We start from the raw sequence: 144,179 nt of genomic DNA, 5'->3' as shown, positions 1-144,179 counted from the left end.
ATCAGAGGCTCAGGGTGTGTTTCACGTCTTTGGGAATGCCAGTATGTAAAACAGCATCACCTCCTTAAAACAATGCCTAGTCCCTGGCTGCCTCCTCCTACCAGTCTCTCTCGCTCATGTACTTTTCTGGTGTGGTTGTTTTTCCCATATTTGCTTCTTGGTGACATCTTGCATTGCCATTTATCCCCATCTATATTTCCATCCTTGATTCTGGTCTTCAGGATAGCATTGCAAACAAGAATGTCAGAAAAGATGTTTGAGAAGGAGAAAGTACTTGGGACTTTGATGCTGCAAAGATGAGAATCTATTTTCTGCAAACATGAGAACCTACTTTCTCCATCACTCTTACTGTCTGTTTATAAAAATCTGTAACATTTTGCCATTATATGATGATCTATTTTCTTGGTTAGGTTGAGACTCTTCACATCCTGATCATGAAGGTGGAGATTTAGTCCCACAAGCATGATCCCCCATGATTCCTTGCACAGAGTAAGTAAATGTATGCCAAATTAATTCCTGGGTTACTTGAGCTTTTGCCAAGTGCCTCCATATAAACCAAATATTATGTTTTCAATACAAGAAGCCCGTAATATAGTATAAGGGCCCCAAAGTGTAACTCTTCCCTGAATGTCTCCTGTGGTTATCAAACCCCTGTGGTTTGGTAACATCCCTCCTCAATGCTAAGACAATAGAAGACAGTAGAATTATGTTAAGTTTACACAGAACAGGAACATTAAAACAACTGCCACAACACAGACCTTTACCTCAGTCCATTCCAAGAAACTACTCTTCCATACTCTTCTTGGTCTGGGAGTGGCATCTTGAGATTTGTTCTCTCCATCAATGTAACCCATATTTTCTTCTATGGAAAGCCTCAGTAGAACCCCTTGGGGACAGAAAAGCCCTTCTTTCTGGGGCTCTTCTTGTTCCAGTAGAGGTGTTCTGTTGATTAAGTGGGCTTTATCCAGGAATGGAGAGAAGTTGACAGTTTCTCTTCAATAATGAAAACACTCAGACAGCCTCTGTGACAGTGACATACTACCTGTTTTTATGCTACATCTCTCAGGTTTCCTCTTCCTTCTCCAGTGGTAGCTCTGACATTTAATACTTCCAGGGGCATAGAGGGTACTGAATAGTCTCCCAGAGAGCCTCTCTAACTGCTCTAACTCACCTCTGTGCTCTGTTAGGAGAACACATTCTACTTGAATGAACAAACAACAATACAAACAGTCGTGAATGATGATTGGCATTTATATTTTTAAAGGTATTTGGTACACAGCTTTGCTACAGCTATGTCACCTGAACAAAATGACTTGAGTGTGTGATGAGATAGAAGAAAGGAAGAAAATAGTTATTAACTATACTGTGGTACTAGTCTAGAGACTTGTGCTGACAACAAATCAGTGCTTGTGTTGGGAGCTTCACACATAAATTCAGGAGGTCAAAATGGAGCAGACCTCGATAGAAAAGGGACTGTCAGATTGGATCAGTCTGTACTTATGAAGACTTCAAACTTCTGGACAAAAGGTATGTTATGTTGGGAGAGAAGCTTTGTGTTTGTGTCATCAGAAAAGAAGAAAATTCTTTGGATTCCATCCAAAATAATAAGGATCACACTTGACTGAGGGAGATCTTCTGAAGATCTTGGCTATAGGAAGGAAGGAGAAAATGAAAAGGACCAAGCAAATGGGTAATATATAGTGCCAACCCTCTATTAAAACAGTCTGAATCTGACTGAGACATCAAAATGTCTCTAGTCAAAACTTCAACTCTGCATGGCAGATAATCTTGTTGGCTATAGAATTCTCATGACTTATTATTACATGCCCTATGACACAAATGGAGATTTATATTGTAGTTTGGTTATATGATCAAACTGGCTCATAAAGAAAAAAAAAAGGCAGTTGTTTTCACCTGTTCAAACATCTTCAACTGATCTGCGCACATTGCACATTCATACATTACGTTAATACAAAAGTAAATATTACCTTTAATAGCTCTATGTTCACAGAAAAATAACCAAGAATGCAGCCCTGACAAGATTCACTGTCAGAGACACTGAAATGCGGAGGCTTACTGTTTCAGATCCCTGCTCCCTCCTGTCACAGACACCATATACTGCGTCAGTATCTGTGTTCTCAAAAATCTACCTCTAGAACAACATCTCACTTAGTCCAGCACCACAGACTGTTCTAATCAGGATTTCATTTGAACCCTGAACTTTCTCAGCAAACAGACACTGGACAACAAATGCCACAGCTTTTTAAAAAGACTAACTATCTTTGTAATTTTCTTGCCCCTCCCCCCAAAAGAAATTATATATCTCAAATCAACAGGAATCAATTAAATGAAGAATACATCCCATTTCCAAGAGGTGGAATGGTTGATATTTTGTCATTCATCAGATGTTGGATGTTTGCCATCTTTTAATAGAGGTTGGTTACAAATAGTTATGGTCTTGGACAGGGATAAAACAAAGTTTAGGAACTTAGTTTTGGGGATTTCTTTTGTGTTCTTTTTCATCATTCTTTCTTTCTTATATAATGGGAAGGGAGTTGAGAAAAAGAGGGGAGGATATAGAAATATTGTAGGAATAATTGAAAGGAGATAGAGTGTTGAATCTATGCTTGAAACAAGAAACATTTTATAGCCATAATTTTGCAATGGTAGAGATTTTTGTATTTTAATGCAAAATTGAGGTTATATTTTATTACTTTGGTACAGATCCTGTATACTGATAAATAAAGTTAATTTTAATACATTGTTATGTTATTATATATTGATACAAATTTAAGGTTAATTTTGATTCACACATGTGTACATACATTTTCAATATTTATTTGAGATATTGTGCTTATGTAATTGTTATATCAAACTAGCTACTGGGAAAAAAATGCCCACACTTCAACTACAGTCAAAATATTGTTCAAAAAGGACAAATGGATGCAGGGAAGTCAATTGCCAAGCTCTGACAAGACAGCATGAGTGTTGATGGACTCTAACCAAGTCTTGGCATACGGACAGAGTATGCCAAGATTGTGGCTTGGTTTCTTGCCTGTGTTCCTCCTATGGGTAAGCAAGTTCATCATAGTTCCTGCTTCACAAATTCTGTCAGATATACTAGGCCAGAAGGCTGAAGATGGATGCTCCAACATTATAGAGATAATTCTAGGAAACTGCTTAGGCAGCCAACTATGTCTGTCTTTTATAAAACCTTGGAAGCTGCTTTTCTGCTTCTAAGGTAATATTTATTCTTTCTCAGGTCTCTGATGAAATTGAATACTGGATAGTTATTGTCTCACAATCAAGCTTAAGTTGTTTAGGATTTAAGAAGATGATTTAAGTCTAAAAACAATGTTTTTAGGTTGGCAATACAAGTTAGAATAAAATTTGCATTAGGTACAAGACTTTAAGAACACCAAGATAGGATAGATAATAGAAAATTAAAAAGAAAAAAAAAGAAAATTTTCATTAACTACCAAATACTATGGACTGGACATTGTAAATACATTTCATATCTTATAATTTTCATAATTGTCTCATAATTTTTATTATTGTATTTAATTTATATTTGAAAGAAAAAGAGCCTTTTTATTGGATTAAAAATTAAAATTGTTATTATTGTATTTAATTTATATTTGAAAGAAAAAGAGCCTTTTTATTGGATTGTAGAGAAAATTTCCTGTGTATTGTATGAATGCATCACCTGTCAATTAAAGAACTTATGGCCTATAGGAAAGGATAGAATAGCCAGGCAGCAGAAAGAATTCTGGGATAGAATGAGGTATGGGAAAAACATACAGGAAGATGTGATGACAAAATAAAAAGATGTGACAAGACAGATGCATGGTTTATGAGCAAAGATAGCCAGCCACATGGCAGAACAAATGGGATTATTTAAGTTATGAGCTAGTCAGAGAAGACCCTAGCTATATGGTCACAGTAGTTTCAAATATATTTTAGTCCGAGTCTTATTTCTGGGAGCATGGGGCTGGGAGGAAGAACCAGCCTTAACTTCCACAGACAACTATAATTTAATTGTCTATCCCTCTGTTTTGAGCTGAGGGGGATAAAGCCCAGAGTCTTGTACATGTACTTGATTCTAAGAAAATCCCCAGCTTCTCTATTTTTAATATTAATTACTAAATTGTCATAAAACTGCTTTATAAAGTATTTATGGTTTAAGTCCCATCAGAAACAGTCACTTCCAAAAATACTAGAGTATTGTCAAACTCTAGTGTTATTTGTAATATGTAGAATAACAATCTCTATAACTAGCTTCCTGTCTAAGAATATCTTACATCAGCACTTGGGAAGCCCTTCATTTGATTGGAAACAGTATATGTTCCTGGCAAAGTCTTGGTTGGTTCGATGATCCAAAGGAAAACATGTAAACACTTTCCACTTGAGAGTCCTTCCCATCAGAAATATGTTTATATTACCAAAGTTTGTTATATTTTATGTACATAGATACATAAAGCAAATACTTCCTGATAATAAAACTGAAGAAACTTATTTTAAGGCAAATTTTGGTCTATATACACATTTACAATTTATTGTAGGTAACACCAAATTCACATATTAAAGACATGGCTATGCTTAGTTATTTTTAAAAAATAAATATTGACTAAATATTTGGAAGTGAAAGACATAGAGTGCCTTTGCATTTGTCAGAGTTAATTGATAGTTTAATTTATATAATCATTATTGCTGAGAAAGCTGCTTTGTATAAATGCATAATACAAAATGGCAAAAGTATGTTTTACAGCTGTTCCAGAGATTGTTGAAAATTCTGCCCTTGTTTCAAGCCACAGTTCATGGAATGATTTTTAATGAAACTAAGTTCAGCTACCAAACAGCAATTTTAACCAATCAAGTTTATTTTAAAATTAATTAATTAACCAGCTAACCAATTAGTTCATTAATTTTATTTATTTAATTTTGATACAAGGTCTCATTTTGCTCAGACTGACCTCAAGCTCACTTTGTAGGAGAGAATAGCCTTGAAACTTGGATCTGCCATCCTCGTTAACTCCTGAATATGGGGCTCACTGGCCTGTGCCACCACATCTTGTTTGTGCAGTTGGGACGTGAGCCAAACTAGGCAATGCTAGGTAAGCACTCGTCAGTCAAGTGAGTAATGTTCCCAGCACCAAACACCAATTTTAAAATACAACATTTGAACATGATACAATCCAGAGATAAACTAATCTGTTACTAACGTGCTGAATAATGATGACAAGAAAACATGAAGTCTTTGTTTTCGACAATTGAGCCATTATGTTTCTTTAAGAACAGAAAACTGTATGTACAGCAAAATAACAATTCATAATACACAATACTCTAGAATCTTGGCCAAAATGTTATTTATTCAGAAGTCTCTTATTTTTTTGCCATTTTTTTGACCTTCACATTCAGTCATGTGATTCACTGTGGCATGGCAACTCACATTTAAAGAAGCTGTGGTCTAACGGAAGCCTGACAGGAATGCTTGCTTGGTCCTGCAGGCTGAGGGGCTAAGAAGTCATACAAACAGAGAGAAAAATATCTGCGAGAAATGTTTGCATCATATAAAAGTTTGTTTCATAAATAAATGAGCTAATCATTTAGGGGAATGAAGGAATCACAGAGTAATAGGATATGTATTTACATAAGTAAGTAGCGTGGGACAGAGGGCATAGTGTGTCCTCCTGTTGATCCTTTGATATCTTCAAGCACAGCTTGACTTTGGGGATTTTCCTTTTTGTCATAGACTTTCAGATTTCGTTTTGCTTTCTTTTTTCTATCTTCACTTCCTTCTTTCTCCCCTCCTTCCCTCTCTCTCTTCCTTTCTTTTCTTTCCTTTTTGGGTAGAAGGGTTAAAAATCTTTCCTGCCACAAGTTTGCTTAGGCTTATAGGCTTTGCATATGAGAAAAAACAGACAATTTATCTTTCTGAGATTGGCTTTTTTCTCACTTAACATCACTTTTTCTGGTTACATTTGTTTTCTTGAATATGTCATGATTTATCTTTATTGCTGTATAAAATTTCAATGCGTATGTACCTTGTTTTCTTTATGCATTAATCTCCGGATAGACGACTAAACTGATTTTATTTTCTAGCTATTTGAATAGTGCAGTTATCTTTGTAGTATATTGGCTCTGAGCCCATCTGGGTGTATTCTCAAGTGGTAAAGCTGTGGGCTAGAGAGATTGCCTAGTGGTAAGGTGGTGAAGTCATGAGGAACTGAATTTGGAGCTCCAGAACACAGGTAGAAGACAGGCAGAATGGCATAATTCCAGGACCAGGAGACAGAGACAGGCAGATCCCCAGAGCTTCCTTTCCAGATAGCCCAGCTGAATAAATAAGCCCCAGATTTATTGAGAAATCCTGTCTCAAGATGATGATGACAATGATGGTGGTGGTGGTGGCTGTGGTAACACTATTGAAGAAGAAAGTAATGTCTATGTTACCTACACATATGCTTGCACACACATTCACATGTAGGCACAACCACACAAATGTATACATAAGCATATTACACACACACACAGGAGAGAGAGAGAGAGAGAGAGAGAGAGAGAGAGAGAGAGAGAGAATGGTGTATGTAGGTAGTTGTATAGTTAGTTGTATAGTAGTTCTATTTTCAGCTTTTGAGAACCTCCACCCTGGTTTCAATAGTACTTACAGTACCCATTTATATTTCTTTCCCCACATCCTCATTTCTTATCATTTGTTTTCTTTAATATAGTTGTTCTTCTGGGATAATATGGAATCACAAGTTTTTATTTGCATTTCCCTAATGGCTAGGTACATTGAATATTTTTAAAAGTATTTTTTCATCTTTTTGTATTTCTCTGTCTTAGAGTAATTATTGCTGTGATAAAACATGATTACCAGAAGCAACTTGGGGAGATAAAGGTTAATTTGGCTTACGTTCCACATCACTGTTTATCATCAGAGGAAGTCAGAGCAGGAACTCAAGCAGGGCAGGAACCTGGAGGCGGGAGCTGAGGCAGAGGCCATGGAGGGGGGCTGCTTACTGGCTTACTTTCCATCATTTGCTCACAGTTCTCTCTCTCTCTCTCTCTCTCTCTCTCTCTCTCTCTCTCTCTCTCTCTCTCTCTTCCTTCTTTCTTCTCTTTCTCCCTCCTTCCATTTCTTCCTTTCTTTTTCTTCTTTTCTTTAATTTTTAAATTTTATTTATTTTTATTGAAAATAAATTCTTTTATCATATAATATATCCTGATTATAGTTTCCACTCCTTTTATAACTCCCAGTTCCTCTCCACATCCCCCTTTGACCTACTACTCAATTGGATGTAACCCAGTCCTATCCCTGGAAGCCTCTCCTGATTATAAGGGATGGCAAGTTGAGACTTCATATCTCCCATTCCTAGGGGTCCTCATTAGGATCACCTTCATACATTCCAGAAAGATTCCACTGCACTAAGTTCCTCTCCAGCTACCAACAATCCACCCCCCCCCAATTCCAGTCTCTCCTGTCACCCTCTTCCTCCATCCAATCTCCCTTCTCCACATGATTCTCCTCGCCCACTCCCATTTCCACCTACCTCTAGTTCTTCTATAAAATCTATTCTATTCCCCCTCACAGAGAGATCAGTACGTCCCCCCAGATCCTCCTACTTACCTAACCTTTATGGGTAATGGGTTGTAGTTTAGTTATCATTTGATGGCAGATATCCACTTATAAGTGAATACATACTGTCAATGTCTAGTGTGTTGTGGTACCAAGGGTAGAGCCACATTAACAGGACACAGTGGCTACATAGCCATAGTCAGCGATTCATACTTTATATTATACAAAAGGCAGAATAAAGATTTTCACAGTTTCCAGTTTACACCAGGTGCTGTTTCCCTAGCAATAGCCTATCTTGGTTCAAAGTGACCCAAACATCATTGCAGACTGAGAAATCTGTCAGCAATCCAATTGTTAGATGCATTGCTTCTTGTAATTAAAAACAATGTTACTTTCTCATGAGAACAGGAAGGTCAGGTTTCTTCCTCAGGTTTTCAGCCATCTTTGCAGAACACCAGGATTCTCTGCTTGAGGAAATATGTTTCCTAGGTCTCAGTCTGTTGAGAGTGACAAAGACCCTAGGTTACCTCAAAGCTGGGACTAATCTCCTCATTTCTTTACAATTTACTCCTTTATTACTTTTTAATTTAGCTTCTTTTATTTTACCATAAGCTATGTACTTGTAAAGTGTGATTATGAAAGCAACACATCTAAGTAGCCAATCCTAAAATGCCAATTAAAATAGTGCTAATAAGTAACACAACACTAACTCCTCCAGGTGCATGAGTCACACTCTGTAGTAAAGTTCTAGGGTCCATGTCAGAAAATTTATCAGCTAATATTTTAGCAATATCAGATACATTGTCAAATGGAGATTGCTTTTTGAGTGTGTCCAGCACTTGCTATTGTAGTTGTTCAATATTCTTTCTAACAGTAGAATTTCCTTTTAAATATAGTTGAATCTTTTTCCCATCTTGAAGACTGGTATTGTATTGAAAATTAGTAACACAAAATGTAGAAGAATTCCAATCACAATTTAACTGCAACTATTGTTGCACACTTAAATATTTCTGACCAAACCAGAATACAGATTGCTTTAATGCATCTGTATATGCTGTAACATTTCTGTCTGCAGCCTCACATCAATGTCCACATGGTGAATCCACAATTCATGAGAGTCCTTATACCATTGTTTTACGAAATGTTTACTTTGCAAAGAACCTTGCAAAGAAATGCCAGCTACTGAGGGTGTCGTAGCCACAGCAATAAGACTTAAAATTACAGCAACAACCATCCCTAACAAATGCTTTGTTCTTTTTAAATTTTTTATCAAAGAATTCAAGACATGTCATACATGACTACATTGTTTTGTATGCATTACTGAATAAGAAGTACACACAATATGCTATTATTGATCTGAGAATACAATCTACAGTTACCACATGTAATTTACTGATATGAAAATTTAAATTCTCCAGTAAGAATTACATAAGGCAAAAATACACATGCAGAAATATCGTACTTCTGATATGTTGTGAAACCATAAGTAGAAGCAGGTTGAGCAGTCTCAATAAGTGAGCCGTAGCTTGAATGAACAACTCTTCATCAAGAGGATCATGATATCTGTGCCTCACTGCAGTTTTCATTCTTGGCCTCACAGCATCTCTGACTCCATCTTCCTAGCATCCAGAGTTGCTGTTGTGCTGCAACAATACAAGAACTATACAAGAACTATACAAGAACAATACAAGAACTTTCCCTTGAACTAACAACATCTCTGTTTTGCCATTCTGCATCAGCAGTTATCTTAACCCAGACTTTTTGTAGATGAAAACTTTCTCTATTTCATCCTGAATCAAAATGTTTTTCTGCCTTAGAAAGTATATCCCCTTGAGGTAAATTAAGGAAATTAAGTATTAAAGCTTGACGAATAAGTGTTCTTGGTGAAGCTTGCAATTGCTTATAGAGAAACATAAAAGGCTCATCTATTTTTCTTCTTTGTTATTTTAAATTTTGTTTTAAAGTGAGCTATTTTTCCACTATTGTTGTCCTTGAGGATTTTATTCTATTCCTGTTATATGTTTAATTTTAAATTACATGCAAAATTGATTAAATTTATAAGATTTATAAGCTGGAACATTATCTATTTTAATAATCATAGGAACTCCCCTACTGGCAAAAGCTTCAGTTAAATGTTGAGTTACATGATTAGCAGTTTCTCCAGGAAGTGGTGTACCCCATATAAATGTAGAAAATGTTTCAGTAGATACATGCACATAACACTGTCTTCCAAATTCAGGCACTTGAGTGACATCCATTTGCCAAATCTCATTTGCTTGTTCCCTGGAGGGTTAACTCTTGTGAGACTGTGAGAATATGCACAGGTTTACAAATTGGACAATGTGAAATAATAGCCTTAGCTTGTTGATAAAAATTTTATATTGTATCTGCAATCTGTTAAAATTAGTATGTAAGAAGTTAGGCTCATCTTCTGCAGAAACAAAAGTAACCAAATGATCCACACATTCATTTCCTTCAGAAATGAACCCAGGCAATTTGGTATGAGATCTAATATAAGTAACAAATAGTCTGCCATTATGAGTTCTTAATTCACTTTGCAACTACAGAAAAGTGTTCTCAAAGGCGCTTCATAATTAGAAGTAACTGAAGTAAATCTGTTTTACAACCTCTACAATGTATGCTGAGTCTGCCACTAAATTAATATCTTGTGAATACTTTTGAAAAGCTCTAGTTACAGCATATAACTCATTTTGCTGAACAGAAGTATATTTAGTCAGAAAAACTCGATAATCAGAAAGAGTCCAAAAAGCACTTTTAGTTTCTGACCCTTTGTAAAAATTGGAAGAGCATCTGGTAATGATTATTTAGCTATAACATCCTTTATCACAAATTCATTTTTCTTTAAAAAGTCCAATAATTTAATTTTTGGCAAAAAATATTTAAATTGACCCATGAAATTTAGTAAAGTTATCAGCAATGATTTACTTGTAGCATACAAATACTGTACTTTATCTTTAGTTAAAGGAATCCACTGATAAAACACACACACACACACACACACACACAGAGTTGTTCTTTTCAATTTGCCTTCTAGGCACAATTACTGGGCATTACTATCTCCCACCTTGAAAAGCATGCCCTTAATAATATTCTTATCTCTGCTTTTTCTACCTGCCCTAAACTTTAGTTGCTAATTACATCCCCGACCACCCACCTGTAGTAGCGGTCACAGGCCTGAGACCTCACATGTTTGGTCAACTTTATTCCATCAGAAGCCTGGTGAACTCTCTTCTCCTCCCTTGCATCTCCCTTTTCCTCCAGGCATCCAGAAGTCCCACCTGTACCTTCTGCCCAGAAATTGTCCTATGGCTTTCTTTACTGACAGACCAAGAACCAACTGGGGAATAGGATCTTAGTATCAGAACTGCCCCTACAATTAGGTCCTGCAAAAAGAATGTTATCCATATAATGAGAAACATAAATGAGCATAATGCTGTCTAATAGGATTCAATGTCTTATCTACATAAATCTGACATATAGTAGGGAATTCATCATTCCTTGTGGGAGTACTTTCCATAGACTTTTTATGGGCTCCATCTATAGAGTATTAAAAATGTTAAATGAACACCGTATTGTTCCAAGGCATAGAAACATTCATTTGCCCAAACATCAACATGTGAAACAAGGATACATAAGCCATTTTACAAGAGACATGGGGTTGGTTTTAGAATGTATGCTCAGGGGGATTCCCTTTTGACCTAGAATTTTAGTCTGTAAAGTGGGGAAAAAAAGACTTCCAATTTCTCTTCTGTATCTGCTTCTTGCTGACATTAAGACATTGCAGTGTCTCAGGGAGGTTTAAATGCTAGTCAAAGGCTGGGCAATGAAACATTTATATTAAAAAATCTGATTAGCTAATCCAGATGAAAGACAAGGAGCAATCACATCAGCTGAACTACTTAACATCAGCCTTTAACAAGTCCAGAGTTGAGCAGCTCCACAGCTGATCCCTGAATGGAGTCTGTCAGCCAGGTGAAAATCTGTTAAGACAAATATAGACTAGAAACAGTAATTAAAATTGTCTAGCAATTGTGGAATGTAAGAAATCCCGAAACCAAAAAAAAAAGTGCCATTTTCAAGAACAAGCAGATATACTTATCTGGAATTCATTTGATCTGTGACAGGTGAATTCCAGTTTCAGGGCTCTTAATTCCTTGAAACTTATGTTTATAAAACTTTAGTTTACAAAAGAATATACATTAGCATTTATTATTATATTGAAATCCATATTTTAGAAATTTAGTTAAAAGTTGTCTTTCATACACCTGTAAATATACAGATTGACAGTGATGATAATAAGTATCTTTAAGTTTATATTCAGAAAACAACCAAAGAAAAATTAAAATATTTACCTTATAGCTGAATTATAAATTGCCAATGTTCCATTAACTTATCAGAATTCCATTAATCAATGTTAAAATTCCTGAACTTTGAAATAACAATAGCCTGCAGAGAAAATATTTTTTAGAGCTCCACAGGCTCTTTTCATAGTTCCCTGTCCTTGTGGACACATGAAATTATGATTATAACTCATATTTAATTCATATTTTAACATATATGAATTTCATTTAAAGGGTCTCATTAATATTTAATGTGTATAATTTTTTACTGTATATCATGCATACACTAATGTATATAGTTCACATTCAGTATTATAATCTATATTAATTACCTGTAGTCTGCATTCAAAGTATATAATTAATATTTAATGCATATGACTTATATTTACTGTATATAATTGTATTATATAATATATTGTTATATAATATAATAATATATAATATCATTATATAATATTATATAGTAGTAATAAATATCTAATATTTACTGTATAGTATATATAATATTATGGCATATCAATTATATTAAATGTACATAATTTATATTAAATTTGTATAATATATATTAGTTTATATAATTTAATCTGAGTCAATCTATGTGAAAACCAGGAATCCTAATTACTTACTCATACTAGAGCTTTAACTCTGCAATGCTGTGCTGTCTTCTGGTGCTTGCCAAGATGCTCCCTTACCTGAGCATGCCATTTCTCTCCCTGCTTCCTGCAGCTGCCTCAGACTCTGTTCCTCTGGGGGTCAGAGAGTGCTCAGGCAGTGAGCTTACAACAACAAAGCCTGTTGGAGTTGACCATCCTGGGGCCTCCATCGCAGCTGTCTGCCTCTGTGTCCAGCTGCAGAACAGCTTACTTTCATTTCCCTTCTCTTTCACCAGAGTTTCTCTGATAGGTTTTTTCTCTCTGAAACTACTTCTCTCTCCTCGCTAATTTGACATCTTAACCTTCAAGGTTGCTAAATTACTGTGCCTTCCTCATATTCATTTTATGAGCTCCCTTATCTATATTTTCTATACTGGTCCTGCCAGTACAAGTAAGGCTGATTATAGAAAGGTTAAAAATTATGCAAAAACAGGTATAGAAAGGCTGCTTTGTGAACACCAGCCTGCTGCAAGGATACAACTCATAGCCTAAAATACTACCAAAGTAAAGGACAAAATTAACTCAAATTTTACAGGAATTTTTTTTCCTTACCAAACAGTCTTTTCTACATCCCTTTTTATTCTTTGCCAATTTTCAATATCCATACTGAATGCTTACTGATAATGTCTAAAAGATTCTAAAACCTTTCTAACTTATTCTATGATTAAAAATGCTGGCTTCTTTTCTCTTTAACTCTGTGCTTTATTAAATGTTATAACTCTCTGTAAATTTAACTCTTACTATTCTGTGCTAAGAACTTAACCTTTTCTTAACTCTTTACCATTTGCACTTTAATAAATGCTAACATCTGGCAATTAACACTGTTTAGCAGTTAGAAATTAAGTGAAAAGATTGATTGATGGTGCTGATTTAAAGGAAAGGAAAAGAATTAAGATACTTTATATAGACAAATACCCACAGTCATGTATACATTCGAACATTCATACACTCACATTCTCTCTGTGGCTGGCCACAATTAATAACTCCACAAATATTCATACATATTTATGTACATACTCATATACCTGTACACGTGCTTCAGAAGAAAAATCATGCATTGTGCAGAAAAGAAATACTAGGAATAGATAGCTTTCCCCTTTCCCCTGTAATAGAGAAGTTTTTTGGTAAGTGTCTTGCACAAGTTATTAAGCAAAGAAGAGTTACTCATTTATAACAAGTTTTACTCACCAAAGTTTCTGGCCCTCCTGCAAAACTTCCTTACTGGAGTCCTCTGTAATTAGGTGCCCCTTGTCAATGTCTAGTGAACTGTGGTCCCAAGTATAGAGCCACATTAACAGGACACGAAGGTACACAGCCATAGTCAGCCAATGTGCACATTTTTTTTTTTTCAAACAAGTTTCAACTTCTTCTAAAGGCAAAGCAGTATAAAGATTTCCCACAGTTTCCTGTTTACAGCAGGTGCTGTTTCCCTAGCAATAGCTTATCTTGGTTCAAAGTGACTGAAACCTCATTGCAGACGGAGAAATCTGTGAGCAGTCCAACTCTTAGATGTGTTGCATCTTATAGTTAAAAACAGTTAACTTTCTCATAAGAGAGGGAACACGGAGGTTAGGTTGCTTCCTCAGGTTTTCAGTTTACTTGGCAGAACACTAGGATTCTCTGCTTGAGAAAGTATACCTCTTCAGCCTCAGTTCGATGAGAGTGACAAAGATCCTAGGTTGCCTCGAAGCTACCAAGCTGGGAGCAGTCTCCTCATGCCATTTCTCTACAACATACCCTAATTGTCCTGTATCTGAATTACCTCACTCAGGATGAATTTGTTTCCTAGTTCCATCCATTTGCCTGCAAATTTCACATTGTCTTTTAAAATAGCCAAATAACACTCCATTGTGTAAATGTACTACATTTTCTTTATTCATTCTTCAGTTGAGAGAAATCTAGGTTTTCAGTTTCTGGCTATTATGAATAAAGCTACAATGAGCATGCTTGAGCAAGTGTCCTTGTGTTAGGATGCAATGTCCTTTGGTTATACACCCAAGAATGGTATAGTTGGAACTTGAGGTAGATTGATTCTCCCTCAACTTTTAAAGAACATATTATATTGGTTTCTGAAGTGGCTGTACAAGTTTGCACTCCTGCCAGCAACGGAGGAGTATTCCCCTTATTCCACATCCTTGCCAGCATAATCTGTCTCTTGTGTTATTGATTTTAGTCATTCTGACAGGTCTAAGATGGAATCCCAAAGCAGTTTTGATTTGCATTTCTCTGATGGTTAATGATGTTGAACACTTCTTTGTTTCCCTGCCATTAATGATTCCTCTGTTGAAAATTCTGTTTAGATCTGTAACCCATATTTTAATTGGATTGTTTGGTTTGTTGATGTCTATCTGTGATACCATAGGTTTCTCCCACACCATATTAAACCATTCTACTTGGACCAATATACCCCATTTCCAGCTTGGGAAAAGAAGCATATCCTTTGTAGCAGGCCAGTCTCCTGTACCCACATGGTTTCATTCCATCTAAGTCATTTCTGGTCTCTCGATGGATCCTACCTCTACTTTTCTCTTCTCTCTGAACCTACCTCTTCTGTAAGAAACTCAGACAAAGTAACAAAGTCCACATGCCCAGATCTCATCACAGAAATACTAACAATATGAAATATCAACTCAGTATCTTTTCTCCATAAAGTACCAGTCCCAGAGAAATTCTTACCAATGAGAATTATGTAGATGGACACTGGAGCACAGAACTTAAAAGATCAATGATCGAGTTCATTGTTTTTAATAGCTGAGTAATACTCCATTGTGTAGATGTACCACATTTTCTGTATCCATTCCTCTGTTGAAGTATATCAGGGTTCTTTACAGATTCTGGCTATTATAAATAAGGCTGCTATGAACATAGAGGAGCTCGTGTCCTTGTTATATGTTGGAGTATTTTTTTGGGTATATGTTCAGGAGTGGTATAGCTGGGTCTTCAGGTAATACTATGTCCAATTTTCTAAGGAACTTCCAGACTGATTTCCAGAGTGGCTGTATCAGCTTGCATTCCCACCAACAACGGAGGAATGTTCCTCTTTCTCCACATCCTCGCCAGCATCTGCTATCACCTGAGTTTTTGATCTTAGCCATTCTGACTGGTGTAAGGTGGAATCTCATGGTTGTTTTGATTTGCATTTCCCTGATGACTAAGGATGATGAACATTTCTTTAGGTGCTTCTCAGCCATTTGAGTTTCCTTAGATGAGAATTCTTTGTTTTCCTCTGTACCCCATTTTTAATAGGGTTATTTGATTCTCTGGAGTCTAATTTCTTGAGTTCTTTATATATATATATATTGGGTATTAGCCCTCTATCAGATGTATGATTGTTAAAGATCTTTTCCAAATCTGTTGGTTGCCATTTTGTCCTATTGACAGTGTCCTTTGCCTTATAGAAGCTTTGCAATTTTTTGAGGCCCCATTTGTCAATTTTTGATCTTAAGGCATAAGCCATTGGTGTTCTGTTCAGGAACTTTTCCCCTGTGCCCAGGCATTCGAGGCTCTTCTCCACTTTCTCTTCTAGTAGTTTCAGTGTATCTAGTTTTATGTGAAGGTCCTTTATCCACTTGGACTTGAGCTTTGTACAAAGAGATCAGAATGGATTGATTTGCATTCTTCTACATGCTGACCTCCAGTTGAACCAGCACCATTTGTTGAAAATACTGTCCTTTTTTCCACTGGGTGTTTTTAGCTCCTTTGTTAAAGATCAAGTGACCATAGGTGCGTGGGTTCATTTTGGGGTCCTTAATTCTATTGCATTGATCTTGCTGCCTGTCCCTGTACAAATACCATGTTGTTTTTAATCACTATTGCACTGTAGTACAGCTTGAGGTCAGGGATGGTGATTCCCCCAGAAGTTCTTTTATTGTTGAAAATAATTTTCATGAAATTCTTAGGCAAATGGATGGAACTAGAAAATATCATACTGAGTGAGATAACCCAATCACAAAAGAATACACATGGTATATACTCACTGATAAGTGGATATTAGCCCAAAAATTTGCAATACCCAAGATACAACTCACAGACTACATGAAGGTCATGAAGAAGGAAGACCAAATTGTGGGTGCTTCGGTCCTTCTTAGAAGAAGTAACAAAATACCCATGGAAGCACATATGGAGACAAAGTGTAGAACAGAAACCAAAAGAGGGGCCATCGGAGACTGTGATACCATAGGTTTCTCCCACATCATATTAAACCTACTTAATAAATTCTACTTGGACCAATATACCCCATTTCCAGCTTGGGAAAAGAAGCATATCCTTTGTAGCAGGGTAACTGTGTCTTTGTAAGAAGAATTGGACAATGTTTCTTTTGTCTTTATTTTCTAAAATAATTTGAGAAGTATTAACACTAATTTTTAGAAAGTCTGGTAGAAATGTGATAATAATGTGAGAAAAATCATCTTTCCCTGGGCTTTTATTGGTTGGTGAACTTTTAGTGATTGCTTCTGTTTCATTAGGAGCTGTTTAAGTTGCTTATCTGATCTTGGTTTAGCTTTGGTAGATGGTATATACCAAGAAGAAGTTCCATTTTTTTTAGATTTCCCAATGTGGTGATGTATAGGTTATTAAAATATGTCCTTATGATTCTCTGTATTCCTCAGTGTCTGTTGTTTTGTTACTCCTTCATCTCTAATTTTGTTAATTTGGATCTTCTCCACCTACCTTTTAATTAATTTGAAGAAGAGTTTGTCTTGTTTTTCTCAAAGAACCAACTCTTTGTTCCACTGATTCTTTGTAAACTTTGATATGGTTCCTTTCTATTTTATTGATTTCAGCCCTAAGATTTGTTATTTCTTGCTGTCTACTCTTTTAAGGGCATTATTTTTTCTTTTTGTTATAAAGATTTCAGGTATGCTGTTAAGTTGCTAATATGAGACCTATTTTTTTTTTTTTAATGTAGACACTTAATTCTATGAAATTGCTCCTTGGAACCACCTTAGTTGTGTCCCAAAGTTTGCGTAGGTTGTGTTTCCATTTTTTAAAAAAAATTATTTATTTATTTATTTATTTATTATTGTTTATTTTATCTACATTTCAGATGCCTTACCCTTTCCCCATTTTCCCTCCCTAGAAAACTACTATCTTATCCTCTTCTTCCTTTTTGATTTTATACAATTTTTTAAATGTTAATCAAAGGCTTTATAAGTTTGGTAATGCTCAATAAGATGCCCATACAATCGGAAGTGTAACCCAATACCCAACCTAGATATATCAACTATCTTTGACTGGCAGAGACACACAAACATCTGCCTCCATGTTCCCCCCCATCATCTAGCTCCTCCTCTCCTTCTCCTTCTCCTCTCTTTACTCCTCCTCTTCCTCTCTTTACTCCTCCTCTTCCTCTCCTTACTCCTCCTCTTCCTCTCTTTACTCCTCCCACCTTAGCTTCTCCTACATATAACCCTTCCTGTTAAAATAAAACTTTTCTCTCAAAATTTAATTAGAGCATAACTATACCAATTTGTGTCAGTAAGGTACAAGATAGACCTAATACCCAGTCTATCATTTGGTTGACTAACCAGAACCTCTGTCGTCCCTCCTAACTAAAAGACTTAATTCTGAACCTGGCTTTTTTCTTGGCTTTAGAATGAATGTCAGCTGAAAACCATCCTCTCAAATCTTTTCTCTCAAAGTAAATAGCCGGGATTGGCTATGAGATTATAAGTCTTCAACCCCTTCAGAAATACAGAATGACTGAGTTAACTGAAATTATGGGAAGCATAAAGCATAGCTTCTAAAACTTAGCGAATTTATAGAGACTGCTGAACACCTGGACAGTCCCTATACTTTAAAACATTGGAGCATCCAATCTTTAGCCTTCTGGCCCAGAATCATCTGACAGACTTAGTGATGAAGAATTATTAAGGGCTGATTACTCTGTCTTGGCAGATATAATCAGTCAACTATTCCGCAAGAGCATCCTTTTCTGGACAGTAATTTGTCTGTAGATTACAAGAGGCAATTCTTGCCTAGTGGCTGTCTCACCACAATTGGAATAACTCCAAAGGTGCTCAATTTCTTCTTAGAATCTAAGACAGGAAGCTGTCAGGAGCAGACATGTCTCTAATCAAAATAAACTTTAATACAGAAATGTTTGTAATGTCAATTCTGTGGACTTCTGACGTTTTGAAAACCAACTATCCATGTAAGGCAATCTGGACTGTTGTCTGTTAACTCCTCTCAGCTATTTCTAAATAAAATATAGAAAACACCCTAACAATAAACTCAGAGCCATGAATTTGCTATAGGCCCTTAACTCACAGGCTAACCATTTCAAATCAGTTAGAGAAGTTAAAGAAGGACTGTGTCTAAGCCTTGTATTCCTAAATGTGTTATACAGGCACAATGCCTATGAGAGTAACAATATTCATCTCACTTTTATATCAATAAGAAGCTCGTATAGCCAGGCGGTGGTGGTGCATGCCTTTTATCCCAATACTTGGGAGGCAGAGGCAGGCGGATTTCTGAGTTCGAGGCCAGCCTGGTCTACAGAGTGAGTGCCAGGACATCCAGGGCTACACAGAGAAGCCCTGTCTTGAAAAAAAACCAATAATGATAATAATAATAATGATAATGATAATGATAATGATAATAATAATAATAATAATAATAATAATAAAAGAAGCTCGTACTAATGAAAACCTAAAATTTGAAATCAAAGTAAATTTTGTACCACAAGAAATTATAACTTCATCTTAAGAACAATTAGACATATTTCTATGAATAGGTTATGGCTATGCAATAAATCTTAGCTAATCCTCCCTGTTCCAACAAAACCACCACTTTTTGCTAGAAACTCAGCCCAATATTGTCCACCTCAGCCCACAAGCCCAGGGAATAGGGGCGCTGACTCTTCATTAACTTCTTCAAGCTGATTATGGGTATTGAAATATTGGAAGGGGGCAGGGAAAAGAGTAAATTGATAAGCCTCTAATGCTGTATCTTCACTTCATCCAGCTGAAATTCCAGGACATCAGAGGTTCAAGCAGGTCTGCTCAGCTTTCTTGATGAGTAGATACACCAAGGCTGTGTTTTCTGCAATATACAATTCTCAAAACAAATTTTAGTATCAAGATAATTTTTTGTTTGAATTCTGGAATCTAGTCTTCTGGTGGCCTGCCTCTGTCATGCCTAATCCATGTAATTCTGGGAGTTTCATAGAAACTCCCATTCCTGCCTCCATGCTCTCAAATTTCCCAACACTAGGGAATCCAAACTTTCAGGCACCAAGGCACTCCATTTCCACTGATGCCTGGCAAGGCCACCCTCAACTACCTATACAGATGGAGCCATGAGTCTTTCCCTTTGTGTTCTTGGACTGGAGGTTTTAGAATGGCTACTCCAGCTTGTTTCTTAGGACCATTTGCTTGAAAAGTTGTTTTCCAGCCTTTTACTCTAAAGTAGAGTTTGTCTTTGTCACTGAGGTGGGTTTCCTGTATGCAGCAAAATGCTGGGTTCTGTGTATGTATCCAGTCTGTTAGCCTATGTCTTTTAATTGGGGAATTGAGTCCATTGATATTAAGAGATATTAAGGAGCAGCTATTATTGCTTCCTGTTATTTTTGTTATTAGAAGTGGAATTATCTTTGTGTGGCTATCTTCTTTTGGATTTGTTGGAAGAGGATTACTTTCTTGCTCTTTCTAGGGTATAATTTCCCTCCTTATATTGGAGCTTTCCTGTTATTATCCTTTGTAATGCTGGGTTTGTGGAAAGATATTGTGTAAATTTGGTTTTGTCATGGAATATTTTGGTTTCTTCATCTATGGTAATTGAGGGTTTTGCTGGGTATAGTAGCCTGGGCTGGCATTTATGTTCTCTTAGGGTTTGTATGACCTCTAGCCAGGATCTTTTCACTTTTTTATAGTATCTGGTGAGAAGTCTGGTGTAATTCTGATAGGTCTGCCTTCATATGTTACTTCATCTTTTTCCCTTACTGCATTTAATATTCTTTCTTTGTTTTGTGCATTTGGTGTTTTGATTATTATATGATGGGAGGTATTTCTTTTCTGGTCTAGTCTATTTGGCATTCTTTAGGCTTCTTGTATGTTTATGGGCATCTTGTTCTTTAGGTTAGGAAACTTTTCTTCTATAATTTTGTTGAAGATATTTATTGGCCCTTTAATTTGGAAATCTTCACTCTCATCTATACCTATTATCCTTAGGTTTGATATTCTCATTGTGTCCTGGATTTCCTGGATGTTTTGTGTTAAGAACTTTTTGCATTTTGTGTATTCTTTGACAGTTGTGTCAATGTTTTCTATGGTATCTTCTGCACCTGAGATTCTCTCTTCTATCTCTTGTATTGGTGATGCTTGTGTCTATGACTCCTGATTTCTTTCCTAGGTTTTCTATCTCCAGGATAGTCTCCCTTTGTGATTTCTTTATTGTTTCTACTTTGATTTTTATGTCCTGGTTTTGTTCAATTCCTTCACCTGTTTGGTTGTGTTCTCTTGTAATTCTTTAAGGGAGTTTTGTGTTTCCTCTTTAAGGGCTTCTATCTGTTTACCTGTGTTTTCAAATTCTTTGAGAGTGTTATTTAATGTTCTTCTTAAATTCCTCTATCATTATCATTAGAAGTGATTTTAAATGTGAATCTTGCTTTCCTAGTGATATGGGGGATTCAGGACTTTCTTGTGTGGGAGAACTAGGTTCTGATGATGCCAAGTACCCTGGGTTGCTGATGCTTATGTTCTTGTGCTTGCCTTTTGCCATCTGAATCTCTTTATTGCTACCTGCCCTGTCTCTGACTGGAGCCTGTCTTTCCTATTATCTTGGTTGTATCAGAACTGTGTTGGGTGGGTGTTACTAGTGCGGTTTGTGCTGAGGCCCAAGATCTGCTCAGTGCTCAGGTGCAGACAGGAAGAAACCAGTGCTCCAGGCCGGGAGTGACTTCCTGGGTGCTAGTGGGCCCCAGTTACTCCTTGTTTGTGACAGGTGTTGCTGTCTTCTTACCTAAGATACTGCCCGGTTTAGAGCTCCTGGGAGGCCCATTTCCTCAGGGTTCTATGAGATTGGGGTCAGAGCTGCTGACAGGGATCTGCTCAGTGCTCAGGCTCTGACCAGAAGCGTGTTTCCATTTTCATTTGACTCTAAAAGTTTTTAATTTTTTCTTACCCATTTCTTCAGACAGTAGTGAGTTTTTCAGTTTTTATGAGTTAGTAAGATCTCTTTTGTTTCTATTGTGGTAGATATCCAGCTTTACTGTATGGTTGTTACATTTAATGCAGAATGTTATTTTAATCTTCATATATCTGTTGAGACTTTCTTTGTGTCTGAAATCTAGTCAATTTTGGAGAAAGCTCCTGAGAAGAAGATATATTCTTCTCTGTTTTTGGCTGAAATGTTCTGTAAATATCTCTTAGGCCAATTTGGTTGGCAATATCAGCACCAGTATTTTTGTTTTGGTTTTGTCTGAATGGTCTCTCTATTGGTGGCAGTGAGGTCTTGAAGTGATCCACTATCATTGTGTAAGGATCAATATGTGATATTAGCTGTAGTAGTGTCTCTTTTATGAACTTGAATGCCCTTGTGTTTGGTGCATAGATGTTAGAATTAAAATATTTTATTGATAATTTTTTTTCATTTGATCAATCTATAGTATCCTTCCCCATCTCTTTGTATTTGTTTGGTTTGTAGTCTAGTTTGTTGTATACTAATATGACTATGCCAGCTTTTCTCTTGAGTCCATTTACTCTGCGTATCTTTTTCCATACTTTTACCTTGAGGTGATCTCGTCCTTGATGATAAGCAATGTTTCTTGGATACAGCAGACTGCAACTGCTTTCATATCCACTTTGTTAGTATGTGCCTTTTTTGGTGTGTTGATACTATTGATATTGTAAATTATAAATGAGCAGTGTTTACTGATTGTTTTGCTGTTGGGATGTGGGGCTTTTTCATGCCTTTTTACATTCTTGTCTGAGATTTTTTATTTTTTTGCGTTTTCTTGGGTGTAGTCAACATTTTCTGGTTGAAAGTTTTCTTCTTGTGCCTTCTGTAGATCTGGATTTGTAAACAGATATTACTTAAATTTGATCTTATCATGAAATGTCTGTTGTTTTTCATTTACTCTGATTGAAAATTTTGCTGGGTATAGTACTATGGGCTGCCATCTGTAGTCTTAGAGTTTGGAGAACACCTGTCCAGGGTCTTTGGGCTTTTGGGGTCTCCATTGAAAAGTCAGGTGTTATTTTAATAAGGTCTGCCTTTATAGGTTAATTGGTCTTTTTCTTTTTCAGCTTTTTTCTTTGGTCTGTAAATTTAGTGTTTTGATTCGTATGTATCATAGAGATTTCTTCCTGATCTAGTTTATTTGTTGTTCTTGTACCTTAATAAACACCTTTTTTACGTTAGGAAAAATTTCCTCTATGATTTTGCTGAAAATATTTTCTGAGCCTTTGATCTAAGCTGCTGCTGCTTCTTCTTTCTCTTCCTCCTCCTCTTTTCTTCTCCTCTTCCTTCTCCTTCTCTTCATTCTCCTTTTCCTCCTTCTCCTTCTCTTTCTCCTCCTTGTCCGCTTCCCCTTCTTTCTATTATTTGTAGATTCTGTCTTTTTCTGTTGTGCCAGATTTCTTGGCTGTTTTGTGCCTTTGGTGTGTGTGTGTGTGTGTGTGTGTGTGTGTGTGTATATATATATATATATATATGTTTAAAATTGCCTACCTTATTCCGTGGGTGATGTGGTCAGTGGGGGTTCATGAAGAAAGTGCTCAGGTTGTTGGTGACTAAAATTGAGGGATGCAGTGAGGAATGAAGTTTGTGGGAGAAGTTTTGCTTAGTTCCCTGGGAATAGGAGGAGCAGGGAAGAAGGAGAGACCACAGAGCTGGAGACAAAACTAGGAAATTAGAATTAGAGGATGGGTAGGAGTGAAGATTACTTACCTGTTAGTGGGTGCAAAAAAATTGAATTAGGTGAGGAAGAAAGGCTGTTGGAGATCTGCTTAACCAATTTCCTAATGTCAAGGCTAGTTGAGAGACTGATCCTCAGGAGACTTGTTAGGAACCTTTGTTCCCTTAAACCTTTACCACTGTGCCATATGTTAGACATGAGTCAAGGCCTCTTTGACCATTTTATTTCCTTAAGAGACACAGGGAGCATGTCTGTATTGATTCCTTTTATACTTGTCACAATTTGCTTTCTGAGATATTCATGGTCTCTCTGAACGGAATCTCATAGGCATCTGGAACCTAGTTGACTTATAAATATGGGCCAGCTCTTGACATCTTTGCATGTACTAGTATAGGTCTCTATGTCTGGTTACTGAGCACCTAGAGGTCAATCACATAACCATTAAAGAGCAATTCTTGCTTTGAACATGTAGCTGTTGCATGCCACTTAGATAAAGCTTGACAGAGATGTTTTTTTGTTTAATAAAGCCTAATGTAAGACTTTGTTTCTTAATTAGAAACCTGACAAATTTAGTAGAGAACAAAAGCAAGTATTTTCATAAAACATAAGACTTTTGTTATGTAAGCAAATTAATTACATAAAAATTCTGAAAGTAAAGGGCTAGGTTATTTTTCCAATCTGCAGACATGGAATAGCAGAGCCTCGAGGATCACCTTCAGATGAGAGCAGCAATCTATGAAGGTGGGGCTGCACCCTGGATCAGGGCCTTGCATGGCCTGAAAGCATGTTTCTTTTCCAAGCAATAGGGATTCTTTTTTAAGACCACATAAGGAATCAGAGTGGAAACAATTACATCTTGATTAAGCCTCTTTAACTGTTTACCTATGAACTTTACACCTAGAATTTATCCCTAAATTTTTAATTATATTATAAACTAGAAAGAATTTGGACTAGCTTGGAAGTCTCAATTAATGTTCATTTATTCATAAGCCAATCCCTATCACGTAAACAATATAGAAAGATAAGCACATCAAACACACAACCATGTATGTTGTAGTTTGGTTCTTTGTTACTATAATAAGACACTGACCAAAAGCAACTCAGGAAGGGAAGAATTGACTTGGTCCTACAGGTTATGGTGCATCATTATGGGAAGCCAAGTCAGAAACTCAAAGTAGAAAGCTGGAACAGAAACTGAGTCAGAGACCATGGGGACCATTGCTTACGAGAGGAAGTTCACTTTCTCTGGATGTTCAGCTAACTTTTTAAAAACATGGTCCATGCCTGGGTGTAGATGGCTACAGAGAGATGGCACTGCTCACAATGGGATGGGCTCTCCCACATTACTTGAGAATCATGAAAATACCACACAAACATGCCCGTAGGCCATGAAGACAGTCTCTCAATTGAAGGTCTCTCTTTCCAGGTGTTTTAACCATGGAGATTAGCCAGAGCAATATACAACAATAGATGTTTTTAAAAATGCCAAAGATTTTGTATCACTTATTAATTTTATCTAAATTCAAAATTTTCAGTTTTAAGAATATGGTTTTTAATATAAAGTAGAAGACTTGATTTCAAAGACATGAAGCCTAACCTGATTACTGATAAGAGTTTATGGATGCTGAGCAGAAACCAACAGCTTGCTTTTAAAAATTAATATTTTCTTTCTCTTTAGCTTAGATTAGACATGAATCTCAGAAAACTGATTTTTGAAAAACAACAGAATAAGTAGTTAGAAAATGGCCTTTGCCTCTTAATGATAAAAACTAAAATTTATATAAAAATATAAGATTCTAGTTATTATCTTAGGACTTAATAATAGCTGCCTCTGTCAACATATGGGGTAATCTAATCTGTTTATAGGTGCTATTCTTTATTGTTCGTAACTTCAAAATGTCTGCTATGAAAAGGAAATTAACAGAGATAGTCAACAGACATATATGTCTATGATTTTGCATATATTAGTGTCTTAGCTAGTTCTTCAACCTAGAGCTGATCTTAAAACTTGCATGTAATTAAAATGGTATAAAAGCCAAAAGGAGGAAGGGGGATGGGATAGAGGGTTTCTGGGGTGGGGTGGGGAAAGGAGATGACATCTGAAATGTAAATAAAATATCCAGTAAAAAAAAAAAAAGAAAAAAGTTCACATTTAACATTTTATATTAGGAGTATTTTTGAATTCTTAAGCCTTCGTGTGAGAAGTAGACATTGCTGGGAATTCATTGAAGATTCTAGTCTTCATAGCCCTTCATTGCTGCCCGCCTCAGTCCCTTCTCCAAACCTTTGGGTGACACACCCTAAGTCACCCACCCAGTCAGTGACACCAGCCATGCTATCTACCAGGGATCACATAACTTGGTGAGGACCCAAGTAGCCTAGATTCTTTCTCCCCTAATCCATTCTGGTCTCCCTGGGGAGCCCCTAATTCTGCCACTTCCACCTGCTCAGCCCCGCCTCCCAGAAAATCTCCATTCCTTGGAACTTCATACTGACATCATCCCTATTTCCCACCCGTGACCCTGCAGCTACCATAAGTAATAGAGAGGCATAGCAGCATAGACTCAGATGGGCTATCTGTGCTCTCTTCCCTTCAGTCGTCCATGTCATACTCAACATTCAAGGTTTCCCTGGACTCCACATCCTGTGCCCACGTCCAATCTAGCGAATTTCTTGAATCTGAGTATACTCATACCCCATTTTATTCACCAGACCTAGCCCAAGCTGCACCAAATAAAATATCTTATTTCAGACTTGTTCCCTTGGGAGCATTTTAGTGCTCTGTCCTGTGAGAGTTCTAAGAGCAACTGAGAAGGTAGGCCTTGTTTATTTATTTTTATTTCATGTGTAAGTGTGGATGCCTGCAGGTATGTCTGTATACTGCATACATGCAGTGCTTGAGGAGGCTGGAATAGGGCATTGATCCCTAGAACCAGAGCCACAGGCAGTTTTGAGCTACCATGTTAGTTTTGGAGATTAATCTGGGTCCTCTGGAAGATCAGCCAGTACTCTAACCTCTGAGCCATCTCTCCAATCCTATAGATTATTCCCCCCCTCTCCATTTTTTTTTCCTCACAGCATAGGAGAGGGCTCAACTGAATTCTAATTGCAGCCATTTGGACAAGCAGGTTCATCTCTTTATGCTTAAATTCTTTTATTATTTATTTTACAGGATGGAGTTAAGCACAGTCTTGTAAGGATAAACATGGAGATGTTCTTAGGTTGGTGCCAAGCTCTCTGTTAGCATCTGGCCCTCAGCTCTAGTTATCCATCATCTATCCTCTGGAAGAGAAGAAGATGAGCCCAGGCCTTAAGCTTCAGAGACGCTCCTCTGCCACCAACTGAAATGGTGAACTTTAGTTGACATTATGGAGATGAACCTTAGGACTGTGCTTAATTTTAAGGAATAGAGAAAAACATCCTGGTTTTATAAAGAAAATAGTTCACTCATTTATTATCTTTGCAAATAGGAAGAGCTGTCCTGGAATCATCAGGATCTACCATGGTGACATACTGTCACCTAGTGGGCATTAAGAGAAAAGGCCCGATTTTTGTCTTGAAATTCTAATTTATCAAAAACATTTATTTTGTTAAGGCTACTTTAAATTCACTGACAGATTTATTTCATAAATTTCACTCAAATGTTTAATCGGAATTAAAATTTAGAATTATAAAATTGTTAAAACTATATTTCCTAAACCATGCAGGGCTTATGTGGTGTGAGCTGGAGCATTTGTCTATGAAGGTCTGTGGTTCACTTTTCTCATTCCTCTTACCCAATCCCAATTAACAGGCTACTTATTTTGCCACACAACCTGGAAGTGCCTTTGAGACTCAGGGAACATCTTTATTTGCCAGCTGCTGGCATTGAGGACAGCCATTCTCCACATATCACAAGAATGTACCTATCCTTTAAGAGTTTGCTGTTTTCAGCAGCCTGATAAGGCTGTCTCCTTAGAGGTCCCCCAGAGTCTGACATACCCAGAGGCAGATACTCACAGCTAACCATTAATCTGATCAAAGGTTCCCAATGGAGAAGTTAGAGAGTAAACTGAAGGAGCCTAAAGGGTTGGTGGCCTCATGAGGAGAGCAACAATACAACCAGCCAGAGCTCCCCAGGGTCTAAACCACTAGCCTAAGAGCACATATGGAGAGACACATGACTCCAGCTGTACATGTAGGGGAGGATGGCCTTGCTGGGCATAGGTGGGAGATGAGGTCAATGGTACCTTGAAGGCTGAGCACTGAGTGTGTGTGTGGGTAGTCTGAGTGTGGGGAGGGGGATTGGGAGGTAGGTGGGTAAACACCCTCATAGAAGCAGGAGGAGGGGGGATGGGATAAGGGGTTCCTGGGTGGTGGGGGAATGCGGTAAGGGGATAAAATTTGAAATGTAAATATAATATCCAATAAAAGAGGGGAAAAAAAAAAAAGAAAAGCGGTTAGAACCAACATCCTTAATAAAATGTCAGCCCTCTTTAAAAACAAACTATCTTGATACTAAAATTTGTTTTGAGAATTGTATATTGCAGAATGATCAGCCTTGGTGTATCTACTCAACAAGCAAGCTGGGCAGACCTGCTCAAACCTCTGAGGTCTGGGAATTCCATCTGGAGGCAGCATCAGAGGCTTGTCAACTTGCTCTCCCCCCCACTCCTCTTCTAATATCTCAACGCCCATATTCAGCTTGAAGAAGCTAATGAAGAGTCAGCGCCCCTATTCCCTGGGCTTGGGGACTAAGGTGGTAAATGTTCGGCTGTCTTTCTAGGGAAAAATAGTGGTTTTGTGGGAATAGAGAGGATTAGCTAGGGTTTATTGCATAGCCATAACCTATTAGTAGAAATCTGTATAATTAGTATCAAGATGAAGATATAAATTCTTAAACGGCACCAATTTACTTTGATTACAAAGTTTAAGGTTTTCAGTGGTACGAGCTTCTTATTGATATAAGAGTGAGATGAATATTGTTACCCTCATAGGCATTGTACCAGTATAACACACTTAGGAATACAAGGCTTAGACCCAGTCCTTCTTTAACTTTTTTTTAGCTGATTTTAGATGGTCAGCCTGTGAGTTAAGGGACTACAGCAAATTCATAGGTTGGAGTTTATTGTTAGGGTGTTTTCTATGTTTTATTTAGAAATAGCTGAGTGGAGTTAACAGTCAACAGTCCAGATTACCTTACATGGATAGTTGGTTTTCAAAACGTCAGAAGTCCACAGAATTGACATGACAAACATTTCTGTATTAATGTTCATTTTGATTAGAGACCTGTCTGCTCCTGACAGCTTCATATATTGAATTCTAAGAAGAAATTGAGCATCCTTGGAGTTACTCCAGTTGTGGTGAGACAGCCACTAGACAAGAAGTGCCTCTTTCCTTCTACAGACAAATTACTGCCCAGAAAAGGACACACTTGCAGAATAGTCGACTGATTATATCTGCCTAGACAGAGTAATCAGCCCTTAATAATTCTGCAGCACTAAAGTCTGTTAGATGATCCCGGGCCAGAAGGTGGAAGAACAGATGCTCCAATGTTTTGTAGTAGAGGGACTGTCCAGGTGTTCAGAGGTCTCTATAAATTGGCTAAGTTTTAGAAGCTATGCTTTGTGCTTCCCACAATTATAGTTAACTCAGTCATTCTAGATTTCTGACGGGGTTGAAAACTTATAGCCTCATAGCCAATCCTGGCTATTTACCTTGAGAGAAAAGATTTGAGTGGATGGTCGTCAGCTGACATTCATCCTAAAGCCAAAGAAAAAGCCAGGTTCAGAACTAAGTGTTTTAGTTAGGAGAGACGACAGAGGTTCTGGTTAGTCAACAAAATGATGGACTGGGTATGAGGACTATCTTGTCCCTCACTAGTACAAATTGGCATAATTATGCTCTAATTGTATTTTGAGAGAAAAGTTTCATTTTAACAGGAAGGGTGATATGTAGGAGGAGCTAAGGTGGGAGGAGTACTGAGAGGAAGAGAAGGAGTAAGAAGAGGAGGAGAAGAAGGAGAGGAGAAGCTAGGTGATGAAAGAGAGAAAGAGGGGGGAGACAGGGAGGCAGATATTCATGTATCTCCACCAGTCAAAGATAGTTGTTATATCTAGGTTGGTCAGTGGGTTACACCTCTGATTGAACACTTCCAAACTTATAAAGCTTATGATTAACATTATTTAAAAAAATGTATAAATGCAAAAAGGAAAAGGGGGCATGGGATAGGGGTTTTCTAAGGGGAGGAATGGGGAAAGGGCATGGCATCTGAAGTGTAAATAAAATATCTAATAAAAAAGGAAAAAAAAACATTAGCTGTGTTGGAAAAGAAAACAGCAAAATAAAAACCACCAACAAAAAAAAAAAAGAAAAAAGTTTGCTGTTTTCAAGACAAAGAAACAAAATCCACAACAAAACAAAAAAACCCATAAACCACCAACCATCAACAACGACTTGTCAAGCCTCTCCCCTACCACATGTGGTGTTTGTTTGTGTGTGCTTTAGTTTAAAACCATTAGCTACTTTTATAACTGGTTTCTTATCCTGAGTGTATATGAGGTTGAGACATGGTAAATAAATCCCACACCCAAATGAGTGTGCTAATACACTGGAATAACCAGAGCTGTCCCAAAGAGTCTTGCTTCAGTTTTACTGTGGTGATTATTGGCCACAATCATCACAACTATTATTTATTGAATTTCTATAATGAACATGAACCTAATTTTTCTGAATTGCAGCTAATCTTCTTAGCAGCATTGTAAGCTAAGAATTATTTTGATTTTAGAGATTTTTTTTAAAAGAATGTATACTCAAAGAGAGTAAATGACATCTCTATGATCACACAGAGAGTGAGTGGCAGTGAGACTCAAACCCATGCTGCTGACTTCCAGCACTGAATAGTGGCTGCCCCTTGGCTCACCTCCATGCATTCTGGTGACTGGACAGATCTCATCTGAGGCTGTGTGCCTTCAGTACTGTTAAAGCCTTAACACCCAAGACTCAGGGCAGTAGAACTTATGTCAGTGAAGCAAGGAGAGACTAAATATGTAGGTGACATAGGATACAGCAAAGGCAGACTAGGAACTAGCAGGGGTAGGGCAAGGGAGGGGCCATTGTGTAGGGGTCAGAACCCTCTTAGGGTCTTTGGCCTGATGATCATAACGGTCATGGACTAGATGCCTATGAGCTACACTGTTCTCCTTATATCCCGGCACTTGGACTTCAGGGTGCTTTCCAAGATTTACAGATTCCGATAATTCTGGGTCTTCCAGGAGCCATGGTGAAACCAAGTGAAGAGTATTGTTTCTGTACCAAAATCATTGGGGAGACAGGTCCAGAACATTTGGATGTTGAGATGTTGACCTCCCTAGCCTCACCTCCTGCATCATGTTTTCAGCTCTATTCTGTAGAGTAGAACAGACATTGCAGATGGGAAAGAACAGGACGAGATAGACTGAGTGTAAAAGGAAATACTGCCCCATATGCTTTCATTTGAACTCCGTTGGCCTTTTTTTTTATGTGTATACACTATCTTGGGATATAAAATGTGCACTTCTCTATAGAAACCTAATTCTAGACCAGCTTGGGGTCCTATTTATCTCCACATTAACAGAGGAGGTGGAAGAGCAGTGAAGGCCACTGGCCTCCTTCACTGAACAAGGCAGTTTCTTTCACTGTCTCTGTCACAAGTGGCACAGATAGAGGGAGGTAGACCCTGAGTCCCAGCAGAGCTTTTTATATAAGTTCAACATTTTTTTTTTTATTTTTTAGAGTGGACATGGCCAAGATAAGCTCTGGAATAGTTGAACTATGTGCCTGACAGCCCTCCCCACCTTTGTCCTGGGCTTCCCTCTGATCTCTCTCCTGCAGAGAGTCAGTAACAGAGAACAGTGCCTCCAGCTCAGGGCATCCCTGGCCCCCAGGGCTCAGTCTTCTAAGCAACTGGAATGCCTTAGGTCTGCATTTCTATATTTTTCTGCCAACTCTTCCTTCCTTGGGATGAGAGTCACCCAGGTAGACTTGCACCCTGTCTGTCAGCAGGTGGCTCTGTGGTCTCTGGCAGCTCAACGTTGTGGACCTTTCTGGATCAAAGAGTGTGGTGATAGAGAACAAGCCTCCTTGAATACTTTTCAGAAAGACTTTTTCCTCATCTTCCCTGATGTTCCTGACATCAGTAAACACCAGTGTAGGACAAACACCTAAACATGTCTCATGTGGGATTTCCTACAAGGGGCAAACACCCCTGAGCCAGGTTCCTCTGCTATCATCCCTCACCAATATTCTAAGTAGAGATTGACTATTTATAGCTCTAACAAGATTCGCAAACCCAAGTAACTTAAACCTACAACAGATGATTACAGTTTCCTGTGGATAGCTAAGTAGTTCTGGGTGTCTTACTAGGGTCCAAGAAAGCTGCTAGTAAGCATTGCATGTTTCTGGAACTTCATTTCATCACATCCTGCAGAGTGGCTGGAATTTGTCTCTCAGTTCCTGGGTCACCTCAGCTCTTACTCAACCCAGGATGCACTCTGGATTTTTTTCTTTAAGATTATTTCTACCACTTTTGAGATTATAATTTGATTATATCATTCCTTCTTCCTTTTCCTCCTTCGAAATCCTTCTATATACCTTTCCTTGCTCTGTTTCAAATTCATGACCCTGTTTTTCATTAACTGTTATTGTATGGTTATATATTCATATATATTTTTCATAAACATAGCTGATAACCTACTCAGTCTGTATGTATAAGGTTACTTGTATAAATGTATTTCAGAGCTGACTATTTGGTATTGGATAACCAAACTGGTTTGCTCTTCCCTGGAAGACTGTTTCTTCCGCTCCCAGCATTTCTCAGCTGTCTGTAGTTCTTTGTGTAGGGTTGGGGCCTCTTAGGTTTTCCACTCTCCAATGTCTATTGTTGTAGTCTTTGTTCAGCTTTTTCTTAGGCAGTTATATTGGTGAGACTTTATGAAAGAGTCTTACATCTAGTTAGAAAGATGTTGGTTACTGCCGAGGAATGCACACCACCATTGCACCCTTAGGTTATTATGTCATGTTGGTTGTTGTGATTAATAGGCATCAGAGGACTATTGGTTGCATTTGGTACCAAGAGTTCTCAGGGAGGAGGCTTTCTAATCAATTCTAGGTCAGGGATCTCTGGGCTTTGTGTCTGAGCATTATAGATTCCTTTTCAGGACAATCAATGATCCTGGGAGCCCTTTTCTCCTCAGATCAAACTGTGAGAAATAGCATCTAACTGAAAGATAGTACAGAAGTTAGATATAGTGAGGCTGTATTCATGAGACAGCATTGCTTGCTGCTGTTGGCAGAGGGACCAGCTAAACTCCTTCTATGTGCCCAATTCTTTACTTGGCTCCTCAAGGAAGCTCCTTTGCAGGTATCTTATCACCACGGAAACATGTAGAGGTGGTGAAGAAGCAGAAACTATGGAAAAGGAGAAGAACACTCTGAGTGAAACTTTCTTCTTGCCTTTCTTATGCCCTTTCTCATTCCCAGCATTCATCAACTGCCCTTCTTTCCTCAGCTCCTTTCCCTCTCTTTTCAGGATTCTCCTCATTAACACCTGGCCCATTTAGGAAGCTGAGTTTTATATGCCACCTAGCACCACCTTCTTGACAGTGCTGGGTTCTTGGCACAACTAATGGATCCTGATGGGAAGAAACTTCATTGATGAACATTGTCATTATCCAGTAGGCCTTGACTGGGGCAAGGGCCATTCCCTCGTTGCTAATATGAGGTTTACTCTTGTCCCCATATCTCATTTAGTGCATCTTTTACAGTTGAATAATAGGTGTGCAAACAGTAGCTTCAAGTCTATTTTCCTGGAGAGGAGGAAAAGTACCAAAGGTAATGATGGAAAGGATATAAGAGAGGTGAGTGTAGAAGAGGAGAGAAAACCTAACTGCTAGATAGTCAGGTTAGTGGATCTCTGACTTTCTTCTTGATGTTTTAGGGCCACAAGTGTCATGGAGGAGGACTTCAAGGTGTTTTCTGGCTCTCCCATTCCTGTGTGTAGCGGAGGTAAAGATTCATGGCTTGGTGCAGGTAGTGTCAGTGAGGGCAGGGCACATGAAATCCTGCCCTTGAGTCTCGTGGTGGATGGCTACCATCCTTAGCTGGATGTAGGTTGTTCTCAGGAGAAGAAGCAGCAGTATGGACTTGGACATGGACACCTAAGGTAGAGAACAGACTCTGCATTCTGACCTGGCTGAGGTTGTTGACTCACCTAAAGCACAGTACACCCTGAGAAGCTCAGACAAGGGCTTCTTGGCTGTGAGTTTTGACATGTGAGGCCAGATAAATTGTTGCTCAATCTGGGCTATGTAGTATAGGGTATTTAATAGTAGTTTTAACCTTTCTCCACTAATCCTCCATAAGTTGTCTCCCCATCTTCCAAACCTGCTTATAAATTATGACAATCAAACTGCCTTTATACACTGCCAAATTTCTTTGGGATGGGATGAAAATCAGTTAGCACTTTTCCATTTACTCTGAGAGAGCTTGGCTGGGTTGACCTTATGCAGATTGGTCATGTACACACAATTATAGCTGCTGTGACAGCATGTGGGCAATGGTGCTGTGAAGTCTGGTAAACACTGGTTCACTGAAGACGTCTGCTCTGTTGGACTCTTCCAACCTTTTTTCCCTCTTTCATGATGATCCCCGAGCTTTAAGTATGTGTGCATGTGTGACATAAGTGTTCCATTAAGAGCTGAGCCCTCTACAGTCTTTTATTTTCTATAGTTTGACTAGTTATTGGATGATGTAGTAATTACCATCTACCACAAAAAGAAGTTTCTCTCATGATGGTTGAGTGATAAACTAATCTTTAGGTATAAAGATTAAAAACTCAGGGAACTACTTATAGTTTATTACTATGTTTATTACCTACTACTATGTATAGCAGAATGATAATACTAGGTTATTCCTGAGGGCCCACAACTTAACTGGCCATAGATTTTTTAGCCACAACAGGCATGACTTCTATTTTGTATACTTGGGTTGAAATCTAACCAAAACATAGTTGGTTACTTGCATAACATCTGTCTTGCTATTGCTCCAGTGTGCATAGCTTGCCAGGATGATTTTTATTATAGCTGATAATTCACAGTATACAGGGGTTTGATAACTTTTCTCCCTCAGTAGTGTGCATAGCACTTTCCAACACTAAAATCTAGCTGTTCAGAATAAAGATGATAGGTTTTGAGTACCAGCCTAATTTTCCCATGTCCTTGATTTCTTCATTCAACTATATGGTGTTTTTAGCAATGATTACATCAAGTTCTAGGCAATAGCTTGTAATTTTTTTTTGGGGGGGAAGGCTGTATATGGAACATTACTGACCAACAATTTTCAAAGAAGTAATCCATACCTGGTACTGCGATTTTTACTTGATGATCTGTAGTATCTTAGAGAGAGAGACTGGGTATGGCATAAACTTATGAAATCTCGAAGCATATGTACTGTAACACACTTCTTCCAACAAAGCCACACCTACTCTGACAAAGCCACACCTCCCAATCATTCCCAAGTAGTGCTATTCCTTGGTGACTAAGTATCCAATATATGAGCCATTCTTATTTAAATAGCACAGGAGGATTAAGTTTTACATAAAATATTCTCCCTAGCATTGTAGTTTCCCTGGCCCATAAAATCTCTTTTCAGTCATCCATCTTATAAAAAGTACTTGAACCAATCAAACTGTTGACTCCTTTATTTTCTTAAATTTTCATTCAGTAGGCTTGGCTTGATCCAGTTTCGTGTTCCTTCCACTATCTCACACTCTTAAAATCCATGACCACACATATTCCTCAGACTTCTGCTCGAATAAATTAGTACATTTACTAAGCTCTTTAGTGGTATAGTAGTAAACTTTGTCATGGACCAGTTTCTATCTCACTTATAGGAGGAGTTTGTTTAGTCTTATCAGTCTAGAAGTAACTGTTGTTGGGCATTGAGGGACATCAGTATTTCTACACCTGGCATCTCCTTCAGAAAAAAGTCTCTCCTGGTTTAGAAGAAATGAAGGAAAATTTCCCTGGGGCAATGGTGGAATGGACAATATTACAGGGTGGGTAGGTGGTAATGAAGATGTATGATTTGCTAAGGGTAGAAAGACTTCTTCCCAGGTGAAAAAACTCTGAAGAATCTGAGGGTTCAAAGTCTTCAGCTTCATTAAGGTCCACCCACACATTTCCACCTAGAATTGCAGGATCCCAGTCATTACCAGTCAGTGTTCTTACTCTTTGAAGCTGGGAGTTGAATTTTCACAGCCAATTTCATAATGAGAGCTTGGGTTTAGACAAATTGAATTCTATGGCCACTGGAGAGAAGATGTTCTTTCATGGCACACTTAGAAACTTTTAGACTGTTAGGCTAATCCAGAGCTAGTTGATGTTTTTCTGTGAGCTTGTTTTTTGTTGTATGGTTTATTTAGAGTTTATAGAAGCAACCAAATACTATCACTCTTTTCTTTATTTTACAACAAAATGTCTAAAGTCACTAAATTTCTTGTTTCTCACAGTTATCCCTTTAAATATTTAATCCATGGAATTCCAGTGTTATTCATACTTCTATGGTATTCTTCAATCTATAGGCATTGCCAAATTGCAGACTGGGTTTTAGATACTTAAAACTTTCATGCCTAGAATTTTGTTTCTGTAGAACCACTTCTGTTACTACAAACTATATTAGTCAGGGTTCACTAAAGGAACAGAACTGAGAGAGTGAAAAAATATAGAATTTTGAAGTAGCTTTCAGGTTTTGAAGCCCAACAATTGCTTACTATAGACAGAAAGGCCAAGAATCCAGTAGTTGTTCAGTTCATGAGACTGGAGGACTCATGAACTTAGCAGTCCTAATCTGGTACTAGAATCTTAGAGAACTCCTAGAGAACTGTCTGTCTTCAGCCTCCATAAAATTAGCCAGTGAACAGATTTGTAGGGCATTTTGTTGGTTAATGTGAGAGGGCTCAGCCTACTAGAAGTAGTGCCACCTCTGGGTAGGTTGTCTTGAGTTGTATGAAAGAGCAGGCTGAGAAAGTCACTGGAGCAAGCCAGTAAGTAGCATTTTTCAATGTTTCTGCTTTCGTGTTTCTGCCTTGACGTTGTGTCAGTTTTCATCAGGGGTGAACTGTGACCTGGGAGTTATCAGCTGAAATCAATGTTTTCCTCTTCTAGTTGCTTTGGTGATGGTGTTTATTATAGGAGTTGAACCAAACTATGATAACATATGCTTGTCAAATGTATAGCTAAAGTTTAGTAAGTTGACCCACTGTGTTATGGGGAATGTGTCATTCCTCTCCACCAACAGATTAACAGGTAAAAGACTCCCTTGCCTTGAAATGTGACTATATTTGAAGATAGAGTCTTTGCAAAGTAAAATGAGGCCATAACCATGGGCATAAGAAATGGAGAGCAGGACACAGGCATGCACAGTGGATGGTCAGAGACTCCAGTCTACTAGACTTAGAAGAAATACGCCTAGTGACAGATTGATCTTGGACTTCAGACTATCTGAATTTTAGGAAAGTAAATTCTGGCATCTGAGTTGCCTCATCCATGGTGCTTCATTGTAACAATCTAGAAAACTAATACAGTCACAGTCTTGGTCAGAAAAGAAGTCTCAAAAATTTGTAAGATTTAAGTTCTAGAATTGTTTTTAACCATAAAGTTAAATTAAAAGTCAATATAAGATATCAGCAAAATTTCTCTATATTTACAAATTAAATAACACACATATATAGAACTGATTAAAATGAAAAGATATATTTACTCTCAAAACTTCTTTAACTCTGCTGTGACTTCTTGGCTTTTCATAAATATTCTGTAGCACACACACACACACACACACACACACACACACACACACACACACACACCATGATACACTTCAAAGTGAGGAGACTGTGACATCACACTGGCATGCCTTGCACAGAAAAAGTGTTTTAGAACTATTCCACAACTTTGTGCTTAAGAGACTGGCTGGCAAGAATTTACAGAAATGGCTTCAAGCTATTAAAGAAGAGGCCCATCTCATAAGGGAAGGAGCTTCCTGAGATCTGTCACCTTTCCTGGAGAAATAATTTCTATTGCCTTTGAACCTAACCAGCCCCACCCACACCTTTTCCTCTTTCAAACACTCCAGGAAGAGGTAAGTGTTTACTTTCCACTATGACGTACCTGTGGTTTCCCTCATGATGCAGAACAATGCTTAGCCCTATTAGCTACCTCTAGTGATGTGAGATCAGTTTCCCTGCCACAAGTGGATGAAGTACAAGGAGCTTGATGTTCCTTGGTGTTCTGTAGATTTGCTCTGAAATTGACTCCATTCCTACTGTTCAGAAGACCCAAGCCCACAGCAGCAGACTAACAGACTAACCTCATCTGTCATGCCTGGGCAGACCTCTGCAGTCACTGTACTCTTCTTGTCCCTGGTTGGTAAGTGACACTCTCCATTTTTGTGGTGGTCATTCTTTATTTAGTTCTCTTAAATCTAAGTGCATGTGTTCTGGATCAAAGGTGAGACAGAGAGGGCTATAAGGCTTAAAGCTTCCATGTAATAAATTTCCAGTAATTTGAAAGTTTTAAGGCTAAGGAATGTAACTCAGTAGTTCAGTGTTGGGCCACCATATACCAAGTTTGATCTCAGTTGCAAAAGTGCCAAAAGCCTTGCTGTTACCTATTAATACAGAACAATTAACCACTTAAAATGTATTGAATCGAAGAAGGAGACCTAAAGATATGTACAGATCATACTGACAGTTATAAACTTGAGGATTTCACAAATGCCAGTAGAGTCATGTTCTGTTTTCCCAAGTCTCATCCTAGAACCTGGCAACTACAGTTCCTATAAATGTTTGAATAAATACAATATAACTAATAAAGTTTGAATGGATAGAGCTGGTTGCCAGCACACCTCATCAAAGAGTTTCCAAGGGCTAGTTTAAGAACTTTGTCTACTTTTCTGGACTTACATGTGCCTAAAAAGAGGCAAGGATAGAATCTGAATGAAAGAGAGACAGAGGTCTTTAATTCCTTAAAGGATATCCATGGAGAAAGTTTGTGACAACAGTAGACACTGTATATTCAATGGTCCTGATGGTGCTCACTGAAAACAACTTGCTAAAGCTTTCTAATAATTCTAGAATGTCTTTAAGAATGTTGTCCTTTTTTACTCACACACCCAACTCATATTTTCTGAACACTTTCTATGCATAGGCACTTGTGGTGAAAACTATACACAAAGTTTTTAATTTTAGGGTTTTAATCTAGTGAATGAGTTGGATAACCAAGAAATACACTAGTAAGTAAAGATTTTTTAAGAATGAAATTTTACTCATTCCTACTGGCAATGTGATCACAAAATGTTTTGATACTATCCCCACATGTGAGCACAAAATGTAATAGGTGAAGTCAAACAATGAATTTATCACTGAGATGAAGAACCATGGAAATAGAGGCTATTGACTATAAGAGGGACAAGGAAAGATACTCTGAAGAGCTGGCAACCAAACCAAATCATGAAGGACCAGAGCAATTATATCTTGATTTTTCTTAGTTAATAAAAAATATATTGCTCAAAAGATTTAGAAAATAATAGAAGATGGTTTATATTTAGAAAAAGAATGTGGAGGGGAATATCTTACAAGAAAATAATCTTTTATCATTGGGAGTAGTCAAGTAAAGACTGCATGAATATATATCAATTAGACACAATTTATCCATCAGATTATGGTTTAAACTAAATGGCTTGTGAGACTTATTCAAAATTTAGAATTATATGTTTCTGTGAAAATACAAAACTTTACAACTCTAATGCTGCCTCAGTCTATGAAGCTGTTATGGCTGCTCTTCACCTTGGAGCACTTTATGACTTCCTTTGTGTTTCACAGATGAATATGATTGCTTCAGTGTGCATTGGTACCATAACCTATGAAGATAAAGGTTTACATGCAACTATTTACCATGTGATCATAAACATGTAAAGAACACAGGTACAAGCCAAAATATCATAGTGATGGCCTGGTGATCTTTGGTGATCTTCACTTTATTGTTGTAACCCTCGAAAGTTTTCCCTAAACATGAGGCTGTATATGTCAGTTTACTAATGTGCATATTAAAGTGGGGATGGGGGCAGGATCTTTTAAGCATTTGGTCACTGCTTGTAATACTTCTGCTTTCTTAATTTGCAGTAATTTTATATGGCTATCAAGTAAGAGAAAATGAATTTCCAAAAGTCAGAGGCTACCTTCAGTATACTGCAACAGCAACAGAACAGGCCATAACAAAATCTCTATTACAACTGATTAACCAAACATCTCACGAAACTTTAGCACCAAGATTCAAAGATGCTGCTGAAACTTCCACCTTTGAAAACACAGCCCACATAACAATGAAAACAGCAATCCCAGTAACAACAAAAAGCCTTCTACCCATCAGCTCAGCTAGCTACAACTTTGTCAGGTCTAATAACTCACATATGACTTCTTCATCTACTGAAGATACCATTGGCTCTGCCTCAATTGCACATTTACCAATTCCTACAACCAGAGCTAGTCTAGCCACTGTCAACTATATAACTGGGAGGACTACCCAACTTGGTGGTCAGACTATCCTTCCCAAAACATTTTTCACACCATCACACAAAAGCACAACCAGCCAGAGGCCAACTTTATCCACCAATGCCTCAGGAACATCAACAACCTCACCCATCCCTCTAGTTCCTAGGCCCACTCTTTTAACTTGGTCATCACCAGCCAAGATTGGAACTTATGCAGTTCTAAATGGAAGCAGGCTCTGTATAAAGGCAGAGATGGGAATAACACTGATTGTTCAAGACAAGGATTTGGTAAGTTGGGGGTCATAGGACAATAATGCTGTCTTCAAAGTCTGACTGGAGTTGTCTTGCTAAGTTCTCTACACTGTGGCTTTAGGTGAGACAGGTAGCTGTGGGTTCATCTTTCCAGTGTTGGCTATCATAAGAAATGTGTTCCAGAAGACAAGTTAAAATAAATAGAGAAAGCAAGAAGAACCTCAATATGTATCTCACTTAGAGCCAGCACTGGCAATATTAGCAATGCTGGATGACAGTCACAGCCTGTCCTTGTTCCTCTGTAATGAGAGAGTTCCTTTCTGGCATCAGACATTGGAATCTGATATTCTCCTGGTTCTAGCCCATTGTGATATTAATATAAGAATCCAAATTAACAAGATTTTGGAAAGTGGTTATATAAAGTATTTTATTTATAAATGGGTCATAATAAACTACTATTTTTCATAGTGTTTAACCAAAGGAAACTTATATCCATATTTGATACAGAAGTACCTTAGAGTCCAGACTCCTCTCTTCATCACCTTTCAGTACATTGAACTGAACAAAATTTGAATTTCATGAAGTTTGCTTCCTATTAGTTACCCATTAAAACTACCTATTATGGGGGGAATTTCTTTTTTTCTTTTTTTATTGGATATTATATTTACATTTCAGATATGATCCCCTTTCCCCATTTCCCCCCTGTCCAGAAACCCCCTATCCCATCCCCCTCCTCATGTTTATATGAGGATGTGCCCCCACCTACACCCCCACTCCCACCTCCCCACCCTCAAATTCCTCCACACTCCATGTCCAGCCTTCATGGGACCAAGGATCTCCTCTCCCACCCATGCCTGACAATGCCATCCTCCCCTACATATACAGCTGGAGCCATGGGCCCCTCCCTATGTGCTCCCAGGCGGGTGGTTTAGACTCTGGGAGCTCTGGTTGGTTGGTATTGTTGCTCTCCTCATGGGGCCATAAACCCTTTCAGCTCCTTCAGTCTTCTCTCTAACTCCTCCATTGAGAACCCCTTGATCAGATCAATGGTTAGCTGTGAGTGTCTGCCACTGAATATGTCAGACTCTGGCAGACCTCTAAGGAGACAGCTATATCAGGCTTTTGTCAGCATGCACTTCCTGACATCCACATCAGCATATACTTGAAGTAAAATGATGCCATAGTACTGAAGTGTGTGTGTGTGTGTGTTTTAAGTGAATATCCACTTACTCATTTAATAGCCTATACTTCTGACTTGATTTTTTCTTCTTTCTCTTTCTTACTGATTGATTATATATTATTTGGTTCAGGATTCTACAACCCAGAGACACTTCAACATTGACCCTAGCTTAACGCATGCTTTTGGGAAATGTGGCTTCCAAAAATCCAACCTCTCCTTGAATTTCCAGGGTGGATCTGTGAATATCACATTTACCAAGGTAAGGCATTGCTTTCTTCAGTGATTACCTCTAACAAGGCTTGGACTCTCCTCAATCTAGTGCCAGTGGTTGGGAGCTAAATTTCAAGCTAGATCCTGGCAGAAGTAGCCAAGAGCCTCTTGGTGTCTTTTTAGATAAGAATAAGGAGCTTGGGAGGGAATGACAGGAAGTATTGACATTGTGTTTGCTTTCTCCTTCAGCCTATTTTGATCAGTCCAAGAAGGGGTTCAGTGCTTCTTAGAAGAACCTTAGCTTTTCAGGGCAGTTCTACTCACCAGTGCTCTTTGCAGATTACGCAAGGAGGAAGTAGCATAGATGAAAAGATTTGTGAAAGTTCCCAGTGGACATAAGATAAGCGGGGTTATTCTAAAACCAACATCAAATAACTGAATGGGTTTTTTCCAATCCCTGAAGGTAAAACTCATGAACTTGTAAGGCTATGAGTTTTTCTGACGGGAGATAGAGACAGCAATAGAGATAGAGTGGAAAGGCTTGGATGCTGATGTCTGAGTCAGATTAAGTTTGACTTTATCACTGACTTGTTTTGTGACAGTAAGTAGGCAATGCTCATTAATATCTGTAAGTTCTATTTTATTACTTAAAATGAGGAATGGAATCATTTCTATACAAGAGCACCTATTTTAGAGGAAATGGTGAGTATTCAATAGTTACCTACTATAATTGAAGTGACTACAATGGTCCCATATCTTGGGGAAGGGCAAACAGAAGAATCTAGTTATTCCACTATCTAGAGTTTCCCCAACCTCCACTCTAGCAGCTGCATATTTTATCTCATTCCCCTGGCCTTCTGGGATTCTTTCCTTTCTCCCCATATCAGATTCTGCTCACTTATCCTTTCACCCTCCCTTCTCCCACCCAGATCCATGCCTCAGTCTGCCTCCCATGATTATTTTGTCTAAGTATTTAAACAACTTTGTCTAAGATTTAAACATCTTCACTTGGGTCCCACTTCTTGTTTAACTTCTTAGGGTCTGTGGGGTGTATCATGGGTATTCTGTATTTTTTGGCTGATATCTATATATCAGTGTATGTTCTTTAGGGTTACCTCAGGATGAGATTTTCTAATTCCATTCTTTTGCCTGCAAAATTTATGATGTCCCTCTTTTTAATAGCTGGATAGTATTCCATAGTGTAAATGAACCATATTTTCTGTATTCATTCTTCGATTGAGAGACATCTTAGTAACTTCCAGTTTCTGTCTATTATGAATAAGTCTGCTATAAACAAAGTAGTGTATGTGTCCCTGTGATATGGTGGAGAATATTTGAGCATACACCCAGAAGCAATATAACTGAGTCTTCAGGTAGAACTATTTCCAATTTTCTGAGGAACTGCCAGAGTGCTTTCCAGAGTGGTTGTACAAGTTTGGAATCCCACTAGCAATGGAGGAGTGTTCCTCTGAAATGAGAAATATTTAATAAATGGCTCCCAGTCCAGCTTGTTCCCTGTAAGCCACCATGTTCCCCCTGTTCTTGTTCAGACTGTTTCTCTGGTTAGCTAGAAGCGCCAGCCCTGGCACCCACAAGATGCCAGCATGGCATATGGCTCTGCCAGTCCACCATGTTGACCCCACAAAGCTCGGTTGAGCCCCTGATAATATCCGCCATACTCGTGGTACCCAGTAGGCTGACTCAGAGCAGCCAACTATGTTAAACCTGTCTGTCTGAAGGTCTCTTCCTAGAGCCACAGACAACTTTGCTCTATTTATCTTTGTTCTGAACCATGAGCTAGATACCCCACTCGAATCTGTTTATAATTCTTTCCTAAAAGCAAATAATCTCTCTGTCCTATAAGTAGGCTACTTGATTTTTTTCCCTAAAAATCCGCCAGCAATTTCTCACAGCAGGGGACCTCTGCCTGCAAGCAGTTTGTGTTTCAAAAGTGCCTGCTCTGGAGTCACGTGACTCGTCTCAGCACTGCTCACTCATTTTTTTTTTTTTTTTTTTTTAAAGAAAAAAATACAATTATAACTCTCAGGTAAATAATCTTAAATTTCTAGTGAATTCATGCCCGAAGTTGGTGCCTGAAATGGGAGATATTTAATAAGCAGCGTCTGGTCCTGCTTGTTCCTGAACAGCTGGCATGTTCCCACTGTTCTCACTCAGACTGCGGCTCCCGTTAGCTAGAAGCGCCAGCTCTAGTACAAGACTCAAAGGTGACAAATGGTTCTGTCAATCCACCACTCTGCCTTCACAGCTTGACTGAGCCCCTGATAATAACTGCCATACTCACGGTACCCAGTAGAATGAAGACTCTTGATGCTTAAAGATTAGCCAATAGATTTATATATTTGGAAATGTTCAATTAGCAAGATGCTCCCACAATTAGAATTGTTACTCAATTATCTAACCTAGATAGTATAACTACCTTAGACCTCTAGAGATACACGTACATCCATCTTCTCTCCTCCTCCTCTTCTTTCTTCCTCCCCTTCCTTTCCTCGCCTCCCAACTCCTCACTCTGCCTACCTCTCATACTGCCCAATCACTGAGCTTTACTGCAAATATAATGTAGTGGGAAAATATCCCACTACATTTCTCTTTTTTCACATCCTTGCCAGCATGTGCTGTCACTTGAATCTTTGATCTTAGCCATTCTTATTGGTGTAAGGTAAAATCTCAGGGTGGTTTTGATTTGCATTGTCCTCATGACTAAGGATGTTGAACATTTCTTTAAATGCTTCCCAGCAAGTTGATATTTCTCTGTTGCGAATTCTATGTTTAGCACTGTACCCCATTTTTAATTAGGCCATTTGGTTTTTTGGAGTCTAACATTTTGAGTTCTTTATATATTTTGCATATTAGCCCTCTATTGGATGTAGGGTTAATAAAGATCTTTTCCCAATCTGTAGGCTGCTTTTTTGTCTCATTGGCAGTGTCCTTAGCTTTACAGTTTTATAAAGTCCCATTTATCAATTTTTGATTTTAGAACCCGAGCCACTGATATTCTCTTTAGGAAATTGTCTGGTGTGCCAACACAGCCAAGGCTATTTCTCTCTTACTCTTCTATCAAATTCAGTGTATTTGGTTTTATGTTAAGGTCCTTGATACACATGAACTTGAGCTTTGTGCAGGATAATTAATATGGATCAATTTGGATTCTTCTACATGCAGACTGCCAGTTAGACCTGCACAATTTGTTGAAGGTGCTTTCATTTTTTTGCACAGCACTTTTTTTTTTACCTTCTTTGTCAAAAATAGAAAGTCCAAAGGTGTGTAGGTTTATTTATGGGTCTTTGATTCTATACCATTGATCGGAATGTTTGTCTCTGTACCAATACCATGCAATTGTTATCATTATCAGTTTGTCGTACACCTTGAGGTCAGGGATGATTATTCCTCCAGGAGGTTTTTTTTTTTTTTTTTTTTTTTTTTTTTTTTTTTTTTTTTTTTCAGAATTGTTTTGGCTCTCCTTGTTTCTTTTGTCTTCTCCATATAAAGATGAGAATTGCTCTTTCAATATCTTCAAAAAATTATGTTGGAATTTCATGTTAATTGCATTGAATCTATAGATTGCTTTTTAGTAAGACGACCATTTTCACTATGTTAATCCTGTGGATCCATGAGCATAATAAATCTTCCCCTCTACTAAGGTCTTCTTCGATTTCGCTCTTCAGATACTTGAAGTTCTTGTCATACACATTGTTCTTTTGCTTGGTTAGAGTTACACCAAGATATTTCATATTATTTGTGGCTATTGTGAAGGGTATTGTTTTCCTATTTTTTTTCTCTGCCAGTTCATCATTTGTATAAGGGAGGGCTATTGATTTATTTTATATTCAGTCACTTTGCTGAAGTTGTTAGCTGTAAGAATTCTCTTGTAGAATTTTTTTGGTCTCTTATGTATATGATTATATCATCTGCAAATAGTGGTACTTTAACTTCTTTCTTTTCAATTTGTACCCACTTTATCACCTTCTGTTGTGATATTGCTTTAGTTAGAACTTCAAATTCTACATTGAATAGATAAGGAGAGAGTGAGCAGCCTTGTCTTGTCCCTGGTTTTGGTGGAATTGCTTCAATTTTCTCTCCATTTAATTTGATATTGGCTGTTGGTTTACTGTATATTGCTTTTTATTATGCCTAGGCATGTGCCTTGAATTACTAATCTCTCTAAAACTAATAACATGAAAGAGTGTTAAATTTTGTCGAAAGCTTTTTAAATATCTAATGAAATGATCATGTGATTTTTTTGAGTTTTTTGCTTTTAATATGGTGGACTGTGTTGATGGATTTTCATATATTGAACCATCCTTGAATTCTTGGGATGAAGACTACTTGATTGTGGTGAATGTTGTTTTTGATGTGTTCTTAGATTCCATTTGTGAGAATTTTACTTAATATTTTGCATCAAAGTTCATAAGCAAAATTGGTTTGAAGTTCTCTTTTTTTGTTGGGTTTTGAGTGGTTTAGGTATCAGAGTAACTGTGACCTCATAGAATGAATTATGTAGTATTCCTTTTGTTTCTGTTTTGTGGAATAATTTGAGGAATATTGTTAGTAACTCTTCTTTGAATGCCTGTTGGAATTCTGCACTAAAACTATGTGGTCCTGAGACTTTTTTGTTTGGGAGGATTTTAATGACTGCTTTTATTTCCTTAGGGTTTATGAAACTGTTTAGATAATTTACCTCATCTTAATTTAACTTTGTTATGTGGTATCTCTATAAAAATTATCCAGTTCATCTAGATTTTCCAGTTTTGTCAAATATAGGCTATTGTAGTAAGGCCTAATGATTTTTTGAATTTCCTCAGTTTTTGTTGTTATATCTGTTTCTGTTTTCATTTCTTATTTTGTTAATTTGAATATATATATAGCTGAGCCTTTTAGTTAGTTTGGCTAAGGGTTTTTTATCTTGTTCATTTTCTCAAAGAACCATCTCTTGATTTTGTTGATTATTTGTATTGTTCTCTTTGTTTCTAACTGGTTGATTTCAGCCTAGAGTTTGACTGTTTCCTACCTTCTTCTCCTTAGCGTGTTTGCTTCTTTTTGTTCTAGAGCTTTCGGGTGTAGTGTTAAGTTGCTATTATAGAATCTCTTCAATTTCCCATCTTCTCCTCCTTAGTGTGTTTGCTTCCTTTTTTGTTCTAGAGTTTTCAGGTATACTATTAATTTGCTAGCATAGAATCTCTCCAATTTCTTTATGAAGGCACTTAGTGCTATGAACTTTCCTCTTAGTACTGCTTTCATTGTGTCCCATAAGTTTGGGTATGCTTCTGGAATGACTTTAATTTCTTTCTTTATTTCTTCCCTGACCAAGATATCATTGAGTAGAAAGTTGTTCAGTTTCCATGAGTATGTGGGCTTTCTGTTGTTTTTGTTATTGTTGAAGTCCAGTCTTAGTCCCTGGTGATCTGAGAGAATGCCAGGGATTATTTCAATCTTTGTTTGTCTATTGAGACTTGTTTTGTGTTAGAATACATGGTCAACTTTGGAGACATTTCCTCAAGGTGCTGAGAAGGTATATTCTTTTGTTTTGGGGTAAAATGTTCTATAGATATTTGTTAAATCCACTCAGTTCACAACTTCTGTTAGTGTGTCTTTGTTTAGTTCTGTTTCAATGACATTTCCATTGCTGACAGTTGAGTGTTTAAGTCTCCCACTATTATTTATTGTGTGACGTTGAATGTGTGTTTTGAGCTTTAGTAAAGTTTCTTTTACCAATGTGGGTAACCTTGCATTTGGGTCACAGATGTTCATAATTGAGACTTCATCTTGGTGGACTTTTTCTTCCTTGAGTATGAAGTCTCTCTCTCTCTCTCTCTCTCTCTCTCTCTCTCTCTCTCTCTCTCTTAAATTTAATTTAATCTTTACTTATTCACTGTACATCTCATTCACTACCCTCATTTTGGTAACTGCCTCCCACAATCTTTCTTCTATGAAAAAAGATTTCCACCCCTTCCCCTTCTTCTATGAGTGGGAGTCACTCTGGGGTAACTCACCCTAGCACCTTCCCATGAATGACTACTCCAGCTTGTTTCTTGGGACTATTTGTGCACAAAACTGTTTTTTTGCTCTTAACTCTGAAGTAGTGTCTATTTTTGTTACTGAAATGTAGTTCTTATATGCAGCAGAATGATGGATACTGTTGACATATCCTGTCTGTTAGCCTGTGTGTTTTTATTGGAAAATTGCGTTCACTGATGTTGATAAATATTAATGACCAGTGACTTTTAGCTTCTGTTTTTCTTTTTTTGTTGTTGTTGGAGGTGGTCATATGGGTGTGTGATTCTATTCTTCTGGGTTTGTTGTGACATGATTAATTTCTTGTGTGTAACAATTTTCCCTGTGTTTGTGTTTTCCTTCTAGTATTCTCTTTATAGCTGGATTAGTAAAAAGATATTGTTCAAATTGGGGTTTTTCATGGAATACTTTCATTTCTCCATCTATGGTGATTGAGAGTTTTGCTGGGCATTGTAGTCTTGGCTGGCATTTGTGGTCTCTTAGGATATGCAAGACTCCTGTCTGTTGCAGAAAATCTCCAACCTCGATAAGCCCATGCAAAAACCACACAACTCATTTGTAATATTTATGAGTTATACACCTATATTGGGCAGATATACCACTATACTACTGTTGTTACTTGAGGCATCTCCAGGCCATTTGGTTCTGCTCTATCTTCCTTTCACCTCTTCTTCCTCCATTCTTCTTCCTCCACTCTCTAAAACCTTCAGCCCTATGCTTCTCTTCCATTTCCCAATCACAGACTCTAGCCTTTGTTTGGCCAGTTAAAATGGAAAGAAGGTTCACATGAAATCACCTAACTTTGTGATCCATTCATTGTGGGGCAGCCGCTCTTGAGGAAACAGAATTAACATCAGAATACAAATAGCACCAGGACAACACACAGCATCTGTCCAGGATCTTCTGGCTTTTAGAGTCTCTGTTGAGATGTCAGGTATAATTCTGACAGGTCTGCCTTTATATTACATGGTCTTTCCCCCCCACCCCCACTTTGCAGCTTTTAATATTCTTTTTTTGTTCTATAGTTTAGTGTTTTGATTATTATGTCAGGGAAGGATTTTGTTTTCTGGTCAAATCTGTTTGGTGTTCTGTAGGGTTCTTGTACATTAATGGCCATCTCTTTCTTTAGGTTAGGGAAGTTTTTTTTTTTCTATGATTTTGTTGAAGATGTGTTCTGGCCCTTTGAACTGATAATCTCTACCCTCTTCTTTTCCTATTATTCTCAGGTTTGGTCTTTTCATTGTGTCCCAAATTTCCTGCATTTTTTGGGATATGAACCTTTTATACTTTGCATGTTCTTTGACTGATGTATCAGTATCTTCTACACCTGAGATTTTTCTCTTCCATCTCTTGTATTCTGTTGGTGATTCTTACATTTGTAGTTCCTTTTCTGTTTCCTACGTTTTCCATTTCCAGGGTTGCTTCCATTTGTGATTTCTTTATTGTTTCTATTTCCAGTTTTAGGTTTGCGACCATTTTGTTCAATTCCATCACCTGTTTGATTGTATTTTCTTGTAGTTATTTAAGGGGCTTATATATTTTCTTTTTCAAGACTTCTACCTGTTTGCTTGTGTTTTCCTGTATTTCTTTAAATATATTATTTTTATCCTCTTTAAAGGCTTCAGTCATCTTAATGAAATGGGATTCAAGGTCAGAAACCTGCTTTTCGGGTTGTGTTAGGATATCCAGGGCATGCTGTAGTAGGAAAGCTTGGTTTAGATGGTACCAAGTTGCATTGGCTGCCCTTCATTATGTTCTTGTGCTTTCCTTTTAGCATCTGGTTGTTTCTGGTGTTAACTAGCCTTGGTCTCCTGGAATGGAGGAGGCCTCTTTTAAGGCAAGTGGAGCTGGCCTCCTGGGAGGCTTGAAGTGCTGTGTCTCTGGTTAGAGCAGGACTCCTGAAAGACAGACAGAATTTTGGGGTTGGTAGTGGTGGATTAGCCAATCCACTCTGAGTGCAGGTGCAGGTAGAGACCTGGGTAGTGGTGGGAGTTTGGCAGGGCTGGGCAGATGCCATATCTGCAGGTCTCTGTGGGGTTCCAGTTGGTGTGGGTATTAGGGTGGGTGTCTCACTTGTGCCCCTGGTTAGAGCAGACCTCTTAGGAGACAGGTAGGGCTGTGGGGTGGGGGAGCAGGTATACCAATCTGCCATGGGTGTAGGTGTAGATGCAGACTGGAAGTGACCAAGGCAATTCTACAATGGAAAGAATTCAACAATAGAGATGTGAAAGCTGTGCCCTTCTGAGAAGTCTCGGAGAACACATCTCTGGTCCATTCTGGCAGGTTTCTCTGTCCTGCAGCTAGTCTGACCTGGGAGGTTCCAGAGCTGTCAGACTGTGGTTCCTCTCCCAGGATGTCTCTCGTGGTACCTGTGACTTAGTGAAGTTTTCAGGTGGCACCTGTGACTCAGTAGTTTTCATGTCCTTAGAATAAGCACCCACATCTTCCACTAGGCCCAGATATTCCACCCTCTCAACTGTTTATTTTTGTCTTTTGTTCATTTGTGTTTTCTTTGAGTTGTTTGAATATAGTTATAATTGTTCTTTTCTATTGGCAGCCATCATTAATAGATTAATTATGAAGAAAGATATGCTATCTTAGATTTTGTTTCTGTGTTGGGGCTTGCATATCTAGAAGTAGTTTATTATTTATTTATTATTTTTCTTTTAGTTTTCATTTCACTTATAAAAACCAAATCTTTTTTCTTCTTCTTTCAGTGTAGATGTTTACAATATTCAGGAGAGGGTGAAGTCACAGTAAGGTTGAGATATTCTCTGTTGAATTGGTGTTTGCAGCCAAAGGTTTTATCTCTATTCTTTTGAGAGTCAGGTATCATCCTGAGTCATGTCTGCAGCTTGTACTGAGAGTTGAGAGATTTCTCATGTCTCCTTCAAGCACATCCTGGGGTTCACTGTTTCCATAATATCATGTTGTGGAATTCCTTTTGTATAGCTGTGGCTTTCTCTTGAGTCAGATTTGAGTCTCTTCCTAGGTACACAGGCTTCTCTGCAGTGACATATGAAACTCTCAGCATGTGTGGGACTTGTCCTGAGGGCTTAAGACTCCCAACTTGAGCCAGGAGTTATGGAATTTTATCACTATTCAAGATGGAACAAATTTTCATACTCATGAGATGCATATTCTGTTTAATATTTGCATATAAAGAATCAAACTTTTGCTTTAATATAAGATACTTCTGGAAATAGATCATCTTCAATCTTTTTAGAATTGGTAAATAATTTGATTTAAAAATCATCAAGGCCACTTCTTCAATTTTTATAAATTCTGTCCTTTTCTGTGGTGGTTGAATAAGAATGGCCTTAATAGACTTATATAGATGTGGCCTTATTGGAATTGGTGTTGCCTTCTTGGAGTTGATGCAGCCTTTTTAGAGTAGGTGCAGTCTTGTTAGAGTAGGTATGGCCATGTTGAAGGAAGTAGGTCATTGGGGAGGGCCCTTGCCACACACTTTCTCTTTGCTGCCTGTGTATAAGAATATAGACCTTTCAGTTACTTTTCCAGTACCATGTGTGTGCCACTGCTCTTCTTACCATGATGATAAAGGATGAAGTCTTTAAAACATTAAGCCAGCCTCATAGAAAATGGTTTATTTTATAAGAGTTTTTGTGGCCATGGTGTCTCCTTATAGCAATAAAATAGTGAATAAAATATTATCCTAAGCTAAAATTCATTTGAAATGTTTTTCAGTATTCTCAGTTTATTAAGTAGAAGTTAGAACATGTAAAAATCTTTTCTATTCATAATTTAAAATATCTTAATTGATTTTTTGAGAATTTTATACAATGTTATTTGACTATAATCATTCCCTTTCCACAACTCCCCCCAAATCCCCTACCTCTCTACTGACCCAATTTTTTTGTGTTTTGTTTTTCGTTATTAAACACACATCAAGGAAGGAATCTAAATATTAGGCTAGAACAAGAAAGTGGGCTTCAGACACGAAAATGACTTTGGGCTAGGACAGGGAAGTTGGCTCAGATATTTTGGTCATCCTGAGCCCTCCCAGTGATCATGGGAGTGTTCACGAAATTTTGTTTATTGCTTTGCTTGTTCTTTGACTATTTGTGTTTATTGTTTTGCTTGTTCCTTGACTGTTTGCATCTATTGTGTTGCTAGACCCTCAACCTAAAACTGACCTTAATACATGCATGTAATCAAAATGGTATAAAAGCATAAAAGAAGAGGAGGGTTGGTATGGGGGTTCTATGGAGGGGACAGGGGAAAAGGGAAAAGGGATGGCATCTGAAATGTAAATAAAATATCCAATAAAAATAAAAACACATTAAGTCTAATTTATATTTCTCAAATACATTTGGGTGTGGAGACTGTACTTATAGTCTGGTCACTTATTAAGGAAAACTGACTTTACCTCTCTCAGCAGCTAATTATTGTCAATAGTTCCTTTCCTAGAGGTAGTACTTATGTCCATCTCCTCTGTCAATTCTAAGACTTTGGTTTAAATTTTCACAGATCTTGTGTGTGTTATCACACCTGCTGTGAATATACATATGCAAATGAGTTGAGATGTTCAAAAACCACTTGTTTCATTTGTAGGCATTTACAATATTTAAATATTGTAAATATTTAAATATGTAGATATTTACAATCTTTCTGCTCTCTCTTCCACTATGATATATGGTCAATAATTTGATTTAAAAATTTAAAAATCTTTTGTGAGAAAGGATGAAACACAGATGTCTTATGCAGTTTCTTATTCTCTGTATATTGATCACTTGTGGGCCTTTGTGGTAATAACAATCCACTGTAAGAAGAATCTTCTCTGATGAGAAAATGCACTAAACTACAGGTCTGCAATAAGTTATTAGAAGTCAGTTTAATGTTCATTTAGAGGAATGATAGTCACAGGTTATCCATTCTGGCCTATGATATATCTAGCCACATGATGTATCTTACCCATGATAGCCATGCTAGGTACAGGCTTTATCTTGTGGAGAGTGTCTTAAATCCAACCAGAAAGTGGTGGGATACTTCTAAAACTTTTTTGTCACTAATATACCAGTGGTTTATCTTACCAGGCTGGCTGTAATGTTAGCTGTCTGGATTCAAAGTTGGATGAGATTGATGATTAAATCTCTCCTTCAGTTGCATGTACAAAAGTTTCCAGTACTATGAAAGGTAGTTAATAGAGATGAAACTTACAGGTAAGCAGCAGATTGATCTCTCTATGTTCTATGCCTTAAGTATGTGGAATCTTCAGAAATAGGGAAAGTCTTATTGTAAAGTTCTTGAGGGTAAGATAGGGAATAATTCTAAAAGTAGGATCTCTTTTATCTTACCTTTTAGCTATGTGAATCTGACAGAAATGCATAACTGCTTTGAACTTTCTGATTAGTCAGCTCTAAAACTCACTTATGATATCTATTGTGTCATAGAGGATTATTGTGAAAGCCAAATGAGGCATAAAATGGAAATACTGTATTTGAGAAACTATGACACTCTTCTAGAAATGCCAAATACCTACATGTAAAATCATGAAGATACCAATGGTAGGGAAGCTTCTAGAAATATTCACAGTAGTATTGTAACCATTCTTCTACTACTCCTTAAATTAAACTAACTCCATAGCCTAAGTAGTTTCTAAACACAACATCCAGCATATTACCATACTTAAAACCCATCAGCAGATTCTCTCTTTGTCTTTAGTATGGAGTTGGGTCTTTTGGTAGGGGTTGAGATAGGTTCTCATGGATTGACCTGGAACTCACTGTGTAGACCAGGCTGGCCTTAAACTCATAGAGACCTACCTACATCTGCTTCTGAAGTGCTGGGATTAAAGTGGTGGGATTCCACCATACCTAGATGTGGCCAGGATCTTGTACACTGAACTATAGATGCAAAAGTAAAGGTCTCTTTTATGCTGAAATTAGTACTAAGTAAAGAAAACCCTGAATAGATAGTATATGATAGCAACTCAGACAGATCTTGGGTTATAGATATTTTTTCCTTAAGCAAATAGTGTGCTGTTCTACTTGCCTCTAAGACTGAAGAAATTAAGTGTGGGACTTTAATGTCCCTGGATCAATGGAGGAAGGGTCCAGGAGAACTTTAACCTTGGATATTTCAGATGAGGACAGTAGGTGTTGGCTCCCTCCCCTCTTCCAACCTGGTGCCAGAAAGTCAATTGCCCTATTATCAACTCTAGTAAGAATTTACTACCCTGACAGTTATCAGACTTCACTCCTTGTTTGTCCTTATAAGGTTCCCCACCTTCCAACATCTTCCAACATTCCTGTCCTGGCCAATGGTACACAGCCCCACCAACCTTGCCCCAGAGACCCTGCCCACTTCCCCAGGATCATAAATATTTACTTCCTATTAAACTAAACCAGTTCTTTGAAGCTGTTCCTGTATGTATGTATTTTTTGTTCTTGTAATCACCAGCTGACCAAGGCCCTGAATTGCACCCACCTGCCCTGACCAAAATTCTTTCCCTCCAGATCAGCACTGTTTTTTGGCCATGTTCTTGAGCAATGTTTCACATGGAGGAAATGTTAAAGACAGGTTAATTCTAGTTTGATTTTAGCACTGGGTGGCCATATTTTACCTTTTCACCCTTTGGCTGTGACCTAATATGCAATCTTCATTTTATTCCCATAGTTGTGAGGATGAGTTAGGACAATGCATGGAAGCATCTGCTACTGGGCCTGGTGGAAACTAAGAAGGAATCATAATAAGCCAGTCAGTGAATTGCAGGATCTAGAATTCCTGTATATAACTTAGTAAAGTAGGTTGTGCAGTGCAATGACTCATCATTTCATCTATGAATAACAGGAACTTGAGCTATAATGTGAATGTGATCATAATTATTATTGTTAAAATTTTTCATGATTACATGTAAAAAGTAATTTGATTTTGTATACTGATTTTGATTACATTATCATGAGTTTTACACATTTCTGATGATAATAATGTAAATCACTGAGAAATAGGAAGGAGGCAAAAATATAGCTCAGTAGTAGAGTATAAATTTTTTTATACATAAGTCCCTGGATCCAATTCTCATCACCAAGAAAATACATAAATTTCCTTTTAAATTGACTCCTTCATACCCAACTTAAATTCTCTTGAGCATCCCGAGTCCCCAGTCTTTCAATGGGTTGCAGGGCTACTGTGTAGTTTCTTTTGATTTCCAAATGAAAACTTGTAGATAAAAAAGTGGGGATAAAATATGGGTTCTAGGAAGAATCGAGTCTTCCTAGAATTGCTCCTGGTGGCCCATATAACCAATTTAAAAACACTGATGTATTTATCTCTCTACCAACTGACCTTCTACATAGAAAAGGGCATAAACAATTTTGCAATGTTAGTTTTATTTGAGGGTAAATTAACCCCTCAAACTCCACCCAATACAATCACGAGAATGGGTACTTTAAGTTAATACCATCTATCCTTACTAATCATTCCACTCCATCTTCTAGATGTAATTGTAGTTTGTAAACTTGGTAAAACTGAAATTCTCCTGGGGAACTTTCAGTTTCAGATTCTAGTATCAAGTAAGAAATAGAAAAATCTGGGTCTAGGAGTCATTCATTACTTATTTTTTAATTTATTGTGTAATATGTTTATTTCTATCAAATTTTTTTTATTTTTTTATTTTTTTATTTTTTATTAGATATTTTATTTACACTTCAGATGGCATCCCCTATCCCCATCCCCCCCACCCCCTTAAGAAACCCATATCCCATGCCCCCTTTTCCTTTTTGCGTTTATACATTTTTTTTAAAAAGAATGTTAATCATAGGCTTTATAAGTTTGGAATTGTTCAATCAGCGGTGTAACCCACTGACCGACTTAGATATAACAACTATCTTTGACTGGTGGAGATACATGAATATCTGCCTCCCTGTCTCCCCCCTCTTTCTCTCTTTCATCACCTAGCTTCTCCTCTCCTTCTTCTTCTCCTCTTCTTACTCCTTTTCTTCCTCTCAGTACTCCTCCTACATTATCTCCTCCTACACATCACCCTTCGTGTTAAAATGAAACTTTTCTCTCAAAATACAATTAGAGCATAATTATGCCAATTTGTACCAGTGAGGTACAGGATAGTCCTAATACCCAGTCTGTCCTTTTGTTGACTAACCAGCTCCTCTGTCATCTATTCTAACTAGAACATTTAGTTCTGAACCTGGCTTTAGGATGAATGTCAGCTGACGACCATCCACTCAAATCTTTTCTCTTAAGGTAAATAGCTATTTGTTTTCAACCCCATCAGAAATCCAGAATGACTGAGTTAACTATAATTGTGGGAAGCACAAATCGTAGTTTCTAAAACTTAGCCAATTTATAGAGACCTCTGACCACCTGGACACTCGCTCTACTTCAAAACGTTGGAGCATCTGTTCTTCTGCCTTCTGGTCCAGGATCATCTGACAGACCTTAGTGCTGCAGAATTATTAAGGGCTGATTACTCTGTCTAGGCAGATATAATCAGTCGACTATTCTGCAAGTGTGTCCTTTTCTGGACAGTAATTTGTCTGTAGAAGGAAAGTGGCAATTCTTGCCTAGTGGCTGTCTCACCACAACTGGAGTAACTCCAAGGATGCTCAATTTCTTCTTAGAATTTAACATAGAAAGCTGTCCGGAGCAGACAGGTCTCTAATGAAAATGAACATTAATACTAAAATGTTTGTCATGTCAATTCTAAGGATTTCTGATGTTTTGAAAGCCAGCTATCCATGTAAGGTAATCTGGACTGTTGCCTGTTAACTCCACTCAGCTATTTCTACATAAAACATAGAGAATACCCTTATAATAAACTCCAAGTCATGAATTTGCTATAGTCCCTTAACTCACAGGCTGACCTTCTCAAATCAGTTAAAAAGAGTTAAAGAAGGACTGGGTCTAAGCTTTGTACTCCTAAATGTGTTATACTGGTACAATGCCTATGAGAGTAGCAATATTTGTCTCACTCTTATATCATTAAGAAGCTCATGCCAATGAAAACCTTAAAATTTGTAAACAAAGTAAATTGGTGCCATTTAAGAATTTATATCTTCATCTTGATACTAATTATACAGATTTCTACTAATAGGTTATGGCTATGCAATAAACCCTAGCTAATTCTCTCTATTCTGACAAAACCACTACTTTTCCCTAGAGAGACAGCCCAACATTTACCACCTTAGTCCCCTAGCCCAGGGAATAGGGGCGCTGACTCTTCATTAGGTTCTTCAAGCTGATTATGGGCGTTGAGATATTAGAAGAGGAGTTGGGGGGGAGAGCAAATTGACAATCCTCTGTGTCTTCGCTGCCTCCAGATGGAATTCCCGGACCTCAGAGGTTTGAGCAGGTCTGCCCAGCTTGCTTGTTGAGTAGATACACCAAGGTTGATCATTCTGCAATATACAATTCTCAAAACAAATTTTAGTATCAGGATAGTTTTTTTTTTTTTTTTTTTTTTTTTTTTTTTTTTTTTTTTTTTAGAGGGCTGACATTTTATTAAGATTGTTGGTTCTACTCGCTTTTCTATTTTTTCCCCTCTTTTATTGGATATAATATTTACATTTCAAATTTTATCCCCTTACTGCATTTCCCCCACCACCCAGGAACCCCTTATCCCATCCCCCCTCCTCCTGCTTCTATGAAGGTGTTTATCCACCTACCCCCAGCCCCCTTCCCCACCCTCAGATTCCCCCCCCTCAGTGCTCAGCCTTCAGGGTACCATTGACCTTGTCTCCCACCTATGTCCAACAAGGCCATCCTCCCCTACATATACTGCTGGAGTCATGTGTCTCTCTATATGTGCTCCTAGGCTGGTGGTTTAGACCCTGGGGAGCTCTGGCTGGTTGGTATTATTGCTCTCCTCACCGGGCCACCAGCCCTTCAGGTTCCTTCAATTTACTCTCTAGCTCCTCCATTGGGAACCTTTGATCGGATTAATGGATAGCTGTGAGTATCTGTCTCTGGGTATGTCCGACTCTGGGAGACCTCTAAGGAGACAGCCTTATCAGGCTGCTGTCAGCTTTCCCATCCTGACATCTCTATCAGCATCTATTTTTGGTGACTGCCCATGGAATGAATACCCAGGTGGAATGGTCTCCATACAACCCCATCTTCAGATTCTGACCCACACTTTGTCTCCATATTTGCTCCCTTGGGTATTTAGTTACTCCTTCTAAGAAAGACCTAGGCATCCTCACTTGTTCTTTCTTCTCCATGAGCTTCATGTCATCTGGTAGTTGAATATTTGTTGTTTCAAATTTTTGGGCTAATCTCTGCTTATCAGTGAATAAATACCATGTGTGTTCTTTTGTGATTGGGTTACCTCACTCACGATGATATTTTCTAGTTCCATCCATTTACCTAAGAATTTCTCGAATTCATTATTTTTAATAGCTGAGTAATATTCCATTGTGTAAATGTACCACATTTTTTGTATCCATTCCTCTGTTGAAGGGCATCTGGGTTCTTTCCAGCTTCTGGCTATTATAAATAGGGCTGCTATGAACATAGTGGAGCATATGTCTTTGTTATTTGTTGGGGCATTTTCTGGGTATATGCCCAGAAGTGGTATAGCTGGGTCCTCAGGTAGTGCTGTGTCCAATTTTCTGAGGAACCGCCAGACTGACTTCCAAAGTGGTTGTACCAGCTTGCAACCCCACCAACAATGCAGGAGTGTTCCTCTTTCTTCACATCCTCCCCAGCATCTACTATCACCTGAGTTTTTGATCTTAGCCATTCTGACTGGTGTGAGGTGGTATCTCAGTGTCATTTTGATTTGCATTTCCCTGATGACTAAGGATGTTGAACATTTCTTAAGGTGCTTCTCGGCCATTCGAGTTTCCTCAGTTGAGAATTCTTTGTTTAGCTCTGTACCCCATTTTTTAATGGGGTTATTTTGTTGTTTGGCGTCTAATTTCTTGAGTTCTTTGTAAATGTTTGATATTAGCCCCTTATCGGATGTAGGATTGGTAATTGATCTTTTCCCAATCTGTTGGTTGCCGTTTTGTCTTGTTGACAGTGTCCTTTGCCTTACAGAAGCTTTGCAATTTGATGAGGTCCCATTTGTCGATTCTTGATCTTAGAGCATAAGCCATTGGTGTTCTGTTCAGGAACTTTTCCCCTGTGCCTAGGTATTCGAGGGTCTTTCCCAACTTCTCTTCTAATAGTTTCAGTGTATCTGGCTTTATGTGAAGGTCCTTTATCCACTTGGAGTTGAGCTTTGTGCAGGGGGATAAGAATGGATTAATTTGCATTCTTCTACATGTTGACCTCCAGTTGAGCCAGCACCACTTGTTGAAAATGCTGTCCTTTTTCCACTGGATGGATTTAGCTCCTTTGTCAAAGATCAAGTGACCATAGGTGTGTGGGTTCATTTCTGGGTCTTCAATTCTGTTCCATTTATCGTCCTGTCTGTCTCTGTACCAATACCAAGCAGTTTTTATCACTACTGCTCTGTAGTACAGTTTGAGGTCCGGAATGGTGATTCCCCCAGAGGTTCTTTTATTGTTGAGAATAGTTCTCGCTATCCTAGGTTTTTTGTTATTCCAAATGAATTTGTAAATTGCTCTTTCTATCTCTATGAAGAATTGATTTGGAATTTTGATGGGTATTGCATTGAATCTGTAGATTGCTTTTGGCAGGATAGCCATTTTTACTAAATTAATCCTGCCAATCCAGGAGCATGGGAGATCTTTCCATCTTCTGAGATCTTCTTCAATTTCTTTCTTCAGAGACTTGAAGTTCTTGTCATACAGATCTTTCACTTGCTTTGCTAGATTCACTCCAAGATAATTTATTTTATTTGTGGCTATTGTGAAGGGTGTCATTTCCCTGATTTCTTTCTCTGCCTGTTTATCCTTTGAATAGAGGAAGGCTACTGATTTGTTTGAGTTGATTTTATATCCAGCCACATTGCTAAAGTTGTTTATCAGGTTTAGGAGTTCTCTGGTGGAAGTTTTAGGTTCACTTAAGTATACTATCATATCATCTGCAAATAGTGAAATTTTGACTTCTTCCTTTTCTATCTGTATCCCTTTGACTTCCTTTTGTTGTCTAATTGCTCTAGCTAAGACTTCCAGTACTATATTGAATAGGTAAGGTGAGAGTGGGCAGCCTTGCCTAGTCCCTGATCTTAGTGAGATTGCTTCAAGTTTCTCTCCATTTAGTTTGATGTTGGCTACTGGCTTGCTGTATATTGCTTTTACTATGTTTAGATATGGGCCTTGAATTCCTGATCTTTCCAAGACTTTTAACATGAAGGGATGTTGAATTTTGTCAAATGCTTTCTCAGCGTCCAGTGAGATGACCATGTGGTTTTTCTCTTTGAGTTTATTTATGTAGTGGATTACATTGATGGATTTCCGAATATTGAACCATCCCTGCATTCCTGGGATAAAGCCTACTTGATCTTGATGGATAATTGTTTTGATGTGTTGTTGGATTCGGTTTGCAAGAATTTTATTGAGTATTTTTGCATCAATATTCATAAGAGAGATTGGTCTGTAGTTCTCTTTCTTTGTTGGGTCTTTCTGTGGTTTAGGTATGAGCGTAATGGTAGCTTCATAGAATGAATTGGGTAGTGTTCCTTCTGTTTCTATTCGATGGAATAGCTTGAAGAGGATTGGTATTAGGTCTTCCTTGAAGGTCTGAAAGAATTATGCACTGAAACCATCTGGCCCCGGACATTTTTTGGTGGGAAGATTTTTAATGACTGTGTCTATTTCTTTAGGCATTATGGGACTGTTTAGGTGGTTTATCTGCTCCTCGTTTAACTTTGGTGCCTGGTATCTATCTAGAAAATTGTCCATTTCATCCAGATTTTCTAATTGTGTTGAGTATAGGCCTTTGCAGTAGGATCTGATAATTTTTTTAATTTCCTCTGTTTCTGTTGTTATGTTTCCCTTTTCAGTTCTGATTTTATTAATTTGAAAGCTGTCTCTGTGCCCTTTGGTTATTCTGGCTAAGGGTTTGTCTATCTTGTTGATTTTCTCAAAGAACCAGCTCCTGGTTTTGTTGATATTTTGTATAGTTCTTTTTGTTTCAACTTGGTTGATTTCAGCCCTGAGTTTGATTATTTCCTGCCATCTACTCCTCTTGGGTATACTAGCTTATTTTTGTTCTAATGCTTTCAGGTTTGCTGTCAAGTTGTTAATGTATGCTCTTTCCAATTTCATTTTGTGAGCACTTAGAGCTATGATTTTTCCTCTTAGTACTGCTTTCAATGAGTCCCACAAATTTTGATATGATGGGTCCTCATTTTCATTTAAATCTAAAAAGTCTTTAATTTCTTTCTTAATTTCTTCCTTGATCAAGTCATCATTGAGTAGAGCATTGTTCAGTTGCCAAGTGTATGTCGGTTTTCTGTTGTTTTTGTCCATGTCAAAGACAAGTCTTAGTCCATGGTGGTCTGATAAGGTACTGGGGATTATTTCAATCTTTTTGTACCTGTTGAGGCCTGTTTTGTGACCAATTATATGGTCTATTTTCGAGAAGGTACCATGAGGTGCTGAGAAGAAGGTATATTCTTTTGTTTTAGGATGAAATGTTCTATAGATGTCAGTTAAGTCTAATTGGTTCATAACTTCTGTTAGTTTCATTGTGTCTCGATTTAGTTTCTGTTTCCATGATCTGTCCATAGCTGAGAGTGGGGTGTTGAAATCTCCCACTATTATTGTGTAGGGTGCAATGTATGCTTTAAGTTTTAGTAAAGTGTCTTTTATGTATGTGGGTGCCCTTGAATTTGGGGCATAGATGTTGAGAATTGCAAGTTCCTCTTGGTACATTTTTCCTTTGATGAATATGAAGTGTCCTTCTTTATCTTTTTTGATTACTTCTGGTTGAAAACTGATTTTATTTGATATTAGAATCACTACTCCAGCTTGTTTCTTGGGACCATTTGCTTGGAAGATTGTTTTCCAACCTTTTACTCTGAGGTAGTGTCTGTCTTTTCCACAGAGGTGCGTTTCCTGAATGCAGTAAAATGTTGGGTCCTGTTTACTTATCCAGTCTGATAGTCTATGTCTTTCTACTGGAGAATTGAGTCCATTGATATTAAGAGATATTAAGGAAAAATGAGTGTTGTTTCCTGTTATTTTTGTTATTGGCAGTGGAGATATGTTTGTGTAGCTACCTTCTTTTAAGGTTTTTGGAAGGTTACTTTCCTGCTTTTTCTAGGTTGTAGTTTCCCTCCTTGTGGTGGAGTTTTCCACCAATTATCCTTTGAAGTGCTGGATTTGTGTTGAGATACTGTGTAAATTTGGATTTGTCATGGAATATTTTGGTTTCTCCATCAATAATGATTGACAGTTTTGCTGGGTATAGTAGTCTGGGCTGACATTTATGTTCTTTTAGGGTCTGTATGATATTGGTCCCGGATTCTCTGGCTTTTATGGTCTCTGGTGAGTAGTCTGGTGTAATTCTTATAGGTCTGCCTTTATATGTTACTTTGCCTTTTTCCCTTACTGCTTTTAGTATTTTTTCTTTGTTTTGTACATTTGATGTTTTGACTATTATGTGGCGGGAAGTATTTCTTTTCTGGTCTAAACTATTTGGAGTTCTGTAGGCTTCTTGTATATTTATGGACATCTCTTTCTTTAGGTTAGGGAAGTTTTCCTCTATAATTTTGTTGAGGATATTTACTGGTCCTTTAAGTTGGGATTCTTGCCTCTCATCTATTCCTATTATCCTTAGGTTTGGCCTTCTCATTGTGTCTTGGATTTCTTGTATATTTTTGGTTAGTAGCTTTTTGTATTTTGCATTTTCTTTGACAGTTGTGTCAATGTTTTCCATGGTATCTTCTGCACATGAGATTCTCTCTTCCATCTCTTGTATTCTGTTGGTAATACTTGTGTCTATGACTCCTGATCTTTTTTTAAGTTTTCTATCTCCAGGGTGTTCTTTCTTTGTGATTTCTTTATTGTTTCTACTTCCATTTTTAGATTCTGCATGGTTTTGTTTAATTCCTTCTCCTGTTTGGTTGCATTTTCTTGCAATTCCTTAAGGGATTTTTGTGTTTCCTCTCTAAGGGTTTCTATCTGTTCTTTGAGAGTGTTATTTATGTCTTTCTTAAAGTCCTCTATCATAATCATGAGAAGTGATTTTTAATTCTGAATCCTGCTTTTCTGGTGTGATGGGGTGTTCAGGGCTTGCTATGATGGGGGAACTGTGTTCTGATGATGCCATGTAACTTTGGTTTCTGTTGCTTACGTTCTTGCACCTGCCTTTTGCCATCTGGTTAAATCTAGTGCTACCTGTACTTCTGTCTCTGATTGAAGCCTGTCTTTCCAGTTGTCTCGCTTGTGTTTGGTCTTCTAGGAGTCCAGATGTCTCTGTGATTTTTTCCAGCTGCCCTGATTACAGTGGTATCTCTAGGATGCCTCAGGGTATGGTGCCTCCAAGGTGGCAGTCCAGCTAGGTGTTTGCTGTTCTGTGTGCAGTGTCTCCTCTTGGATATCTCAGGATATGTTGTCTGACACTCTGAGTTCAGTTGTTCCTCTGTGGCTCTGGGTTGAGTGGACCTTCCAGTATGTCTTAGGTGGGATCCGGGGTCCACACAACTGCAGACCTGGTAGAGGTCTGGTCCAGGCCTCAGACCTGGAAGATGGGCAAAAGCGGGGTGCTAGCCGGCAGGGGCGCGGGGGGGGGGGGCGGAGGGGTATCTGCTGGATTCTGAGCACTCAGGGCACCCAGCTATGAGCTCAGGGTAGTATGTTGGTTTTCCTACCTAAAGCTGGTTGCGGGATCTGTGGATCCCCCAGAATGTGTCTGGCGGAATCCGGGGTGCACTCACCCGCAGGCCTCAGACCGGAGGAGGGGCGAGCGGCAGAAGGGGGGTGCTAGCGCTGGCTATGGGTTCTATGGATCCCCCAGAATGTGTCTGGCGGAATCCGGGGTGCACTCACCCGCAGGCCTCAGACTGGAGGAGGGGCGAGCGGCGGAAGGGGCGTACTAGCGCTGGCTATGGGTTCTATGGATCCCCCAGAATGTGTCTGGCAGAATCCGGGGTGCACTCACCCGCAGGCCTCAGACCCGAGGAGGGGCGAGTGGTGGAAGGGGCGTGCTAGCACTGGCTATGGGTTCTATGGATCCCCCAGAATGTGTCTGGCGGAATCCGGGGTGCACTCACCCGCAGGCCTCAGACTGGAGGAGCTCTATCAAAATTTTAAAATATAATTATGCCTCACACAAACACACCCTAGTCCTCATATCAAGTATTTAGTAGTCATAATTATAAGCATAAACCTTGAGATTACCAAAAGGTTAACTTGTTGCTGTTTTACAGGATGAAAACTTATATTATATTAGTGAAGTTGGAGTCTATTTGACCATCTCAAATACAGGTTAGTAAGAGAACAGCTCTCATCACTGTTCTCTGGTTAGCTTATTTTCTTATCATTGACTCTGATAATTTTTGATGCTTTTTTGTTTTTTCAAAAAACAACAAAATGGAACTAAAACTTCAGGGGAGTTCAAAACCTCTGTGTACTTCAGTTTATGTGATCATGATTGATAATGGTTAGGTTATATTAACAATACCAAATTTTAAGTTCAGTTCCTTTTGAACTGGTTTGTTATTGGAGTGAAATTTATTCTGTACTCTTAATTGTATATTATCCTACAAAATCATGATACAGGTAGGTACCAAGCTTTGTCTGTGTTAGCCATAATTATCCAAGCTGACAAGATTCTGTATAGTAGAGCTTGCATTCCAGAAGGAAAGAGCACCATATACAGCCATATTGAATTATATTCTTAAGTGATCAGTTCTATGAGTAATCACAAACCAGAATGTCAAAGAATGGAGAACTATTTAGTATGTCCTTTGGGAACCCTCCAGAGGAGAAAGACGAATTTGAAGATGGGATATTTGAGCACAGTATTTTTATTTAAGGATATTTGATTTGAGGCAACTTTCCCAGATGGCAGTAATAAAAGATGCATGGGTTTTAATGAGTAAGCTTGTTAAAGTAGCTATATGTAGTACTTTTATATTGGTGCAGTAAAACTTTATGCCTAGGCTAAGGTGACTTATAGAAGGAAGGTCATATTTGGTTTATGGTTCCAAAGACATAAGAGTTCATTGACATCATGGAAGAGAAGTGTGGCTGCAGGAAAGCATAGCGACTGGGGCGTGGGGCAGGAAACTGAGAAGTTACATCTTGACTTGTAAGATGAGGCAGAGATAGATAGATAGATAGATAGATAGACAGACAGACAGATAGAACATTGGGAATTGTGTAAAGCTTCAAAGCCTCAAAGCCCAAACAGAGTGATGTACTCCTCCAACAAGGCCACTTCCCTGAGCAGTGCTACCATCTGGAAACCAATATTAAAATGTCAGAGCCTATGAGAGACATTCTCATTTAAGTTACCACAGCAGTTAAGGAACAATAGTGCTGTTTCTAGTGCCCTAGAAAGTGAACACACAGTAGATGTGGTCCAGGGATGGCCCTTCTAGAGCCTATGGGAAGGTCAATTAAAGACTTGAGATTTTATTCTAAAGCATGTAAGTACCATGGGAAGATTTGAGTTAAGTGAATGGTATAACAGATTTGCATTTATGAGTGTTCATTTTGTTTACCTTAAGGAAAATTACCCATAGAAAGACATTAAGAATACTTATAAATGTTCATGTTTAGAGAGATAATGTCCCCCTCCCCCAAATCCAATGAGCTTATGGAAGCTCTCAGATATTTCCCTAGAAAGTCTAGCTTTAGGTATCATGTTTGTATTGAGCTCATCTACTATGCCAGTCACCTTTGGAATGCTCTTTTTTAAAAAAGTATTATTATTTGATTGGTTTAAAGATTATTACTTAATGATCCCCCAGCAATGATATTTGCTAAGAAATAAAACTGTGGACAAAGTCTGTTTAAAATGTTTGCTATATCATCAGTGCCCCAGCATATGGGAATACTAGGGTGGTGAGGCGGGAGTGAGTGGGTAGGTGGTGGAGCTCTCTCATCAAAGCAGGGGGAGAAGGGATGGTACAGGGTGTTTGTGGAGGGAAAATGGGGAAGGGGAATAATATTTAAAATGTAAATAAATAAAATGATCATATGTGTGTGTGCTGTTTTATTGATATTATTGATATTACGCAAGAGGATTTTGTTAGTGATATCAATTACATGTAAGTAAAAGATTAACTTAAGTAAGAGATTAACTTATAGGCTGATAGGGAAACCAGTTCTAGGTTCATATGATTAAGGGCTCAGCAATGTTAGGAAAAAGAGTAGACACAGTAATGGTGGTTTTCATGTCATTGTGGTACTGCTGCTAGTATTAGTAACAGTAATTCATTATCATTACAGTACTGATATCAGATTTAATATTAATGGAGATGGCAGCAATAGGATAGACCAATGATATGTGTGTAGGGAGACAATAGATAAATAGAACCACACACACACACACACACACACACACATATATACTATATCATATATATATGATATAGTATATATCTATGATATATATACTATATCATATATATATATATATGATAGTATATATGTGATATATATATACACATATATATACTATATCATATATATATATGATATAGTATATATATATATCATAGTATATATATACTATATCATATATTAATATGATATAGTATATATATATGATATAGTATATATATATGATATAGTATATATAATATATACTATATCATATATATATATATATATATATATATATATATATATATATATATGATATAGTAGTAACTGGAAATGGGACAAGATACTTTAGCCTTCTCACTCATTAGATTTTTTTTGTCATTCATGAAGTCAAAAGATTATTAGAAGAGTGCTTGGTGAGTGTTGAGTTGAGTAAATGAAGTTTGTCATACGCTTAACCTCATCTGCCTTAAAGATCACTTTTTTGAAAAATGTATACCCGACATAATGAGTAGGCCCCTTTCCTGAACAATAAACAGAAGGGATGGGATACATTTCTAAGGATGGATGTAACTTCTTTCCTGATGAGTTCTTCCTCCTTCTCTACCAACTCAGTCTTATGGCATGCAGATACATTATTTGTGGACTTGTCTATCTTTGTTCTGCTTCATTATCATGTACTCCAAGTGTCAGAACAATCTCACCTCTCTTTCTAACATCTTTAGGAAACTATAGCCCTAGGAATTCACAGTTCTATCTCTAATCATGTGAAACAAATCTAGAGAAAAAAACCCACTCAGTTCACCGTCACCACATAGAAATCTATGTGAAACAGTCCTAGGGAAAAAAAAACCACTCAGTTCAACATTACCACACAGGAATCTGTGCAAAACATCTCACATATATTCCAAACAGAGCCACAAAAATAGTCTGCACACCTAGAATATTTTTTTATGAATAAAAGATGGCAGGACTCCAAGGTTACCCCATCTGAAAGAAGATAGCTGGCTATTCATGAGCACGGTAGTGGCACCTGGAACTCAATTGATATTGTCAGGATTCTCACATATCATATTTTACTTTGTCTTCAGAGAAGACTTACCAAGGAAGAAAGAATACTATGATGATGTTTGAGACAGTAGTTGGGCATTCCTTCAAGTGTGTCAGTGAGCAGAGCCTCCAGCTGTCAGCTCAGCTTCAAATGAAAACAATGAATGTCCATCTTCAGGCCTTTGATTTTGAAGGAGACTCCTTTGGAAATGGTAAGTTATTTGTGACTTGTCCTCAAGTCACAGCTGCCTTCAAAAGCCTAGTGGGGAGTTACAAGGTATCTTTATTCTGAAGCTGTCAAGGGGCCAGAGCACATGGCCCCTTGTACTCTGTGACTATAACTCTGTGAAGCTTTAAGGGCTGTACTCACCCTATGATTACATGTGAAAACTGTACATATAATTACAACTGTGTCTACCAACTTACAGTGGGACTCTTCATCTGACTCACTCATTTAAACACACATACATGTACACAAACACGTACACATGCATGTGCATGTGCACATGCATGCTCACATACACACACACCAAAAAGAAGGGAAACATTGTGGACACATCTTGGAAATGCTGTTGAAGACTAATCAACTCCAGCATGTTCAAAGGACATTTTAAACATCTTCAGTAAGAAATTTTAAAAAGATTTTGTAATTGATTCTTCCCATTTGTAGAGAGAGAAAAGCAAAATGTGCTTTGTCCACATTCAAGAACAAAGTTAAGTTCTGCCAGAGTCACTTTTCTGTAATATAAGGCATCATTGAACATTTTCTCCCAGCTAGTTTAGTTTATACACATTTGACTTTTTCTTTGCATTTGAAACAGAGCTCATTTGAAACTTCCCATTGTAGAAACTAGCCCTTAGATGAAAACCAGGGCTAGGTAAGTCACATTTTAGAAAAGCCCTTGTCTTAGTCACTGTTCTTTTGCTATGAAGAAACTGTAAGGCCCCCACGAATGGAGGACCTCACCCAAGTCTCGGGAATTCGCGGCCACCCATTAACTACAAGACACCAAACTTGATGTAATCAGCAAGAGGCATATTTTAATCAGTATACTGAGGTCAAGACCTGTAGCCCACACAGGGGCAATGGGGTCTGACCCCGGGGTTTTGGAGACAGAATTTAAAGCCCAAAACCACAACTCAGGGGGGAAACCACAACCCAGGGAGAGTAAGGGAGGGCTATTGGAGAGCACCTGTGGAAAGTCCCAGCTCATTATTCAGTTTGTGACAGGGTACAAGGAACAGGTTATTCTCTAAGAGCCTATACATAATCAGCCAAGTTCCTGGTATCCAGGATGTGTGGGCACGCTGAGAACTCTCAACTCAAACTCTCCTGGTATCCAGGGTGCACAGGCATGCTAACTTGAACTCTCAGCTCAAACCCTATTCAATCTATCTTATGGTCAGTTTTTTAGTTCCTGGTACCCATAGCGCTTGGTCACACTGTCCTGAACTCTTTTTTAATTTATTTTGTCTTGTGGATAGCTAGTTTCCTAGGACCCAGAGCGCAGAACAAGCTGATCTGCACTTTTGACTCCATCTATGAAAAGTTTAAAAGATTTCTAACTCTTTCAAAACACCATAACCATAGCAACTCAGAAAAAAAGCATTCAACAGTTTCAGAGTTTATTATCATTGTGTGCATGTGGCACATAGGGAATCATAGCTCTAGAGCTGGAAGCTTTGCATTCAGATCCATAGATATCAGAGAGAAAAGAGAGACAGAACCTGGTCTTGCACAGACTTTTGAAACCCAAAACCCACCTATAGTGATATGCTTCCTGAAACAAGACCACATGTACTACAACAAGGCCACAACTCCTCATCTTTTTAATTCTTCTCACAGAGTGCCACCCCAGATGAGTAAGCATTCAAATATATGAGCCCACGTGAGCCATTATTATTCAATCCACCATAACCACCTTTTTAATGTTTAGAAAACAATGTTACTCAGACTTCTATGTTTGACCAGAATAGTCATAAACATCACCTAAAATATCTTTCTTGTAGAAACTCAAAAATATTATAGGTACTTTTTAAACACGCTTGGAGGCTCCATGTGAACTTCTAACATGAATCTGATTTTATGTTGGGTTCCATTATACAACTAAAGACGTACCTAAGGAAACAACCTCTTTTTTATTTGTCCAATTAATAATTCAGGTGTTGTTTGTCTTGGATCCTGTGTTTTTGAAGGGTTTCTTTCTGTCTTAGAGTTTCTGCATTTGTTTTGTGTCTTTGTCATAGGGTTAATATTAGTAAGTATCACTATAGTTGAGCTGTCAAAACTGCTTTTAGAGTGTCTAACTTCTAGAAAATGTTTACCTCTTTGCACAAATACTCTAACATTAATCACATGATTTTAGAATGAGGCACACAGTTGTCTGTATAATTGTAAAAAAATCTCTGAGAAGTAGGAAAGTGGTAGATCTGGTGAACAAAACCTCTCATGTCTGGTTACCATTGTGAATGCTTACAGGCAGATGCATAAAAGCTCTTTTCTTTGTTTTCCTAAGGGGAAAAAAAACAATTGTTAAAGAGACCTTACTAAGCAAGGGACCAATGTTCTGTCACTCTTGTTGCTATTCATGTTCTCATTGAAGTCTCACAAACTCCTACATTCTACCACCAAAAAGTTTCTCATTTGGTCACTGCCTTAGCCCAAGTCTACATTTCTAGATTTTGTAATTCTGAAAAAAATTTTATGATTCTCAAGTGGAAAGATACATGTAATTCTTTAAATGTTATATTTTATGAGTAACAGCCATTTAAAAAGGAGAAAGCTATTGTGTGAATAGAATTTAGAGACACAGGTACAGCCGGGAGGTGGTGGCGCACGCCTTTAATCCCAGCACTTGGGAGGCAGAGACAGGCGGATTTCTGAGTTTGAGGCCAGCCTGGTCTACAGAGTTTGTTCCAGGACAGTCAGGGCTACACAGAAAAACTCTGTCTTGAAAAACAAAACAAAAAACAAAACAAAACAAAACAAAACAAAACAAAACAAAACAAAAAAAGACACAGGTACAAGGGCCATGAGCACAGTGCTCTTGATGAGGGGTAGATCAAAGAGGAAAAGTTTTCTATAGTTTCTGTTTTTCCACTCATTAGTTTAAGCAGGAAGCTCATGCAACCTTGGCAACTACTCTGTGGTTGATGGTTACTTACGAAATGCACTTCATCTTTTTGGAATTATCTTAGTTCTTTCTACATTCCTAAGGGGTTGAGAAAGCATATGGAAGAATTAAGAAAGCCTGAAGGGCCTAGTTTTGTTCTAAGTGACTCAGAGTTAATAGCACACACCTGGCTTGGAGAGATGTAGTTTCCTTGGCCCCCTGTCAAACACTCTTTTTTCTAGACTCAAGGTATAAAGTGTCAGGGGCTCTTGTAAAGCTCCACAGAACAGACTGGAGGTGTTTACTTATGATGTTACTAGCCATCTTGAGGAACAACCACACTAAGGTGTATTTATTTTGTGGAAGTGGCTTCCAAAGCATATGGGAACCAGGCACAGATTTAATGTAAAGACTAGAGCAGTAAGATGTTTTGTAAAATTGTAAGTTTTATTTCCACCACCTTCAATAAGGTCTTTAGGCTGATAGACTTCTGTTATCTAGCTGTACTAACATAAATTATCTTCCATGTTAACTTGGATTAACATTCCAGTAGCCGTGAAGAACAGTAGTTTCTTTGGAATGATTAGTAAACCAATACTTGAATGTGTTCATTTCTTACAGCTTTGCTCATTTTCTTCCATACAGAATGGTGGATCTTCTGTGCCAGACTCCTAACTCTGCCTCCCTCTTCCCATCCAACACACACACATAACCACTCTAAGAAACTTTTAACAAATGAACAAAATTCTGTAGGGACTTTCTTCTGTTTGGAATAAGTAAGAGTGGATTGCTTCATAGTCTTTGTTTTCAAACATAGACAATAGAAAGAGAGAACAGAAGAACTGAAGGAAGTAAGTTGAGATCCATCCCAAACAACAGGATAAAAGCAGTCCATAGTTAGTTTCCAGACAACATAAAAATAGTAGAATACCAAGAACTCAAGGAATTCATTGGCAGAGTTCCAGTACAGTTGAAATAAGGTATGTAAGTCATCCACATATTATCAAAGAAAATTAAGTTTTAAACTACTATGATTAAGTGTTAACAAAACAAAAATAAGGTATGACCATTGGCAGAAGCACTGCAGAAACATAAAAATATTTTGAAACTAAGTAGATGAAGTTTTAGGAGTCATGTTTGATTAGGCATGCCATAGTGAAGTACTATAGGATGGATATGTATTTTTTATTAGATCTTTTATTTACACTTCAGATGCCATCCCCTTTCCCCATTCACCCCCCTTAGAAAACCCCTATCCCATGCCCCCTTTTCCTTTTTGCATTTATACATGTTTTAAAAAAATGTTAATCATAGGCTTTATAAGTTTGGTATTGTTCAATCAGAGGTGTAATCCACTACCCAACCTAGATATATCAACTATCTTTGACTGGTGGAGATACATGAACATCTGCCTCCCTGTCTCCCTCCTCTTTCTCTCTTTCATCACCTAGCTTCTCCTTTCCTTCTTCTTCTCCTCTTCTTACTCCTTTTCTTCCTCTCAGTACTCCTCCCAACTTAGCTCCCCCTACACATCACCCTTACTGTTAAAATGAGATTATTCTCTAAAAATACAATTAGAGCATAATTATGCCAATTTGTACCAGTGAGGTACAAGATAGTCCTAATACCCAGTCCATCCTTTTGTTGACTAACCAGCACCTCTGTCATCTATCCTAACTGAAACATTTAGTTCTGAACCTGGCTTTAGAATGAATGTCAGCTGACGACCATCCACTCAAATCTTTTCTCTCAAGGTAAATAGCTATAAGTTTTCAACCCCGTCAGAAATCCAGAATGACTGAGTTAACTATAATTGTGGGAAGCACAAAGCATAGCTTCTAAAACTTAGCCAATTTATAGAGACCTCTGAACACCTGGACACTCCCTCTACTTCAAATTGTTGGAGCATCTATTCTTCTGTCTTCTGGTCCAGGATCATCTGACAGACCTTAGTGCTGCAGAATTATTAAGGGCTGATTACTCTGTCTAGGCAGATATAATCAGTTGACTATTCTGCAAGTGTGTCCTTTTCTGGACAGTAATTTGTCTGTAGAAGGAAAGAGGCAATTCTTGCCTAGTGGCTGTCTCACCACAACTGGAGTAACTCCAAGGATGCTCAATTTCTTCTTAGAATTCAATACAGGAAGCTGTCCGGAGCAGACAGGTCTCTAATGAAAATGAAGATTAATACAGAAATGTTTGTGATGTCAATTCAAAGGATTTCTGATGTTTTGAAAACCAACTATCCATGTAAGGTAATCTGGACTGTTGCCTGTTAACTCCACTCAGTTATTTCTAAATAAAACATAGAGTACACCCTTATAATAAACTCCAAGCCATGAATTTGCTATAGCCCCTTAACTCACAGGCTGACCTTCTCAAATCAGTTAAAAAAGTTAAAGACAGACTGGGTCTAAGCCTTGTATTCCTAAATGTGTTATAATGGTACAATGCCTATGAGAGTAACAATATTCATCTCAGTCTTAAATCCCTAAGAAGCTCATGCCAATGAAAACCTTAAAATTTGTAATCAAAGTAAATTGGTGCCATTTAAGAATTTATATCTTCATCTTGATACTAATTATACAGATTTCTACTAATAGGTTATGGCTATGCAATTAACCCCTAGCTAATCCTCTCTATTCCCACAAAACCACTACTTTTCCCTAGAAAGACAACCCAACATTTACCACCTTAGTCCCCAAGCCCAGGGAATAGGGGCACTGACTCTTCATTAGCTTCTTCAAGCTGATTATGGGCATTGAGATATTAGAAGAGGAGTGGGGAGAAGAGCAAATTGACATTCCTCTGATGCTGTGTCTTTGCTGCCTCCAGATGGAATTCCTGGACCTCAGAGGTTTGAGCAGGTCTGCCCAGCTTGCTTGTTGAGTAGATACACCAAGGCTGATCATTCTGCAATATACAACTCTCAAAACAAATTTTAGTATCAAAATAGTTTTTTTTAAGAGGGCTGACATTTTATTAAGAATGTTGGTTCTAACCACTTTTCTATTTTTTCCCCTCTTTTATTGGATATAATATTTACATTTCAAATTTTATCCCCTTACTGCATTTCCCCCACCACCCAGGAACCCCTTATCTCATCCCCCCTCCTCCTGCTTTTATGAGGGTGTTTACTCACCTACCCCAATCCCCCCTCCCCACCCTGAGATTCCCCCCCACCCCCAGTGCTCAGCCTTCAAGGTACCAATGACCTTGTTTCCCACCTATGCCCAACAAGGCCATCCTCCCCTACATATACTGCTGGAGTCATGTGTCTCTCTATATGTGCTCCTAGGCTGGTGGTTTAGACCCTGGGGAGCTCTGGCTGGTTGGTATTGTTGCTCTCCTCATGGGGCCACCAGCCCTTAAGGCTCCTTCAGTTTACTCTCTAACTCCTCCATTAGGAACCTTTGATCAGATTAATGGATAGCTGTGAGTATCTGTCTCTGGGTATGTCAGACTCTGGGGGACCTCTAAGGAGACAGCCTTATCAGGCTGCTGTCAGCTTTCCCTTCCTGACATCCATATCAGCATCTATTTTTGGTGACTGCCCATGGAATGAATACCCAGGTGGAATGGTCTCCATACAACCCCATCTTCAGATTCTGTCCCACATTTTGTGTCCATATTTGCTCCCTTGGGTATTTAGTTACTCCTTCTAAGAAAGACCTAGGCATCCTCACTTGTTCTTTCTTTTTCATGAGCTTCATGTCATCTGGTAGTTGAATATTTGTTGTTTCAAATTTTGGGCTAATCTCCGCTTATGAGTGAGTAAATACAATGTGTGTTCTTTTGTGATTGGGTTACCTCACTCACGATGATATTTTCTAGTTCCATCCATTTACCTAAGAATTTCTCGAATTCATTATTTTTAATAGCTGAGTAATATTCCATTGTGTAAATGTACCACATTTTTTGTATCCATTCCTCTGTTGAAGGGCATCTGGGTTCTTTCCAGCTTCTGGCTATTATAAATAGGGCTGCTATGAACATAGTGGAGCATATGTCTTTGTTATTTGTTGGGGCATTTTCTGGGTATATGCCCAGAAGTGGTATAGCTGGGTCCTCAGGTAGTGCTGTGTCCAATTTTCTGAGGAACCGCCAGACTGACTTCCAAAGTGGTTGTACCAGCTTGCAACCCCACCAACAATGCAGGAGTGTTCCTCTTTCTTCACATCCTCCCCAGCATCTACTATCACCTGAGTTTTTGATCTTAGCCATTCTGACTGGTGTGAGGTGGTATCTCAGTGTCATTTTGATTTGCATTTCCCTGATGACTAAGGATGTTGAACATTTCTTAAGGTGCTTCTCGGCCATTCGAGTTTCCTCAGTTAAGAATTCTTTGTTTAGCTCTGTACTCCATTTTTAATGGGGTTATTTTGTTGTTTGGCGTCTAATTTCTTGAGTTCTTTGTAAATGTTTGATATTAGCCCCTTATCGGATGTAGGATTGGTAATTGATCTTTTCCCAATCTGTTGGTTGCCGTTTTGTCTTGTTGACAGTGTCCTTTGCCTTACAGAAGCTTTGCAATTTGATGAGGTCCCATTTGTCGATTCTTGATCTTAGAGCATAAGCCATTGGTGTTCTGTTCAGGAACTTTTCCCCTGTGCCTAGGTATTCGAGGGTCTTCCCCAACTTCTCTTCTATTAGTTTCAGTGTATCTGGCTTTATATGAAGGTCCTTTATTCACTTGGAGTTTTGAGCTTTGTACAAGGGGATAAGAATGGATTAATTTGTATTCTTCTACATGTTGACCTCCAGTTGAGCCAGCACCACTTGTTGAAAATGCTGTCCTTTTTCCACTGGATGGATTTAGCTCCCTTGTCAAAGATCAAGTGGCCATAGGTGTGCAGGTTCATTTCTGGGTCTTCAATTCTATTCCATTGATCATCCTGTCTATCTCTGTACCAATACCATGCAGTTTTTATCACTACTGCTCTGTAGTACAGTTTGAGGTCCGGAATGGTGATTCCCCCAGAAGTTCTTTTATTGTTGTGAATAGTTCTTGCTATCCTAGGTTTTTTTTTTATTCCAAATGAATTTGTAAATTGCTCTTTCTATCTCTATGAAGAATTGATTTGGAATTTTGATGGGGATTGTGTTGAATCCGTAGATTGCTTTTGGCAGGATAGCCATTTTTACTAAATTAATCCTGCCAATCCAGGAGCATGGGAGATCTTTCCATCTTCTGAGATCTTCTTCAATTTCTTTCTTCAGAGACTTGAAGTTCTTGTCATACAGATCTTTCACTTGCTTGGTTAGATTCACTCCAAGATATTTTATTTTATTTGTGGCTATTGTGAAGGGTGTCATTTCCCTAATTTCTTTCTCTGCCTGTTTATCCTTTGAATAGAGGAAGGCTACTGATTTGTTTGAGTTGATTTTATATCCAGCCACATTGCTAAAGTTGTTTATCAGGTTTAGGAGTTCTCTGGTGGAAGTTTTAGGTTCACTTAAGTATACTATCATATCATCTGCAAATAGTGAAATTTTGACTTCTTCCTTTTCTATCTGTATCCCTTTGACTTCCTTTTGTTGTCTAATTGCTCTAGCTAGGACTACCAGTACTATATTGAATAGGTAAGGTGAGAGTGGGCAGCCTTGCCTAGTCCCTGATCTTAGTGAGATTGCTTCAAGTTTCTCTCCACTTAGTTTGATGTTGGCTACTGGCTTGCTATAAATTGCTTTTACTATGTTTAGATATGGGCCTTGAATTCCTGATCTTTCCAAGACTTTTAACATGAAGGGATGTTGAATTTTGTCAAATGCTTTCTCAGAGTCTAGTGAGATGACCATGTGGTTTTTTTCTTTGAGTTTATTTATGTAGTGGATTACATTGATGGATTTCCGAATATTGAACCATCCCTGCATTCCTGGGATAAAGCCTACTTGATCTTGATGGATAATTGTTTTGATGTGTTGTTGGATTCGGCTTGTGATAATTTTATTGAGTATTTTTGCATCAATATTCATAAGAGAGATTGGTCTGTAGTTCTCTTTCTTTGTTGGGTCTTTCTGTGGTTTAGGTATGAGCGTAATGGTAGCTTCATAGAATGAATTGGGTAGTGTTCCTTCTGTTTCTATTCGATGGAATAGCTTGAAGAGGATTGATATTAAGTCTTCCTTGAAGGTCTGAAAGAATTATGCACTGAAACCATCTGGCCCCGGACATTTTTTGGTGGGAAGATTTTTAATGACTGTGTCTATTTCTTTAGGAGTTATGCAACTGTTTAGATGGTTTGTCTGCTCCTCGTTTAACTTTGGTACCTGGTATCTATCTAGAAAATTGTCCATTTCATCCAGATTTTCCAATTTTGTTGAGTATAGGCCTTTGCAGTAGGATCTGATGACTTTTTTAATTTCCTCTGTTTCTGTTGTTATGTCTCCCTTTTCAGTTCTGATTTTATTAATTTGAATGCTGTCTCTGTGCCCTTTGGTTATTCTGGCTAAGGGTTTGTCTATCTTGTTGATTTTCTCAAAGAACCAGCTCCTGGTTTTGCTGATATTTTGTATAGTTCTTTTTGTTTCAACTTGGTTGATTTCAGCCCTGAGTTTGATTATTTCCTGCCATCTACTCCTCTTGGGTATACTAGCTTATTTTTGTTCTAATGCTTTCAGGTTTGCTGTCAAGTTGTTAATGTATGCTCTTTCCAATTTCTTTTTGTGAGCACTTAGAGCTATGATTTTTCCTCTTAGTACTGCTTTCAATGAGTCCCACAAATTTTGATATGATGTGTCCTCATTTTCATTTAAATCTAAAAAGTCTTTAATTTCTTTCTTAATTTCTTCCTTGATCAAGTCATCATTGAGTAGAGCATTGTTCAGTTGCCAAGTGTATGTCGGTTTTCTGTTGTTTTTGTCCATGTCAAAGACAAGTCTTAGTCCATGGTGGTCTGATAAGGTACTGGGGATTATTTCAATCTTTTTGTACCTGTTGAGGCCTGTTTTGTGACCAATTATATGGTCTATTTTGGAGAAGGTACCATAAGGTGCTGAGAAGAAGGTATATTCTTTTTTTTTTAGGATGAAATGTTCTATAGATGTCAGTTAAGTCCAATTGGTTCATAACTTCTGTTAGTTTCATTGTGTCTCGGTTTAGTTTATGTTTCCATGATCTGTCCATAGCTGAGAGTGGGGTGTTGAAATCTCCCACTGTTATTGTGTAGGGTGCAATGTATGCTTTAAGCTTTAGTAAAGTTTCTTTTATGTATGTGGGTGCCCTTGCATTTGGGGCATAGATGTTGAGAATTGCAAGTTCCTCTTGGTACATTTTTCCTTTGATGAATATGAAGTGTCCTTCTTTATCTTTTTTGATTACTTCTGGTTGAAAACTGATTTTATTTGATATTAGAATCGCTACTCCTGCTTGTTTCTTGGGACCATTTGCTTGGAAGATTGTTTTCCAACCTTTTACTCTGAGGTAGTGTCTGTCTTTTCCACAGAGGTGCGTTTCCTGAATGCAGCAAAATGTTGGGTCCTGATTACGTATCCAGTCTGATAGTGTATGTCTTTCTACTGGAGAATTGAGTCCATTGATATTAAGAGATATTAAGGAAAAATGAGTGTTGTTTCCTGTTATTTTTGTTATTGGCAGTGGAGATATGTTTGTGTAGCTACCTTCTTTTAAGGTTTTTGGAAGATTACTTTCCTGCTTTTTCTAGGTTGTAGTTTCCCTCCTTGTGTTGGAGTTTTCCACCAACCATCCTTTGAAGTGCTGGATTTGTGTTGAGATACTGTGTAAATTTGGATTTGTCATGGAATATTTTGGTTTCTCCATCAATAATGATTGAGAGTTTTGCTGGGTATAGTAGTCTGGGCTGGTATTTGTGTTCTTTTAGGGTCTGTATGATATTGGTCCAGGATTCTCTGGCTTTTATGGTCTCTGGTGAGTAGTCTGGTGTAATTCTTATAGGTCTGCCTTTATATGTTACTTTGCCTTTTTCCCTTACTGCTTTTTAGTATTTTTTCTTTGTTTTGTACGTTTGATGCTTTGACTATTATGTGGTGGGAAGTAGTTCTTTTCTGGTCTAAACTATTTGGAGTTCTGTAGGCTTCTTGTATATTTATGGACATCTCTTTCTTTAGGTTAGGGAAGTTTTCCTCTATAATTTTGTTGAGGATATTTACTGGTCCTTTAAGTTGGGATTCTTGCCCCTCATCTATTCCTATTATCCTTAGGTTTGGCCTTCTCATTGTGTCTTGGATTTCTTGTATATTTTGGGTTAGTAGCTTTTTGTATTTTGCATTTTCTTTGACAGTTGTGTCAATGTTTTCCATGGTATCTTCTGCACATGAGATTCTCTCTTACATCTCTTGTATTCTGTTGGTAATACTTGTGTCTATGACTCCTGATTGTTTTTTTTTTTTTTAATTTTCTATCTCCAGGGTATTCTTTCTTTGTGATTTCTTTATTGTTTCTACTTCCATTTTTAGATTCTGCATGGTTTTGTTTAATTCCTTCTCCTGTTTGATTGCATTTTCTTGCAATTCCTTAAGGGATTTTTGTGTTTCCTCTTTAAGGGTTTCTATCTGTTCTTTGAGAGTGTTATTTATGTCTTTCTTAAAGTCCTCTATCATAATCATGAGAAGTGATTTTTAATTCTGAATCCTGCTTTTCTGGTGTGATGGGGTATTCAGGGCTTGCTATGATGGGGGAACTGGGTTCTGATGATGCCATGTAACTTTGGTTTCTGTTGCTTACATTCTTGCGCCTGCCTTTTGCCATCTGGTTAAATCTAGTGCTACCTGTACTTCTGTCTCTGATTGAAGCCTGCCTTTCCAGTTTTCTCGCTTGTGTTTGGTCTTCTAGTGGTCCAGATGTCTCTGTGATTTTTTCCAGCTGCATTGATTATGGTGGTATCTCTAGGATGCCTCAGGATATGGTGCCTCCAAGGTGGCAGTCCAGGTAGGTGTCTGCTGTTCTGTGTGCAGTGTCTCCTCTTGGATATCTCAGGATATGTTGTCTGATGCTCTGAGTTCAGTTGTTCCTCTGTGGCTCTGGGTTGAGTGGACCTTCCAGTATGTCTCAGGCGGAATCCGGGGTCCACACAACAGCAGACCTGGCAGAGGTCTGGTCCAGGCCTCAGACCCGGGAGATGGGCAGAAGGGGGGTGCTAGCCGGCAGTGGCGGGGGGGGGGGTATCTGCTGGAATCTGAGCACTCAGGGCACTCAGCTATGGGCTCAGGGCAGTATGTGGGTTTTCCTACCTAAAGCTGGCTGCGGGATCTGTGGAGCCCCCAGAATGTCTCTGGCGGGATCCGGTGTGCACTCAGCAGCAGGCTGGGCAGAGGTCTGGTCCAGGCCTCAGAAAGGAAGCCTTTTAAGACTTTTAACATGAAAGGGTGTTGAATTTTGTTGAATGATTTTTCAGCATCTAATGAGATGATCATGTGTTTGTTTTCTTTGAATTTGTTTATATAATAGATTATATTGATAAATTTCCATATGTAGAACCATCCCTGCATCCCTGGGATGACGCCTAATTGATCATGGTGAATGATCATTTTGAGGATTCATTTTGTGAAAATTTTATTGAGTATTTTTGTATCAATATTCATAAGGGAAATAGGTCTGTAGTTGTCTTTCATTGTTAGGTCTTTGTTTTGTTGAGGCATTGGAGTATCTGTGGCTTCATAGAGCAAATTAGGTAGAGTTCCTTCTGTTTCTATTTTGTGGAATAGTTTGAAAAATATTGATATTAAGTCTTCTTTAAAGGTCTGATAGAATTCTGAACTAAAACTCTCTGGTCCTGAGCTCTTTTTGTTTGAAGAGTTTTAATGACTGTTTCTATTTCGTTAGTGTCATGGGACTGTTCAGATGGTTTATATGATCCTGATTTAACTTTGATACCTGGCATCTGTCTAGAAAATTATCTATTTCATCCAGATTTTCCAGTAGTGTTGAGTATAGACTTTGTATTAAGATCTGATGATTTTTTTAAATTTCTTTGCTTTCTGTTGTTATGTCTCTTTTCTAGTTTCTGATTTTGTTAATTTGGATACTGTCTCTGTGTCCTCTGTTTAGTCTGGCTAAGGGCTTATCTATCATGTTGATATTGTCAAAGAACCAGCTTCTGGTTTTGTTTGATTCATTGTATAGTTCTCTTTGTTTCTATTTGGTTGATTTCAGCCCTGAGTTTGATTACTTCCTACAGTCTGCTCCTCTTGGGTGTATTTGCTTCTTTTTGTTCTAGAGCTTTCAGATGTGCTGTTGAGTTGTTACAGTATGGTCTTTCTTTTTTAATTATGGAGACACTTAGAGATATGAGTTTTTCTCTTAACACTGCTTTTATTGTGTCCCATAATTTTTGCTATTCTGTGCCTTCATTTTTGTTAAATTCTAAAAAAGGTTTTAATTTCTTTCTTTCTTTTTCCCTGACCAAGTTATTCTTGAGTAGAGAGTTGTTCAGTTTTCATTTGTATGTGGGTTTTATGTTGTTTTGAAGCCTTAGTTAATGGTGTTCTGATAGAGTGCATGGGATTATTTCAATCTTGTGTTTGTTGAGGCTTGTTTTGTGACCAATTATGTGGTCAGTTTTTGAGGAAGTACCATGAGGTGCTGAGAAGAAAGTCTCTTTTTTTGTTTAAGGGTGAAATGTTCTATGATATCTGTTAAACTCATTTGGTTCACAGCTTCTGTTAGTTTCATTGTGTCTCTGTTTAGTTTCTAGTTTCATGATCTGTCCATTAGGGAGAGTGGGGTGTTGAAGTCTCCCATTATTATTGTGTGAGGTTCAATGTGTGCTTTGAACTTAATTAATGTTTCCTTTACAACTGTGTGTGCCCTTGCATTTGGTGCATAGATATTCAGAATTGAGAGTTCATCTTGGTAGCTTTTTTCTTTGATGAGTATAAAGTGTCATTCCTCATCTTTTTTAAATATAACTTTTTGCTGAAAGTTTGCCAGGGGCCAGCCCAGGCTTATCTTAGGAGATATTTAGGGTTGCTGTGTAATACAAGTTTACTAATCTATGCTAGAAAAGTTTACTTAGTATGCTACTGTAGCTGACCTGCCTTCTGTGATCCTCTGAAGCTAAAAACTGCAGTTTTCAGGCACTTAGCACCTCATTCTAATTTTTAGCAAAGGATTAAGTAAATAGCCTTTGTTCTATCTCAGCAGGAACTGCTGGGCTCTAACTTTCACCCTGCTAGTCAGAAGTTGCAGCAAGAAAAGACACTTAGAGATGTGGTTATAGCATTTATTACTAAGTTGTTAAAAGTTTCCTAAGAAAGCTGTCTAAGGAGAAAAGAGGAAAGGGAAAGGGAAAACTTCTATTCTATCTGGGAAAAGGGGAAAATTTTATTCTATATACTACTCTAAATGGGGAAAGGTAAAAAATTCTATTCGATCTCTCCATTGTCTCTCTCTCTCTCTTCTATCTCTCTATTCTATCTCCCTCTCATCTCTTTGTCCTCAGTACTTATACATCTTTCAGAATACATAATCACATGTTATAAAGTTTATCACAAGTTCACACCAAAAATCAAATCATAAATTGAAATAGAAGTTTACAACAGAGAATATTTACACGCATATCCATTAGGAGTAATTATCTGGCTAAACACCCATCACCTGTCTAGCTCCACAGGTTCACTGAAGGTTTAAAACTATAACTAAAAAAATTAGTGAAGTTTTGTATAGATAAACACAGGCAATATTTTATCTTCTGTCCTAGCATCTATAATAAATTATTAGTTCCCTTTTAATGACCTTTGGTTAATTGTTTTACAATGTCTTGAAATGTGCTCTGAGTAGAAGAAAGTCTGGTTACTATCTAAGAGCAATTAACTGATGACACTTGGGAGACTGGTAGAGTTCTTATTGCAGTTTTGACTGTCAGAAAGGGACCTAATAGCAGTCCCACTATAAAAGAGCTTAATAATAATCATTGATATAATGTTAGGAATTCTTATAGGATCATCATTAAGACTTAAGAAGTCATCTATTTGTATAGCATCACCACAAGACAGTCTATCTTCATGGATCTGCAGAGATCTGCTCTAAAGGGGTGTGCTATTGCTTAGTGATTGTTACATATGTTTAATAATAATAATAATAATAATAATAATAATAATAATAATAACAATAATAGGAAAAGCATATTAATAGCAGGAATCTTTCCTAAAATAAGTTTCTTACAGCCTTGCTGAATAAGAGCTCACTTATTGCAGATTATATAATAATCCAAGGCAAGCCATTTCAGGATGGTCACCTGCTAATTATTAGCTTGTCCCATTATGGCTCCTGGCAAAAGTTGATTTTATTTGATATTAGAATGTTTACTCCAGATTGTTTCCTGAGACCATTTGCTTGAAAATTTTTTTCAGCTTTTTACTCTAAGGTAGTGTCTGTCTTTGATACAGAGGTGCATTTCCTGTAGGCAGCACAATGCTGGGTCCTGTTTTTGTATCCAGTCTGTTAGTGTATGTCTTTTTATTGGAGATTTGAGTCCATTGATGTTAAGAGATATTAAGAACCAGTGATTGTTGCTTTCTGTTATTTTTGTTGTTAGAGGTGAAATTATGTTTGTGTGGCTATCTTCTTTTGGGTCTGTTTTAAGAAGATTAATTTCTTGGTATTTCTTTGGTGTAGTTTCCCTCTTTGTTTTGGAGTTTCCTATCTTTTATCCTTCGTAGTGCTGGATTTGTGAAAAAATATTGTTTAAATTTGGTTTTGTCACGGAATATCTTGGTTTCATCATTGGGAAGTTTTGCTGGGTATAGTAGCCCTGGCTTGCATTTTTCTTTTAGGGTCTGTATGACATTTGCTCAAGATCTTCTGGCTTTTAGACTTCTCTATTGAGAAGTCAGTTGTAATTCTGATAGGTTTGCCTTTATATGTTACTTGACATTTTTCCCTTACTGCTTTTAATATTCTTTCTTTGTTCAGTGCATTTGGTGCTTTAATTATTATGTGACAGGAAGAATTTCTTTTCTGGTCCAATCTTTTTGGGGTTCTGTAGGCTTTTTGTTTGTTTAAAGAAATGGGAATTTCTTTAGGTTAGGGGTATTTTCTTCTATAATTTTGTTGAAGACATTTACTGGCCCTTTGTGTTGTGAATCTTCACTGTCTTCTATACCTATTATCTTTAGGTCCTATATTTCCTGGATGTTTTGTGTTAGGAACTTTTTGCATTGCTCATCTTCATTGACTGTTGTGTTCATGTTATCTATGGTATCTTCTACATCTGAGAGTCTCTCTTCTATCTCTTCTATTCTGTTGGTGATACTTAGCTCTATGATTCCTGTTCTCTTTTCCTAGGTTTTCTATCTGGAGGGTTGTCTCCCTTTGCAATTTCTTTATTGTTTCTATTTCCATTTTTAGGCCCTGCATGGTTTTGTTCAATTCCCTTACCTATTTGGTTGTATTTTCTGTATTTCTTTAAGGGATTTATGTTTCTTCTTTAACATATTCTACCTGTTTACCTGTTTCCCCTGTATTTCTTTAAGAAAGTTATTTATCATCATTATCAGATGTGATTTTAAATCAGAATCTTGTTTTCCCGGTGTATTGGAGGTATCCAAGGCTTGCTGTGATGGGAGAACTGGGTTCTGATTATGCCAAGTAGCCTTATTTTCTGTTGCTTATGTTCTAGTCCTTTCCTCTAGCCACCTGGTTATTTATGGCTGGTCTTGCTATCTCTGATTGGATCTTGTGTCTCCTGTGAGCCTGTGGGCTTAGGTGTGTCAGCACACCTAGGGACAGGTTATCTCTAGGCAGTATTGGGTTTCAGAGAGCTGTAGCCCAGGATCAGCTCCTGGGCACAGATGGGAACTGGAAGGATCATGTCCCTGGCTGCACTATGGTTCCTGTTCCTCTGGGCCCTGGGCAGGTTACACTTGGGTCAGGTATTCAGGCAGTAGTGGTGGTCTTACCTGTGAGCTTAGGTGTGTCAGCACTCATAGGAGACAAGCTATCTCTGGGCAGGATTGGGCTGTAAAGTGCTGTGGCACAGGGTCAGCTCCCCAGCACAGATAGAAACCACAAGGAATCGTGTCTGTATAGCTATCAGAGATTTTTAAAGGCATGTCTTAGCTTGTAAATGATTTATAACTTTACATGATATTTTCTCTATTCAGTCTGTACTTAAATGTGTCCTCTTCTTTTTTTATTAACTATTTTTTTTATTTATTTGCATCCCAAATGTCCTCTTCTTAAAAGGTTTTAACCACATTTAGACTGGAATTCATTCTCTGACTTAATTTTAATTTAATTTATTAGAGACCCTCTAAACATTTTTCTATTAATTAATGTATTTATTCATTTTACATTCTGATTGCTGTCCCCTTTCGCATTACCCCCTCACAAGTACCTTCTCACAGCCTCCCCTTCCCTTCTTTTCTGAGAGTATGGGGCCCCCTGGGTATACTCCCACAGTGATATATTAAGTCTCTGCAGGGTTAGGCACATCCACTCCCACTGAGACCAGACAAGGCAGCCCAGTTAGGGAAAGGGTTACCACAGACAGGCAACAACTTTACAGACAGCTCCCATTCCTGTTGTTGGGGGACCCACATGAAGACTGAGCTACACACCTATTGCATATATGCCAGGGGCCTCAGTTCAGCCTTTGTATGCTTTTTAGTTGATTGTTTAGTCTTTGAGAGCCCACAAAGGATCATGGTTAGTTGACTCTGTTGTTCTTCCTGTGGGGTACTTGTTAATCACAGTCATTTCTCATTTCCATTTGACCAAAATTACAGATTCTTAATTTAAATTATCACATAAATATGTCTTACAAAGTTGTTGCTTTCCTCTAAAATACACCAGGATTCCATAATCTATATTGATTTCTGATTATCTTTCAAGTTTCCAGAATACCACATTAAGCTCTGAACATGAATGTCTTTTCTAAACAAAGTTCAAAACTCTTTCTACAATCTTGTGCTAAACAACAAGGCTTAAGTCTGTCACAATAGTCTAATTTCTGGTACCAATTTTTCTCTTAGTCCCATCAGTGAGCTTTGGTGATAAACTTAACACCTACTCAGCAAAAGGAAAATCATGGCTGATATTAAAACCTAGCAAACTATATGGATCTATTAAAGTGATGATCTTGGAGAAGAATCTATAACCTCCATTTTACTAAATTAGGATAATCCTTAACTATATTCTAAATATTTGCGTTTATGCTCACAGATAAGCATGACTCTTACCGTTTATCTAAGAAACTTCTTTTTGCAACAGTTGGAGACTATTACAGAAAATCACAACTAATCAAAATGCAGTGAGCAAGAGATTATATGATGCCAAGTCCTTGCTTATATATCTATAGCACAACTCCTGTGCCTAATGTACTCAATGATAATTTCAGAAAAAAGGGCCAGAAAAATTGTAAAAGCCAGAGGAAGAGCAAGATTTCTGTGAGACTGTATTTCCTAGGAATATCAGAGAAGCTATATCCATGAAGTTTCATCAACATGAAGAGGTGCCTAAACGAGCCCCAAGTGAGGAGAATACAAATAGATATGCTAACATTGAAGGGGAAACTCAGGAGGCCTTAATAACAACTAAGAACTAAAGGAGACTAAGGGATGCCAAGAGGGAGAGATGAAGTTTTCCCCTGAGATGACTCTGATGACTGGCTGTCCAATACCAAGAGACCATCCTTGAAATCATATACAATCCAATAACATAAGGTATAAACAGATTGTATTTATATATTTATGAAAATGTGTACCAACAACTAAAAAAAGACATCATGAATTTGCAAGAGAGCAAGGGAAGTACACAAGTGGTTGGTGAAAAGAAAGGGAAGAGAAAAAATGATATAGTTATATTATAACATGTTGTATTATAAAATTACTATTTTATTGCATTTTATATTATTCCATTTCATTTGTGTGGATATTTTGCCTGTATGTATGTCTGCTCACAATTTGTATACCTGGCTGCTATGGAGACCAGAAGATGTTATGAGGTACTATGTGTATCCTTGGAACAAAACTGGATGCCCTGGAAGAACAGCCAGTCCTCTTAATCACTGAACCATCATTCTGGCCCCTCATTTTTATTTTATGTTTTCAACTCATTTGATTATAAATTAAAAGAACATTCTTTTTCACATAGAAAATATCTATTAGTAGTCCAGGTATGGCAGTGCTTAATTTTTCAGCTGTAGACTTTCTGCTCTAGCAGATAAGAATTTATAGCAATAACAATGATATATAAGGATATTATAATGCTGTGTGAAGGTTTGAATGAAAATGGATTCTATAGGCTTTTAGGGAGAGCCACTTTTAGGAGGTGTAGCCTTGTTGGAGTAGGAATGGCCTTTTTGTAGGAAGTAGGTAACTAGGAGTGGGCTTTGATGTTTCTAATTCTCAAACCAGGACCAGTGCCTCCTTTTCTCCCTGCTACTTGTTAATCCAGATGTAAAACCCAGAGCTACCACTCTAGCTCCCTCTCTGCCTGCATACTTGCCATGCTTCTCATCACAATGATAATGGGCTAAACTTCTGACATGTAAGACAGACAGCCCCAGTGAAATGCTTCTTTTATAAAACTTGCTGTGGTCATGGAGTCTCTTCACAAAAGAAACTCTAAATAAGACATCCTCTAAATATTTCTTACTGCCAAATTAAATAGTTTATTGCAAATATTATTTCTTGGGTACATACATTTTATTGTATTTATTTATTTTTATTGGATATCTTATTTATTTACATTTCAAATGTCATTCCCTTTTTCCATTTCTCTTCCCTAGAACCCTCATCCCATCCTCCCTCCTGCTTTTTGCTTTTATACCATTTTAATTACATGAATGTATTAAAGTCAATTCTAGGTTGAGGGTCTAGCAATACAATAGATGCAAATAGTCAAGAAACAAGCAAGACAATAGATACAAATAGTAAAAAAAAAAAAAACAAAAAAACAAAAAAACAAAAAAACAAAAAAACAAAAAAACAAAAAAAACCAAGGCAATAAACACAGTTCTGTGAACACTCCTGTGATCACTGCTTCTAAGGGCTTCTCAGAATGATCAAAATATCTGAGCCAACTTCCTTGTGCTAGCCCAAAGTCATTTTCATGTCTGAAGCCTACTTCCTTGTTTTAGGCTAAAATTTAGAATCCTGTCTGAAATTACTTCTTTCTTCAAGCCTAATATTTAGATTGCTGCTTGAAATTACTTCTTTGTTTTAGCCTAAGATTTAGATTCTTACCTGAAATTACTTCTTTGTTCTGGCTTAATGTCAGATTCCTGCCTGAAGCATACTTTTTTGTCCTTGGCCAATGTCATATTCCTGCCACGCAGCCCATTTTCTTGTCCTTGGTCAATGTCAGATTCTTGCCAAGCAACCCCAAAGGCTCTCTGCCTCTCCCCTTTTTTATTTCATTAACAAGACTGAGCCTGTCTTAGGTCATTCTGACAAGAATTCCTTCCTTACATGTCATGGAATATGCATTATTTAAAGCAATGCAGTTCTGTCTTAGGTTGGTAAGGCTCTGTGCAGAATCTTACCCATCCTCAGCTTGCCAGCCTGTTAATTTAATAACTCTGTCTGCGGAGTCCATTTTCAGGTTCAAGCCATGTACTTTTGCTGCCAACATGCTGATGTTGTTAAAGACAAGCTTAAACCAATGGGTGAGAATAAAAATAGTCCCAGGACAAAAAGGGCTAACATGATCAAGCTATATATGCTATTCTTGAAGCTTGTCCAAAATAGAAATACTGAACTCAGGGAATGGGTAATTTTATCAGTAGTATCTACTGCATTGATGCTCAGCAGAGCAGCATTCTTGAAATTCATAAGCTCAAAGATGTTTTACATTTTATTTTTTCTTGGGGGGGGGGTTTCTGTAATTGCCATCATTGAATTGTTCTTAGGCTATAGAAACTGTAGAAAGTTTGGTTTATTCCAAAACTTCACACAAACATCTTATCTCTTATGACTAAGATATGGATCTAGTTCTTTATTTATTCCCTCTGTTTCCCCAAAGTCCACATTCCACTGAGAATTTTACCAAGTTTCTATTTATTTTCAGTTCACTTGATCTTTTTCTAGTTGGTATTGGTTATTCTTTGACCAAATTAATTACATCTTAAGTAACTGAATATGGTATTCTCAGAGGAATGAAGCAAAGCAATTGTGCCAAGTTTATGAAATCTCACACTTAAGCTCTGATAATGATAGATATTCTTAAATATTAGTTAAGAGTTATACAATAAAAGCTTCAGAGTGGAGAATGATGCTTTATAAAGTAAAGGCAATGGTCTGGAAGAATGAAAGAATGTTTGGACATCTAGTAGTGATTAAGGTTTTTTTTTTGTTTTTTGTTTTTTAACATAGAAATATTTCACTTCTCAGGAGCACTCAGGGAGCAGTCTTGGAAATCTGTTTTCTTAATTTCAGAAACGTGGATAACAATGATTTGGTATTAATAAATAAAAAATAGTTATTTTTGTAATCAGTTAGGATTCATATATACTATATGTTTATTTTATGAATGACAGAGTTTAAAGGTAAATTAATCTTCCCAAGGTTATATAACTAGTGTTGGGAATATAGCTCAGTAGTAGAGTGCTTGTCTTATAAGCATAAAGTCTTGGTTAGATGCCCAGCCGTACAGTCAATCAATCAACCAACCAACAAAATACAAATCAAGAAGAGATATGTTTAACTCCCAAGCTCATGTTCTTATGACTCTGATCTATTTTCTGTTCTGTCATCACCTAATCTTACCTGCTATATTGTGTTTGTTTTCTCTCACAGTGGACGAGTGTTTGTCTGACTACACAGTTGTGCTTCCTGTGGTTGCAATCATCATGGTCGTCCTCTGTGTTGTGGGTCTGAGTGTCTACAAAATCCGCCAAAGGCATCAGTCATCTGCATACCAGAGAATCTAATTTGTCACCAAAGGAAATGGCAATAATGGAGTTTAGAAAAAAAATTCATTATTTCCAGAATGTTGGAGACATCCTTTTATTAAAACCAATGAGTTATTAGTGATTAAAATTGAAGCAGCATATCAATTCTGAATATTTTTGCTCATTTCATCAAAGACTAAGGAAAATATTGAATATTTTCTAGTTTTTTTTGAAAAAATTTAACTACTCAAATAAATATTTGATATACACAGAATTAATATAATATTTAAAAATGGTAGATATTTAAAAATTATAAATCAAAATAATTGATTTTAATTAGTCTCACCTGTGTTTGTCTAGAAAAATGTATTCTATCATTAAAATTTCTATTTTAAGAATATTTTGCTGAATTTTCTTACATCTGTGTTTATTTGATGTATGTATATCTGACATAATACTCACCTCATTTTTCATTTAAATATTTTTAGTTATTAAAATAGCATATCTCATATTGTTTAGATTTTACTTGAAAATAACATATTTTTCTTTATGAATCTTGCTTCAGAATTAATAAAGGTTAAGAAATAGCTGCCTATAGACAACAAAACTAAATGATAAAAAAGCATCAATAATTATGTAATCATGGCCCTTATTTATATAGCATGCATGTTAGCTTAAAAAATTTACTTCACTTTTCTTTAACCTTCATTATTTACAGATGTCTCTCAGAGTTCAGAAAATAAAATCGATTCATCACCTATACTAAATTCTATTTTTTAATTCTCTCTGCTGCAATCTGTTCTGTATATCTGGTTACTGATAAAAACAAGGTCACTAGTTCTGCCTAAAAGCTTTCTATCCATGTTGGCTTCATTTCTACAGAAGAATGGATTTATGTAAAATAATCATTGAGTGGGTGAAAGGAAGGTTGCTGCATGGCTATGGGAAATGAGATTAAATCTCAAAGTAGCTTTAATTTGGGTTACCTTCACAGCAAAAGCTGTTGAGCATTTAAAAATTTGTTTCTCAGACATCATGTTTCACCTTTTGGTAACTCTTCTTCTAGTTTTATGCCCATATTTTGATTAGATTGTTGGTTTTCTTGGTGTTATTTTATTATTTTTTAAGTTTTCTATATATTCTATGGATTAATTCTATGTTGGGTATGTGGCTGGTAAAGGGTTTTTTTCATTCTATAGTCTGTATTACTCAAGTGATCATGGTAGATATTCTTTTTGGTCTGTTCTTGAATTCTGTTTATTAGTATGTATTTATTATGTATTAGTTTAAACTCACTCTATAGACCAGGCTGGCCTGGAACTCAGAAATCTGCCTGCCTCTACCTTTCAAGGGCTGGGATTAAAGGAGTATGCCTCCACTGCCCAGCCAATAAATTATTTTAATTTGTCTTAGACATACAAAAGTTTCCATTCTCATTCATATTACAAGTGATGATTTTGCTGGATATTACAGCTTATTCTGGCTTCTGTGGTCTTTGAGAACTTGTTGAGCCCAATTCTACTCCCTTCTGTTTTTCCAAATTTTACCAGAAAAAAAGAAATCTGCTATTATTCTGATGGAGTTGCCTTTGAATGATCTTTTTCTCTTGATTATCATATGATATGTGAATTTTTTTCTGTTTCTTTTTGTTTGGTGTCCTGTGTGCCTTTTGACCTTGATCACTCTTTTTTTTTTTTTTTTTTTTTTTGGATTAGAGGAATTTTATCTATGCTTTTGTTGAAAATAGTTTACTTGCATTTAATCTGGGTCTTGTCTCTTTCTTTTATACATATTTTTAATAGATTTAGTGTATGTATAGTATTTCTACATAATCTGGTGTTGAGTTCATTTTTGGGGGGGATTTAGCATTTTAATTAAATGATGAAACTCTTCCATTTAATCTTTGAGACCTGATATTTCCTCTTCTGCTTGATCCATTGCATTGATGAGGCTTTCCTTTGAATTTTTGTTTGACTTCCTAAATTTTTTATTCCAAATTTGATTGTAATTTGGCTTTATGTCAGAGTGGTATAAATTGATTAAATTATGCTTTCATATCTTGAATTTTTCATTGTTTCCTTTAACTATGTTTTTGTGATCTTCATTTGACATTTACTCATACACTCTTCAAGTTACTTGAACATATTCTTCATTGCCATTTTGAAATTATTTTCTTATATGAGACCTAAGTCACTTTTCTCCAATGACACTGCTCTGGGATTATTTACATTTTAGAGGGAAGACTTGTTATTTTAGTTTTTCATGTTCCTGTAATTTCTTTTCTTTTATTATTATTATTATTATTATTATTATTATTATTATTATTATTATTATTTAATCTTCATTTACAGTCCAGCCACTATCCCCCTCCTGGTCGATCCTGATCACTCTCTAGCCCATACCTCCTTCCTCTATCTCTAAGAGGATGTCCCCAGGCCCTTCACTCCCACCTGACCACTCCACACTCCCTGGGGCCTCAAGTCTCTCGAAGGTTAGATGCATCTTCTCTCACTGAGGGCAGGCCAGGCAATCCTCTGCTTTATATGTTTTGGGGGTCTCATGTTAGCTGTTGTATGCTGCCTGGTTGGTGGCTCAGTGTCTGAGAGATCTCAGGGGTTCAGGCTAGTTGAGACTGCTGGTCTTCTTATGAGGTCAGCCTCCTCCTGAGCTTTTTCTGGCTTTTCCCTAATTCAGCCACAGGGGTCCCCTATTTCTGTATTTTCAATGAGATATAAGCATCTGGATCTTATTGACTGAGTATGTGTAAGAAGCTGTATTGCCTTATATCTTAATTCATCAGGTGACTGACTGGCTATGAGATTTGGTCATTAAGCAATTTTAGGATTGAAGTCTGAATAGAGTGTCAGAAATAGTCCTGGCTCAATTTGCCCTAAGTGAAGTGTCTAAGTCCATAAAAGTTTCTGTAATCTTAGAAGGTTCTTACATTAATCTTCCGAATCTTAAAGAATGTGCTTTGAACTTATCTTCACCCAAGGAGTGCTGTTAGAGTTGGCAATACAAGTCTAGGATTCCTACCTGAAGAGAAAAGGCTGAAGGAGAAGACAGAAAGCAGGTACAGGATTCATGGTTTTCCGGCCAGCTGCAGGGATAAGAAGAATTACAGGTGTGGATCTAGTATTCCTCCTTGAAAAGCATCATGGTGAGTGGTAGATATAGTGTGAGTTTAGTGTTTATCTAGAGAAGTATTTAAGTGTGAGCAGAGGGAATGTAGTCACATTGGTAGGAGTGGGTGGAATTAATTTTGTAAGAGACAATGTAGTGATTTTACCTAAGGTTGGTAGAAGCAGGGGTGGGAAGGGGCACAGAAAGGCATTAGTAGGACATATATTCCTCAGGTAGGGTGTGGTGAGGTGTGGGGTGGTGGGCTGTGAGAAGCAGCTGGGTGCTTGGTGGAGCATAAGCCTGGAACCTTGGACCCTTATTGGATGAAAGGAGTTTGGCTTTGCCCCTGGGGCTTGGTTCTTTTCATTCAGCTTGAGACCTCCACAGCTCCTCCCACAGAGGTCTATGGCCATCAGTCAGGAGGAACAGGCCTTAGGCCCTAGAGAGATTTACATACTAATGAGATGCCTGAAGGCCAGAGGGTGGAGCCAATTAAACATTTTACCCCAGCCCCTCCCCCATTTCTCCCTCCCTATTTAACTCAGGTCTGCCCTGAGTTTCACTGGGGTGCACATCCAGATTCAACCATCAATCCATAATGCCAATAAAGCCATTTTGGAAACCCAAGGAGTTTCTTGTGTCATTGGGGCCGTGCCGTGAGAAACTGTGGAGAAGGCCACAGCCACCATGCCTAACTTCCCGCCTGGAGGAACCCCCTGCATTCCAGCCACAACTAACCACAGTGAGGAAGTAGAGTTTCTGGCTGTGGGTCTAGTGTTTCACACTGGAGATATAAACTCCTTGGGTCACAGTATGGGAAGAATTATGAGCTTGAGTTTACTGCCTGTCTAGAGAAAAGGCCAAATCAGTGGAGAAGATGGGTGGAGTTGAATTGGTTCTATGAGATGTGGGACAGATGTGGGATGATGGTTTTCGCAAGGAGTGTATTGGCTTAACAGTATGAATTACACCATTGACATTTTCAGACTGATTAGATTTAAGTTCAGCATCATGAGTTAAAATCCAAACCTGGCATCATTATCCAAGCCCTGACCTGTGGGCTCATAGGTTATAGGCCTTAGGGTAGAATATAAGGCTGAGAACCTTAGTTCTTCATAAGGAGAACCTAAATGTAAATAATATTTGACTTGCTCCTAATGATTTATTGTTGTGTTCATAGTGCATAAATTAAGTCTCATTTGCAAAGCATTTCTATCAAGTAGATGGTGAATAACAAAGAAACCTACAACTGGGCAGATACAGTAAATGAAAACAGTGTAGAATTCTCAGTTCTACACTTAGGATAACGAGACAGCTATATCATACCTATGCTATCAAGATGGAAAGAGGACAGAAAAACTCACAGCAGTTTTGACAGCATGTGCAAAGCCTACAAAAGTTTAAGGTGGACCACATCATATGCTGAGAGAAGTGGTGGGCATGATGACTCACCCTTAGCTAAAGAGCTATTGGCAATTGATAGCATTTGGGAAAGAATCAATTTTCTTAAAGGTATAACTTTTGGTAGGTTGACCATGTATCCTTGCATAGGAATTATATATACTCAAGAGTATGTGGCTAAAAAAAAAACTTTACATAGTGTTTTTTTTTTTTTCAAAAGAAGGTATAAAATTGGGTGGGTAGAAAAGTGGGAATAAATCAGAGGAGGTTGGTGATGGGGTAAATAGGATCAAAGTACACTGTTGAAAACCACTCTGCCCCACACCTTTAAGTCACACCCTTAGGTCTCATCTCTAAATCACACCTTTAAGTCTCACACACCCAAGGGAAAATCCTGAGTATCTAAAACAAGATGTTATCAGAGTGTGCTCAGCTGTTGTAGGCTATTGTAAACAAGTCTCTTGTCAGGGTATATGGCTCAAGATGGCTGCAAGGATGATAGCCACCTACTGTCATCTCCCCATAGGTCCCCCTTTTAAAATTTTTTTTTTCAAAAGGGAAGGCTGAGAAAACTTACAGAAACCGTGCCTGCCTTAGGTCGAAACAAAGGACCCCAGCCTCCCTTTCCCATCTTTGGATACTCAACAGCCATTGGTTGAGCTCCTGTCTTAGGATGGTGAGGCCTCCCTTTTTAGGGGCAAGGGTCTTGAAGTGTTCTCTTACTTGTCATTGAGTATCCGGCTTAGTGCATAAATTAGGGGTTAATCCTCATTAGTCTTGATGACAGAGGTTTTAAAATCCTCTACTTCCAGCCTGTAAAAATAGACCTGTATGGGTTTCATTTGAATAGCACCTATCTGTTGTTGTACAAAAGTCAGCAGTTTGTTGGACAGCATGGACTTGAGAGACAAGAGACTTAACAATGCCTGAATAGTCAGTATAACAGCAATACTCTTTTTTTAAGGGAAACACATAACTCCCTCTGTCAGAGGAGTAAAAAGTATAAGCCTCTTCTGTTTACAAATGTGTTATAGCAGAATCTAAATCTATAGAAATACAGAACTGATCATAGCTTTGATTTTAACAAAACAAGTAGGGAAATCCCCATTCCTGCTCCAGTCAATCTCAAACCCAAAAAACAACTATAGTAACTATGATAGTGGGTTTTCTCTTGGGTCTAAACAATGTTCCCCACTAAATCATAAGTTGGGGAACCAAGAATCCAATAGAGCCACCCTGGAGGTATGGGTGGTGATGTCTCCTTCCACACTGAGGACTTCCTAAGTCAGGTGTGCAGGTTGATCTGTTCCAGTTGGAAGGCAGTTGAGAAGCATCTTCATGTTTCCTGCAAAGAAAAATTACTCTTCTCAGGGGTTTCTCCTCCTTGGATTTGTTATTTTTGTCTATTTGTTTGATCAATCTCTCTGGCAGCCAGCGTGCAGCATCTGCAGTTTAGGAATATATGCATACAGAACCTCTTCCCTAGATAAGCACTGGATCTGGCCCATTCCAGATTCAAGTTAATGGATCTTTCCAGAGGACTGTTGCAAATTTCTTTTTGGTATCAGGATGCCAGAATCTATCTGCAGCAGATTTTCCTTCAGAATCCAAAGTTTAAAAATTTCAAGTAAAGAGCATGTGATGAAGAATATTTCTGGGGGATCCCTTGGTAGGGTACCATTCCCCCTTTTTAATTTTTTCAAATTGACATTTAATGGTTTGATGCACCCTTTCTACTGTACCTTGGCCCTGTGGATTATATGGAATACCTGTTTTATGTAGTATTACCAATTTTTTCACAAAATTGGTGGAAACTGGAGCTTGTGTAACCTGGGCCATTGTCAGTCTTTAACTGTTTAGGCACACCCAATACAGCAATTGTAGCAAGTATATGAGCGATCACATGCTTGCTTGTTTCTCCAGATTGTAGTGTCACATAAATGAAACCATTGTATGTATCTACACATACATGTATATATTTTTGATTGCCAAATTCATTATATTGAGTAACATTCATTACCATGGACCTCAACAGGATAAGTTATCCCTTCTTCACCTTTTCCTAATCTTTTCCCTGGGGAAAATTCAGAGTTTACCATTTGAGCCATGATTACTTCATTAGGGCTGCACATAATCAATCCCAACTGAGATAACAGATCTCTGCCCCAGAGATTAATGGGGAGGCCTGGGATGACATAGGGTTGTATATTCCCTGTATTACCTTCTTTATCTTTCCACATCAGCACCTTAGAGCTTTGTTGTGGATTTTGACTTTGGCCAATACCCCTTACATTGCTTAAGATTGGGGTCAGAGGCCAGGTGGCAGGCCAATCACTTTGTTTTAGGGTAGTCACATCAGCTCCTGTGTCAACCAAGCCTTGGAATGCCTTTCCATCCAGCCATAGTGTCATCATAGGCTTTTGTTTAAGTATAGGCTGTACCCAATATGCATCAGAGGAACCAAAACCTTGATCCCCTTTCTTAAGACTCTTATATTTGTGACTAGTAGGGTACAATGAAAGTAACAATAGTTGAGCTATCCTCCTTCCTGTAGGAATGGTGACTATATTATGAATTGCCTGGGCCATTACCTTAATCTCACCTTGATAATCATTCTCTATAACTCCAGGAAATATTTGTAGTTCCTACATAGTAGTACTGCTTCTTCCCACTATCAGGCCAAACACATTTAGATAGAGATGTATCCCTTTGCTGGGAGTTTATGCCAGGCTTTCATGGCTGCATTTTAAATTTGAGCAAATAAGCCTGGGTCATGTTGCATCTGGTTATCACTAGAAGCAAATTTCCCTTCTTCTACTAAAACATCAAAGGACCAACAATTGCCTGCCTGAATGTTTCTCCTAGCTGTTTCTTTACAATTCTCATGATACTCTGATTTTCAAATAAGATAGTCACCACTGCAAAGAACTGCTTTCACTAATGTATTCCAATCACTAGGTGTCAGCCACTCCTCTGTGGCAGACTCTAACATTGCAAAAGTAAAGGGAGCAGTGGCACCGTATTGTGATACTGCATTTTTAAATTCCTTAATAATTTGAAAATTGAACCCTGTGTGATGTCTCCAAGCAACCCCTTGGTTGTCTCTGGTCTCAGGTACAGAAAAAGCCTCAGCATCTCCCTTCTCTGGATGATCTGTGGCTAATCTTAAGCTAGGGGACAGGGACTGCCTTTGGACTCCTGCTTGACAAACACAAGCAGCCGGGGGATTTTCACAGTTTACCTCTTGAGACATCTTCCCTGTCTTTAATTTTTGTAGCTGATTAATTAAGTCCTGATACTCTTTTTCTAACTCTATTTCTTGTTTAAGAACAGATATTTTTTTTCTGTAACTCCCTTATGGGATCTATAACCACAATCTCCATTGCGGGAGCACTTGGAAGTGGAAGCACATAGGGAGTGGGTCTTCAGGAAGAGGGCCATTCAGGGTCATAATGTTCAGCTGCCTCTTCTTCTAGGTCAGCACAATCTGGCTCTGACAAATCGCCATCAACTTTTGGTTGTATTTTAGATTCTAATTTTGGATAAATAAGTTTCTTTTTATTTTGAACATAAAAGATAGCATTCAAACAATGAAACCAAAGCAGACAACACACGTGACCAGCAAACAGCAAAATAAAAACAGAGAGTTGAGTTTAGGCTGACTTATTTCTTGCCCCATTTTTATTAACATGACTTACCTTTCTCGAAGTGGCAGATTCCTGCGGTGATCACCTTCATTTCACTTCTGAATTTTCATCAGATTTTTCTTCCAGTAAAGTCTCTCACTGGGTCACTTGTTCTTGCTGCCCCACATTGGGCGCCAAACATGTTGTGGACCATTCTGCCTCATGTTGGGCACCAAAAATGTTGGGAACCATACTACCCCACATTTGGGGGCCAAAATGTCAGGGACTGATCTATCAGTGTTGGAACCTGCACTGCCAAAAGCCTTCGGGGCTAAATTGTTAGAGCTTGCACTGCCCCAGGCTGCTCCAGTTCTTGGGTTGGAGTTCAGCAAGAGAAAGAATGAGGACAAACAGGAAGAATGGAGACCAGACAGAGTGTGATTCATTCCCGTTTATTCTTCAGTCTCTTTTCTTCTCTCCAAGTCCCAAGTCTTGAGTTCCTAGTCCCTAGTGCCTCCAAGTTCCAAGTTTCCAGTTCCAAATTCTAGTCTCCAGTCTCATCCTAGTACAAGTGTCTAATCCTAGTTGCCTGTCTTGAGTCTCAAGTGCCCACTACTTTCTTCTGTCTCCCTCTCACCTCTTATATGTCTCACTTCTAAGCCACACCTTTTAGTCACACCTTTAAGTCATGCCCTTAAGTCTCAGCTCTAAATCATGCCTTTAAGTCTCACACACCCAAGGGAAAATCCTGGGTATCTAAAACAAGATGTTATCAGAGTGCGCTCAGCTCTTGTAGGCTATTGTAAACAAGTCTCTTGTCAGGGTATATGGCTCAAGATGGCTGCAAGGATGATAGCCACCTACTGTCGGCTCCCCATAGTACACTGCACAAAAATATCAAAGAGCTTAAAAATGAAGAAATTAGAGAAATTTGGTCAGCAGGCTAATACTTGGACTTCTGGAATTTACTGAGAGAAATTTGGTTCTGATGACTCATACATCTAGAATCAACTTTATTAAATTTTTTTATTTTTTTAGAAACCCACACTCTTTTATAAGTCTCATCATTAAACATTGGAAGTGAGGCCTTCAGGAGGACAGTTTGAGGCCTAATTCTGTGTTTGTTCTACTCAATGGGAGAATCTGTGTGAGGTCTTCTTACTTTTCGCAACACCAGCTTCTGTTTAAAAACCAGACATTCATTAGAAGCATGCTTGTGTGTTGGGGGCCGACTTTTAGCAGAAAGCGGCTATCAGCTTTGCAGCCATCTTGAGCCATATACCCTGACATGAGATTTAAATTACAATAGCCTACAACAGCTGAGAAGACTTGGATAATCTTGGTTTAGATACCTTGAGATTAAAGGTGTGTGAGATTAAAGGTGTGTGACTTAATAGTATACTTTGAAGTATAGAGATCAGAGTTAGAGACAAGACCTAAGGGCATGATTAAAGGTGTAACTTAGAGGCGTGGCTTAGAAGTGAGACATATAAAAGGCAGAGACAGAACAGATCAGAATTGAGACGATAGAAGACATTAGTCAGATTATAGAAGACAGAACCAGAGATCAGAGAATATATAGACGGAGATCAGAGACTATAGAGGGATCATCAGAGACGAATCTCAGACATTAGGTAGAATCTGCCGTCACCCTCGCTCTTGCTGAACCCCCGACCTGAAGACCGGAGCAGCAGCTTGGGCCGGGATACAGTGGCTGCCCAAACGTGGGTCGGCCCGGGCCTCAATATTTTGCTCAGGCCGAGACATTTATTTTGGCCGCCACAACTTGGGGCTAGTGCGGTCCCCAACATTATTTTGGTACCCGAACATGGGGCAGCAAGAACGAGAGACCCAGTGACGGACTTTACTGGAAGAAGGATCTGTTGATTGTCCTAGGAATCTGCCTCGTTGAGAAAGGTAAGGAAATGGGACAAGAGATTAGTCAACCTGAATCCAACTCTCTGTTTTGGTTTGCTTCAAGAAAGGTAATGAAAATGGGACAAGAAATTAGTCAGCCTGAATTCAACTCTCTGTTTTGGTTTTGTTATTTGCTGCTCACATGTGTTAATTTTCTGCTTTTGTTCTTGAATGCTGTCTTTTTTGTTCAAAATAAAAGGAAGCGTAAGTTAGAATCCAAAATACAACCAAAGGTTGTTGACAATTTGTCAGAGCCAGATTGTGCTGACCAAGAGAAAGAGGAAGTCAAATTTTATGATGCTGAAATGCCCCCTCCCTATGTGTCTCCACCTCCAAGTGCTCCCCCAATGGAGATGGTGGTTATAGATCCCATTAGGGAGTTACAGGAAAAAATATCTGCTCTTAAACAACAAATAGAGTTAGAAAAAGAGTATCAGGACTTAATTAATCAGCTACAAAAATTAAAGACAGGAAAGATGTCTCAAGAGGTAAACTGTGAAAATCCCCTGGCTCCTTGCATTCCTCAACCAGGAATCCAAAGGCAGTCCCTATCACCTAGCTTAAGATTAGCCACAGATCAGCCAGAGGAGGGAAAGGCTGAGGCTTTCCCTGTATCCGAGACTAGAGACAATCAAGGAGTTGCTTGGAGACATCACACAGGTTTTAATTTTCAAATTATTAAGGAATTAAAAAATGCAGTATCTCAATATGGTGCCACTGCTACTTTTACTCTTGCAATTTTAGAGTCTGCTGCAGAGGAGTGGCTAACTCCTAGTGATTGGAATACGTTAGCGAGGGCAGTTCTTACTGGTGGAGACTATTCAATTTGGAAATCAGAGTATCATGAGAATTGCAAAGAAACAGCTAGGAGAAATATTCAGGCAGGTAATGGTTGGTCCTTTGATGCCTTAGTAGGAGAAGGGCAATTTGCTTCTAGTGATAACCAGATGCAATATGACCCAGGTTTATTTGCTCAAATTCAAAATGCAGCCATGAAGGCTTGGCATAAACTTCCGGTAAAGGGAGACCCTGGTGCATCTTTAACAACAGTCAGGCAAGGGCCTGATGAGCGATTTTCTGACTTTGTTCATCGATTAATGACAACAGCAGGAAGGATTTTTGGTAATGCAGAGGCAGGTGTAGATTATGTGAAACAACTTGCATATGAAAATGCTAATCCTGCCTGCCAAGTATCCATTAGACCTTATAGGAAAAAGACAGACCTTACGGGGTACATCAGACTTTGTTCTGACATAGGTCCCTCTTACCAACAGGGCTTAGCTATGGCGGCTACTATGCAAGGAAAATCAGTAAGAGATTTTTTTGGCAAGTAAAGACAGAAAGGCATGTTTTAAATGTGGTAAGCCTGGACACTTTGCAAGAGATTGCAAAGTAGAAAATGAGTAAAGCCAGAGACAGCCCAGAAAACAGCCTGGGCTCTGCCCAATTTGCAAACGTGGAAGGCATTGGGCTAGTGATTGTAGGTCTAAACAAGACGCACAAGGTAATACCCTTTCCCATAATCAGGGAAACGGGAACAGGGGCCAGCTCCAGGCCCCGAACCGATGCAAGCCAAAACAGGCTTATGGAGCAGTCAGTGTCCTACCATCGAACACCAATCCCTTTCTGAACTTAGTCGAGTGACACCAGGAAGCACAGGACTAGACCTCAGTTCTGCCACCCACACAGTATTAACCCCAGAAATGGGACCTCAGACCTTACCCACTGGAGTGTTTGGACCACTTTACCCAAATGTGTTTGGCCTGATAGTGGGAAGAAGCAGTGCTACTATGCAGGGACTACAAATTTTTCCTGGAGTTATAGATAATGATTATCAGGGTGAGATCAAAGTAATGGCACAGGCAATTCAAAACATAGTCACCATTCCTACAGGAAAGAGGATAGCTCAACTATTGTTACTTCCATTGTACCCTACTAATCACAAATATAAGAATCCTAAAAGAGGGGATCAAGGTTTTGGTTCCTCTGATGCATACTGGGTACAGCCTATAGTTAAACAAAAACCTATGATGACAATTTGGCTAGATGGAAAGGCATTTCAAGGCTTGGTTGACACAGGAGCTGATGTGACTATCCTAAAACAAAGTGATTGGCCTGCTACCTGGCCTCTGACTCCAACCTTAACCAATTTAAGGGGTATTGGCCAAAGTCAAAATCCACTACAAAGCTCTAAGGTGCTAATGTGGAAAGATAAAGAAGGAAATACAGGAAATATACAACCCTATGTCATCTCAGGCCTTCCCATTATTCTCTGGGGCAGAGATCTGTTATCCCAGTTGGGATTGATTATGTGCAGCCCTAATGAAATAATCATGGCTCAAATGGTAAACTCTGAGCCTTCCTCAGGCGAAGGATTAGGAAAAGGTGAAAATGGAATTATTCACCCTACTAAGGTTTATGGTAACAATGAAAGAAGAGGCTTGGGGTATTTTTGATGGGGGCTACTGATTCAGCTGCACCCCTAGGACTTTGTGCGGATCCCATCACCTGGAAAGGGGACTCGCCCGTCTGGGTGGATCAGTGGTCCCTAACCACCGAAAAATTACAAGCTGCCCAGTTGCTAGTGCAGGAGCAATTACAGGCAGGACATTTAGAAGAGAGTAACTCTCCCTGGAACACCCCAATATTTGTCATTAGGAAAAAGTCAGGAAAGTGGAGATTGTTGCAAGACTTGAGGGCTGTTAATGCAACCATGATTAAAATGGGAGCCTTACAACCTGGGCTGCCCACACCGGTGGCCATACCTTTAGGTTATTATAAAATAGTTATAGATTTAAAAGACTGTTTTTTTACTATCCCCTTGCATCCTAATGATAGAAAACGTTTTGCTTTCAGTGTTCCCTCTATAAACTTTAGGGAACCTATGAAAAGATATCAATGGAAGGTCTTGCCTCAGGGTATGGCTAACAATCCTACCTTGTGCCAAAAGTTTGTGGCTTCTGCCATAGAGGGTGTTAGACACATGTGGAAGCAAATCTACATGATTCATTTCATGGATGATATTTTGATAGCTGGAAAAGATGGAAAACAGGTACTCCAGTGCTTTGATGGTCTTAGAACAGCTTTACAGACTGCAGGGTTACAAATAGCACCAGAAAAGGTGCAATTACAAGACCCATATACCTATTTAGGATTTCAGATTAATGGTCCACGTATTATTAATAGTAAAGCCACACTGAGGACTGATTCCCTTAAGACACCTAATGATTTTCAAAAACTATTGGGAGATATTAATTGGCTACGACCATATTTGAAACTTACAACAGGAGAATTGAAGCCTCTATTTGATATTCTCAAGGGAGATCCTGACCCTAAATCTGGCAGGGCTCTAACAGAGGAGGGTAGAAAAGCCTTACAGAAGGTAGAGAATGCTATTTCATCTCAATTTGTAACTCATATTAATTATTCTAAGCCTTTATATTTTCTCATTTTTAACACAAAATTAACTCCTACTGCAGTTTTTTGGCAAACTGCACCCATATTATGGGTTCATCTTCCCTCATCCCCCAAGAAAGTTCTTAATCCATACTATGCAGCTATAGCAGATATAATTATGTTAGGCAGAGATAACAGTCAAAGATATTTTGGAAAAGATCCTGATATCATAGTACAACCCTATACAAGGCATCAGGTTGATTGGCTTATGCAGAATTCTGAAGTCTGGCCTATTGCATGTGCCTCATTTGCTGGTCAGATAGATAATCATTATCCACCAGATAAATTGGTTCAGTTTTGTAATCATCATGAATTTGTTTTTCCATCTCGTACTGCACCTGAACCTATCAAGGAAGCATTGCTAGTTTTCACTGATGGTTCCTCATCAGGAACAGCTGCTTATGCCTTTAAGGATCAAGTAATCTCTTTTGCTACATCATCTGTATCAGCTCAATTGGTTGAATTACATGCTGTTATTGCGGTGTTTCAAGCATTTCCAAATCAAACTATTAATATTTATACAGATAGCTCATATATAGCTCAGTCTATCCCTCTGCTAGAAACTGCTGCACAAATAAAGTATTCCTCAGAAGCAGCTGATTTGTTTTTACAGTGCCAACAATTAATTCTGAGGAGAAAGTGTAAATTCTTTATAGGACACCTGAGAGCCCACATTGGGCTACCAGGTCCTCTCTCTGAAGGAAATACCAAGGCAGACCTAGCTACTGGAATAGCTGCAGTTACTTTATCAGATTCGCAATCTAACTTGGATAAGGCCATAAAGGCTCATGAGTTACATCATCTTAATTCTAAAACTTTAAAAGGTATGTTTAAAATTACCAGAGAACAAGCTAGACAAATTGTCAAACAATGTCAATCATGTGTTAAACTTTTACCAGTTCCTCATTTGGGTGTAAATCCAAAGGGACTGATACCAAACAGTATCTGGCAAATGGATGTTACTCATTATAATGAATTTGGCAAGCAAAAATATATACATGTATGTGTAGACACATACAGTGGTTTCATTTATGCAACATTACAAACTGGAGAAGCAAGCAAGCATGTGATTGCTCATATGCTTGCTACAATCACTGTATTGGGTGTGCCTAAACAGATAAAAACTGACAATGGCCCAGGTTATACAAGCTCCAGTTTCCACCAATTTTGTGAAAGATTGGGAATACTACATAAAACGGGTATTTCATATAATCCATAGGGCCAAGGTATAGTAGAAAGAGCACATCAAACCATTAAATGTCAATTTGAAAAAATTAAAAAGGGGGAATGGTACCCTACCAAGGGATCCCCCAGAAATATCCTTCATCATGCACTCATCATTTTAAATTTTTAAAATTTGGATTCTGAAGGAAAATCTGCTGCAGATAGATTCTGGCATCCTGATACCAAAAAGAATTTTGCAACAGTCCTCTGGAAAGACCCATTAACTGGAACCTGGAATGGGCCAGATCCAGTGCTTATCTGGGGAAGAGGTTCTGTTTGCATATATTCCCAAACTGCAAATGCTGCACGTTGGCTGCCAGAGAGACTGATTAAACAAATAGACAACAATAACAAATCCAGGGAGGAGAAACCCCCCGAGAAGTGTATTTTTTTACATCACCACCCATATCTCCAGGGTAGCTCTATTGGACTCTTAATTCCCTGACTTATGATTTAGTGGGGAGCTAGATTGTTTTAGATTTAGTGGGAATTTAGATTGTTTAGAGCCAGGAGAAAACCCACTACCACAGTTACTATAGTTGTTTTTTGGGTTTGAGATTGACTAGAGCAGGAACAGGGATTTCCTTAGTTTTCTTTAGATCAAAGCTGTGATCAATTTTGTACTTCTATAGATTTAGATTCTGATATAAGACATTTATAAACAGAATAGAAGAGGCTTATACCTTTTACTCCTCTGATAGAGGGAGTTATATGTTGCCCTTTAAAAAGAGTGTTGCTGTCATACTAACTATTCAGGCGTTGTTAAGTCTCTTGTCTTTTGGGTCTATGCGGTTCAACAAACTGATGGCTTTTGTATGAGATGCTATTCAAATGAAACCCACACAAGTCCTTATTACAGGCTGGAAGTAAGGGATTGTAAAACCTCTGTCATCAAGACTAATGAGGTATATCCCCTAACTTACGCGCTAAGCCGGATAGTCAGTGACGGGTAAGAGAGCATACCGAGACCCTTGCCCCTAAAAGAAGGGAGGCCTCACCATCCTAAGACAGGAGCTCAACCAATAGCTGTTGAGTATCCAAGGACGGGAAAGGGAGGCTGGGGTCCTTTGCTCCAACCTAGGACAGGCACGGTTTCCTTAAGTTTTCCCAGCCTTCCCTTTTAATAAAAAATTTAAAAAGGGGGACCTGTTGGGGGCCGACTTTTAGCAGAAAGCGGCTATCAACTTTGCAGCCATCTTGAGCCATATACCCTGACATGAGATTTAAATTACAATAGCCTACAACAGCTGAGAACACTCGGATAATCTTGGTTTAGATACCTTGAGATTAAAGGTGTGTGAGATTAAAGGTGTGTGACTTAATAGTATACTTAGAAGTATAGAGATCAGAGTTAGAGACAAGACCTAAGGGCATGATTAAAGGTGTAACTTAGAGGCGTGGCTTAGAAGTGAGACATATAAAAGGCAGAGACAGAACAGATCAGAATTGAGACGATAGAAGACATTAGTCAGACTATAGAAGACAGAACCAGAGATCAGAGGATATATAGACGGAGATCAGAGACTATAGAGGGATCATCAGAGACGAATCTCTGACATTAGGTAGAATCTGCCGTCACCCTCGCTCTTGCTGAACCCCCGACCTGAAGACCGGAGCAGCAGCTTGGGCCGGGATACAGTGGCCGCCCAAACGTGGGTCGGCCCGGGCCTCAATATTTTGCTCAGGCCGAGACATTTATTTTGGCCGCCACAACTTGGGGCTAGTGCAGTCCCCAACACTTGTGATATGTGATATGTTTAAAGATAACTAGTTCAACATGGTGTGAATGGGGCTTCTTTTTTATCATATATCAATACAACTTTGTTTCTAATGAATCATGTACCTAGATTCAATGATTTGTGCTTCAGAAGGACACACAGCTTTGTGTTTCTTAGGAAATACAAGTCTGTTTTAGGACACAGATAAGGAACACTCTAGTGGCCCAAGGCTGTGTTTGCTTCATATACTCAATGAGGGAAGATGGTGTGAAATATATTCTCTTTTAGCAGCTATGTATTCTACTGTGTTATCAGTCATTCCTTGATGCTTACACATGCTGTATCCTTGTACCTTTTTGGTTGTGAGCTTACCCTTTAATGGCTGATCCCTCTTTTCAGTCTTACTTGCTGTATTTTCAGTGTGAAAGGATGCATATCAGAGTTCTTCAAAAAGAACTGGTCTAGGAAAAACAAGGTCATTTGTTGGCACTTACTGAAAGAACATTATTTTGGATTAATCAAACATTTTTCCTCAAAACTGTTTCTCAGCAGCATACATTTCATAGATCTTCTTAGGACAATATCCATTGTGGGGAAAAGAAAGTATATTAGGCTTTGATTAAAGAAACATTTCAAAAGCCAAATACTCAAGTTCTGTGAAGGGTTAGATTTAATGTTGGCTTTAGGTTAAAGAATTATGAATATGCCTCAGTTTTTATTGTCTACTTAGCACAACCTAAGTCCAATTGGAAGGAAAGAATCTAAATTGAAGACTTGCCTTGATCAGATTGGCTTGTAGAGATGTCTGTTAGAGATTATCTTCACTGATGACTGATAAGGAAGGGCCCTGCATAGTGTAGGCAATTCAATCCCAAGGGTTTGGGGTATATAAGAAAGCTAGCTAAGTGAGTCAGTAATCAGCATCTGTTCATGATTTTTGATTTAATTCCTATTCTGACCTTCCCTCTATGAACTATGACCTGGAAGTGTTTGCTGAAATCATTTTTTTTCTTCTCTACATTGTTTTTGATCATGGTATCTGTGACAGCAAGATGAAGGAAACTAGGCAGGCAGAAATACAGACAGAGTTAGGGTTAGTGTGAGGCCTATCTCACAGTAGAAAATCATTTTGTCTTCTGCATACACATTCTTTACTGTTTCAAAACAGCCTGTTTTCTGGGTGAGAAAGACCTTGTTATAGACCTTGAAAGGCAAACTGACATCTGTTTTCTTTCATATTTTTATGAAAAATTGTGTTTTTGATGAATCATACACAATTCCAAAATAATTTTTATTTTAGGGGCACACATTCCTTAATGCTCTGAAAGTTGATATTTACTGTGGGGAAAGACCTAAGGGTGTGTTTGCTTCTTCAATTTAACAGGCAAGTTAGCATAAGACTTATTACTGCAACAAGAACCCATTCTGTCTTCCAGAGAGACTTCTTTGGTCAGTATTTGTTATGAGAATAGGGGACTGTATTAGGGATGAATTAAGGAAGGATTTCTAAAACACTAGAGTTAAAGTTCACACTAAAGACTGAGTTAGTGTTGGGCTAAGGTTCATATTAGATTCACCTTTAGAGTAACATGTAGGGTTAGAAGTTGTAGGTTAGGGTTAGGTGTAGGGAGAGGGTTAGAGGCACAGAGTGCTGAATTTCCAAGTATGGACTATGGTGAGTTATCTCTCCCTTCTAGCAACAAAACAGTCTATCTTAGCAGACACTCCTTAGTATTAGAAATCCTTTATTATCTGCATGACAGGAAGTAGTTTAGAAATGCTATAAAAGAAAGTAGTTGAGAAGGCAACTCTCAGGATTTTTTGTTCATTAATTATATTTTATGGGTTTGCATGTTCTACATTTTTGTCTGTGTACCAGGATCATGCCTGGTACCTCTGAAGACCAGAGAGAATGTTGGATCCAGAAGTTCAGCAATAAACGATATTCATTCTGAAAATGAGGAGAGTCCCCAGTCCACAATGTCTCCCTTGTAAGCATAAGAGAACTGACTACATGCCATACTTGAAGGAGAAAATGGGGTTCAAGATGTCCAGGATCTGGGGTGATTAAGAGCAAGTGCAGAGGGGTAGGAGAAGAGAGACAACCTTCTTTGAGAGTTTAGGGTCCTGGCCCTTTAAGTCAAAGGCCTTCCCCTTGGTGATCTCTAATGATGCAGGTCTTGAGACAATCTTAGCTTGTTTATATTTCTTAATTGGAGGTGGTTGTGAATGCATGTTTTATTCTGAACAAACCAGACATTATATATTTTCTTAGAAGGGTAAGAGAATATGCAGGAAGAAGGTAATTAGCTGAAAGCTAAGGCTACTGAAGTCCTTCATTAGCATGGAGAGGCATTCTAGGTGCTATATTATGTGACTGACTGCCCTCAGTTGGGAGTTATGGTTATGTGTTCCAGAGCAGGGACAGAGGGCAGGGAGTAGGCAACTCCACTCACTTCTGCAGTCTCAGGCCTCTGAGATTCCTGGAGTTTGAGCACACCCCACTAGTTCTTATGCAGGTCCTGTAGTACAGTCCATATGCCCTACAGGAGTGGTATAACTGGGTTGTATGGCAGAGTTACTTTTAACTTTTAAAGGATAGCTTTTAAAGGATTCCCCATATTAATAAATGTGAGAATTCCAGAGTGAATAAACCAGTGTGCAATCCTCACTAGCATTTGTCCTAACGTTTTAATTTAATTTATCTTTTTAAAATTTTAGCCCTTCTGACAATAGTGAGAAGAAGTATAATAGTGGCTTAATTTGCATTTCCCTAATTGTTAAAGATAATGGCCACTTTGTGAGAAATCTCAGTCATTTTTGTTTCTTTTCTTTCTTCTTTTTAAAAATTGTTTAAAGGAACTCCTTTTAAATCTATAGCCTATTTTAAAATGAGTCCATTATAAGTGGGTATACATTCCCAATTTTTTATTTTCTGTGTTTTTTTATGTATTCTGTAATAATTTAAGAAATATTTGCAGTAGATCTTTCAAAGTTTGGCAAAACTCTGCTTTGAAAACATCTGGGAATGTGTTTTTTTTAGTCAAAGTGCTTTTTACTACTGTTTTATCTCATTTGTCATGGAGCTCTTTATGTTGTTCATGTTTTAGTTTAATTTGGTGGGTAGGATGATTTTGGAAATATATCCATTTTCTTTAGCTTGTCTGACTTAATGGATTATAAGTTTTAAAAGTATTCCATTTGGTGTCTGTTGTAATGTTTCCCTGTTCTTTTCTGATTCTGTTAAGTTGTGTCATCTCTTCCTTTCTTTTTGTTAGTTGGGACAAGGGTGTGTCAATCTAGTTAATCTCAAAGAACCAGATCCTAGGTCAGTTGATTTGTTTTAGTATTAATTTTTATTTCTATTTTTATTAATTTCTACTATGACTTTGATATTTCGTGTCTTCTTTTGGATATTGGGTTTGACTTTTACTTGAGTATCCAAATTCTTAAGTTATATTATTAAGTTACTTATTTCTGGTCTTTCTGATTTTCTAAAAAAACTATTTATTCTTCTCTCATATATTACATTCTGACAGTGTTTTTTCCTCCCTCCTCTCCTCTCAGTCCCTCTTCCCGTTTTTCCTGTCTTCTCATCCACTCCTCCTCCCATTTCTTTCAGATAATGACAGGCCTCTTAGGAATATCAACCAAACATGTCGTGTCAGGCTGCAGTAAGACTAGGGATTTCTCTTCATATTAAGACTGGACAAGGCAACCAAGTAGGAGGAAAAGGGTCCCAAAAGCAGACAAAAAGTCAGAGACAGTCCTTGCTCCCACAGTTAGAAGTCCCACCAAAAAGACCAAGCTAGCAGGCTCCTTGATTCTCATTTCAGTCTTTGAGCTGCTATGAGCCCAGGTTGGCTGTTTCTGTGGATTTTCTTGTGATGTCCTTGACCATTCTGACTCCCGTAAGCCTTCCCCCATTGTAGGGTTATGGGGTATTGTGTCTGCTCAGCCACTCAGGGAGGCAGGATGTGGGAAGTTGACTACACTTACTCCATGCCATGGTGTTGGGCTCATAGGGAAGCCTTAGGATTCCGCTCCATGGTTGGGAAAGCACAGTCTGAGGTGCAGGACAGCTGGAGCTGGCTCAGGGTTCTCAGGGCCTGTGATGTGGCTGGGGCTGTCTGGTTCTCAAGCTCTCAAACATCCATGTGCTGCTGGGAGCCGTAAAAGAGCTAAGAATGGAGTGGGGGCCTGCAGGCTGGATCTAGCCCAGGGCTGGGGGTGGGGAAGAGGGAAGCTCCAGCTGGTCCCACAGGTAGAGTCCGTGGCTTGACAGCAGTGGGCTTGGGCTTGGTGGCAGCCATGGCTGGGAGCTCAGAGAGGCCTTCTACAGGAGACTAGACAGTGTCTCTGTAGGTGAAGGCCTACTCTATGGCTTCCCATGGCAGAACCTGATGAAAAGTCCATGGTTTTAAGGCATTTATTGTCATGGAGAAATGTAGGAACCAGCTCCAAATGGGGTCCTACAAAATCTCCATCTCGGCAGAGGACAGGGTGCGAACAGCCATTTTCTCTGCTGCTGCCCCTGCCTGTGGGTGGTCCAGGGTAGAGTGTCAGCAGGGAAGGTCCGCTGCTGCCGACCTCTGCAGAGGAGAACCCTGAAGGTGCTTTGGGAGAGCCTGCATCTTCTGAAGTGTTATAGCTCTTTGCTAAGCCGGGAGGTGCCGGCTAGGTAGCAGGAAAAGAGAGTAGATCTCTTGCCCAGTGTTAACAGCTCTAGCTGAGCCGGTGAGGGGACCCAGGTAGCTGGCAAAGAAGGGAGAATCCAAGACAGAAGCTCTTGAACAACGGGATGATTCTTTCGAGCACCTTTAGTTCTCAATTAAGCTCAATTTATACAGTTTGGGGTGGGTTAAGGTTTTAGCAGAAGGGAATCCTTATTGGCTTGGTCTGGGAGTTTGGGGATACCTCATATGCATGTGGGGAGAGCTTGGGGCACTATTCCTATCTGACCTGATGGCCATAGACCTCTCTCTGTGGGAGGGGCTGTGAAGGGCAGTAGCTGAGAGAGCCAGGGGCCCAGGAACAGAGCTGAAAGCCTTCCATCCCAGGGGTCTCCGGGGTTCAAAAGCTCATTCAACCAGGTGCCTGGTTGTCTCTCATAGCTCAGCGCCCTGCAGAGGAAAGTGGATTAGTAAAACCATACCCCACTTCTCAGGGTGGGCCTGAGATTAAGTACTTTTTGCAGGGAGGAGTCTCTGGGAAAGAAAATTTATTGGTTAAGCCTCCAGGCCTTTAGGTACTTCATTAAAATGGAGATCTGTCTTGAGCCTATGTGACCACAGGTCACGTCTTGTCCTCTATTTGTGGAGGGGCTTGGAGTGTTGCCCTAACGTGACTGATGGACATAAATCTATGAGGGACTTCAGCTAGTGACAGGGCCCTGGTGCCTGGAAACAGGTGAAAAGCAGACTATCCCTTCAGGGTCTCTGGGGTTTACAGCCTTAGCTCAACTGAGAACAAGGCTACCTTTCATGGTCCCACACTCCACCTCTTCTGCAGGATCCTTCAAGCTCTCCCTAATGTTTGGTGGTGGATCTCTGCATCTGTTTCCATCAGTTGCTGGATGAAGCTTCTCTTATTATGATTATGCTGACCTCCTGTCTATGAGTATAAAAGAATATAATTAGAATTATAATTGACTTATTTTGAAGGTTATGTTTAATTTAATCCTAGATCCCTGGGCTCACCAGCCTTTGCTTCCTGACCCTTTAAGCGGTGTCAGAGGTGAGCTCCCTTTTGTGACATGGGTGTCAAACTGGACCAGTCATTGATTTTTTTTTTTTATGTAGCACTTAGAGGTATATATTTTTTATTATGAAATTTTGTTATTTGTGCCAGAGGATTTCTTGTGTTATTTTAATTTCTATTTAGTTTCCATAATTTTTATTTCTTTCTTGAGTTCTTCTTGGACTCATTCATTATTCAATAATGAGTTGTTTAATTTCCATGGGTTTATATAATTATGAAATTATGAAATTAATGAAAATGTCCATGGGTTTTATTGCATTATGGTCAGATACTTTACAAGGAGTTATTTAAAATTTTCTGACTTTTTATATCTTCCAGCTTTCAAAGTTTTCAAATAGAAATCAGCTATTATTTGAGTGGGATTTTTCCTTTATTTGTAATTTATATTTTTTTAATCCCAGCACTTGGGAGGCAGAGGCAGGAGGATTTCTGAGTTCGAGGCCAGCCTGGTCTACAGAGTGAGTTCCAGGACAGCCAGGGCTACACAGAGAAACCCTGTCTCGAAAAAGAAAAAAAATTATATTTTTCTCTTGTAGCCTTAAACACTCTTTCTCTTGAAAAAATCTTGAATTTTTCTTTACAAGTATTCTGTGTCCCAGGGTCTGCTCTATTTTTGAGAAGTTTCCATGAAATCCTGTGTAAAAGTTTGTGTGTGTGTGCACAAGATTCTGATATTTTGTAGATGTGTATAAGGTTCATTTATATATAATGTTATTTACTTCTGATATTTTTATGCTTACTTTTATTCGGATGGCCTGACTATTAGAAAAACTGATGAAATAAAATCATCTACTGAGTTTGAGTTAATATACATCTTAAGTTACAATAGTATGCTTTATGAAATTTGATTCACTAAAGGTTGTTCTATACATGTTTAGGATAGTAATGCCTTCATTATTAATCCTTTTGTAGAATGAAAACTTTATATCTTATGATTACTTTTTGTTTGAAGATTTTTTTTTTGTTGCACACTGCGTCCCCTGCTTACTTCCCGGTTCTATTCAGTAGCAATACTTTTATTCTTTTCCTTCTAAGGTGTTTTCTATCTTTAAAGCTGAATTTCTTGTAGACAACAGAAAATTTTTTTTCTTACATTCTGCTAGCCCATGTCTGTTGATTGTAGACTTGACTCCCTGGTTATTTAAAGTTATTATGAAAGGGCATCTGTTGATCTCAGTTATTTCTTGTTTGTGTACTTAGTCATATTTTGAGCTTCAACAGTCATAGTTTTCTTTCTATAGTCTCTTAGACATACTCCTTCTCTCTTTAGTCAAATATTGCCCTCAGTATTATCTGTATTATTGTATTGGTAAATATGAAGTTGTTTTTTTCTTTCTACTATGGCAGATGGTTTTGCTGGTTATAGTAGTCTAGGTTGGCATCTATGATATATAGGAACTTCGAATACATTGTTACAGAATCTTCTGGCTTTTAAAGTTTCCAAGTAGAAATCAGCTATTATATGGGTGGGTTTTTCCTTTATCTGTAACTTATATTTTGTCTTGTAGCTTTGAAACCTGTTCTCTGTCATATTTAGTGTTTTAGCTATGACATGCCAAAAGACTTTCTTTCCTGCTCATGTTTCTTTAATGTTTTGTGTACTTCTTGTGTCTTTATGCATTTGCCTTTTTTAATGTTGTATTTATGCCACTGGTCTGAGAATATTCTCTTTTATGAATGTCTATAGTTGAAGATTCCTGCATGCTCTTTAAATGAATTTTGAAATTATTTTTTTTCACAATTTTTACTTGTATGGTTTAATTTTTTTATTTTATTTTTGAATCCCTATGTTTTATCTTCTATTTTATCCATTTAACTTGTAAGTTTCCCCCATCTCTTCCGAATTACTAAATATTTCAATTCGTTCTTAATCTCAAACTGACTTACCTGCAATCTTTCTGTTTTTATTAACAGATTATTTAATTTATTTGTATCCCAAGTGCTTTCTCCTTCTGGTACCCCCTCACAGAGTTCTTCCATCCTCCTCTTTGCCTCAAATGGAATGTCCTCTTCCAGTATTCCTCCACCCTAGGGCATCAAGTCTCTATAGTACTAGGTATATATTCTCCCACTGAGGCCAGACAAGGCAGCCCTGTGCTACATGTAGTTGGGGACCTTTGACAAGCCTGTGTAAGCTTATTGGTTAGTGGCTTAGTCTCTGGGAGCTCCCAAGAGTCCAGGTTAGTTGACACTATTGGTCTTTCTATAGGATTGTCATTCCCTTCAATTCCTTTAATCCTTCCCCTAACTCTTCCATGGGGATCCCTGATTTTAATCCAGTGCTTGATCTTGAGTATCTGCATATGTTTTGGCTGCTGGTAGAATCTCTCAGAGGACAGGTATGTGAGGCTACTGTCTACAAGAGCAGCATAGTATGAGTAATCATGTCAGGGACTGGTGCCATTTATAAGATTGATCCCAAGTTCAGCCTGTCCTTGTTTAGCCATTCCTTCAGTTTCTGTTCCATTTTTGTCCCCACATTGCATTTACAAAGGAGCAATTTTGGGTCTAAAGATTTATAGGTGAGTAGATTTCCCCATCCATCCACTGGGGGTCTGTGGGGAAGAAAACTCACTCGGGGGAGGGAGTCCGGCAGCTGGGTCTCAGCCGCTGCTGAGGGTCCCACATTCACGCAGCTGTCGGTGGGCGGGCCAGTGGCTGCATTGACAAGGTTCCAGGATTCCAAAGGCTGGGAATCTGGTGGGAGACCAGGCAACACATGGAGTCTGGTTTTCCAAAGCTTTATTGTTCATGGCATGTTCAGTGGGTATAGATGGTATGTGCTTCCCCCCAAAAGCCAGGGGAGCCTGACTTTTATAGGGAAAGGAAAAGGGGAGGGAATAACTTAATTAGCTATGCCCCTGGCCTTTAGATAACTCATTAATATTTAAATCTCTGGAGGTGGAGACCTCTACCTGTGCTATGTGATTGAAGGTTGCAGGTTAAATGGAGTTACCTTGTCCAAGGCCCAACAGGGTTCCTATCTGACTACTGGAGATGGTCTTTTCAGATTCCGTATCCCCATGCTTGGACATTTTGGCAAAGGTCACCCACATTAAGTTCTGGGAGTCATCCCCATTCCAGGTGGAAGTTCATAAGCAAAATTGGCCTGAAGTTCCCTTTGTTTGTTGGATATTTGTGTGGTGTAGATATCTAGGTAACTGTAGACTCATGAATTATTTATGTAGTATTCCTTCTGTTTCTATTTTGTGGATTTTTAAAAAAGAAGTATTGGTATTTTGCCTTCCTCAAAAGTCTGGTAGAATTCTGCACTAAAACTATCTGGCCCTGGGCTTTTTTTGTTTGTGAAGTTTGTAATGAATGCTTCTATTTCCTTAGGTGTTATTGGACTGTTTAGATAGTTAACCTGATCTTGATTTAACTTTGATATGTGGTATCTGTCTAGAAAATAATCCATTTCCTTTATATTTTTCAGTTTTGTCAAGTATAGGCTTTTGAAGTAAAACTTGATGATTTTTAAAATTACCTCTGTTTCTGTTTTATGTTTCCCTTTTAATTTCTGATTTTGTTAATTTGATCATGTCTCTGCTTTTTAGTTAGTTTGGCTAAGGGTTTGTCTGTCTATTGATTTTCTCAAAGAACCAGCTCTTGGTTTTGTTGATTTTACATATTGTTTTCTTTGATTTCATCCCCTAGTTTGATTGTTTCTTGCCTTCTCCCTCATTTGGATGTGTTTGCTTCTTTTTGTTCTAGAGCTCTCAGATGTGCTGTTAAGTTGATAGTGTAAAATATCTCCAATTTCTTTGTGAAGACACTTAATGTTGTGGCTTTTCCTCTTACAACTGCTTCCTTTGTGTCTCATAAGTTTAGGTGTACTGAGCCTTCATTTTCATTGAATTCTAGAAAGTCTTTAATTTCTTTCCTTATTTCTTCCCTGAAAAAAATTATCATTGAGTAGAGAGTTGTTCAGTTTCCATCAGTATATGGGCTTTCTATTGTTTTTGTTGAAATCTAGTCTTAGTCCCTGGTGGTCTGAGAGAATGCAAGGGATTATTTCAATTTTCGTGTGTCTGCTGAGGCTTGTTTTGTGATAGAGTATATGGTCAACTTTGAAGAAGTTTCCCTGAGGTACTGAGAAGAAGATATATCCTCTTGTTTTGGGATGAAATGTTCTGTAGATATCTGTTAAATCTATTTGGTTTATAACTTCTGTTAGTTTCATTGTGTCTCTGTTTAGTTCTGTTTCAATGACCTGTTCATTCGTGACAGTTGATTGTTTAAATCTCCCACCATTACTGTGTGGGGTTCAATGTGTAATTTGAGCTTTGTTAAAGTTTCTTTTACAAGTGTGGTTGCTCTCACATTTGGGACATAGATGTTCAGAATTGAGACTCCATCTTGGTGGATCTTTCCTTTGATGAGTATTAAGTAATCTTCCTCATTTCTTTTGATTACTTTTGGTTGAGAGTATATTTTATTGGATATTAGAATGGTGACTTCAACTTGTTTCTTAGAACTATTTGCTTGGAAGACTTTTTCCCAGCACTTTACTCCAAGCTTGTGTCTATCTTTGTTGCTGTGGTGTGTTTCCTACATACAACAGAGGGATGGATCCTTTTTTATGTATCCAGTCTGTTAGCCTGTATTGTTTTATTGGTGAATTGAGTTCTCTTGTTCAGAGATATTAATGACCAATGATTTTTAGTCCCTATTATTTTGTTGTTGAAAGTGGTACTGTGTGTGTAATTCCCTTCTTTTTGGTTTGTAAGATGATTAACTTCTTATGTTTTCTTGGGTTTAGTTACTCTCCCTGTGTTGGAGTTTTTCTTCTAGTATCCTTTTTAGGGCTGGATTAGTAGAAATATATTGTTTAAATTTGGAGTTTTTATGAAATATCTTGGTATCTCCATCTATGGTGATTGAGAGTTTTCCTGGGTACAATAGTCTTGGCTGGCATCTGTGTTCTACTACAGTCTGCAAGACAGTATCTTTGGACTTTAGCTTTTCTGTTGAGAACTCAGGTATAATTATGATATGTCTGTCTTTATATGTCACTTGGCCTTTTCTTCTTGTACTTTTTAATGTTCCTTCTTTGTTTTGTAGATTTCGTGTTTTGATTATTATGTGTTGTGTCCATGAAAGGACACCATGGTTTCTGGTCGAGCACTGGCTAGAGATGGCCAGAAACCCAACAGGTTTCCCTGCAAGGGATGGCATGCATTTCTCCATGCTCCCAGATTACAGGTTTCTGACATGAGTCCGAAGACCACCATTGATCTGTGCCTTTCAGGCATATAGGACAATGGCCCTACAGCCCCTCCAAAGAAAGGTTTGTGGCCTTTGGTCACGTAGCAAGGTAAAGGGTGTGACTACAAACATCAGAGCCTCAAGATATCTCCATATTCATGAGATACCTAAAGGGTGTAGCCAATTAAGCATTCCTTCCCAGACCCTCCTCCTACTTGCAAAAGGTATTTAACCTCAGGCCCATGCTGAGAACAGGGGGTACAGCTTCATCCACTTTCTGCCATGACAATAAACATTTTAAGACCTGGACTACCTCTCATCTTTGGGGCTTTCCGTGGGGAACTGTGGAGAAGATCTTCAACTACTGAGCTGCTACCTAATCTTCCACTAAAGACCCCTATGCGCTCCAGACACAGAAGCCTAGACAACCCAGCCAAGCTAGTAGCTGCAACTAAGAGCCTCAACCCTGTGGGATGCCACAGGAGCTTCTTTCCCTAGTCCCTTCAGCTGCAGGTTGGTCCAGCCCATAAGCCCCAAGAACTGTGGCCCATGCAGGGTCTCAGACTGTGTTCTCCCCATGCCCAGAGTAGAGTCCTGTGACTTCTTAAAGCCCAACATCTGCTTGGCATGCATGGAGTGATCTCAGTCCCATGCTTCTTCCCCATGAGCCACAGCTCCAGCCACCTGGGGTGGCAGACATGCAAGACCCACAACTCAGTCCAACAGGACCCATCCCCACCATACCCCACAAATCCACCTTGTTGTAGGATTTCCTTTTCTGGTCCAATCTATATTGTGTTCTGTAGGCTTCTTGTATATTTATGAGCATCTCTTTCTTTAGGTTAAAGAAGTCTATAATTTTGTTGAAGATGTTTTCTGGGTCTTTGAACTAGCAGTTTTCACCCCCTTCTAGTTCTATTATTCTTAGGTTTGATCTGTTCATTATTTCCCAAATTTCCTGGATGTTTTGGTTGGGAATTTTTTACATTTGGAATCTTCTTTGACCAATGTATCAATTTCTTTAATAGTATCTTTTATGCATGAGATTTTCTTTTCCATATCCTGTGTTCTGTTGGTGACATTTGTGTTTGTAGTTCCTGTTTAAATTCCTAGGATTTCCATCTCCACAGTTGCCTCCATTTGTATTTTCATTATTGCTTTGTTCCCATGTTCAGGTCTTGGACCAATTTGTTCATTTCTTTTACCTATTTGATTGTATTTTCCTGTATTTCTTTAAGATATTTATTTGTTTCCTCTTTAAGGGCTTTTGCCTGTTTGACTGTGTTTTTCTGTATTTATTTAAAGAATTTATTTATATCCTCTTTAAAGGCCTCTATTATTTTCATGTGATAAAACTTAAGGCCAGAATCTTGCTCTTCAATGTATTAGGATATTCAGGGCCTGCTGTAGTAGGAGAGCTGGGTTCTGATAGTGCCATATTGTACTGCCTTCTGTTGCTTCTTTACTGCATGTGATTTTCACAATCTGACTGTCTTTGGTGTTAGCTGGCCTTGGCATCCTGGATTAGAGCAGGCTTCTTAGGAGGCATGTGAAGCTGTGTGTCCAGGCTTAGAGGAAGCCTCCTGGAGGCAGGTAGAACTGTAGAGTAGGTGGGCAGTGTGGGTAGTGGAAGAGCGTGGGTGGAAAGGGAAATGGTGGGCATACTTATTCATCATGAGTGCAAGTGTAGGTGCTCACCAGGAGAGAGATGGGGCTCTAACAGGGTGGGACAGAGCCCACATCTATTGAACTCTGTGAGGTTCTAGTTGGCATGTCCCTGTTTAGAGCAGTCCTCCTTAGAGACAAGCAGGCCTGTAGGGTGGCAGTAGGAGTGAATATGCTGGTCTGTTATAAGTTTATCTCCAATATTTCTATTTCCTTACTGAATTCAGCTCTCATCTCAAATACTGGATTAATTTTATCATTTAGTTAGGCCTTATGTTTGTAATTTGGGGGGGATTCCTTAGGCATTTATTTCTATTATATTGAAATTAATTTTGCTGTTTGTGTTTTATTTAAGCCACTTGAATTATTTAATAAAGGTTACGATTATTGTACATTCTGTGTCTTGTGGTTCACCTCTGTAATTCTCATAGGAGAACACTTCTATTGAACTGGTGGGTTTTGTTGGAGACATACTCTTGACTTTTTATAATTTCTGTTTCTATGATGAGACCTGATTATATAGTATATGCCTGATGTGAGATTATAGGCTGCTTCTGTTGAGTGTAAGTTTGCTTATTGTTGTCATTGTTGTTGTTGTTGTCCAAGCTTGGTTAAATTCAGATTATGTATGTGGGTTGATTGGTCCATTGTTCAAATGGTTTGCATTGAGTTTAGACTGCAGTATGGGACAAATAGCTAGATCTGCTGTGGACAGTTTGCAGGCTGTGCTATCTTAGCTTTGCCTGGGAGTACAAGAATGGCATGATTGTGGCTGGGCACTGGGGACTTGCATCACTAGCCCAGCATGTAGACTGTGATTTAGCTATGCCTGAATGATAGAGATAAAGACAAGTAAGATTCTATGGACTCACCATGCTGGGCCAACACACAAATATGTATTCCAGATGAATTTTTGAGTTTAGATATGATACAGCCTGTCTACAGTCTTGTAGACTCATCATACTTGTCCAGCTCACAGCATGGGTAACCTTGGAAAAGCCTAAAGATTGAGCATGTCATAGGCATGTTCCAGACCTGGAAACCTAGAAGGATGCATTGGCACATAGGTTTACAACTGTCATTATTGAAAAAATGGTGAGAAGCTTCTTGATGCCAATTTTTCACACCCCAATCAGCCAGGTTTCTGAAATGCAAAGGCTTTCCTTTGGAAAGGGCCAATTGTAATAACCTCAACTCCACATATCTATTCAACATACATTAGGAGCCGAGCAACATATATATGTGTAGAACAGATGTACTCTTTTGTCCTGAAGAACAAGGTGTTTTAAAATGAATTATGTTGTTCAATGAAAAAGTGAAGTTTATGGGGACATGATGTTGCATTTAGTCTATGAGTTCTGACAGGAGGACCAGGTTAAACTGGAGCTAATCAAAATATTAATGGAAATGAGTGGTGTTCAATTATTGTTGGCCTCATGTTGTAATTTGACAAATGGAACAAATAAAATAATAGTTACAAGATACGACGTGGGCCTGACAATAATTCTAATATATGCAATACTGAGGCAGAGGATTGTCATAAGTTGAATTTGGCCTGGGCTACATAGTAAGTTTTAGCTCATCTTAAGCTACCTGACTCAAAACAAGAACAAATCCTGTAAGACATTAATAAACAAAATACATTTGAAATCTTGCTTGAAATTCTGAAATGCAAAGAAAAGTTTGGTCATTATTTTAATCAATCAATAAAATTACTTATCAGAATTTTGCATTCATTGATATAATTTAGATTGTTTTGTGATGACATTATAATTAGACCACTCTGTTTTACCACAGAGACTGCTACAGTGCATAAATTTTCATTCTCAAAAACTACTTCTGCATGCCCTGCTCACTCTCAGGGGATCAATTCTCAATGCTTTCCTATTATAAGAAGGGTGATTTCTCTCCCAGATACCACACACCAAGAACTTCAAGCCTAGATGTCTTCTACATATCTCCATGTTACATCCTAATAAGCAATTGCCCAGTTTGAGCTAATCTAGAGTAGATGCTATGTACCTTCCATCATATCTATAAGGTCTTATCAATAACATAAGAAAGTGATCAGCATCCTGAGTGAAGATGCCCATTATACTGCTGAACCTAGAGAATAAAGTGTGCTATATGATAAGTCAGGTATGGTCTGATGTGGTGAGTAAGGAAAGCAGGAGGGAAGACTGAGTCCTGCTGAGACTCATGGGTTGACTCGCCATGTGCCTGGATACACTGTGTCAATCTCCAGTTCTGGACTGCAACAGTAAGTGGACTCAGGTAAACACTTCACTTACTGAGTGTGATGTCCTGATACAGTTGGCTGGTATCAACAGAACAGATTCATCTTCTCTGCAGAAAGCATGAGGCTCCATGGTAAGAGAGATTTCAAATGTATATTCAGAGAATGGAAAGCCTTGAGACCTTTGGAATTATTAAGGAAGACAGTCTCTGTGGAAAAAACCAAAATATGAGAAAGATAGAAAATAGATGAAATTTTGTAAACACAAGAAACTCACTGAAAATGCTAAGTATAGATAGAAGATTTCATGGTTTAAAAAAATTATGGGGATGTGACAAAACATATTTGTGTATTCACAACTGTATTACAGAAAGAAATGGTGAGTTTTAAGACTAAACATTTGGAGAATCTAGAGGCAGGAAATTCATCAATATAATTCAATATCTTTAACTTCTGTTATGCAAAATGAGAATTACATGGTTTAAATACATGAGACTAGACTGATATCAAATTGGAGAACACACAAGTTTACACACTAATGGAAGTGTTCATAGGAGTAAGCAATTACAATGGGTGCTCATAGTTATTGTCTAGCAGATACTTGAACCCAATTTAATGAACATTTTTATTAGTATTTTATGACATTAATTCTGCTCACAAGTGTATATGATTCTGTAATAATTATAAAGCTAGTATACTATTATCTAATTTTAAATTGGACATTCTAAAATTGATTAAATGAAATTTTTACTTAGATATATTTAAGTCCCAATAAAATTATTTGAAATAACTTAGAAGAAATATGAACATGTAAAGTTTAAAATTTTTGCTTTGTTTTAACTTGAGAAATATGAGAGAAAATGTTACTCACCACGTTAATTTACTAACAAAAAGTGAGGAGTAAACTAAACAGAACTAGAAAGGTCATGGCTATTGTTACTATTGTTCCTCCAGTTAAAAACTGCTAAACTTCAAAGAAATGATTTATACATTCTTGATAGGCAGCCAGTGAAGAGCTTGGTTACCATGGTGAAGCTGTGTAGCACATCTGGACCTTTGAAGAAACTCTGTTGCCTATATGATAATGATGTACCATTGTTGCCCTTAGCATTGAGTTTTTTTTCTTTGACTACACTCTTTACTTCCTATCTGACCTGTAGAGGACATGAAATTGTTCACGAACTGTGTGATCACATTTGCCAAAGTTCCTTCAGGAGGTTTACCATTTAGAATTTAAAGTGGTGACAGTCAGACCTATATCTTGACAATCTTTGTGCTTTAAAAACACTGGCATTTCACTATTGTTTTAAAGCAGTATCATTCTAATGTGCTGTCAAGGTATAGATTTTAGTTTTTTGATTCTTCAAAAAATCAGTCAAATACGGGTTGCACTGAAGATGCATTACAACAATAAGTTCGAGGAGTAAGAAACTTAGTTTGATACCTTTCAGCAAAGTTATCTCTACTAGAGAGTGCTCTAGGCACAGTGCTTGAGAAGATATGACCTGGAGCTTTCTCATAATGTAGATACTCTACATCTGATACTGACATTTCTAATATGTAAGCACAGGTCTCATTAAATTTTCATTCTTACCAGTCTCTCAGTCACATGACTTATAACATATATCCTTGTGTAAGAGAGATACAGCAAAACCTATTTTTTCATCTCTGCTAACTTTAGAGTGACTTTATATCACAATTACTGGAATTTGTTAATAATGGCAAGTATATGATCAGTAGTTTGCACTTTTCCAGTCTCAAAATAGCAACAAAAACCTTACCTTGGTGGTTGAGTAGATAAATGGAACCAGACAAACTACAAAGTTGTTTTCTAGATTCTCAGAATTACTGTCTTCTTTTAGCCAACCTTATTGTATGGACAAATATTTTTACAAATTCTGTAATTTGGAAGTACTAGGTTTATAACACAACAGACATAAGTTCTGTCTTCACTGAGACAGGCAAATAATGAATATAAAACAAGATTTTTTAAAATAAATTTTTCAAATGAAGTAGATGCTGACATTAGCAACCTGGAGAAAGTCTTGTTATTGAGAATGTCCTCATTAGAAAGTCCTCATTAGAAGGGGGAGTAAACCCTCTGCTTTTTGTTCCTGTAATCTTTCCGTTTGAAACTGTTCATAACAATATGCTTAAATCTATATAAAGAAAATGATAAAGGTATGCAGTTTTGGTTTTCACCCTCATAACTATAACTGGAGAACAATATTAGTTATTCTACAGGCTTCAGGAACAATGAGTAGTTCAGGAATATACACACAATGCTGAATTAATTGAAGTTTGTCAATTGAAAGAAGACAGTGAGGAATATACATTTAGAATCTCCATGTCTTCGTATAGTTCATAAGATTTGAGAAGACATACTACATGAACATTGTTTACAAAGGCACTTGTAGAACTATGATTTATATATAGGTCTGATTTATGTATAGAAAAGAGGTAAGGAAATTTGGAGTTTTGCCAGTTGCACAGAATGGCAATGTTCTGAATCCATGAGCTTTAGAGTTATAAATTCCCATTCATGGATTTGTTGGGAGAAGGCTGTTAGATAGAATTTATTGTAATAGCTCAGCATCTGGCATTATGAATCCAATGACACTCTTAGATGTATGATTTCATTAAATCTGGCAGTGAGTAAAAAGGGTAGGTCATTCTGCAATGATTGAATGTAACTAGAGTGTTAAAAGAACACACATACAAGCACACCACACAAACACAACACAAACAAAAATAATCAGTTGTTGGAAAATAAATTTGTAATCAGCTTACTAGCTGGCTAGAAATGCCATTTTGCTTTTCCAAGGTTATGTTCATGTGCATATTTTAGTGAGAAACCACCCCAAAAATATTCACAAAATTCATTAAATTTTTTATCCTTTAAGGAACTCAAACTCACTTAAGTATATGGGGAGTGACAACACCAATAAGCATACTATTGTAGACAGGTAAAGCCCAGGAACTCTCAGCCCTATATAAACAGCTATAGCCAAATAGAAATACTGAGAGCTGGAGAAAGAGTCTTCTTCAGGGAAGAACTCACTGGTTGGTTACCCAATACCAAATGATCAGCTCTGAAGACATATATACAAGTATCATACAGACTTATCATACTGTATCTCTTAACCAGACCATCATCTTCCACAAAACTACAATTCTAACAACAAAAAAGGTCATTCATCAGATTTGAAAAAGATCAAGAAGTGGTTTGGAGGTAGGAAAAGGAAGGGAAAAATGATGTAATTATATTATAATGCCAAATATAATTTTTTAAGAGATGGAAGGAGATAACTGACTCTAAAGAAGTGGCCTTCTGACTTCTTCTGCACACCCTATCATGAGAATATAAGCAAGCATGGACATACATATTAGTAACTAAATGAAATAAAGTCATATGATAGAAAGCAGTAAAGCTTATATGGTTTATAAGAGGTTAATATATAGCTGTGCCTAAAACTAGAAAGTAACTTAAAAGTGAATTTTGTGGAACATTGCTCAGTAATGAGCAATGCACAGCCTGAGTCACAAAGTAAGTCCTATATTTGGATTCCCAGGTAAAAATTAGCTAAGCCACTTTTGAAGACTAGCAGTGTTGATAATGAACTATGTAAGTTAAGAATGTTAACAAATTTTTCATGAAAAAAAAAAAACCTTTTAGGTATATAGTGAATCTCTGCCTCAGTCTTTGTTTTGTCTATTGGTGTCTGTGTCTGTCTCTCCATTTGTCTATCTATCAGTTTGTATGTCTCTCACAAACAAATGTTTACTCCTAGAGTCATTTGAAAGAAGTATTGAACGTTTCTATAACTAATCTCAGGCAGTTTTCTTCATTGTATTAAGCTCAGCACAAAATCACCCACACAATTCACGCTGCCATCATTCTTTATTCCTTCCTTTTATAACCAGATATTATTTTTCTTTATTCAAGATTTCAAGGAGGATGTGAGTACAAAAGAGCAGGAAACTCTGGGTTTCAACTGTAATATACAATTAATGAATGATTTTGCAATGTACAGGTTCTAGGAAGAAACTCACCCAAAGGAATCCCAAGTGGAGCTTACACAGGGTGAACGATTGTGAAAGCTTTACTCAAGAGTTGACTGGACTTAAGCAAAGCATATGCAAGTAAGTGCACTTACAAAATCTGAATTATAAAAAGGTATAGCCCACACTAGATCCTAAAATTTGTTAGAACCACAACAATAACAAAATACCCTTGTATAACAAAACCATTTTTAAACCTTCTATAAGGCATTTGATGGTGAATAGAAATTGCATATCAACTCATTATGTAAACTTAACTTTTTCATAATTAAATAACCATCTCTTTGTAGGTAAAAAAGAAAGAGATATGATGGAACATAAGAACTATACTTTCAACAGTGACTTCATCCTCTTGGGACTGTTCTCTTCTTCCAAGACAAGCTTAGTGTTTTTCTCATTTATATTTTTCATTTTTATTATGACTATAACAGAAAATACCCTCATGATCCTTCTAATCCACAGGGATTCTCGACTCCATACCCCAATGTACTTCCTTCTCAGTCATCTCTCCTTCATGGATATCTTGCACATTTCCAACATTGTTCCTAAAATGATCGCTGACTTCCTCTCAGGCAGCAAAACTATTTCCTTTGCAGGCTGTGGCTTCCAGATATTTCTGTCCCTCACCTTGCTAGGTGGTGAGTGCCTTCTCCTGGCAGCTATGTCCTATGATCGATATGTGGCCATATGTCACCCACTTCGCTACCCTGTGCTGATGAGGGATAACTCCAGTGGACTCCTGGCTGCAGGCTCCTGGCTGGTGGGGTTCCTCAATTCCATAGTACACACAGCTTTTGCACTCCATTTTCCCTTCTGTCACTCAAGGGTCATTGATCACTTTTTCTGTGAAGTCCCTGCCATATTGAAGTTGTCATGTATAGACACAACACACTATGAGCGAGGAGTTTATGTGAGTGGCATTATTTTTCTGCTGATCCCATTTTCCATAATCTCTATATCTTATGTGCAAATTCTCCTCACTGTCTTCCAAATGCAATCATCAGGGGCCCGGCAAAAGTCCTTTTCCACCTGTTCCTTCCACATGGTTGTTGTTATAATGTACTATGGGCCATTCATTTTCACTTATATGAGACCCTGGTCATACCACACTCCAGGTCAGGTTAAGTTTCTGGCAATATTCTACACCATCCTGACACCCACACTCAACCCCATAATCTATAGCTTTCGAAATAAAGATGTCCTCATGGCTGTGAAAAACGTAGTCCAAAGCAATTTTCTGAATAAAAACTGAATAGAAAATGCCACATTTTTATGTTCTGTAACCTCACTTTCTTAGCTTCTTTCACACATTTACTTCAGAGTATGCATAATTGTACCCGGGTATATATTTATATCTGTATATGGATGACCACGGTAAAGTCTTGCTTTGCTGTAGTAAAGCAACAATAACACATTGTCAGATAATAAAATATTTGTTAATGTATTTATAAAACATATTGTGGAATTATGTGTGTCAACTGCTGTAGCAATTTTCCAAACTAATGCAAAGGAAAAAGTTTTCTATTAAAATTGATTAATTCATTTTAATAATAGCAACCAAATAGAAAGCTCTATTTTAATTGGGAATTTTTAAATTATATCACATCCAATATTTTTAGCAATTATCAATAATAGACATATAATAATTTAAAATGATAATACATCATATAAAGATAAATTGGTAGAAATTCACTAATTTGTTTACACCCTTAAAATTTTAAATATATCTTAACTCATTTTTATTTATTTACTGTTACTTGAAATTTTGTTTATTATATAATTTCAATAGTTCTCCTTTTCCTTTTCTTCTTTCAAACTGTCTCACATATGTCTCTTGCTCATTCTAGAATTTGTGCTCCTCCTTTTCATTGTTCTTCCATGACATATATAATTCTATGTAGAACCTCCTCAGTCTATATAATATTTCTTTTATGTATTTTTCAGGGATGATCATTTGGGTCTTAGATAATTATTTTGTGTGTTCTTTTCTGGGGAAGACAATTTCTTTTGTTCTAATCATTACTTAGTTGCCTTTAGTTCTTTGTAGGGTTGAGTTCTCATGGGTTTTTCGCTGTCCATATGTCTAATGTTCCCTGACATGTCTATTATTGTCATTGTTGAGCTTATGTTTAGGTAGTCATTCTCGTGAGACTTTATGGCTATAGCCTCTAATATTAATAAGCTACAAAGTCTCTCAGGAACCTCTCTGTTTCTCTGGTTCTTAGTTTTCCACCTTTTCTTCTGCAATGATCTCTGAGCCTTAGATGAGAGACTGTAGGTGTATCTGTTGAACCTAGTTTCTACAACTCTGCATTTTGATTGGTTGTGGTTTTCTTTAATGATTTCTATCTGTTGCAAAGAGACATTTTCTTGAGGGGTGAAGAGTAGAATTAACTGTTTGTATATGGACAGATGTTTAGATTATTTTAGGGCTTATGCTGCTTTCTAGATTGATGGTTTCCTTCAATTACTATGCGTTCATGAGCACTGAGTAGTTAGCTAGTTTTTCATTTCCTGGTGTGGTTTATCTCTTGCTGAGTGGGTTTTAAGTTCAACTAGACATCTGTTGGTTACTTCTAAGGTATGCTTGTCATCATTTTTCTCTTAGAGTTACTATGTCATCTTGTTCATTGTTGTGGTTCATAGGTGTCTTAGCTGTGTGAGACTGTTGGTTGCTCTCTGGAAGTTTTCATGACTCCTCTGGTACCACAAATACTAGTTTTGGGGGAGGGGACATTAAGGTCAGTTCCACCTCAGGGGTCTCTGAACTCTGTTTCAGAAGTGCACAATATCAGATCTTTGTTTTTTTTTTTTAAACAAGGTTTGTCTGTATAGCCTTGACTCTCCTGGAATGTGCTCTGTTACCAGGCTGTTCTCAACTCAGAGATCTGCCTTCCTCTGCCTCAAAGTGCTGGGATTGAATGTGTATACAACTGCTGCCTGGCTTCAACTCATTTAAAAAAGTATTTTGCTGTATGTACAATGGTTTTTTACCCGAATAAACATCTGTTAACCACTTTTGTGCCTATTGCTCTGGAGGCCAGAAGAGGGTATAAGTTTCACTGGAGCTGGAGTTCCAGGCAAATAATGCATTAAACATGGGTTATGGATCTAAATAAAGTGGTCTCAAACAAGAAAGAAAAGTGGGTAAGACATAGCTCAAAATATTTATCATCTCTAGAAAATAGGGAAATGCACTTCAAAAAAGTTAAGATTTTAATGTATCCCAGTCAAATGGCAGAGGTCAAGAAAACAACTGAGAATACACTTTGGAGAGGATATGGAACAAGGGAACCCTTCCTTATTCACAATTGCTGCAATTGCAATCTATTCAAGAAACTCTAGAAATTGGTCTTGCAAATGGTATTTATTAACTTTATTAGTTCTTAACATGATCCATCCAGCTCTCCAATAATATGACTTGAGACTGAGTCATAGTAGATTTATTCAATCAGCTTTAGCACAATTACTGGGAAATTAACCGTAATCTATTTTTCCAAGTAGACTCTATTTATTAGTTGTGTTCCCCATGTACTTGCTGTTTGGGTCACACCCGGGCTGAATTTTTCCCCATCAGCCTTTCCTTAGGGGACATTTCACTCTACCACCTGCTCCTGGATCATTACATTTAATGGAGACCTGTTGTCTTCTGTCTTCTTTTGTCTTCTTCTCCTTCTTCCTCTCTCCTTATTGTCCCTACATAAGACCCTCAGCCTAATAACTGAAATATCACCTACATCTATTTTCCCCAGTGACTGGCTATAGCCATTTTTATTTAATCAGCCAGAGAAGAAAGGCAAGCAAAGTTTATACAGCATCATTTGTTGTATGTGAGAATCATCTTGTTGGGACAGCAACCACATCTTGGTGGCCAATGTTTAGCATTTGAATATATAGTACCATGAGACTAAACCCCAACAGGTAAGCCTTCAACAAAAATAAAAATAAATGACATATGATGTAACTATACTACTTCTTGGCATATTTCCAAAGGACTCAACATCTTCCTCCACAAATACTCAGAATTGTTCATTACAATTCTATTCACTATATCCAGGATGTCAAAACAACTTAAATGCTCTTCAGGTCATAAATGTATAAAGAAAACATGGTATGTGTATACTATGGGATACTATCCAGCTATAAAGAAAAAAATAACACTGTGAATCTTGTAGGCAAATGGAAGGAACTCGAAGAGATTATGTTGACTGAGGTAACCTAGAACCAAAAGACAAGAGTCATATATTCTCCATTATCTGTGGTTTCTAGGTCAAAGTCTTCGATATAACCTGGAGTAACTAAAGAAACCAACAGAGTGAAAGGGGATCATGGATGGAGAAGAATAGTAGGGAGGGGAACAGCATACTACCAAAGATTTGAATGGGGAAACAGGAAAAATGGGGAGATGGACTCTAAATAGGAAGGGAGAGGAAAATATAGAAGAAAAAAAAGAAAACAGCAGTGAAGATGTTTAAAAACTTACTAGAAACCATATATATATATATATATATATATATATATATATATATATATATATATTCTTGTGCCTTGTATGTATATTTTAAATTATGATTTTCAATTTGTTTATACATGCATCTATAATTTAAATAACATTTTCTAATGCTCCCCTCAAGAGCTATAAAGTCTCTCTAGGAAAACCCCCAATTCAGGCATGAGAATTCCTACTTTAAATTGTTGACCAGGGTTGTCCAAGAGATTCTCAAAACATTAATGGCTATTTGATTACTGCAGAGATGTAGATGATAAGTCTTTGTCTTAATTAGGGCTTTTATTGCTATGAAAAAAACACCATGACCAAAATTAACTTGGAGAGCAAGTTAAGACCATGGGAATTTTAAACGTTGGGTTCTTTTATATCACGATATTAATATTAACATGACATTAATTAAATAGTTGTCCTCCACTTTTGTACAAATGAGAAGGATTTCACCTTGCAGCCTTTTAACTCTTGTGTAATACTTAATCCCCAAGGGAAGTCCAGGGCAGAAACTCCAACTAGGAACCTGGAGGCAGGAGGTGTCTGGCTTTTTTCTCCCAGTTTTCTCAGTTTGTTTTTTTATACATCCCAGGACCATCTGCCTAGGGATAGCATAATTTACAATGGGCTTGGCACTCTCACACCAAACATTAATCAAGAAAATGCCCCATTGACTTGCATACAGTCCAGTCTTATTAAGGCATTTTGTAAATTGAGTTTCCTTCTGCCAAAATGACTGTAACTTATGCCAATCTACAAAACCAAACCAAACCAAATCAACCAACCAACCAACCAACCAATCAACCCAAGCAACATAACAACCAACTAACCAACCAAAATTATCTAGGACAATTTATCCATTCTCAACATCACAAGCAAACACAAAGTCAAGTTTATAAAAATTTTAGAGAAACTATGTGCAATTTTCTTTAAAAAATCTAAAATATTTTTACTGTGAGCTCCAGTAAAATAAAGTTATGATTGTCTAGCTGTGGCCTGGCTCTCCAGCCTGAAGGAGCCTTGCCAGACTATACTCTGTATGGAAACTGTCATGGGCCCCATAACTAAACAGCTTGTACCCCTGCCTGACCAACCATCTGAGTTGGATCTTCCCATCATCTTAGCTGGTCTGCATGGGACAGCTGGAAGAAGGGAGCACATGATCTGTGGAGCCCCATTGTCTAGCTGTGGCCTGGCTTTCCAGTTTGGGGGAGCCTTGCAGGACCCCCAGAGTGTCCTGCCTTCCCATGAGAACATTTGGGGGCCTCAACACTAATCAGCTTAAAATGCTGTCCAAACACCAATCCTAGTTGAACACATCTGCCACCCTAGCTAGGTCTCACTGGGACACACCAGCAGAGGCTGGTCCTCCAGGACATGGCCTGTAGAGTGTGGTTTGTCTGAGGCACAGTCAACAGAGTAGGTTACCCTGATCACTGTTGTCTGGTCTATGGCTCATCCCACATTTCTGAGAAGACCTGCTGCCATCAAAATCATCCAGACAACAGAATGGATAACTAGATGCCTAAAATATACTTTTAAGAACACAATCAACAAAACCCTGGCCAATATGGCACCACCAGAGCACAACTATCCTGCTACAAAAAATCCTGGATTTCCTAATGAAGCTGAAACACAAGAAGAGGTTCTTAAATCCAATCTTATAAAGATGATGGAAGCCTTTAAATAGGACATGAATAGATCCCTTAAATAAACACAGGAAAATACATATGAACAGGTAGAGACATTAAAATAGGAGGCAAATAAAAAATACAGGCAAAGGCATATGTGGGGAACATGGCAGCAGTGGGCTTTGTGAGCAGGAAGGATATATATATATATATATATATATATATATATATATATATATATATATATGAAGGAGTATATATTCACTCATCTTCTGGAAACACAAATGACCAAGACAGCTTAGTTTCAGAAATATTGCATGTTTTAGAAAAGGATGCTGAAATAATTGTGAACTGGAGACCATCAGATGATGCATTAGATTCTTCTAGTATTCTGTATACTGGAAAGGACTTTAGTTCAGTTGTAGAATGGACTCAGGCTCCAAAAGAAAGAGCTTATGAAGGATCAGAACACCAGAACAGTTATGAAGCAGAATGGGATATGGTTAATACAGTGTCATTTAAGAAGAAACCACATACAAATGGAGATGCTTGAAGCCATAGAAAGGGGAAAAGCAAATGGTCATTCCTGTTCAGTTTGGCAGACCTGAAATCAATCAAGCAAAGCAAAGAGGGTATGGGTTGGTTGTATTTGGTTTTCTGTCTAAAGGATGATGTCATGCTTCCTGCTCTACACTTCCATCAAGGAAATAGCAAACTACTGATCAAGTCTCTTGAGAAATATGTGGAATTATGTGAGTCATTACAAAATAGTAGAACACCTCTTGTTAATTGTCAGAATAAGAGTCTTTCCTGGTCTTTTGAAAATCCTGATGAACCAGCATATAGCTTAATACAATAAAAGGATCCTCATACAGCGACCATGGTATGATTTTTTAAAATTACAAACTACATTTTTAATAGTTTGCGAGGCAATGATTCCTCTATACATCAGTGACAATCTTCGGAAATGATGGATTTTCACAGTGTTGCTACTCCAGGTCTAAAGGTAAATCAGCAAGAAGAACCAGATTTGAAGTCATCATGAGAATTTATTTGAGAGTATGACCTATAGTTCAAAGGCAGGAACCAGTATCCCTGGAAGAATGGCCCAAAAGCCTTTACTCTGAAGGAAGTCTACTAAACAGAGAGTATGAAGCAGATGATGTTCAGAGGGAGTCTTAGTCATTCATAAAGTAACCAGGAATGAAAATTTCTCCTGGGTTATTTTCCCTGGGATAGTACAAAAGAGGAAATAATTCAATTACAAAAACCAAAAACTAATGAGTACTTCAGGATGAAACTCCAGTGGAAGTCTGTCATTGAGGCACAAGAAAAGAGAAACTCACACTTGAGAGACTATAGAAGTCTGATGGAGAAAGATGTCAACAGAACAGATAGAACAAACAAGTTTTATTAAGGCAAAAATAACACAGAGATGATTCTGTTTCAGAACATTTTGATGATCTACTGCATGTATGACTGATTTAGGATATGTCCAATGAATGAGTGACTTATTTTCCCCCCTTTTATATGTGATAGAGAATGAAGTGGATGCTTTTAGGTGCTTTGACTCTTACATGAATCAGATGCATCAAAATTTTGAAGAGCAAATGAAAGGCATGGAGACCCAGTTAGTTAATCTAGTTGAGCATTTTACTCAAATTATGCCCTTCTCCAGCCTTTGGTAGGCTGGAAAGACCTTGTGACTTAGGCGGAGTCATCTACCCTGGCTGCACGTGCAAATTCCTACATGAACTTAAAAGAATAGACTGCTTGCTGACATTGACTATCGATATAATCTGCAACAATCTGGCTGAAACAAAGGATGGGTTAGGTGGAACTTTCCCTATATATAAAAGAGCTGAAGATTAAACTTTGAGCCTTGATCAGAGAACTTTGTCTTGGCTCCATGTTTCTCTTGCTCCTCTGTCTCTTTTTTATTTCCAGTCCTCCTTTCAGGTGAGCACAGTTTGTCTGTGGATGCTGGACAGCTACAGGTGGTTCCCTACATAGGGCCTGAAAACTGATGGAATGAATGAGAAACACTGTCTTGGTGGAGTTTTACATAAAATGGAAGAAGAATTGTAACCTGCATGCAGTAAGCAATGAACAGTATTGATGATAGTACTAGTTATCTTTTGGAGGCTGTGTTATAGGAGGTGTGTTTAAGGGGATACACGCTAGGCTGAATAGGTGTTGACCAGTCACAGACTTCACCTGGGGGTGACAGCAAAATTTTGAGCAGGAGTGGGGGGAATGGAATCACAGGCCTTTGTCTGCAGCCTAAGAGCTGCCCTCAGACAGGAGGAGCAGGGTTAGGAGGAATTGGGGACATAAAGAAAGCTGGGTGATAAGGAGTAACTATTGGTAGTGACCACTGCACCTCCTATAGAAGGAGTTAGACCTAGAATATGAGAGAGAGAAAGAGTTTCAGAAAAGCAGTTGTTCCTCGTCTGGGACATGTCAGCAAAAGAGAAGGAAAAAATTATTTCAGAGCTCTCCTGGGAACAGGAAGGAAATAGGGGGAAATCAGGATATGTCCTGCTTTCTCTCTGACTCCTACTGGAGAAATCTTTAGTTCTGTCTATTGTCTGTCTTTGGCACTCCAATCTGTTCATGTGTGTCAATGGTCTGTTTTTGCTTCCTCATTATTTTTATGATTGTTGTTCTGTTTTATGTTTTAAAAAATGGTTAAAAACTTATCTGCTGCCTATGTACCTCCTGGTTTAGTACAACTTGTTTAAAAGGTAGTCTTAATGTGCACAGCAGAAGGTTGGGGAAGGGCACAGCAGGAGAAGCCCTGCCAGGAGCTGATTGTCTGCATAAGCTGCTCTTAAAGGAGACAGTAGCTTTTTGGCTTTTATGATAAGGAAGCTGATAGTTGTTATTCCTAGAAAAATCTTAGAGACACTGATTATTGGGTTCAACAAGTGACAAGGTGCTTTTCTTTTGAAATTACAGCTAGAAGAAGGAAGAAAATTTTGTCTGGTTTAAATATATAAGACGTGTATGTACTTCATTTCTGTTTCTGACTGGTTTTAAAAGTACAAATATGTTGTACATGTCTTGATTATAGATTATTGGCCAATAAGTTAGTTATTGTGAAGGATTAAAATTTCTAACATTGGTAACAGAAAGTTGGCCTAAAACTGGTAACTCACAGTTGGAGCCATTCAGAAACTAGACTTATAGAAGATAGAATTTCAAACAATGTCTCTTTAATGAGGTATTAAAAGCTGCACTGTCATGTATTTCATATATAAAAACTGGCAGCCAAACTTTGTAACATGAAAGTAATGCTCTTGGTATTGATTTGAAAGAGAATGGATTGTTTAAAATGAAGTTTTGCTTTCCAAAGTCGTATTTGCTCTGGTGTTACAAGGGAAACTTAAAAATATGGTTGAGTTGCAACTGTTTCATTGGCTGCAATTTGCAGTTTAATTACAGGCTCAGAATTTTTGACTCACTGATGTTTATAGTTGAGAAGAGGATCAAGCAGGTGGAGATGATTGCAGGAGCAAAAAATGTTAAAAAACAGCTGTGGCATAGTATGGGCATACTGCTCCTTTTACACAAGCCTTATTGAATACAGTGGTAGAAGCAAATTTAACCCCCCAATATTGGAAAACTATATGTAAGGCTACTTTGTCAGAAGGAAACTACTTACTTTGAACCTCTGAATGGCTTGAAACAAGTAAGAGAACTGCTCTGATGAATGCTCAGGCAGTTAACACAGATTGGGATATTAGCATGCTTCTGGGAGAGGGCAAATATGAAGGTAATGCTAATTAGGTTAGGCTACCTGTAGGAATATACCCACAGTTTACAATGGCTGCCCACAATGCTTGGAATCAATTACTGACTAAAGGGAATCTCAGTGAGAATTTATCTGGTTATAATCAAGGTCCTAATGAACTGTTTCAGGAATTTATGGATAGGCTGCTAAAAGAACATGGTAGAATTTTTTGGAGACCCTCAGGCAGGGATCTGATATTGGGCCAGGCAAAGACGTAATTTCAGGTAGGAATCTAAATCTTAGGCTAGAACAAAAAAGTAGGCTTCAGGCATGAATATGAACTTCAACTAGGACAGGGAAGTAAGCTGAGATATTTTGGTCACCCTGATAAGTCCTTAAAACAGTGATCACAGAAATGATAATGGGACTTTTTAAAATTTCCTTGCTTGTTCCTTGAGGAGGAGGGGGTCAACTTTGGACCCCAAGGCACTCACAACCAGCACCTTATGGTCCAGGATTTATAGATAATGGTTATGCAGGAGAATTTAAAATTATCGCTGCTTCCCCTGCCCCCACCATGGCATTATATCTATACCTGCTAACAAAAGAATTGCTCAACTTGTTTTAGTTCCATTGCATCCTTTACATTCTAAATTTATTAAGAGTAAGTGAGGATAAGATGGCTTTGGTTCCTATGATGTGTACTTGGTTCAATCTTCTACTAGTAAGAGGCCTAACCTCAAACTAATAATTGAAGAAAAAGTGTTTAAGGATTAATAGATACTGGATCTGATGTAATAAATATTAGAGGACAAGATTGGCCTTCAACTTGGCCTTTATCTGATACTTTCACTCACCTTCAGGGGTTTGGTTATGCCAATAACCCAATAAAGAGTTCTAGATGCAGAGGGAAATTCAGGACAAATTAAACCCTATGTCATGCCACATTTGTTACCCTCTGGGGAAGAGATCTCTTGTCACAGATGAGGTTTATGACCTGCAGCCCTAATGAAGTAGTGCCTAACAAATGTTAAGGCAAAGATTTTTTCCTGGTCAAGAGCTAGGAAAAAAAGGAAAAAGGCATTAGGATATTTGAAAGGCCTAAGACTCATTCTAACACTAGATGCTTGGAGTATTTTCCATAATGACCACTATCTTGCCTGGATCATATGCCGATAAAATTCAATGGCTTAATAATGTTCCAGTATGGGTTGATCAATGGACTTTATCTAGAGGAAAAATAGAAGCCACCTTTTTTTTTTTTTTTTTTTTTTTTTTTTTTTTTTTTTTTTTTTTTTTTTTTTTGTGCAGGAGCACCTAGAGGCAGGGCATATAATAGAATTTCAGTCACCATGGAATAATCCAATATTTGTTATCCAGAAAAAAATCTGGGAAATGGAAATTGCTACAAGATTTAAGAAAGGTTAATGAAACCATGGTACCTATGGGAACCTTATAACCTGGGCTTCCATCCCCAGTAGCCATTTCTAAAGGATATTATAAAATAGCAGTACATTTGACAGACTGTTTCTAATTATTCCTTTGTACCCTCAGGATTGTGAAAGATTTGCTTTCAGTGTTCCTTCTATTAATTTTATAGAACCTATGAAAAGATATCAATAGATAGTTCTTCCTCAGGGCATGTTCAAAAGTCCTAAACTATGTCAAAAATTTGTGGCACAAGCCATTCAGCTTATAAGACAACAATGGCCAATGATTTACATCATACATTACATGCATGATGTCCTTTTAACAGGAAAAGATTCTCAGGACTTGCTTTTAAGTTTTAAAGATTTACAACAGGCATTAGCTGATAAAGGATTACAAATGGCTCCAAAAATCACAAACTCAGGATCCTTATAATTATTTAGGCTTTAGGCTTTCAGATCAAGCCATTTATATAACTATAGAAGATAGTTATCTGAAGGGACAGTTTAAAAACTTTAAATGATTTTCAAAAGCTGCTAGGTAATATCAATTGGCTTCATTCCCATTTAAATCTTACTACAGGAGAATTAAAATCTTTATTTGATATTCTTCAAGGGAGTGCTAATCCTACCTACCCTAGATCTTTAACCCCAGAAGGACTCTTGACCTTAAAACAAGTAGAAAGAGCTATTGAAGAACAATTTGTTACTTATATGGATTATTCTTTGCCTTTACATTTGTTTATTTTTAAAACAACTCATACACCTATAGGATTGTTGTGGCAAAAGGCTTCTCTTATGTGGATACATTCAGGATATCTTTTAATGTAAATTTCTGCCATATTATGAGAAAGTAGCCCATATGATTACACTTGGAAAAAAACAGGCACTGATTTACTTTGGCAAAGAACCAGACATCATTATTCAGCCTTTTAACGTAGATCAGAATACTTGGTTAAAGCAGCATAGTACAGATTGGTTGCTTGCTCAATCAAGATACAATGGCATTATAGACAATCATTATCCTCAAGATAGATGGATACAATTTTTAAATGTATGTAAGGTTATATTTTGTAATAGGACACCTTTACAGCCTCTACATAATTCTCTTTTATGTTTTACTGACATCTTCTCTAAAGGGCAAGCAGGATATTTCTTAAATAATCAACAGGTAGTCAGAGAGACTCCTGGGCTCTGTGCTCAGCTGGCAAACTAACAGGAGTAATGATACTTTTCATCTTTTTACTGATAGTCTATATGTGGCTCAGTCTGTTCCTCTGGTGGAAACTTGTGGTACATTTAATTTTACCAGTGGATCTCTATTTTCACAACTACAAAACATCCTTTTTCTTGAAAAAAATTCCCTTTTATATTGGTCATATACAAGATCATTCTGATCTTTAGCTGTAGGCAGTGATTGCATTGACAGAGCTTTAATAGGAGAAGCCTTAATTTTGTATCCTGTTAATGCAACAGGATAGGCATGATCATAATAAATTTTATCTGTCTAGTCTCACCTTAAGGCTCCAAGATAAGATCACTAAGGAGCAGACTAGAATGATTGTAAAACAATGCCCTAACTGTCTTACATTATTTCTAGTCCTTCATTTAGGGGTTAATCCAAGAGGCCTTATGCCCAATCATATTTGGCAAATGAATGTAACTCATTTTGCAGAATTTGGAAAATTAAAATATATATATCTTACTGACACTTGTTCAGGATTCCCTTTTGCTTCTCTACATATAGAAGAAGCTTCTAGAAATGTAATTGATCATTGCTTACAAGCCTTTAATGCTATGAGATTACCTAAAGTTGTCAAGACAGATAACGAGTCTTATACTAGAAACAACTTTACATTTTGTAAGAAATTTGGCATTGAACATAAAACTGGAATTCCTCATAACCTGATGGAACAAGGAATTATTAAATGTGCTCATTGTACTCTGAAATATGGCTTCTAAAAGTAAGAGGAGGAGTTATAATCTCTAAGGCTACCAAAATGACACCTTGCTTTTGTCTTATTTGTTTTAAATTTTTTGCAAACTGATGCTAAAAGTCAGTCTGCAGCATATTGCCACTCACATCCAGTCATTTCCAGCTTGTAAGTCAGGGCTAAATGAAGAGACTCCCTAACTTATACATGGAACAGTTTCTAATTTGTTTTAATTTGGGGCCAAGGTTCTGTCTTTGTTGTTTCACAAAAGAAAATGGAGCTATATGGCTGTCTGAAATATTGGTCCATCATGTGGTCATGTATCTTGAGTCTAATGATTAGGATACTAATGATGAAGATGGCTCAGAATCCCTATCAGTCAGCTGAGTTAACCTGGATTGTAGTTTCCACTCTTACTGGAAAGCAAGTGTTTTTTAACAGTACTCAAAGCCACCCACCATATACCTGGTGGGAGGACTTTTTGTTTGATCCTTGCTAATTAGCAGCAGGATTAGATACCTGGGGAATTCCTACTTACAAATTTCTACATGGCTTGGACCATTAACTATGATTATGTTGCTTTTAATTTTTGGACTCTGTATCTTAAACTGATTGGTTGCCTTCCTTCATACAGGATTGCTTTATTGCTTCATATAGCAAGCTCAGCTATTTACCATGGCAGTTATCCATTTCTATGAAGAAATGCATTGAGTGCATGCTCATAGGTTCTTTGGTCTGAATTTATATGTGGCTTTGGTCTTTATGGGACAAAGTGTGCCACAGAAGGCTCCTAGTCAGATGTACGGCTTTAGCTTGTGATCTTGCATGTGGGCATGGGTTGTATTGGGCTGTGTTGTGGATCTTGTGTATTTGCCATGGCACAGGGGGCAGAAGCATGGGAATTTGACTGAGTTCACTTCACACAGCACTGAGTGGACACCGGGCTAGGGGAAGCCACTGAGTTCCACTCTGGGCATGGGGAGATCCCAGTCTGAGGTCTATGGGGACAGAGCTCTTGGTTTGAAGGTCTCCAGGCTGAGGCGGCTGGCTAAAAACTGGCTGGTCTCAGCCCTTGGGCTGCCAGGTGTCATTGGTAGACCACTGAAGGACTAAGGGCGGGGGTTCAAACGACCTGGAAAAGACTACAGCGGAAAGGGGTGAGAGAGAATAGCTCCGGCAACACCCCACAGGTTAGATGAGACTCTTGGTTGTTGAGGTGACTCACTTGGCTGGGTCATGGCTGGTTCAGCTAAGTTGCTTGAGTTGGCAGGCCTCCATGGATGGAACATAGAGAAGTTCTCCATAGGGAGATTAGACCCTTCCATGGTTTAAAAATCGAAGTAGAGACAATAATGCAATCTCAAAGGAAGACAACCTAAGGGGTAGAAAACCTAGGAAAGAGATCAGTAATCAGAGATGCAAGCATTACCAACAGAATACAAGAGATAGAAGAAAGAATCCAAAGTGCAGAATATGAGAGAAAACATTGACTAAACAATCAAATTGTTCCTCGCCCCTTTTCGAGTCCCCTTCGCCCGCGAAAGAGACACGTGAGGCAGTGTTCGGGTGGTTACTACAGCGAGGCTTTATTCTTGTATCAGCAGAAGCAGAAAGACCCAAAGCCCAGGAAAGGCACTGCTATATGTACCCTAGAGTGGCATGTTCACTTCTGATTGGCTGTTCACTCATCACCCCATATTACACCCCGGGGATGGGCAGTGACTTTGGTGCGCTTTTGCCTTTTGCACCTGCGCAGTTAGTTGTTTACTTGTGGGAGCACAGGATGCCCACACCATCTTGTAATGGCGAATGCTTTCATGCTCACTGCGGCTCCTAACATCTCCCCCTATCTATATTATTAAGATGGAACAGCCTATTGCCTATCAAGCATAGCACCAACTCAGTGAGGGAAAGCAGAGGCCTGATCCCCTGTGCAAAATGAGATATTGTAATGGGTTTCTTCTCTCGTTGTCATGCAATGAGTAATACTTCCCATACCCATCTTGATGCCTTTTGACAGGGAAAGGGAGCCTCCGCCCTGGGGCACCACCAGAAGAGGAGGTTTTTGGCATCAAACCTTTGTGCAATCAGGCATACTTTCGGGAAATCTATCCACACTCGTGGAACAGTGGAACATTCCCTGTTGAGTACCCACTTGCAAAAACCTCTAAATATTCAGGTACCACAGTTATTCAGGCAAGGGCTGGCTAGACTTAGACCTCTCACTGACCCAGTGCAATGGGCTGAACCCTTGGGGTGCATCGGCTGAGGGTCTCAGTCATCAGTTACTTTCTTAGCATAAATAGCCAAATTTCAGGGGGAGATTCTTGCTCCAAGGCTGCGAGTGCTTGGGCGATAGCGACCTTGTCACGTTTTTGTTGGGCTCTGAGCTTACAGACCAACCATAACATGAACACTAATCCACAACATAGGGCTGCACCAAACAGGCCTATCCCCACCCTTGAAGAAAGAAAGAAAAGGCAGAGGTAAGCCAAGAAGTAAAATCGCCAGGGGTAACAAGGTCCACTCGTCTTCCATCAAGGCTCAAGATCCGGATCGGCAATTGCTGCTGCACCTGGTCCAACTCCCCGGTCCAATTCCCTTGTAAATAAGCATAAAGATTATGGCTTTGAACAATTGCATCATTCACAAATCTCAGAGGTGTAATACATAGATGTGGGGTTGCTGACACGCAGCTCATTTGAACCACATCCGTGAGCTGCTCCACATGGGCTTGGAGCAAATCAACTCTCTGATTGACCAGCAGGATGCCTGATGTCAGGTATGCATCCACTTTCTGTAGAGTGGTCAAAGCCTCAGAGGTCTTTTCTGAAATTTGATTAAAAACAGTAGTTGCTGTAACCTGATCAACCATGGCCATGCCGGCTGTCACAGCTGCAGCCGCAGAGATGGCAACAGCAGTGATAATGGCTGCAGTTATATCAAAAATCTCTCTTCTGTCGAAATAAGGTCAAGGTCCCAGACATCTGAACGGGAATAGGGATCCAAGTGGTATACTGGCTATTAGGGCCTGCTTATAGACAAGAGCAGACCAGCACTGGGACATAAAGCAAGTTACATTGGTACTAGTATTTAAGGAGTTGTTGGATAGGATGAAAAGAAATGGAGGATACACACAAACTGGAGTGAGGCATTACAGTTAAGGGTATAGGAGAAATTCTGTTTAGCAGAAGTGGCACCTTTTACAAAGGCAAGGGCATGGGTTTTGGAAAACCAGATAGGATAGCCATCTAAATTCACTATATATACTAGGAACCCAATTTAGGAGAGTCCAAATGAGAACTGAGAGCAGATGAATCTGCAGATGAATCCTTCGGGGGGTCATTTTCAGGAAGCACGAGTCGCCACGTCAGTAGCTCTGGCAGCCAAAATGGGTTGTCTTCTTCCTGTGGAAAAACACAAACCGCTCCCCTGGATCTTATTAAAATAGGATCTGGGCCTTTCCATTGACCAGTCAAAACATCTTTCCATTTTATCATTTCTTTTGGCCTAGTTGGTTCCAGGCAATGGCGATCAGCTGCTGTATTGCCCTGACTGTCCAAATTCAAAAAGTTGAGAGTAAAAAGTGCCAGAGAAACAGTAACCCATGGCACCGTGGGCAGAGCTTCCTCAACTTCTCCTTTTTGTTTTATCAAATAAGTTTTAAGGGTACGATGAGCACGCTCAATGATGCCCTGTCTCTGAGGGTTGTAAGGAAGACCCGTCAGGTGTGTCACCTCCATTTGGCGACAAAACTGTTGAAATTTTTTAGAAGTGTAGGCTGGTCCATTGTCCGTTTTAAGGACTTTAGGCTTTCCCCAGGCACTCCAAGCCTCGAGACAATGTTGAATAACATGGGCCGCCTTTTCTCCGGTCAATGGAGAGGCGAACATAACTCCAGAACAGGTATCAATGGAGACATGCAAATATTGTAATTTGCCAAAGGATGGAATGTGAGTAACATCCATTTGCCAGATCTGTAATGGCCTAATTCCCTGAGGGTTAATTCCGGTATGGGGAACAGGTAGGAATTGACAACAGTTTTGGCATTGAGTCATGATATCTCTAGCCTCCTTTCTAGTAATGTTAAATCGATATCATAGTATCTCAGCTGTCACATGAAACCTTTTATGAAAGGCTTTAGCCAAATCCAATTTTGGTGAAAGGGCAATTGCAATCAACTTTGTGGCTCGATCTGCCAGGTCATTTCCACGGGATATAGGTCCTGGTAAGCCTGAGTGAGCCCTAATATGAGTTATAAAAACAGGGAATCTTCGCTTAGCCAGGATGAGCTGAATCTTTTGAAAAACTTCTACAAGTCTGCTAGATGTCTTAATTAACCCAGCAACTTCTAATGCTTTCACTGCATTAACCACATAGAAGGAATCTGAAACAATATTTAAGGGACCTGGAAAGATTTCCAGAACCTCTGACATCACTAGGCATTCCATAATTTGAGGTGAGGTTTCAAGGTATTGTTTGGATGTAACCTTATCATTAACCACATAGGCACCCACTCCTGTTTTTGACCTGTCCGTATAAACTACCATTCCATCTGGGAGTGGCTCCTGAGACACAATATGTGGAAATATGATAGCTTGAGTTAAGGCAAAGTGTAAGATGGGATGTTTAGGATAATGATTATCTATTTGACCATTGAAGGAAGTAACCAGCACTGCCCAAACATCAGAGGTCGCTGTTAGTATTTGGACTTGATGGGCAGTATAAGGCACTATCAAAACCTTCCAAAATGGGTAATGGCTGCTTTTAGTCCACGAAGGGCAAGTTGAGCAACTGCATCTGGATACCTTTCAATAATCTTTGCGGGAGAAACGTTGGGATGAATCCATAACAAAGGCCCCTCCTGCCATAACACAGCAGTTGGTAAGTGTCTAGTTTTAAAAACACATAAGTCAAAGGTTTTGGTTTCATCTATGCATTTTAACTGGGCATCTTGTAAAGAATTTTCTACTACTTGCAGAGCACGGCTCGCAGCTGGTGTTAAGGCCCTCGGTGAGGAAATATGAGCATCCCCTTCCAAAATATCAAATAAAGGTTTCAGCTCGGCTGAGGGAATTTTTTAAAATGGTCTTAACCAATTTATATCACCTAATAATTTCTGAAAATCATTCAAAGTATGTAAATTGTCTCTACGAATCTCCAATTTCTGAGGAATTATCTTTTCTGGATAGATAACCATCCCTAAAAAGGAGCCAATTTCTGAAAATCGAACTTTCTCAGTAGCAACATGCAGACCCCACTGCATGTGAGTAAGTAAGTAATGAAGTAAGTAAGGGGACCTCCCAAGCTGTGACAGGCTCTCAAACAGTCTTGTAGCCCCTTGGCTCTCCGAGGAGCAATGGCTGCACGGCATTCAGCTGTGGCATTTTCAAAGATCATCTGTTCAATTAATGGCATTGCTTGCTCTGGTTCCCCAAAGATTCTGGCAGCTGCCTCAGTAATGCGGGCCACAAAGTCAGAAAAAGACTCATTAGATGTCTGAATTATCTTGGACAAATAAAGGTTACTGCCTTCCTTCCTAGGGAGAGACTTCCATGCCTTTATTGCAGCTGATGCTATCTGTGCATATACCTGCCCGGGATGAGTGGTCTGGTCGTTCACGTGTTCGCCAACTCCAGCCAGCATGTCAAAAGTCCATAATTGCTGTTCCTCAGTGTTTGTATTAATCCTGGCTTGTGCTTGCAGTGCCTCGTGCCACAAGGCCTTCCACTCTAGGTATTGGCCCATATTGTTAAATACCACCTTCACCGTGTCCTGCCAGTCTCCTGGCATCATAGTAGCTGTAGTTAATCTCTCCACTTGGGATACAGTAAAATTAGCCCCAATTCCATATGCACGTACTGCCTCAGCTAATTCTTTGACCTGCCTATACTCTACTGGGGCATGAACACTGACGCCTTCTGCCACTTCAAAGACCGGAAATGCAAGCTGTAGCAGCTGTCTGCGATCTCCTGGGCTGAGAAATGAATTAGAGGTACTGCCCGGGGCATAGGCCGGAGGCAAGGCTGGGGCCGAGGGGCTCAAGGTCTTTCTTAGTCTTATCCCAGAACGGCTATCCTTTGCACAGGTGGCTGCTTCCTCCTCTAGGCTCTCCTCCTTGGAGCTGCCAAGGTCTATAGAGGCAAGCTCCTTAATGGGGTACAGGGGGGTCCCCCCGAACTCCACTCTCTCTTCACTAGCCGGCGAAGCTTCCTTAACCTTAACAGGCCCTGCAGTGGCCCCTGTTCCTTTTGAGTACTCTTTTCTATGACCAGGCTCCTTGGCCTGCCTCTGTTGCCCAGGCTTTTTTGCCTGCTTCTCCTTTCCAGGCTCCTTGGCCTGATGCCGACTAACACACTCTGTTTCTGATAGCCTGGAGTGGACCTCTCTTGAAACTTCTTGACTTGCCCTAATAGCTGTGCTGCAAGCTGGATCCTCACAACACAAATAAGCTAAAAGCGAAAGCAACTCAAGCAAGAGGCCAACTACTGCAGCGGCAGCAAT

At 38.3% G+C, this 144,179-nt stretch overlaps 2 protein-coding genes, 1 long non-coding RNA gene and 1 pseudogene across 6 annotated transcripts; 3 read left to right on the top strand and 1 right to left on the bottom strand.

Moving 5' to 3' along the window:
- Positions 1-4,574: 4,574 nt before the first annotated feature.
- LOC143444004 (uncharacterized) lies at positions 4,575-13,994 on the bottom strand. The gene is made up of 3 exons (XR_013113459.1): positions 13,782-13,994; positions 9,042-13,696; positions 4,575-8,076 (listed from the first exon to the last, which is right to left on the bottom strand). It is a non-coding gene; the product is annotated as an uncharacterized LOC143444004 (long non-coding RNA).
- Positions 13,995-37,709: 23,715 nt separating this feature from the next.
- On the top strand, positions 37,710-89,216 carry Lamp3 (lysosomal associated membrane protein 3). The gene is made up of 6 exons (XM_034515805.2): positions 37,710-37,892; positions 39,647-40,302; positions 41,577-41,705; positions 63,954-64,011; positions 67,170-67,340; positions 88,959-89,216. Exons 1-6 carry the CDS (start codon positions 37,844-37,846, stop codon positions 89,090-89,092), a joined length of 1,197 nt encoding a protein of 398 aa, XP_034371696.1. The 5' UTR covers positions 37,710-37,843; the 3' UTR covers positions 89,093-89,216.
- A 30,807-nt stretch (positions 89,217-120,023) lies between these two features.
- On the top strand, positions 120,024-127,465 carry LOC117717484 (olfactory receptor 2AJ1-like). 4 transcript variants are annotated; one of them, XR_013113458.1, is made up of 3 exons: positions 120,024-120,521; positions 124,422-124,530; positions 125,046-125,180. XR_013113458.1 is itself a non-coding variant. In XM_076942654.1 (3 exons), exon 3 carries the CDS (start codon positions 124,757-124,759, stop codon positions 125,699-125,701), a length of 945 nt encoding a protein of 314 aa, XP_076798769.1. In that variant the 5' UTR covers positions 120,031-120,411; positions 124,422-124,530; positions 124,740-124,756; the 3' UTR covers positions 125,702-127,465. The 4 variants fall into 4 exon arrangements, 3 of the variants coding, with proteins under 3 accessions (XP_076798769.1, XP_076798770.1, XP_076798768.1); XM_076942654.1 differs by having other exon boundaries at positions 120,031-120,411; positions 124,740-127,465; XM_076942655.1 differs by having other exon boundaries at positions 120,031-120,425; positions 124,740-127,465.
- Positions 127,466-131,019: 3,554 nt separating this feature from the next.
- LOC117717988 (TBC1 domain family member 15 pseudogene) lies at positions 131,020-132,266 on the top strand (annotated as a pseudogene).
- The last annotated feature ends 11,913 nt before the right edge of the window (positions 132,267-144,179 follow it).

This window comes from Arvicanthis niloticus, chromosome 12, assembly GCF_011762505.2.
Source record: "Arvicanthis niloticus isolate mArvNil1 chromosome 12, mArvNil1.pat.X, whole genome shotgun sequence".
Taxonomy (NCBI): Eukaryota; Metazoa; Chordata; class Mammalia; order Rodentia; family Muridae; genus Arvicanthis; species Arvicanthis niloticus.
Note: the sequence above shows the minus strand (reverse complement) of the source record. Positions and strands in the feature narration are given on the sequence as shown.

Excerpts from the sequence above, each read along its gene's own strand:
- Lamp3 (XM_034515805.2), top strand. The coding sequence starts at position 37,844 with ATGCCTGGGCAGACCTCTGCAGTCACTGTACTCTTCTTGTCCCTGGTT. Across the intron at positions 40,303-41,576 it reads TTGTTCAAGACAAGGATTTG|GATTCTACAACCCAGAGACA; the intron begins GTAAGTTGGGGG and ends TATTTGGTTCAG. Across the intron at positions 67,341-88,958 it reads AGGAGACTCCTTTGGAAATG|TGGACGAGTGTTTGTCTGAC; the intron begins GTAAGTTATTTG and ends TTTCTCTCACAG.
- LOC117717484 (XM_076942654.1), top strand. The coding sequence starts at position 124,757 with ATGATGGAACATAAGAACTATACTTTCAACAGTGACTTCATCCTCTTG.